Below are 122,770 nucleotides of genomic sequence, written 5' to 3'. Positions count from 1 at the left end.
ATTGTGTGAGAAACTGAGAATAAAAGAAATGGATTACTTCAGTCATTCCATGTTAATATACTCTTATTTGTTTGGGACATTCAACATAATACAATTATTTCTACTTTTAGCAAAAAAAAATTATACATGTTCTCTTTTCACTTTACTTTCTCTTTTGTTTTATTTTTCTTTTTCATTTCTCTTTCTTTAATTCACTTCACTTTACACACTAAACATCAGCATTTCTTAATCTTTGTGCTGAAAAGAAACCTCTCTATTATCTTGGTACAAAGGCAGTATATATCTACACCTTTTAGAGCTATCTACACCCGATTAGTTATATTCTTGGATACACTCCCTTTGTACATGATTAGGACCCATGATTTGTCATTTGGGTCAGTTCGCAATTAGGTGTTTCAGTTTACTTTTACTAAAAATAGTTATTAGGTCACACATTCTACTAATGCATTCCAACACATTTCATTGTAAAACTAATTCTTCCGTAGTATATAAAAATGAGACCTACATTTCACTATTTTTTTTCATACATTGTTTTTTTTATACTCTTAAAATCTGTGACGAATTCAGCCGAGACCGTTAATCATAGACAGACGGAGTAATGGCTTGCCCGTTCAATCGCCAACCATGCCTAGGTTTTTGTTATGCTATTTCCCCTTTTATCTTACTCCATTATTTTATACTCCATTTGTTGATTGGATTAGAGTTAATTGGACTAGTTAGGTAAACATGGGAGATGTCTCTTCAATTCAACAAACAAATTCTGAGGCATTGCTGCACATACAATATACTCCTAGTACATTTATAACTTGATTATTTGTAGTTGTGCATAGCATAGCACACTAGTCATGTTTCCACGTGCTTAGAAAATAAATGGAAAATGCGAGAGTTGGTAGTAGAGTAGTGAAGCACTCAGTGAATGCACAACGATTCAGCAAAGCTAATTCAGATACCCATGATTGGTCGATACATAGTGGACAACATCAGCCAAACTAATTTAAGTTAATTCTGGTAATTTTTGTCCAAATTGTTGGTGGGAAGTAATATAGCATTTAATTAAAACCAAAATTGTAGAAGACGTGGCATTGGCATTGTTTTAAATAGAGCAAATTAAAACAAGTTCCCCTTCACCAAAAGTTGCATCACATTCACACCACATACAAATATAACAATTATGAATACCAAATGCTGCTAGTGATAGTGATGTGAAATCTCCTACACAAAGAATTCATCAGATTCAGATTCAGGGGAAGGTGAAAGCATCGCCTCGTTGAAGCCATTTGTCATCGGATTCATCTGCAGCTTCGACGACGGCGGAGATAGCATTCTTGACTCTCGTCATGGTCTTGTGGTGGCGGAGCCGCCTCAGCACGGCGTCTCTGTCCAGACGCTGCCTCGACGGCTTCAGAAGCAGCTGGCTTGAGACTGAATCCATCCAAACCTCTTTCTTCTGTGTTTCATCACAGAATGAAGCTTCATTTTGGGAGAGCATAAATGCCATTGATTTGATTTCTTCAACAATCTGTAATAATAATTGAACAACGTTGGAATATATGATTGAGTATATGTTTGTGAATTGTGAGTGTGTTTATATATAAAGAGATTAAATAGTTGATCTGTGGGCCTGTTTGAGAGACTGATTGGTTGTTAGTATTAAAAAACGCTGGTGGTTTCATATTCAAAGTGTGGGCTACGTCTTTTAGTGAACCTGAAAAACCCACTCCGCATTAAACAATAATTCAATTTCTATAGTTTAAACAAATTGTAAGCAAAGTCCTAATTTTCTTACCTTTTTTTCATTTTGTGACATGATGTTTAAGTCTCTCTTTTTTAATAGTCGCATAGACCATGCATGTTTGAGATTTGCAATTATTGTTATTTTTTATTAGTTTAATACTATTGCTCTATCTATGTCACTATTTAGGTATAGCAACAAATTCAACCTCATGAATCATAGTTTGATTACAATTTTAACATGTATTCTTATGATGCCAGTATCTTTCTTTTTGTCGAAAAATACCACTTGTTGCCAGCCTTTATTTTTGGTTATCGATTACCTAATAACTGACATTACTTAGAGTCGATTATCGGTTAACCGTTCATGAACCATGGTTAATTCTAAGATGACATTTGAAATGTTACATTAATATTAACATCGCCGCCTTTGGGCGGTTGCAGAAACCATCTTCACATTGTTTTGTTTTGTACACCATGCCTGTACGGAATCATCAATATTCTAACACGATTGATTAATCTTTATTAGTGTAAAAAGAGGCTCAGCATCCAACCCATACTATATAAGACGAGATGTCAGAACAGCCTTATCTATATCAGGTTGATGTTTTCCCAATGATATGTTGTCAAAATTGCACACAGGTTTGTCAATTTTCTTTAAATAGAAAATGATGAAAATGCATTTTTACCCTAAGCTGCTGATGGACCACGAAATTGATGCTAAACGGATATTACACAATTTTAGGTTAATAAAAACAATGGGCTTGCTACTGGTTTATATACTTTATTGATTACTTAATTCTTACGAAATGTCTAGATTTAATAGAACTATGACTATTTTATTTAAACTCAAAATGAAGCAGATCTTATCAAATAGGTTTAGATTTGACTGCTTTATAACTGAGTTATTCTCAAACACAAAATTTATACTTCGATTTCATTTTCTCATGATTTCACGTGCCGATGAAATAGAACCTAATTTTGTTTATGTGAGGTGTGTCCACACTTGTTAGCCAACTTCAGTTTTTCATCAGAAGATGATATTAAGAGAAAATTACAAATTATGCAAAATATATGTACTTGAAAACACAATAAAAGTAATGTGCAAACTTTAAAATAGGGACAAAATACCTCATTTTATACCAAATTAATTGGAATAATTTTGTACATTTAGCTAATCTCTGTAAACAACGTTAATTGGAGTCATTTTCTACACATTCCAGTCCAGTTGAAAATTATAACAACACAGATTTGAAACTTAGTATCAATAAAGACTAGTCGTATTGAACATCTAGTGGCTGTAGTTTAGTGGTAAGAATTCCACGTTGTGGCCGTGGAGACCTGGGCTCGAATCCCAGCAGCCAGATCAATTCGTTTTTAATTTTTAATAGTATTTCTATACACTTTGGTCTGAAAACAATTTTCTTTTCAATAGTTTTTTTGGGCAAAAATATGCATGTGATGTTCTCGCACTATTCCAGTCCTGAAACTGGCTGAAATAGTATGTTGTACTGTGTTAATATTGGAATCTTTGGTAGTACTATATTATTTCATTTTGAATCGAATTCTTTAGAAATTGAAAAATATCCAAAGTGGGTTTTAATTAGTACTAGTAAGTACTACTTTTGAATCATAAATGACATTGTAGTGGTTAATCAAAGGATGCTGCAAAATGGCTTCTAATTTCCATTGCACAATTAAGAGTACACATCACTTTGTTTCATCATCACTTTGATCAAGAAAGCTCAACAAAAAGCCACTAACAATTCTTCTTGCTAAAGGATGAGGGATGTTTCGACACAACCGTCCATCAATATATGCCACTATACCTGACAACACAAACTTCCCCAATCCCCATTTCCACACAAACTTCACCTTTTGTTCATCAATGGCTTTCTCTTCATCTGCCTTTTCTTCATCCCTCCACTTTATTCTGCCGATAACTTTGCCAGAATGTTTCCGCAGCACACGGATCATGAAACTCACAAACAGGTGCTCGCAGAGAGTCAAGATCGTAGGGCCAAGTTTCCACTCCTGTCATGTGACTCGGTTTTAGATGACTGACTCGAAACAAGACAGTGAGTTTGTGCTAGTGAAATTCTAACGCAATTAATGTATCCTCAAAATTCAACAATTTTGCCAACGAAAGGTGCAGCAGCCCAGCCATGCTTATAGAATAGATCCTATTTTATATCTTACAGGAGAGAACATCAACATATCTTTCACTTTACATCTTTAAGCATGTTCCCTTATTGTTAATTTGGAGCCTTTTAACTTTATTTATGCGAAGTTCGAGTTTTCTTACAAAGTGGATCGTGTGTGTCCCTACAAAAGATAGAGCATACGCTTACCCTTTCTCCCCGTATGTGTTGGAGGGAATGACTTGAAGATTCCCCCTTCAACAGTGACTTGCTAGCAAGAAATCCCTTTACACGTTCCATAATCTCATTGATGAGAGAACTGCTTGGAGGAAGGTTTTTTAGAATAACCTACAAGCAAACCAATATTGAAATGTGTCATGGTTAGATACCCTACCGGCCTATCGTAAAGACAGATAGTGGTGAAAGTGGACTGTCAACATTTCTGGATCAATCTATGACAGGCATAAAGAACAATACTGAAGCCACAATGAACACAGACATTTATCCAAGCACCTGACTGGTATGCATTCTAGGCATGACATAACATCATCGACATTACCTGGTTTTCAATGACTCTCACCCTAAGATATTCTTGTTTGTACATCGTATCCAACATTGCTTGAAGATAGCCCTCAATGTATAGCTGCATAGTTTAACATAAAAAGATTTGAGACTGTAAACTCAGCACCCAGAACATAAGTGGATTGGGAGGATGAAATACTTAGAGAACGTTTCTACTGCACTTCAAAGTTGTTTAAGTAAACTTTATATGAAAAAGCTGATTTATAGCAAGCATCACATCCATATATGGTCCCAGGAGAGTAAAATTTTTAACTCCTTTACAAACCTCATCAACCCCGGGACTTCTGTCTAGCTTAATTTTTCGATCTGGGCCACCTTCCATGAAAGCACTACCAAGAACAGATGGTTCCATAGCTAACTTGAGAATTCCTTGGTGAAAACCATTGACCTACAAAATATGTACTTCACACACTTAAGTGCGAGATCCCCAGTTTATGTTTTTGAAATGATGCGAAGAGATCAAGTCTCACCACTCCATTAAAACCATTTGTTTCTGCTCCCCTAAGAATAGAGTCTGATACTTCAGTGACTGCAGCAAATAGCACATTAGACCCAGCTGTTTTTAACTGCAAATGGGACACATGTTGAAATTTTAGTACCATGGAAACTAAAATCAACTACTCTTTCAAAATAGGAGAGAATGACATACTGTCTTTCCCAGATCACCAAAGTAGCGTTTTGTTCCTGAAAAACCTTTGTTGTCTACGATTTTGCTGATCAGCTTGAGAGTGCCTGGTTTCAAAAGGTCCCGAATCAGGCCAGACTCACAAATCACAATGCAGTAATACTAAAACCGATTATATAACATAGATATTGAAAACACAATAAACCAAAGTTCTCTATCTTCTGTAGACATCCAAATGTACTGCACATTTACATAGTCAATCCAATTCAAATGATGACTAGAAAACATAAGGTGCTCTCGAGATAAAACACTGAATATATGCAAGCCATGTTCTTTCTTCACATATAGAACATGAAGCAATAATATTGAGAAAGTTAACATCATGATAGTTGCAAAAGCATATTGAGTGACAAGGAAGTACCCAAGGTTACCCCAGGAACATTAAGCAAGCCGGTTGAAGGATCAAAAAAGACGTCAAGGGAGGATGAAGCAAGATCATCAAATATAGAAGCAAAAGCTGGAGGAAGCAGCGGGCTTCCCTTGGCAATGTAGATAGCTCTCATGGCATACCTATTGAACTTAATTAATATAGGGAAGCCAACTTGTTAAACCAGGAGCGCAGATCAAAAGGTAGAGCACTGTACCATGAATAGTGCTGTGCGCATTTTATAGTCAATTCTTTCAGTGTTATCAAAGCATGTGTTACAAGGACGCCATTGAGTTCAACAGTTTTTCTTTGAATAGCAGGTATCTGAAAGAGAGGAAGATCAGTAATGTAGCACAATATTGAAAACAAAAACAATATACCAGTTACAAGCTAGAGAACGAGAAGAAAAGAAAATGAATTATTCAATAAGTTGCTTTCATACCTTAATCACACTATGGAGTAAAGATCTAAGAGTCTCTTGAGTTGAACTGTAGCTGTAACGTGAGTCCCCAGGAAGGAAGCTTGCTACGATCTTTAATATCATAGAGAAGCACGGATCAGTTGCTTTGTATAGATGATAGTAAGTACTTGTAGCTGATTGATAAAGAATACAACCAAGTAGGATATCAAACCTTTATAGGGTGGACCTCAAAATGATCAAAATAGTACTGACTGGACGTAGTTGAATTACTGAGGGAACTTCTCCAGAATGGAACCATTCTCATCAGTGTATCCTCATCAATGTTCAAGTCGAGAGGCTGCAAAGATGAAGGAATTTGACAAAGCTTATGAAAAGAATGACTCACATTTTATAATAGACACCAAATATTGTGCAAAGCGAATTTCAGAAAATAGAACACATGGCACACGCTTTAACTCCAGAAACTGCATTACCTGAAGCACGATAGAAAGGTACTTTACTTGTCTGACATTATAACTAGTTGGAAGTAAAACTAGTCCAATGTGAAGGACACACTCATTTGTATCAGACTTCTCCAACTGGTGCCTGCGAAGCATGGTGTTGAATGGAGCCCCAGCCCACTTCTCATCCACACTTAACGACTGCATTTATTAGAAACAATGATCAGCAAAGCATATAATCATGAACCCGTACCAAGAGAGAGAGAGAGCAATAATAACGATAAAAATAATAGCACCTGCACTCTGATTTGGCTATAGTTTAGCTGATTGGTCATTATACCATCCCAATTAATTCTTTCAAGCCTCACAATAATTATTGGTGCATAGCGGGACGGGTCACCTAGATTTACCTCCTTCAGAAAATTGTAGCTTAATGTAAGATTAGGAACCAAAGAAATATCAATAAAAACAAAAAAAGAAAGGAATTAAAATCTAGCTCCAGCTCAAAACAGTAAGGCCTGACAAACAAAGGATTTGCCAGTTACATCTATATGAATGAAGAGGGTTGATAAATGTATCCAACAATTCTATAACAGCAGGCCGTATCTGACCCTGAGGAGAGAGCTTTGGTAATCAGCTTTTACCTGACAAGATACTGTTGGCATTCTTTCATTCTCATTCTTCTTTTATTAACTCAAGGATTGGGGTATTTAATTTTACTGAAAAAATGCAATATACAATTTCCATCGGATCAAACAGGTATATTCAGAAAACTAACACAACTGAATACTGAACAATGATGGCCTGCCTAGCACTTCATTATAGTAATTTCTACTCAAAGGATGCATGGTTATTAAGCAAAAGAATTTTTTTCTTTAACTTCTAAGCTTTGTTTCTTTGAACCTTTTTCTGAATAAGCACCTGGACCTTCAATTTTAGTTTTCTTCTGCTTTCATTTTGTTGTATCAAGCATTACCCTTCCATAGTATAAACAAGCCTTTTATACTGAGTTTAAGCACTAAAACATTCAAGAGGTATGAAATAAATTAAAGAAGGGTTTCAAGATACAAAGGTAAAAGTTCAGGGACCTGATTATGAGCTGTAACTCATAATATAACTGATACCGACTATTGCTGATGATTCAATTTGGCTGTGGTCAATCATGGTACTTCAGAGATGGATATATGCATAAAAGAAATGAGTACTGAAATGGCCTTATAGTGAATATTAACCTAACCTGCTTTCCATATTCCAGCAAGTGGAGAGAAAAATAAGAGATTCTCAGCCTCAGTTTTCTGCTGGATCTGAACCCTGTATTCACCTTATGACTACCAGAGAACTCACAAATCCTCAACACTCTTGTGGTACCTTCAGCATATACTTCAAAGCCCACCTTAGCACCCTCCATACTCGTTAACCGACTGTACGTAGTTTGTTTCTGATCTTCTGGCTTCTTCTCCGGTGGTAGATGAAGTCCTAGACCTCTGGTTTGCTTGCTCCGGTAAAATGACTTCCAAGATCGTACCTTATCTAGGTTGATTTCTCGCAATAGATGCACATCTACAGCAAGGAAACAGCATAATCACAAACCCATGTCATTTGAGTTGCATTAACAAGAACAATAAAACACATGTCTGCTTCATAAGAAATAAAGTTAGTTTCTCCATTTGAAAAAAAAATTAAAACAGTGGTTGATTCATCTTCCATCTAAACTATAAAGTAGCTGTTACCCAAGCTTTTCCTCCATCTTTCATATTTGTAATGACTTAGCCTCCAAAGTTGTCTGTAGGAACCCCAGACAGCTAAACATTTGTATACTGGTGAAATGGAATATGGTGGTTTTTTCATTGTAGAACTAGTAATTATGTAACAAACAGTCAAACACTATAATCAAATTTCCCTGCCCAATTGTTCCAAATGTAAATACCACGTTCACCCTGAGTTTTGTATAAGGAATTAAAATCTAGCAAAAGAGTTCTTCTCTATAAATGTCATTTCTATCCATTTCAGAGGGGCCAATCTTAACAAAACAGAGTGATGTTTGCTGAGAACACAAGCTCTTTAATACAACTTCCATGACTGAAGCTAATAAAAATATTAGATGTGTTCAATAATTTTCTTTGTTAAAAGGAATATAATATTATCCTATACTTCGAAATAAGATCCTGCTTTAACAAACTTGTTAAATTGTGACAATAAGACTGTTTTGGTGCTATATTAAACACTCAAGATTTTCTATTTATCCAATACTTCACTACTGATTAAACTGATTTTACAATAAGATCAAACACCCTATCAACTATTAAACCACTACATTGAAACAAAAACATCATTATATCATTCATGTATTTCCAAGAAAAGTCGATGAAAACATTGACCACAACTGTATTGTCTTATACTCAGAACATGAGAATTACCATCAAGTTGAACAACTAACTTATGTGGAAGAGTCAGGTCATCCCAGACATAGTCAATAGTACCTCCAGCTCCTAAAGTCTCTGGCTCTGATGAGCCACCCTGCAAGCATTTGACGCAATTTAGGAATACAAGAACATGTGTAAGCAAAAATCAGAGCGCACTACTGCACGTGATAAAATGGGAAAACTACACATCAGACCTTCTGATAATAAGTTAAAGGGGTATCACGTAAGCAGTTCTCTATTCTATAGGGGAGATTCGTCATTTGTGGCCTGCGGAAATGCAAGACTATGGTAGATGCTTCTTCCACCACATGAACAGCTGCAAATTCACCAATACTGTCTTTGGTGGACATGTTATCTGACTGAGTTTCAGGAAAATCAACAGATTTTCGGAATCTCACAAAAAAACGTCCTAATGAGGCCACACATATTGGTCCCGACCAACAAAGTCCCATCTCATTTGGTCGGAATTGAATGAAAAATGACGAGTCAGTTTGAGATTTTGTATGCTTTTTGAGAATATTATCAATAAAGCTGGTAACTTTCTTTTTTCTCATTACTGTCTTCAGCCTTAAAGCTATCCTCCCTTTACTGTCGATATTGGTAACCTCTTCCATATCCTTTCAAAAAGAGAAAATTTTCAGATCACAACTCAGTTCACCATTATTATTTACTGTTATTGAGTTGTTCGAGTTTCAGAATACCTCCATGTAGCATTGGCGGATAGCAATTACATCATCCGAGTCGTTGCAAACAATATAACGCGAGCTTAACGATACTATATGCGAATCTTTATTGACTGATGCCCTTACAGAAACTGCCAGCCTCACAATATCTTTTGATCCATAAGATTCTTCAGATTCGAGGTCTATCTCTGCAAGCCCTGATAGCACATCCAAGTCCAATGGCGCTTCCAGCACTTTCTCCTCCAGCAACTTTAAATGCAATTTGTGGCATCTAGCATTGGGTAAGGTATATAAAAAAGGTAAATAACATGGTAGTAATATACAGAACTTTACAATGTTTCAGTTAGCTGACTATAAATTGATTTCATCTTCACATCAGAATTTATTGACTGAAAATAAGTTTACTATGCTAAAAAAGTATAAGGTTCTGGTCACAATTTACTAGAGAAATTGTACACATTACACATTTATATTTGGGTCACATCTCATGAAGAAAAATATGGGGAACTTAGTTAATTAGACAGGATATATAAGTTATAGCACGACCATCTTATGTACACTCCATTTAGGTAAAATTAACTGTGTTGCCAACTTTTTAAGGAATATTTTACCATAGTTTCACAGAGTTAATAAAACTTATCAAAGAAATTGAGCAGAAAGTAATTACATAAAAAACAAATTGCTGCCAGAAAAACAGAAAAAGGTTATAGAAAGACATGCAGGTAACAATTATTAGACCAACTTAAGAAATACTTGACTGTTACTCTTGGTTCCAATAAAATATAGACTGGAATCTGGATGGTTGTACAACTTAAGGAACACCAATTTTGTCTTATTGAGCATGGAAAATGGGAACTCTGCCCGTACACTTGAGAAGTTAGTTCGACTTAGTCAAAGAGGTTTCATTTTAAGTACTCCCTCCGTCCCAACTAAGTTGAGTCGAAACTTTTTGGGCACGAAGATTAAGAAATTGTGTTGAAAAGTGATTGAATGTTTTGTTTTTTGTCAGAAAAGAAAATGACTCAACTTAGTTGGGACATCCCAAAAAGGAATACAACTCAACTTTTGGGATGGAGGGAGTACTTATTTAACTGAAAATCAATTATGTACTATCATGGATGTTTCTTTGAAAACATAAGCAACAATGTAATAAGAAGAAATATAGAAGATCGATGTTTACTTTGAGAACCACGATCTGATGGAACGAGGAGGTAAAAATGATCCTATATCTGGAGGAATACTGGTACCTAATCCTTCAACCCTGCCAAAAACAGTTTCTTGTTAGTGATAAAATCAACTATCAATATATTTTTTTTTAAATCTACCAAAAAATGCACGATACCTATATAAAGGCCTCTGGTTAGCCGAAAAACAAAATAATGGCTCATTTGTATCATTCTGCAGTGCATATGGAGTAAAGATATCCACCTAATGAACAAGCCCAACCACTTAGCAAATTTCAGTAAGATATGAACTATATTTTATTTTTCAGTATAAATACCTTTAATGTGCCTCTGAGTCCACGAGACAACCTCAGCATAGCAAAGTACTTTCCGCCACTAAAGTCTAACTCAATGTCCAAATGAGAAATATGTCCTTTTTGCTTTTGTAATTTTCTCACCCAATCACGGCTATTTACTGGTTTACAGCTTGACTCGAAAGAAGTTAATGTCACCACAAAGTAGATAGTATCAGGATTAGCATAAAAATTGACAGCTGATTCAGATGAAATAGTTGCTTGGCTCCATATGTTGTCATTATCTGTAGTGCTGTGTGGATCTGCAACAAGGTGAGATTTGTTCTTAAATATCCAGCAAACTGAATAGAAGCCTCAACAAACTTTTTCAATCCCAAATACCTTTATCAGTCAAGCGGACATGTATCTCTGTGTGCAATAGATTTGCAACCTTAATTGTGGGAAGAATAAAAATCTCCTTCTGCTCTTGCATTGCAACTGGTGAATTTTTATTGCCAGGTGCATGCCCAAAGTTATCTGGGTTTATAACAGGTATTGTCTTTCCAACAGTTTGTATCAGGAAATATACGTTAGAAACAAAACCTTCTTCAGATGCAACAGCACAATTTGCGCTGCTCAGTGAAAATCTAGTCGAGTCAACAGAAAATGCCTTTCGCACTTGATAACTTAGTTTGTCAAATAGCCCAGATAGGCGTATGGACTTCCCACCTTTAAGTTCATCTGACCACTCTATGGATGATTTCTCAAAATTACCCAAACCATCTCCAGAATGTGGTCTAAATGAGAATACATAGTTCCCTGCAGATTAATACTGAATGGGGTGAGTTTCGAGTTCTTCACAATTTGAAATAGAACACACAGGCACTAAATAGAATGGAAAAAAAATAAGTCAAAAGAGAAGTTATATTGATGGACAACATAACCATTTCATAATCTTTGATTTGTTTCTCCCTAAATCACAACTCTATGAACATTGTCAAAGAAAAAATAAAAATATCTATACTTAATTGACTAGAAAACTCTGTGATCTAAGGTGGAGATTTATATCATCAAACTACATATTGTGTTTTCCGTGTTGCACATTGCATCACCAAATTGGATTTCACTTAACAGAATGTCTTAATCAATTGTAAGAAAATTTCCTAAGTTTTTCTTTGTGATACCTCTGCATTAATGTACTAAAATAATGGACAAATAAAGATAAGAGCATACCAACACACAAAGATGTCAATGCTTTTCTCGAACCACCAGTCAAGTTAACAGCGTTAAATGCTGTCATTGTGTCATCCACAGTATCTCCAGCTTTCAATATTAGTGAAGCAGAGTCAGTTCCCTCACTCTGAGACCTTTGCAAACGCAGCTCCATGGTGAAATCAGTTTCATTGTGAATCATTAGTAGAGGAGAGACGGAGATCAATAAGCCATCCTAGTTATATAACAATGCAAACAAAGATAGTAAAATTTATTCTAGTTATACAACAGAATATAATTGTCTCCAAATGTCAGAGTGAGTTCATACCTCAATGCCCTTCGAAATATCAACAACAAGAAAGGGGCCGGGAAAAGATTTGGAGTCTGTACAAGTGGAGAAAAGGGGATTAAATATCAAACTTATCCTTCCAGACCATGAAAAGTAAAGACTGTTACTTGCATTACCAAAAAACCAACCAAATGTCAGCATGATAAATACTTAATAGATAAAACCTCTTCAGGACATCATAATATTTTCGTAATATAATATGTTTTCTAATTTCTATACATAAAAACTCATTATCAAGTTCCATAGGTAATAAACTAAAAAAAAGAGTACATAGGGAAAATGCTTGTAAACCATGCCATGGGCCATCCCTCCTATAACCAATTGGGTTAAAATGGAACCCTATGGACTTCTATCAGTCATTCAGTTGCCATGAAAACTTTTAGAAGGAAAAAAATAGAACCAATTTCAATTTTCAGTTGGTACAGATTTTGAATTCATCAAATTAGTTAATCTTATAAAATCACAGTTCAATGCCCAAAGTCTGCATCTAGGTGTGTGTGTGTGTGAATGAGTATTTTTGTTAATTGCAGATTCGCTAAAATTATTCATGGAAATTTATTGTAACATTTTACCCTTTTCCAGAAAATTCACTCACATCGATTTTGTTGATCTATGCAAAACTAATCTTAATACAAAAACGCGGAACAAAATCATACGGAGGGCATTTTTAGGTCATTGTTAGTTTATTTTTAGGTAATTTTAATAAAGGATGACCTAAAATGATCTAAAAATAACATAAAACCCAGATTTTAGAAAAATGACCTAAAACTGATTAATAATAACCTTCAATGTTTTTGGTTAATTATTGACCATTAGATCACCTAATCCTAGGGCCAAGGTTTAGGCTGCATTTCTAGATTTAGATGCATTCTTGTTTGGATCATCTCCCTATATATGTGTGTGTGTGTGAGAATGAGTTTTTTTGTTAATTGCAGATTTGCTAGAATTATTCATGGCAATTAATTGTACTAACATTTTACCCTTTTTCAGAAAATTCACTCACATCCAATAACTTCTGCTTTACAACTCGTAAGACTGCTACCTTACCAATTATTAGAAAATCTCAGCAATTCAATTATCTCAGAAACAGCAATCGCAAAGTAAGAGTTAGCTTAGAGTACATGCTTCAATGAGGTCACAAGAAGAAACAAGGTGCCTAACCTTGGGATGACATAATCCGAGTCCTCCAAGCAAAATTTCGAGCTTCTAAAAGTGAAAGATGAAGTAGAGAAGTAGAAAGAGCTTTCTGGACAAGTTGTAATGAAAAGAAAGATGCTTCTGGTGGTTGATTTGCCAAAGATAGGTGCCTATGATCATGAAATCCCAATTGTAAAATTAGAGAAAATTTTACAAATATAGTGACAAACAAATATAACGCACAATCCTCCTAAATAAAGGCTACCATAGTCGTTAAAATGAATCTGAATGTTGCGCCTTACATGTAATCATTAAAAGGGCCATCTAGGTTCTTACAACATACATCCAGTTCATAAAATAATCATTGCTGTCATTCTCATCTTTCTGCTAATCCATGGTCACATTTCAAGAATATGTATAAGTGCTGAACCATAGAAGACTCGACTATTATATTTTCACAGGATATGAACTAAGTACTGGGCATTTATACAAGCCTTGAAAGTTGGATGGACCACCTTAAGAATATGGTGGCAGACTGCCTCGAAGATATTGATGCATCCTGACTATCATAAAACTGACAAAGAAGGGTCAAGCCAGACCGGTTTTCAACCTGCCATCTAAAAACATTAATTGTACATCGCTAATATACAGGGGTAAAAAAAGAGGCCATAGTCAAACTCGCATTTCATGGAAAATGTAAAGCAGAGTGAGGTATTTATGGAAGATCAGATAACTGAGACCTAGACCTAAAAATTAATAAAACAGAGCATGCAGTAGAATATAAACTCATAAAAACTAAAAATCTTGCTGTAAAATTGACATGAGTCCAATACACTCCTTTTCAGTCAGAATTGCTAGTTCAGCACCTTAGGGAAAACTTAGAAAATGAAAATTGGCCTAGACCTTTCATCTACCACTAGGCTTCAATCCTCACAAATAATTAGTTAGAAGATCAACAGAATAAAAATAGTCACCAAGAATCAACCTAGAGTTATAAGCGAGTCATCGTAGAGTTATAAGGTAAAGTAACAACTCATTTGTACCAGGTTTTCATTCGTACCAGGTTTTGCACATACTGACATGCGAAGCTTTATCAGAAATACACCAAATAATAAACCATCACTCATATTAGAACAAAGAAACTGCAACAAACTCAAGTAACAACTCTTGCATCTCTATGTGTTTCCCAAATTAATCTCACAAGTACATTCAGAAGAATATGTTAGCCATTCATTTCTTCCCTTTTTATCAAGGATTCTACCAATTTATCTACAACCAAAAATTCAAATTCAAGATTATCAGGTTTTTGGAAACGAATAAAGTTCTTCTGCCAACCATGATCTCTAATTAAACCAAGGTGTTGTAGACAGCGCCTCAATTTGCATCCCCCAGAATATTCATCTTTAAAAAGAATAAGTTCAAATATTTGATCGGAAATTAAGGAGTGAGATGGGAAACACCAAATCCAATTGGGTATATGGAAAAGAATATATGAGGAGAACCCATAATTCATTGGGATTATCGACCTAACCAAAATGGAAAGACAAGGAATGAGAATTGGGGGACTGTTTCTCCGCTTCTACTGGATCTTAAGTCTTAACTTGCTAAATAAATGTTACTCTTATCTACGCATTTATTTCTTTGCCATGTACAAAATACTTATCATCAAGATACACTTGATTCCCCAAAAAAATTGGGAAGTACCAAACAACGTTTAGAATATCTGTGCATGGAGAAAGAAAAAAGAGACAACTATATCATATTCTTGATCACCACAGAAATTAGGGGAGTTGAAATTGCTACAAATCAAAAGGTGGAGGTGTTATTGAAATAATGAAATGTATCAGAACTCCTGTTGAAAACTCAAAATAAGTCGAAAGTCATAATTTTTTAGGCAATTAACCTGAAAAGAAACCATAGTTATGGGAATAAATTAGTAAACAAATTTCTATGTTCAAGAACTAGACATGGAATAGTATCCTATCATGATTTCAACGAAGAAAGACAGCTTATCTAATTATTTATGCCAAGAAGGCTTGTGCTAAAAAACCTTGCAGCAATTGGCTAGAACAAGAGAGCTTTTGACTGCGTAAGGACCAGCCAAATTCAACTTCCCGACCACAAACAACACGATATCCAAGGAAAGCTCGGTTAGCGATATAGTCACCTGCCAATGCATTAAAATACGTTTTATATTGAAAACATCTGTTGCTTAAAAAAGAATTGAAGAACCAAGTGGCAAACCTCCTTAAAATTAGCAAAGAAGCGACTAGGCCCTCCATGAAGAGGACTTTCAGCACCCTGAATGACTAACTTCTGCGAATAGAAAGCGCAGATTTTAAGTGGTTGAATAAATTCCTTCCTGCAATCACAAATAATGTAATGTTAAGCATCTAATAAGTGCTAAAAATGCACAAGAATATTGCTGCAAAAAAAAATGGATACGAGAGGAAATCTAATTCAAAATGTTCACCACGAATTTTGCTGGCCATCAAAGTAATAGAGAATAACTTCAAATCTGTCCATAATCCTGACTTTAACATCTGATATATGTATTATTGTTTGATTAGGCATGATGCATCCCTGCAGTAACGGGAACTTTTCCTCAGTTTCTGAAAGCTCATGGACAATTGTTAGAGTAACCTTCCCCACATTAACCGTGATTGCCATGAGGTTCCCATTTGTCATTAACAATCCCATGTCAGTGACATTTGAATCACTTTGAAGATTTCCAGCCTCTGTCGAACCTTCTTCCTCTGATACAGGAGTGGCGCTGGAAAGCCCCTCTGTAATAAACCTATTGGGTGATAAACTATTACGTACTGAACCAAGGTCATCAAACACTTTCCACTTGAATAAATTTCCTGGTTTGCTGACAAATTCAAGCATGCCATCTATAAAGGCCAATGCACAATCATTTTTCTTATTCACAAGGTGGAACGCCCTTTTAGATATATATGTAGAAGATTCCAACCCAACAGCATCTTCATAAGCATCAGGTTTAAAGGGAAGCATTTCCCAGAGTGAAGACCCACTACCACTAGAACAGACGTCAACAAATTTTGATCGTGGTTGGCAACTCAACCGCAATGGTTCCCCGGAGTTGTCTTTAGCATACAATGAAATTAGGGAAAAATGCTGAATGTGTGATCTCCATCTCCCTGGCTTCTGATAATTTACCTAAACCAATATCCAACAGAGAAATTGTGTGATAACACCAAAAAGGTTGTCGGTCAACCCACAGGGTTGAAGAACCATGCAAAAGAAATCAAGTCATGCAACAGAATAAAGATGAAGCCAAATGAGATGCCAGTACATCTAGTAAACATTGTCAATACTACTGGATTGCTTATCCAATCAAGAAAACTTCCCTCATGATAGCATGGTTGTAACTATAGACTACAAGGCACTCCAAGTAACACTTGGTTAAGGAAATAAAAGGCATATTGGTTCATCAAGGTTGTAACTAGCTATAAAGTTAGGAATAACGATAGATGTTTGACTAATATAGAAAATATACACAAAGGACAAAACATTATCACACTAAACTAATCGCAGTGAATTAGGCCAACCTGACACACTTCCTCTTTCAGGAGAAGTTAACTGTTCAGCAAACATTTACAGTATTATTCCCAGTACAGGGAGAAAAAAAAAAGTAATTTTGCCGCTCCGCATGAAAGAAATTAAACATCAAAAGAAAATTAATGATAGTCTAAAGATGGGACCTATATCTCCCTATTTGACGAATGTATAGCATGTTCTGTTTGATTAATAAAAAAGGTACACAGATAAGTAACAATGGAGAAATATATAACAGTGTGCTTTCATCTAGCCATGTAACAGAGGCTATGATGGAACCATTACTTTGTCGTCTGTCAGTCCAACATCAATTAGGCATCAATCCCCTACTACAGCTATTCAGGATCACTACACAACAAACATAACCATATGAAATTTAATATTAGTTCAAATGAAGCCAACCTCATATGTAGAGCCTCAAAAGAATGTAGCCAACTAAAGATCAAAGCATTTCTAAATGCATATATTGAAGAAGACTACAAATGCTAATGCAAAGCAAATGGTGGATTTTAATAAGTCTGCTGACTTAACTAGGAATCCTCAGAGAATATCTTTCCTCTACATTAAAATATATACCAGCTCAAATAAAAAGGTGCAAAAGAAATTTGAAATATTGGTGTCAAAGCATCTTACCCTGAAAAGTGCACGCTCTCCCACCAGTGAATAATGGACTTCTCCAGATATATCATATCCACTTTGCACATCTCTAACTGTGACATACATGTGTTCGTCGACATCTTGGATGGCAACAATTGTTCCTGTAGAAGTTGCATGGATATCTTAGTTCGAGTTTTGACTTTGAAAGGAATATTTTAAACAAAATGGGAAGACAACAATTACCATCAGGAACCATTTCTTCCATATTTCCCTCTGGTTCTTGGCTATAGGACCAGCGCCTGGAGTCCACATTTGAGGTTCCCTCCCTTCCCAAAAAGTTGGAGAAAGATTCCAAAGAAGAAAGCATCATCTGTTCAAATGAATAGGAAAGGGCCATAGCATACAAATTATAGAAAGTTCCAAGTGTGGCTTGTTTATCATCAAATCCTGCTCAACATGATTTTCAGAACATATTGAAAGCTCATGAGCACAATTGAGTCTAAACAAGCCTGCTTAATATTTGAATACAGGTATTCATCATTTCCTCCATAGTTATAGTAAATTATTTTATTCACAAAAAAATAACATATATACAAAAATCCAGTACCTTCTGATAACAAACAAGGTTGATTAGAAGATACTACATATCAATATTAAAAATTTGTAAAATATAGTGACTATATTAAGTAAAAATCAGTGATAAGTATATAGTGACTATATACATATCACTGATTTTCATAAATTTGTACATCCATAGAATATTTAAGTAAGGGCTAAAAAGTCACTATATAGTCAGAGTTCAGGCTATAATTCAAGTATAACCATGGAATATTTTCAGATCAGTTTTCACCTAGAAATTCATCAAAGACTTACATTTATTTCATGCAGAGAGATGGTCACATCAAACTGGGATATACAACCACTGCCAACCCAAATGTCATTTGAGCATGGAGGATCAGAGCAGTTTCTTGTTGCAGGTCTCTCTGCCTCTAGGGAATACTGCAACTCTTTCATTATATACTTTTGACAACTCATAGTATCAACATGAGAACTTCTTATAGGGATTGAGGTACTTGGTGGATTAGCATCAACCTCTGACTGAATTGTATTTTTATAGTGGGGAGAGATCGATGAGCCCTTTCTTATAAACCTGGGAACTGAATCATCAGGAGAGATAGAAGAAAAAGAACTTTGAATAACCTTTAGATTATGTCCTAGGTCCTCATCTCTGAATTGAGAAAGCAGAGAAAACTTGGAATCCCTGATTGCGATTTTTCTCACTGTATTTAACACTTCAAGGTTTATATGAAAGTCAACCTCAAGTAGAAGTTCCTGGATTCTGCCTGCATCGTTGTTAAAACTAGCTTATCATATTCAGACACAATATTTGAAAAAAAAAGGATCGCACGATGGAAAGAAAGAAAAGAAGAGCCGGGAGGAAGGAGAGAGAAAGAAATTGGCGAGAATGTACCAGATTCATGCCTCTCCACAAGAATGAGAGACAAATGCAAAATACTCACGCATAATGCATCCAGACCATCTCTTGCTGCTTCTTGACATTGGACTTGCTGACGGCTTATGCAGGGGTTACCAGCTACAGAAGCCATTTTGCTGATATCTTGTGCAGCTGTAAATTTACCAGACGGTCGAAGTTTTGAAACCCATTGGTAGTACAGAGTAAAGCATTCGTTGAACATTGTCACAGCTTTTGCTTCAAGTAACATGGAACCACCCTGTTAAAAAGCACATCAAAGTCTATGAATTTAAGTTCAGATAATCAATTATACAAGTGAATAATTCACTTAACTAGGAAGAAGAAAAATTGAGAAGCTCATCTGTAGCACGACATAAACAAAAATCTTCTGTATAGAAGGCATAACACCTTGCATTCACAAGAGATTGCCTGGAATTCACCACCAACAGAAAAAGCAGCATTGAATTCCTCAAAGTCATGGACCAAAATATCTTTTAATGGGCATCCAGCCATATAAATTTGAGAAATAACAATTTTCACGGACAGCCAATGATCATGCAGACTTTCAGTGCCATGAGATCTAGGTTCAACAGCTGTATAGAACAAGCTTGTAGATGGCACAGCTTCATCAAGGTTTCTCAAGCAGAAACAAAATTTGATATGAGAAACTGATGCTTCAGTCAAAAAATCCAGAGAGCGTAATAGATTTTTAAGCTCAGATTTATCTGAAGATCCATGAAACTCAGCCAAATATCTGAATATGATACATCGAAATCCAATTGTATCAATTGTAACATCCATGTCCTGTCCTTTGGAAATAAACTCCATCACTGAATGCTTCATAGTGATGTAAATTCCGTTGTGGGAAATGTCATTTGAGGACGCCCTGTTGCCAGCTTCTCTATCAGTTGGCAAGGTGTTTGTATAGGTCTCAGAAATGTAGCTTTTCCGAGACTTATGAAGAACCATGTCAAGCGAGTTAAGCTCAAGTTTTCCATTTAAAAAAACTTTAGGGTATGTAACATGGGATCCATGATTTCTGCTAACCGAGAATCCGCTCTCAGATTCAAAACGAGTTATATCTCTTCCTGATGCTGCTTCACGGCTTAAATCACGATCAGAAAGATTCATCCGCAGGGCACGTGACTCATATAATACTCCAAAAACAACCTGGAAAAGAATATGTCATTAAAGAAGAAAATATCATAACTCAACATAATAATCAAGATCATAGAGGAACTTCTTTTATTATTATTGGGTGGAAAACATAAAAATTTTAACAGGAAAAGAAGTTCGACTAAGGGATGAGTCATCCATTCATCCTAAATACCATCCTACTGAGTAATACAACTCCAATGCTTAGCCAAATCTGAAATAAGACAGAAATGACCAGACCCCCCAACCGAAAGTAACATTCTTGTTTTTTGCCTATCACGGTGCATTAGCAACGTCAAAGGCAGAAGACAAATACAATCATAGCATAGGATAACTTTTAGAACTTCCATTAAATCATCTCTAGAGAAAGCTATGCACTTAACGTTTCCTAGATACTGCTAAAAGTTAGATAGATGGCTGAGCTGTTTTTATTGAAGATAAAAAAAAATGGAGCAATAGATTGTCCCTCTTCAGGGGGTATTGAACATATGTTCATAGTTTTGCAAAATTATGACATCTTCTAAATTCCACTAGACATGGATAATGTAGATTTATTCTTCTAAGAGAAGCTGCTTCCAAGCTCAACAAAGTCTTTTTTTACATTGATTTCAAGTGTTATTACTGAATTTGATATATTAGTTGAGATTTTCCAAAATTAAAGCTCAAAATATTTTCTGAGACTAAAATGCAGAAAAAAAACTAGTAAACCAGCGCCTGTTGAAAACTCAAGTGCCTCCTAGGTACTTAAGGTGTTGGCTGCCAGCGTAGCACCCAGCATACGCATTGCAAGCTTATAGAATATTGGTTTCAATAGAAAGCAACTATGTAAGTACAAAAGATAAACCAAATAAAGATATAATAGTATCATGGTATATGACAAGTGGAGGCACAAAATTCCAACTTTTATACCAGTTGAATATGGGAGACGAATCACCTTTGTCAGAACATGCAACTCATCCAAAAACATTAAACAGGAAAACCCTGTACCCACCCAATGAAGAGCCGCTGAGACAGAAATGAGTGATGTACCAAGTGCATAATGATCCTTCCTGCCATACATAAGATGGATGTCAAATCAAAAAGACCTCTTATTGAATCTATGATTGCCAAAATATATATGAGTAACACAATGAACTCTTACTAAAAAAGTTCTGCATTAGACTAAAATATGCTTCAATAGAAATTGGAAGGACAGATGAATTTTCACCTTAAGAGATGTCTTCCTAAATAGTGATGTATGAATATGATTCTCCCACATCAGCAATCTTCAATAAATTAAGTTATTATAGAAGATTAAGTGCAAGAACTAACTACTCATGCTGCCACTAAAGAGGATAGGTTAACTCTATATACAGTTAAAAGTCAAATCTTTGCCTAAGCAAGATAACACTCCCTCCATCCCAAGGAAGATGACCCATTCCTTGGGCAGCACGGGATTTAATGCAACTTTATTTTGTATGTTAAGTGGAAAGAATAAGAAGAAAGAGGGAATAAACCAGTGAAAAAAGTGTTTCCATTTTTAGTGATGGGTCATCTTGGTTGGGACAAACCAGGAGACAAACCAAAAAGGAAAGTGGGTCATCTTCGGTGGGACGGAGAGAGTAATTATAACTTTGTTGGGTTTTGGAGGGCGGACCGGACATGAACATATTATGGAGTATTCTCAGGAGAGAATAAAATAGCAACCACTATATTAAGCAGTGGATGTGTGATGTGATTGAAAAGACCCTCTTGCGGTATCATACACAAGTTCTAATCATGAACTGTGTACAGTTCAGGCATGAAAGCAGTTTGGATGCATAGGGAAGATGATATTACCTCACATATTTGAGCTTTGCAGTCGTTGGCCTCAAGTCTATAATTTGGTTTTTTTTGCTCTCAGTGCTCTCATCAGTGTAAGCCTTCAAACCCTCAAAATTTAAGTATGCGCAGAGTGAAGTCTTCTCTTGACAGCTGTAAGCTCCGTTCCCTGAGTCAGAGTTGCCAATTTCTTGAGGTTCTATAAGCCCGGGGCTCTCTGGTCCAATGTCACTTAATAACCCAGCATAATCTTTAACATTTGGTGATACGAGAAGTTCAATATTGCATATTTCAAAAGAGAGCCGTGTGACTGAGTGGCTTGGGTTCGCTGCACTAGGATGGAAATGATTGTTTGACAAAGATATCCCAAAAGTAGGTCCAGCAAAGAGAGCCCCAATTTGAACATGCTTTGCAGAAAGTATTCGAGGAATGTCCATCCTAATTTTGTTTGAAAATGATGCAAATTTACTGCTCAAATAACTCACTGGTTGATCCTGGATGGTGGTTTCTGAGACATGCAAAACAATCTCTCTCCTTCTATCAAGGGCACAATGTAGGCATCTAAGAAGTACGACAGCTGATGCAAAGGAATAATATTCCAGGTTAAAATTCAGTTTACCAACAATAAGGCTACAATCTACCTGAGAGCCCGAACCACTGGTTCCTTTGTCAATTAAACAGCTCCACATATTACAAAGAAGCCATGGAGGGAGCTTATTTGGTATATTTTCTTTTTCAGACGTTAAAAATAAGTTCTTCCATTTCGACCACAAATTTCCAAGAAGACAATCTAACTGAGGAACTGAAGTTCTAGCAACATCATCTATATCATCTCCATCTTCAGAAACAGCTTCAGGAAAATTAATAATTTGAGAAGGCTCGGCTCGTATAATAATCTGTCTTTGATCAGTTTCCATCCTCTGTTGTTGTTTCAGGCGACTACTTGCACCAGCTTTTGCAGTCAAAAAGGAGTGGACATTCAAGCATCCGGTGGAAAATGTAAGAGAATTTTCAGATATTCTTTCCAGATATCTTATGAATAATTCATCTACAGAAAACCTGAATGAGAGTAAGTCTTGATATGAAAACCCCATGTTTGAAAATGTCTTTGCATGAACAGAAGACTGTAAGGCATCATCCGCAGATATACTTGCTGAAATTTCTTGAACTTTTAAGGTTACACTTTTATGTAGAACCAGATTTTCACTAACAAAGCCAGAATGAAGGCTAGTAGCACAAAAAAGAGCCAGAACTTTGTCCAAAAAGAACACCCTCATCAGTGAAACTAACAAACTGCCTATTGTGCTCAAAATGAGCAAAAGCAGCCGATGCAATGTTGAGGGAGTCCTGGTGGACTGGAACTTCCTTTCAAGACTGCTTGACAACACTTTTTCGCGACTTATTCTCCTTGCCACTGCAATTTCCTCAGAAGGCAACTCATTTTCAATTTCAGCCATCGACTTCCACTGTGATCTCACAGATTTTGAATACCTTGTGTCATGGAACATCAAAATAGCTGACCTTCTCATCACTTCATCGGAAGGATATCCAACTTGTAGAAGTATACTGTGGTAGGTAGTACTATATTTCAGCCATAGCAATGCACTTCTAACTACATTGACCAATGACAACTTAGAAGTTGGAAGCAGAGAACTAATTTTGTTTGCCACTATATTCCAAAGCTGCCTCCCAGGCCTGGTACATTTGTTCTCTCTGGACAAGTGGCCATATAATAACATTATAACAGAGAGATCTGCTGGGGAAAATATAAAATTTAATGCTGGAACATGAAAAGATAAGTTCATGGACTGAAGGTTATTCAAATTAACTAATACAGACATATTGGTTGCAGGAAAAACAGTGGTTCTGCGATTTTGGTGGTTTAATGTAATTTCAAAACCATTAAAATCAACATCAAATGAACTCTCTTCAAAAGGCAAATAAAATGACTTCATGAACCCTTTAATGAAGCATCTGTGGCCTAAAATCTGTGATGCTGCTCCAAATTTTTTCAAGTACAATGAGCACAAGGCCCCATCATATATGCAAGGATATTGCAGAAGTACATTAACATCCTCCAACAGCAATTGACAATGTCTAGTTACAGTATTCCATAAGGAATCTCTCCATGTTCTGGTGCTAATGTCCGAAATCTTTTTAATAGCATCATGCAGGGCACAACCCTGAAACACAGCAAGGATATGCAAATGATACTTTGCTTCAAATATTATACATGAATGAGAAATTTCAAAGCATATTCTGAGACAACTAAGAGGACTGAGTAAAGTAAAGCTATGAAATATTAACAGGTGTGAATATTGTTCCATAAAAGTCATTCTAATTGGAGAATGATGAGTCAAATGAGTCTTCAGCATAAAAAAAAAATATTTGTGCTTCGCGGAACTTAAGCTCGTTTCTATAGAACAACATCATTCCCAGTGAAATCCAAGAGAAAGGTATCAAGGTTCTTTGTTTCCCTTTGCTTGCCCTCCCTGCTAAGTGCTAACTAAATGAAGATCACATAGACACAAATAGCTGTTGCTTTCTCTTAACACTCATGAATTTTCAGATATACCTATCGCAAAGGAGCATTCGTCTACAAAAGTAATCTGAGCCAAAATCCTCAAACTTCTAAAACAAGGTAGCAAATGACAGTACTAGAAGTGACACTTCATAGATTTATCAATGGGACCAACAACAGGAAACGATCATCAAGTAATATTACCACTTCCATATTGCAGAAGTAAAACAGTGCATCTCTACTTAACAGCCAAACATTTTTCAAACCAACACATTGCAGCAACATTTCAAAAGATAAAGTCAGAAAGAGCAAATATGTGATTAGAGTACCTCAGGATCAATATCCTTAAGGACCTTATTCCTTTCCTCCGCCAAGGTATCACTCATCTTCCGCCTCAACCTCCACCTCAGCCCTCCCTCATCCTCCTCCTCCCTTTTTTATCCCAACACCACAACCAAATAGAAAGGAGAAAATTCAATCAATCAAACTATCAAACCAAACAGAAAAGTAAACAAAAATTCAATAACACGTAAACCAGTACCCAAGCGATAGAACGACGCGGACGCCGCGCACTACAAGAGTGAATGCGGCAGAGGAAAACGGGGTGAATTGCAGGCTGACGTGGTCGACGGTGACTTCCTTGAAGCAGAATTTGGAGGGATCATCCAGCAATTCGTTGAGCGCGGAGGTGTCAAAGGCGATGTTGGTGAGGGCGCCGTTTGAGCGGAGAGGGCCGAATTTGAGTTGGAGTTCGTGGTGGCCTCGCAGCCACGGCTGCAGCAGAGCTGCAAGTTTCCGTTGAATAAAATCGTTGAAAAACATTTTTCCCTCTTTTATTTTAGTCTGTATTTGGCATTGCGGGAGATGGTGGAGCGAATCGAGAATTGAGGTTTCTTGAATTGAGAGGAAATGTGGAAAGAGGTGTGGATAATTGAACGATCAAAGTTGTAACGGCATCGCTTTCTGTTTCTGGATTCTTGTCGTATGAAGCTGACTTCTGAGTTTCTAGCTAAATCGTTGAAGATAATTGATACAGTAAAATCACAAATTGATAAGTGGATTTTATTTTATTCTTTATTAAAAATTGAAAATACTAGTATTTCATTAGAGCATCTCTAATGGCGGACGTCGCGGTAGGACGTCGCCGACGTCCGATCGGACGTCCGCCGTAGTGGGCAGGATGGGCGCCCATGGCCCACGCCCATCCCCACCGCCCGTCGGATGGGCTCGCCCGTCACCCCCACGGGCGGGCGGACGTCCGCCGTAGTGGCGACAGTCGGACATCCCACTCGGACGTCCGAGTTTTTAAACTTTTTTTTTTTAACTCTATAAATAGGGCTCGTTGAACTTCATTTCATTCACACCACTTGTGTTGACAAGTTTCTCTCTCTAAATCTACAAATTTCATTTCTACTACAATGGAGTACAATAGGAACTCCCCCACCATGAGCGGAGGAAACACACCCACGATTCCCACCGGAACGGCGGAAAACTTTGCAGGGATGAATCCCCAAATGGCAGGGATGAATCCCCAAATGGCGGGGACGGCGGGAATGACTCCCCAAATGTTCCACAATATGTACCAGTGGATGAGTTAGATGGGTGGGATGATGCCCGGGGCAGCGGGGATGGGCGGTATGCTGCCAAATATGGCGGGGATAGGTGGGATGATGCCAGGGGCAACGGGGATGGGCGGTATGCCGTCAAATATGGCGGAGGTGGGTGGGATGATGCCCGGGGCAGTGGGGATGGGCGGTACGCCGCCAAATATGGCGGTGGGTGGGTCGATGCAGCACAGGAGCCCGAGGACGCCTAGGGAATCTGTCTATCGCCCATATATAGATTTGTTGGCCGTGATTCCCCTAGTTCTGTTCCGGAGACTCAGTACGCCGGCATCGAGACTTTCTCTTTTGAGGAGCTGGGAGCAGAGTTGGGGCTATCGCCAATCCGTGAGACATCCTATAAGGCGGAGCCTGCTGCAAGGGGCAGGAGCAAAGGCAAGGGCAAGGCCAGGGGTGGGGGTAAGGGCAAAGTCCCGAGCTCTTCCTCGCACACGGGGGCAGAGGAGGAGGAGGAGGGTGAGGAGGAGGCGGAGAGGAGGACGATCTGGACCGTGTGGGAAAATGCCGCGCTTGCGAAGGCCTGGGTCGGTGTAGTAGAGGATCCCTATGTCGGGCCGAACCAGTATGTTGACCGATTGTGGCTTCGCATTAGTGAGGCCTACCTCATATGCAAACCGTCTGAGGCGAAGCCTCGCACTTCCGAGCAATTCCGGAAACAGTGGCTTCGGTTGAGGCCTAAGCTCAGCCGTTTTGCCGCCCTCTACCAAAACAATATGCGCATGGCAACCAGCGGCATGTATGAGGATGATGTGAAGAAACGAGCTTGGCCCAGTACCCCAACAAAGAATTGAAGTTCAAAGAGTTTGACCAATAGGAGGCCTTTCTCGTGGTCAGGGAATCGCAAAAGTTTGTTGTGGGTGTCGACTCGGTGTGGAAGAGGACGAAGATCAACTCTTCCGGTGAGTACAGCAGCAGTGTTGGTTCGCACGAGCTCCCCGAAGCCGAGGAAGTGGCCCCGCTACCACCATCAGACTCTCGCCGCCGTCGTCGCTCGATGGGGCAAAAGGCTGCGCAACGGATAGTGAGGGGAAGCGACAGCTACAGCGGGTCCTACGAGGTCGAATCGGAGGCCCCAGAAGGCCCAGGTAACGACCGTCTCGCCCGCGCGCAGCTAACGAAGACCCTGATGCAGAGCATGAGTAAGTGGTTTAGCACGCACGATCCTGTGTACAAAAGGCTTTGCAAGGATGTGGTCGATGCATGTCGGCGCGATTTAGGAATGCCACCCATTGATGATTATGGCGTCGAGATTGGGGACGGGGACGTCGGAGGCGGCAGCGGCACGGGCGATGGGGACGAGGACGAGGAGGAGTGAGAGTCGAGGGTATTATTTAATTTTATTTTAAAATTATGTAATATTTTTTTTAAAATTATGTATTTTTTTTTAATTATGTACTACCTCCGTCCTCCAAAATTTGCTACATTTTGATCCGACATTGGTTTTAAGAAATGTAATGGAAAGTGAGTTGAAAAAGTTGGTGGGATGTAGGTCCTACTTTTAAAGTATTAGTTTTATAATAAAATGTGAGTAGGAATGAGTTAGTGGAATATGAGGTCCACTACCAAAAATGGTAAAAGTGAAGTGTATCAAATTTTTAGGGACGGACCGAAATAGTAAACTGTATCAAATTTTCAGGGACGGAGGTAGTAATTTTTTTTAAGTATTATGTAATTTTTTTAATGAAGTTTTTGAATTTTCCCGTATTTCGTGTCGACATTTTAATTCCGTAAATTTTAAGTCCGTAAATTGAATAATTGCGGAAAGTCCTAGTGGAAGTCCTAGTGCAGTGAGAAGTGGAACGGGAAGGGCTAGTGATGACGTGGCAGACAGTTTTTATGGGAAGTCCTAGTGAAAGTCCTAGTGGGAGGGGCGCCACCGGAGACGCTCGTATTTTTTTCAATTCTACTACTTATAGTTCTTGTATTAAAGTAAGTATAATTGAGAAAAGTTAAGAATGATGGTTTGATTTTATTTAAGAGATAACTTTTCTTCTATAACATGGATCCCACAAATGAGAGGGAAAAATTGTTTGAGAGTGGACTAAATCAAATTAGGTGGGAATTGACAACAATATAGAATTTTTTGCAATTATATTGAACTTTTGATGGTTCAAATTAACAAGACTATCATTAACTAGCATATTTTGAATCGACTATCAAAAAACGCAAATTACTAAGGAAATCAGAGAACTATCATTATTCAATTCAGTTGAAGAACGAGCTGGGATAATTGAACATTAGATTAGTATAGTATCCAGAAATTGGTTATCCAAATTGCATCAAATCTAAATTAAAATTTTTGTTTGACTTCAGTTTTGGTAAAATCTTTAAACTTTGTCCACATTAATTTGGTGGCGATTCTATCTCATCTATATAAGAGTAGATAACTCTCACTTTTTATAAGATTTTTTAAAGAGTAAAGGATCTATTTCTAATATAGTATTTGAGTGAATCCAAATCAATGACAAAAATATGTAAATATAATCCTTGATTTTAGTTCAAAAGTGAACTAAAACTAGTTATCTCATTTGCACCAATGGGGATATCGTAGCTAGATTTTAATCTAGATGGTAGGTTGTATAGTATCAAAATTATGAGGTATGCTGATTTTTGAGCTATTTGATTGATTGATTTACACAAATAGTTTTCGTATGTTTTAATCGATGAGAGCAAATTAAAGTTGTGAATATTTTAAGTTTCATGATGAACAAAAGCTCTAATCCTGTGTGTTGTCTTTATGTATGAATAACATGTGGCAAACTTGAGATTGATGTTAACTAATGATTGTATTCGGAAACAAGCCATGTAATTGTCTTATTGAAGAAATATACTCCCTCCGTTCCATAGTAATGGAGGCGAAACTTTTCGGCACGGAGATTAAGAAAAACTGTATTAGATGAGTAAAGGGAGAATAAAGTGGAAAATGAAAAAGGTAGAGAGATGAAGAGAGAAAAAAGTAAGAGAGAGTAAAGTAGGTATGGAAAAATGTGTTGACTTTTACTAAAAAGAGAAATGACTCTATTACTATGGAACATATTAAAATGGCAAAATGACTCTATTACTATGGAACGGAGGGAGTATGTAGCAGTAGTAGCAGCATGTAGTACAAAATAATTTCCAAAATTCAATCTCTTAGACCGTGGCTTCTGTCAGTGTACACATGTCATGCTATAATTCATACAGGGATGAATACGTGTCATGTGTTCTTGGCTCATTGGTTTACAGATGTTGACTAGTACTCCGTCCGTCCCGGCTAAGATGACACATTCCTTAGCCGACACGGGTTTTAGGAGTCGTTGGTTAATGTGTTTAATTGGAGAGATAAAATGTGGGTGAGAGTATTAAAATAAAGAGAGAAATAAAAATGAATATTTTAATAGGGGTGAGAAAAAGTGGTTGGGTGTATTAATTGGAGAGAGAAAGTTTCCAAAAAAGAAAATGTGTCATCTTAGTTGGGACAAACTAAAAAGGAAAACGTGTCATTACGGAGTATGTTTTCTCCTAATAAATGCCACGATTAAACCAAAAGTTAATGAATTATGAAATTCGGTAAATTGAAATGAAAATGCTATATTATACAATGGTATGGATCTAATATTTAGTAAATTACGTTAGTATGACATACTCCCTCCGTTCTATAGTAATAGAGTCATCTTGCCATTTTGGTACGTTCCATAGTAATAGAGTTATTTTCCTTTTTAGTAAAAGTCAACACATTTTTCCACATCTACTTTACTCTCTCTTATTTTTTTTCTCTCTTCATCTCTCTACTTTATTTCATTTTTCACTTTATTATCTCTTTACTTAACTCAGTTAAAATAATTTTTCTTAATCTCCGTGTTGAAAAGAAGCATCTCCATTACTATGGAACCCTCACGACTTTGAATAAAAATTAGCTAATGTACTTTATAAGTAGAGAAAAAACCACATTTTGTATTTTTATACTGTTCATGTTTGGTCTTTTTTAATGAAAAATGAATATGAGTATTTTTTTTTACTCCCTATTTTTCTTCTTCATTATTGTTTTTTTTAATTTTTACACTACGAAAGTGTCTATTTTTTATTTTTTTTGTGTACTATCATATCCGATGTGCCAAAAAATAAATAAAAAATGCAGTCAGAACTGAGAAGCAGTCCAAAAGGTGGGAGAGGAGAAAAATATGGAAATGAGGCAATTATGTGATGTTAGCTATATATAGGAAAACATCCGTACAACATTACACATGCCGTTTATATGTATAGATATTTGCAACAGTAGAATTGGGTTTGCCAATTCGCTTAGTTGCATGATAACTAACGAGGCTCTCCCAAATAATCTCCATGGCCTTACCTTTCCCATAACTCCCCAAAATAGCCTCCCCATGAACCACCCACCTCTCCTTTCTCCCAAAACATTGCCCATAATCAATCATCATCATCATTCATCACACAAATTAAGCAAACATGAAGAATTCGAAAGCGAGCCGCAGCAATTACTCGAGTTCGAGCATGGACGATTCAAGCAAACAGCCATTATTCCCCCGCTCTCTCCAAGCCGAGCCAGACGAGTACTCCTTCCGCCTCAGCACCGCCTCCGAATCCAGCGCCCCGGACCACCACGACAGGCCGCCCCCGCTCTCCTTCGACGCGGGCAACTCCTCCGTGTGGGACCACACCCCCAGCATCACCCCCCTCTGCTCCTCCCCCGTTGCCCAATCGCCGTGGTCGTCCGCCCATATGGCCCCATCCGACCATCCCTACTCCTACACCGGCCTCATGGGCTCCCTCGTCCGCGAAGAAGGCCACATATACTCCCTCGCCGCCGCCGGCGACCTCCTCTTCACCGGCTCCGACAGCAAAAACATCCGCGTGTGGAAGAATCAGAAGGAATTCTCCGGATTCAGGTCCAATTCAGGCCTGGTGAAGGCCATCATAATCGCGGATGAGCGGATTTTTTCCGGACATCAGGACGGGAAGATCCGCGTCTGGAAGATGTCCGGAAAGGATCCGAGCGTCTGCAAACGGATCGGAACGCTACCAACTCTGAAAGCAAAGATGAAGAAATCGCTCAAGCCTAGCAATTACGTGGAGGTGAGGAAGAGCCACAACGCCATCTGGATCAAACACATTGACGCCATCTCATCTCTCAGCTTGAGCGAAGATAAATCCATCCTCTACTCTGCTTCATGGGATAAAACGATCAAGGTGTGGGCCCCACCTGCATTACCAGCTTAAGCCCCAATTAAATTTACTACTAATTTTTTCTTGTAAATTTTTTAAATTTCTCCAAATGCAGTTACTAATGTTATTTTCTGCGTCCGCCCCAGGTGTGGCGCGTGGCTGACTCCAAATGCCTGGAGTCAATCAGCGCGCACGACGACGCAGTCAACTCGGTCGTTGCGGGATTCGACGGGTTAGTCTTCAGCGGATCGGCGGACGGGACGGTGAAGGTGTGGCGGCGCGAGATGCAGGGGAAGGGGACGAAGCACTACTTTTCGCAGACGCTTTTGAAGCAGGAGTGCGCGGTGACGTCGCTGGCGGTGAACGCGGCCTCGACGGTGCTGTACTGCGGGTCCTCGGACGGGCTGGTGAACTTCTGGGAGCGGGACAAGTTCCTGTCGCTGGGAGGATTCTTCCGCGGGCACAAGCTGGCGGTGCTGTGCCTGGCGACGTCGGGGAATCTGGTGTTCAGTGGATCCGCTGATACGAACATTTGCGTGTGGAGGAGGGAGGAGAGGAACCACATGTGTCTCTCGATTTTGAGCGGGCACAGCGGACCGGTGAAGTGCTTGGCGGTGGAGGAGGAGTCACAGTCGCAGTCGCAGCAGCAGGGGATAATCGGAGGGCACAAGCACTACGTGGTGTACAGCGGCAGCCTCGACAAGTCGGTCAAGATATGGAGGGTGTCGGGGCAGGGCGCGCCGCTGCAGAACGAGATCGTGCCATCGCAGTCGCACTCGCAGAATTTGTCGTCGCAAACTAGTCGGGCTGCCGCAGCACAGAAGAGAAATTTCTGAAGATGGTAAAAATATGTACAGAAATTGATATGTATGTGTGTATACATATAGAGGCTCATGCAAACTCGTTTTTATATATAATCACCTCTAACAGTATCTCTTCAATTTATTGATATCATCTACCCAGGAGTACAAATTGTTTGTAAGTTATTTACTGGAGATTCTTGTGCGCTAGCGAATTTGGTGTATGAATGTGACAAAATTGAGGTAAAGCATTAAGGAATCCTTTCACATGATATGCCGATTTTCTCTATTGTCTCCTTCTAATATGACAAATATAACTAATGCGGATACTATATTGTCCAATGTGACATCTTCTGTTTAAATCTTAGATAATTATGTGCCAATCCTAATAGCATATGATTTAGAGTTTGTGCGAGGAAAATATGTATTCCCAACGTTTGAAAATTTTGAAAACGACGGATTGAACGTATGTTTGAAATGACATGAAGCGTCTATTTTTTATCATGTTTTTTTATTTATCTTTTCCACTAAACTGCTGAATAGATTATTTTGATTTAGGGTAAGTAAAGTCATCTCAACCATGACTGCAAATGCATTTTGCAATGCAGATTTTCACTTCAGTTGGATTGCAATTGAAATATCGACTTGTATTTGTGGAGACGTTTTTTCTATGATTCCATGGTTCACAATTTGTATGTTCTACTACTATTATATCGTCATAAAAATGAAAGTTATAATAATATTCATACTTATTTTTATTTTAGAAAATTAAAGTTAAAACAATCATGTATCCATCTAAATGGGTGAAATGAACTCTGGCTAGTTGTCAAAATAAGTAAATTAAACTAAAAGTACTAGATCACACAGTACTATATACTAGTACCAAATTAAAATTGGGGAAAATGTACATTGGATCTCAAGTGCCTCCATATGCAAGTTTCTACATTATAGTTGCAGATGAAAATCAAATCATTTTAGAAGTCATCAGCGATTATGATTATTGATATCTCTTGATATATTTTATTTTTGGGCTTTTATTATTTGGGCTATCCAACTTGAAATAAAATATTGTTTGGGCTGTCCGATTTATTTTTAATTTATGATTTATATAGGGAGTTTACACAATATAGCGCATTGAAGCATATTCTTCAGCATCCATTTATTTAGATGCTGAGTAAAATTATTAAACATTATTATAAACAGACAACATTAATTATATAACTTAATTTGGCATCATAGAATTGGATAAGAGAAATAAGGATTGGTAATACGACTTATGATATTGACAGCAGTTGGTGACAAATTAAGGTGGCCTAATATTTGAAATTGTTAGTTAGAATGTGACTTTCTTCTAACGGTTGTAATGAGTTAAGGGACACCAATTATTAATTAATTAATTTATTTATCTATCTTCCATCAATTGTCCATTTTGGACTTTAATATCGGTAAACAGGTTACCTGTATCTACTGGCTATAACGTTTATTTAATTAGTTACGATTTGCCTTTCGACTTTACTTACGTTTTTTCGTATTTTGATTATGAAATCTTAGGTCATAAAAAAATCAACTATATTTTGTATTGGTTTCTAATTAATTTTTTGAAAAAAGTTTATACAATCATTTACCGCTTATAAACTATTATTACCTCATATTATCAGCAACCATTCAATTCAATCCGGTCAACCATATTTTTAATGTATTAATTTAGTTTTTATCTCTTCCACATTAACTTTCACGTCATTAATATCATCCAACCCAATTATATGTTTTTTGATGATTTAACGGTGTCTCATAATTGAGTCATTTTTTTTCTTTTGGAAAATTTTGGAAAATTTATTATTGCATATGGTTATAGTAATTAACTCGCTTTTTTATTTCCTACTTGATTATCTCTCTCTCTCATAATTATTCATTTAATTTTATCACTTTTTTACTCTTCTCTCTCTATAATTTTATCTATTTTTATTACCTACTCACTTAGCACACCAAATATCCATTTCTTAAATTATATGCCAAAAAGAATTATTTTAACTATGAACGAACAAAGAAATGGTAAGAAAGTGCTATATCAATAAAAGAATGATTATACGTAGACAAAAGGTAAATTTTTGTGAGCACAACTATAGCAAACATGATGTCTATTTATAGTGAACGAAAATTTATACATTTTGGCATAATTTTATATATTTTAATTAAATATATCCATAAATATTTATTAAATAAAATATTAATCAGTGAAATTGTATCGTTTAACACAATTTCATGATGTAATAAAATGGTAGGAAGGTCCTGCAATCTCCAATTGCCTTCAAATCGACTCAGGTCTTGGAGAGAGCAACCTCCATTTGCATTTATTTAAAAATAGGAATATGACATGACAGTCGATTGTTGTCATCGAAACATAGCATTAATAACATACTCTTATTTCTTACAACTAAGTATTATAACAAATTCCAATTGCACTAATTTTTAAATTATTTGAGGATCAATGTGCATTGACTCTCTTATAGATTCTCTTGTATCTTATCGCAACTCAAATACTATATAAAAACACTTGAATATTATGACACAATATAAGTTACTTCATTTAAAGGTTATTCACAAACCCAATCCACCTCACTTGCCACCCATATAATTCTAAAAAATATGCCAATATATTATGCTTTGCCAACATCAAATTTGACTGGATCTACTTGGATTTATTATGTTTGCCCGCAAGAAAAGTTAAAGAACAAGGAAGATTACTTTCTTGTGAAAATCATACAACCCGACCCGTTTCTTAACCAATAACCGGAAACCGAAACAACGTATAAAGACGGAATAGCCCCTACATTCTCTATTAAATTACATATGCTGACATCACTGCTCCACCACCATTGCCGTCACTTACTCACACAGTCACGGAGCTTTCGCCTCTTTCAAACGAAAATGAAAAATACAAAAAGGAGGAAAAAACAAGCAATTTGAATAAATTAAACAACAAAAAAGATGCCCAATCACTAAACAGTGCCCACCACCATTTGTTCAGTTCCCCTTTCCCAACACTTTTTTCCTCCACCCCATATATCCTCTTTGTATTTTCTCTTGCACTTTTCTTCTTGCCCTCGATTGCTCCTTTCAAATTAAAAGAAAATAGAAAATCAAGTTTTTTCGCTGAGATTTCAACTTGGTTTCTTCCCACTCTTCCTCAGAACAGAACCCAATTCTTTGCTTGCAGTTAAAGCTTGATTTTTTACTAAAAAACTCGCGTTTTTTAGGTTATTTTGTTCCTGCTAGCTCAAGATTCGTGTATTTGGCGATATTTTACACCTATGCGAAGTGGGTTCTGAAAGGGGAAAAGAGAAGGGTTTGATTTGAGGGGAAGAATATGTCGCTGGAGGTGGCGACTGTTGTGGAAGATGCGGTGGAATATTCGTTCGCGATGGAATATCACGGGCCTCCGATTACCCGTGAGCTGCCGCGGGCCGTGCCCATCAATGTGGATCGGATTCCGGTGGCCTCCGTCGTCTCTCCGTTGCCGTTTCCTGACACTTTGTCGCTGCCCGTGGTGCAGCCGATATCCGCGGCCGACATAATCGGCAAGAAGCTAATCAAGGATTTGAAATTGAGCTCCTCCTCCGCCGAGCTGCTAACCGTGTCGCCGACTTCGGTGATTGCTTTCGAGTCACAGAATAATGCGGTGAGTGAGGGTTCTTACAGTAAAGAGCTGGGTTTGGGGACTGAAACTAGCGTTTCTCCTAGCTCGGTCATTAATGCATCGGTAGAAAGTGAGACTGAAAATCGCAATAGTAATGATGTCTGTGCTTTGTCTGGTGAACTGAGCAGTGAGTTTGAGTGTTGCAATCGTGATGATGTATTGAGTGGAGTGAACGAGAGGGGGTATTCTTCGATTAGCCACGATGAGTTTGTTGGTGGTGTAGGGAGCTCGGGTGTTTTAGGGTCTTCGGATAGCTTTGAGAAGTCGATGGAATTCTCAGGGAGTCTGCGTAAGTCGAGGCTATCGGGTGCTTATAAGGATACCTTAGACTTCAACGAGTCAAACAGAACCGATTGGGAGTCTAATGAGTCAGTTCTGAGTGCCGATTATCTTTCCTCTAGGGTTTCATCTCGCAAGTTTGGGGATGGGAATCAAGATTCTGGTGGCGGTGATGTGAGGCGTGCCCCGGTGGTGACATTTTGTGATATTGAGTCAGATGATGAGAATGTTAATGACGACTACAGCCGTTCTGAGCCTGAGGTGGTCAGAATGAAGAAAGAACCTGCTGCAAAGGTCAGGAAAGGTGCGTGTTACCGGTGCTTGAAAGGAAACCGGTTTACGGACAAGGAGGTGTGCATGGTCTGTGATGCTAAGTATTGTAACAATTGTGTGCTTAGAGCAATGGGGTCGATGCCTGAGGGTAGGAAGTGCGTTGCCTGCATTGGTTACCCTATTAGTGAGTCGAAACGTGTCTCTTTGGGTAAATGCTCGAGAATGCTCAAGCGATTGCTCAATGATCTGGAAGTTAAGCAGATAATGAAAGCTGAGAAGTTTTGTGAGGTGAATCAGTTGCCTCCTGAGTATATATCTGTAAATGGTAGGCCTCTATATCATGATGAGCTGGTCATGCTCCAGAGCTGCTCTAATCCACCGAAGAAGCTGAAGCCAGGAAATTACTGGTACGACAAAGTATCAGGTCTTTGGGGAAAGGTGAGCTGTGATGACCCTTATTTACTATCCCGAAACTTTGTTTTTAGCCATTGCTGATGAAGTTGGTAATAATTTGAATTTCGCAGGAAGGGCAGAAGCCAATACAAATTATTACTCCTCATCTCAATGTTGGGGGTCCTGTTAAAGCAGATGCTAGCAATGGGAACACCCAAGTTTACATAAATGGTCGTGAGATCACCAAAGTGGAATTGCGTATGCTAAAGGTTGGAATTTGGTTATTTATAGGTGCATATTTGAAAACCCCTCTTTCAACAGTTTTTTTATGATACTTGTCTTTTGTATTTTATATAGTTAGCAGGAGTTCAGTGTGCTGGAAATCCACATTTTTGGGTGAATGAAGATGGTTCATACCAAGAGGAGGGACAAAAAAATACAAAAGGCTTTATTTGGGGCAAGGTTTGGCCTCTGCTTAATCTGTTTTGTAGTATTTTATTTTTCCTGCTGGGGAATAAAATCATTACTCAGTTTTCTTCTTATTTTCCCCAACCTTATTGTTGCGACTATTCAGGCTGGAACAAAGCTGCTTTGTGCTGTTCTTTCTCTCCCAGTTCCCTCTAAATCATCTGATCCTTGTGGAGAACAAATATCTAGCTCAATCAGTCGGAGCATGCCGGATTATCTTGAGCAGAGAGCGATTCAGAAGCTTCTTCTAATTGGATATAGTGGATCTGGAACAAGTACCATTTTTAAACAGGTAGCGATGAAGATTCTACCCACAGTTATGCAAGTTGAAACACAATTTTTGATCATATTGTTGGATAAACAAAATTTATCTTTATTTATCACTTTTCCTTCATGTTTCATTTGTTATATAAACATCCCCTTCTCAAAAGCCTAACTTACGGATAGGATAGTTCTTAAGGTGTTGTTTGCTTTGACATTTATGTTTTTATTAGTAAAAGGAGAGCTTCCATTTGCAATTTCTGTTTCATAGTCTCCCATTGATGTAACAGGCGTTTGGTATGGTTGTTTTCATTATTGGAGATGTATTCTATGTGTTTGGTTTGATGGTAATGCATCAGTGGAATACCTAATAATTCCATCCCTGCCCTCTGTAAATTCCTACATTTCCAAAATTGTCCTCATGAAACCCTGGAGATATACATCCTTATTTCCCCCACCATTTTGAAGCCTCCAACTAGTCGTCTCTTTTTCCCTTCAACTGGTGCTGCTGCTTGAAGTTAATCTCTGTTCGATTTGCGGAAGGTCTGGTAAGTATGTAGATTTCTCACAACTGCTCTCACATCGTCTCTCCTTCACGGTTTTGTCTCATTGTGTCACGGGCACTTGTAATACTTTTTGTGAGGGGGAAAGTAGATTAGAAAGAGACCTCCTTCCTTGCCTTTCCCAAATGCTTTGCGCCATATAGCGGAAGAAATTAGGATTGCACGACGAATAGAGGGGTCGATTCCAGCATCAGGAAACTAACATTGGTCGGTAATGGTGCGAATTGAGGGGTGTGTGTCTGACAGTTCGATTGGAGGCGAGCTCGAAGAGCTTGAAGAGCCAGTGGTCAACGAAAATGGAGGAGGGATTCCTCATTCCACACATAAAAATTTAGGGAGAAAGAATAAATGGCGCTGCTGGGTAATACTTAAATTGGGGAGAAAGAATAATTTGGAGGGTTATTTGAGTAATTGCAAAGACTTAACTAATTAATCGTACGTTTATGAGGTGGGCCAGCCTCCTTAACTAGAAAAGGTCATAAAACAGCTAACTCACCTTAAATGCCAAAGCAAACACCTCCTAAGTTGGATGCAAGCCTTTTTCTTATTTTTTTTGAGTTTGTAGGACTTTTTATTTGGATTTGTGTTTGATTTAATGGACTTATTATAATGGTCTTTTACCAACAGTATATGTTTCTTTTAGGCTATAACAACTCTTAGACAGATGCGAAAACTCAGCCTTCTTTTCTATATCTCATCTACTAGTTCGTACTTCGTAGCTTGAAATGCCATACATCCTTCCCAGCAACATACCGTTTGATTATGGGGAGGAAGCTGTTATGTAAAGCTACATGCGTTACATATATGGTGGTGCAGGCTTGCAGCAATGTTAAAGACAAATTGACATTTTTGCTTACTCTTTAGTGTTGAAAGAAATGATTTGACAGCATTTCTATCTGGGCTTTCTTTAATCTCCATTTTATGATATCTCGTGATTGATTTCCATATCAGTGTTTCCAAATTAGATGCTTCAGTTTATGGTAGGATAATAAATATTTTATCATTTAGCATTTTAACATGCCTTCTTTTGTTGGATTAGGCTAGAATTCTTTATAAAGACATACCCTTTTCTGAGGATGAGCGGGAACACATTACATTAGTCATCCAGAGCCATGTGTATAACTATATTGGAATACTACTTGAGGGACGTGAACGATTTGAAGAAGAAAGTTTGCATGAAGTGAGGCAACATCAGTCTAGTGATGGACCTGATGCTACAACTCCTGCAGGTACATTTTTATCTAATATTCAGTTTCCTTTATTTGTTAAATGTAAGTAAAAATATCATTGGTTGGTTTCATGTTGGGATTCAATTGTATATACGCTAAATATGCATGTGTATTCCTTGTTTGCTTTTTTCTACTGCGTGTGGCAGAGCTTATTATAAGCTCCCCAACTTTCTTTGGTAATTTAAACAGAATAATATATTCAACCTAAGTACAAAATTATAAATACAACTTCAGTCTAAAGCAACATATAGGACAAATTTTTAATTTTTTTTTTAAGATTTTAGCCCAGCGTGGAACTCTAAACTTTACTCAATCCCAAAAGTACTCCAAAAATACTTCTTCGTTCTCAAAGGTACTCCAATTCATTTCTAACCAAAATACCTACATAGGGCAAGAAAAATGACTCCCCATTACATCAGCCTACAAGCATGAAAAAAAATAATTAGCATACCTTTTTTTCTGTAGTTAACAGTAAACATTTACCCGAAAATAAGATACAAGTATCAGGAAAGGGATGCCAAATACATATTTTCGGAGAGTCACACTATCTCTATCAAACATGAATAGATAACACAAAGTGCCCCAGGAGTAAATCCTGCCCGGCGAAAAGTGCCTACTTGTTACTAACAAATTGCCTGCCTACCCTACCCAATCCTCATGTCATGACAATTTAAACAGCTGAAGCTGTTGTAACAAATAACATAGCAACTCAAATGAAAGTGATCTAAACTAACAAATATTTAATAAAATTTTAGTCAAGGATTGGCTGTCACTCTTCTATCTATGATATACATAGCTTTTCATTTTCCCTGCACATGTAAACTTTATCTGTATCATATTGTCTCCAGATTCACTAACCAGGAACTGCATCATTAAATAACATTTGATTCTGGAATTGATGGTGTTAAAACAACTACCTTTAGTGTACTATATTAAGTGGTCTCTGTTATCTAATTACTTGAACAGGTGAATAGTGAATACTACTCAATAGCATTGCTCTAAGTGCTGACTGATGTCTTTTATGATTCATTTACATGTATGCTGTCACAGTTAATGTGTTATATCTGGATGTAATCCCCCCTATTTGGTTTATGATAGGAGATGTTGATGGCAATGGTGAAGATACTCCTTATTCAATCGGTCCACGACTGAAGGCATTCTCAGATTGGCTACTTAAAATCATGGCATCAGGAACTTTGGAAGAAATATTCCCTGCTGCTAGTCGGGAATATGCACCACTGGTTGAGGAGTTGTGTAGTAGTGCTGCTTTCAAGGCAACTTACAAACGGAGACATGAACTGGAAAGCCTCCCCAGTATTTCAAGTTACTTCCTAGAACAGGCAAGATTATTTACCATCATACATGTTGCTCTGTCCATGTAATGGTCTGTCGAAGTAGATTGAACACCAAATAAATGTAACTCACAAATTTGTTTGTGGATGGATTTGTTTATTTCTAGACGTTCATTAAGAGGGTACCGAATTAATAGTCTAATCACAGTCGTATACCTTACATGGCATATCCAAATGCCGTTGACTTCTGAAAGTGAATTTTAAGCTCTATGGATTTGGTGATCCTTCTGGAAATAACATGTGCGCTAGATTTGTGTGCTTGTGGACAAAATTTGAGCAGTCCACAAGTTATTTTGAATGAGATGAAACGTTCACATGTAAAGAGGTTTTTTTGTTGTTCAATGTTCATAGGAAACTTCCAGATAACAAGTTGAGTTTGTGTATTCGTTACGATATTCTATATGAACTTTTTCCTCTCGATCAACTGTTTGCCTGATCCTTTATTACTTTGCCTTTTTCCTCTCCAGGCTGTTGAAATTCTGAAACCGGATTACAAACCATCTGATGTGGATATCCTTTATGCTGAACATGTTACTTCATCCAATGGGCTTGCATGTGTTGATTTTTCTTTCCCCGAGCCAGTATATGATGGTGATGACAGTGGGGATCTGCATGATTCGCTGCTCAGGTACTGCACCTAACATTATTTTTCTCCTGACACTAGTGAGACAAACCTGGGTGTTAGATTGAGGGGGGAAATGGAATGGAGGTAGGAATGACCATTCCGTTCCCTCCATTATTTCATACCAAGCACTTCGCACAGATTATAGTTATTTTCTCCTAAAAGCTTCAACACATGAGATTTCTTTGTTTATAGAATATCTTTCTGAATACACCATTTTGTTTCTTTTTTGAAACATCTAAGAAAAACATGTAAACAGAAAATTATCTGTAATTTTCCTGAGGTCCCTTCAGGTACCAGCAACTTTGTGCTTTATTATCTCTCTTGCTTACTTGCTTGATTGGATTAGGTGTAAAATGCATGTGAAGTGTTTATTGACTCTATTTCTGTTTATTGATGTCAGATACCAGCTAATCAGGTTGCAGGCGAAAGGCTTTGGAGAAAACTGCAAGTGGCTGGAGATGCTTGAAGATGTTCGGATCGTTATCTTTTGCGTCTCTCTAAGTGACTACGATCAGTTTGCTCTTGATGCTGATGGAAACAGAGTGAACAAGATGATGTTGAGCAAAAAGTTCTTCGAGAACATGGTTACTCACCCGACGTTTGATCAGATGGAATTCCTTCTCCTTTTAAACAAATTCGACTCCTTTGAGGAAAAGATTGAACAAGTTCCTCTGACTACATGCGAGTGGTTTGATGATTTCCTTCCTGTGATCAGTCGTAACCGTTCAAACAGCAACAACTCAAATCATCCAACCCTGGGGCAGTTGGGTTTCCACTATGTTGCTGTGAAGTTTAAACGGCTGTTTGCAGCCCTGACAGGGCGAAAGCTATATGCATCGGCTGTGAAGGCTCTGGATCCTACCAGTGTAGACACAGCGCTGAAATACGCAAGAGAGGTATTGAACTGGGACGAGGAGAGACCAAATGTTAGTCTGAGTGAATATTCGATTTATAGCACGGAGGCAAGCTCGTTTTCTCATTGAGAATATCTCCCTTGCCCGTTGTACAGAAATCATGGTGTAGATGTTGATCCTACTTGCTCTTTCGCCTTAGTCGTGCCATAGCTGATAGAGATTATAGATTTAATTGTTTCCTTTTTAGGTGATTTCTGTGAATTCATAATAGGTAGTGTTAGTACAGATGTAAAATTCCAGAAATGAAAGCTACTGCTGTTGGTGTGTGTGGAGTTGATCTTGGTTAATGTATGTACTACTACTAGTTTTGAGATGATGATATAAATCTATTTTCTTGATTTATTCATTTACAAAATACTGGAAACTACTTTCTTCTTACAACTAACACACATCCATACTTCAAATGGAGAGGAAATTCGATTCCAAGAAATGAACACAACACATAAATTCCAACACTCAAATTCAAATCAACCAAAACGAAATCGCATCAAGAAGTGTTAATGACACAGTCGCAATCACCACACACAGAAATACTAGCGTTAGTTTGTAAGTACAATTCAAACTCAAAACTATTACAACTCGAATTCAATTGCGGAGTGGCTGAACCTTGATCAGATTCTTCATGGGATCGAACTCGAAACAGAGGGTTTTTCTAGAACCACTAAGAGCAAGGTCGGATGAGAGCCGGGTTGCTTTGAGGAATGCGGACCAACCCGCCCCGAAAGCTATCCGCCCCTGCCACATAGTCAACGCCACTGATGAAGTGTATCCGCCCACGTACTCTAACGGTATCTCATTCTTGTCGAACAAGCGACAAGCCACAGCAAACTTCTTAGGAACATGCTGCAATTTAAGAAAATAGTCATAAAGATTCATGCCTTTGAAGACACATAAACAGAGGTGGAGAGTGGAGGGATTCTTACAACTTTGTAGCAGCGGTAGTCCTTGAGCACAATAATGCAGCGTGGAGGACTGAAGATGGTCTTCTCAAAAGCAGTGACTCCATACACCGTCACCACGAAGGTGGACTTATCCACGTAAGAAAAGAAGAGCAGCTCGAAGATTTCAAGACGCGCGTCTTCACAGAATTTGGTCCATCCCTTTTCGAAGAAGTAGTGATCCTCTGCTTCTAGACTCCGTTTCTTCACCCTCACATTCCATGTATTGTTACAAATCCTCAGCTCAACTTGTTTTGGCAACATTTTGCCATACTTTTGCATGAAGCCTTGAGGCAATCTCTATACACATTACACACCATGTGTGGTATTATCAGTCTAACAAAATACTAATAATAAAGGAAGAAGACAAAGACAAAGACAAATAGAAAGAAAGTAAAAGAAAAAGTTACGAGATGGGAAGAGAGCTCCATCAAGATCTTGTAGAAAGCCGGATTCTTCCCCTCCATCGACGTTTTACTCTGAATCATTTATAGTAAACAATAAAAATGTATAAATATTTGTACATGAAACTAGAGCAACATATATGCACCTAATAATTAATATTGAATCACAACAACTAGACACTCAGAATTTGTTTGGTACTGTACCATCAATTATCTGAAAAACTTTCAATCTAATGACTCAAACTCAAATCAATACTACTTTTCAATAAAATTAAACAACAAATTCAATTCATAACATATTTTTAGTATATTCTTATTATTAATTTCTCCTAATAAAGTAAATATGAATAACTTTAGAAAAACAAACTTTTGTATAATTAAATTGAAAAGAACAGATATAAGGAAAAACTAATATCACTAAGCAAGTCAGCCATGAAGAAGCTGAATAACCGATGCTGGAGTAATCTGCATGATTCTAGTCTAGGAAATTTTTTTAAATTGAAGAAGAATTCGTATTTGGATTATAATTCTAATAAATCAATTTTATAGTAATATTCAAAAGCCAATTCTCCTACACCTACGCAATATCTATTGAGGACACTCTAGAAGAAATTCTGAATATTTTAAACTAGCTAGCCAAACAGTAAATAGCACAGAACAAAATCACATACATATCTTTTATAACAATATTAATGTTTATGGTCTTCTTCTTCCTCAAACCATTTCACTTTTCTTCAACTATTTCAGAATTTCTAATTTAGTCCCTCTCAATCATTCAACTTCCAATGATTAGTCTTATGAGATATTGGTTTTGTAAAGCCTAAAGTAGATGGTTTTCAAAAATTTCAAACAAAGTACAAACTAAAAAAAAAAAAAAAAAAAAAAAAAAAAAAAAAAAAAAAAAAAAAAACTGAACTAGGGCTTAAGCGCCTTCCTCATCTCACGTGTGTCACATGCTAATATACAATGTTGCAAAAATTCCATCTTTCATGCTCATAATTAACAAGTTATATTACACAAACATTCATGCTTCAACACTTGTCATGCTTCACAAAATATAGTAAGAGTAAGACATGTGAAGAACATGAATGTTAGCTTTAATACAGCCCACAAACAAAAAACTTAAAGGGTTTGAAAGCTTAGCAACATGCAAAGAAGATAGAAACAACAACCTTTGAAGAACTCTTCAAATCCAGCTCTCTACTTCTACTTCAAATCCAGATCTCTAGCTCTCCACTCTTAAGGTTGCAGTGTGTAAATGTGAAGCCAATGGGGAGGATGAGGAATAAGTGAGTAAGGAAATAAAGATGGGGTAGTTCGGCTAGCAGTAATGTGTAATAAGACATATTCTTTCCTCTATACTGCTAAGATTTTCTACTGATTTCTTCACATTTCCATAATAGGCATAATAGCTGCTGCAGTCTGCAGATTCCTCAAATAGCTAAACATGTTTTGAATTAGAATTTCGACATACTTATTCTCTAATACAGGGAGTACTAATAAAGGTTATTTTGATATTAATGAGATCCACTGTCCACGTTTCTCTACCTTATTCTCCAACCAAAATCCACTAAAAACTAAATTGAGAAAATGTTCTTCTTTACTATACTAAAACTTCGGTGTTAAAAGATGTTGAATCAAAGGCTCGTCGATGGCTGAGAGTTATGGACATAACTGAAATTAGATAATAATGGAAAAGATGGTGCGAAATTAAGTGTGTTGGTTATTTGTAGAAGGGAAAATAATAAAATAACTAAAACAAAAAGAGGAAAGTGGCATTGGACATAACTAACTACAGTAATATTTTTTTAAAAATAATTAAGTTATAAAAAATAGTAATAACTATTTTTATACTATTAATTTATCCATTTAAAAAAAATAATAATACTATAGAACAATAGGCCAAAATCAACAAAAATCTCAAGGGCATAGTGTGTTACACACTCACGCTTTGTTGTGGATGTTATTTTTTGTCGTAATTGTTCAAAATCACCTCTTGCTTTTACTAAATTGATGTGGATTAAGACTAAATTAATGTCAAAGATTGGAGGATTAGTAGGAACTGAAATAGAGAAATAACTGAAGAAAAATGCTGCAAAACATTAGTAAGTCAAAAAATAGTCTTAGATATATGTAAGTTTTAGTTAAGTTAATTAGATTAATATACCAAATTCATTATTATATTTAGTGTATGATTTGATTAATATGCACTCATAATTTATTCAACTATAAGAAATTAAACTTAAAGCCGTTACCAAATTAAGCCTGTTTTAACATTATCGTGACAATTATTAAGAGATCTATCAAATTTACACGTGACTTGGCGACAGTTGGCGTCAATATATAAGGCTACTATAACTCTTCTCCAGAATTTGGTGTGGGATCATTTATAGCTTGGTTCCAAAATTTTGTAAACAAAATCACAAGAAGATTTATGCAAATGGGGAATTGGGAATCCACACGATATCGTTCACTCTGTTTAATGCTACTTCACACAATATGTAATCAATATAAAAACATTAACTACATAGTACTATACCAAAATACCTCAATTATATATTGAGACACATAATAATAATATTACATATGATCGTGCATACTTAAGCTATAAGTACATAACATCATTCTCCAATTAGTCTAAAGATCCCCTTACTTGACTACAACATTACACAAAAACAAGTCAAGAAATTGAAGAAATCAAGTTGCCTTTGGTCTAGAAAAGAAGGACAATGCCCCGCTCCCGATTCAAAATAACCAATAAATTAACCCTAATTTCATGGCGATATCATGCTCCTCGGGCGAGCTACTTGTTTTACATGGAAGAGATCTTGGTCGGGATTGAACTCAAAAGAGTACGTACGTCCCTTCTGTAACCCGTTTGCCTTGTAGAATTGTCTCCATCCGATGGCCAGATCAACCCTACGCCCCTCCGGCCGAGGATCAACTACAACAGATATGGCATTGCTGTTGTTTCCTTCATACACCAACCTCACTTGCCTTTTCACCATCATATTTGCAGCCCTTGAGAACTCCCAAGGAAGGTTCTGATCATATAATTAAAACAAATTACCAATTAACTTTGTTAGTAGTAGGAGTATGATTTATCAACTTGTTGAATAAGCAAAATTAATCTTACAAATCTGCGTGTGTGATGAGGCTTGAGAGTAGCTACAAAGTAGTGTGGGTTATCCTTTTTGAAAAACCATCCTTTTGTTTTTCCTGGAACTAGTGTGGATGGTGGAATCTCCCTTTTAATTTCACCAAAAACAAAATGAAAACAAATGAAATATGTTCAATATGCTTAAACAAAACTCAAAAAGAAGATGGAATTGAAATTTGAAGGAATAAGTATATATACGGTGTTGGTGTACGTTCTCTTCTCCTTCTTCGCTTAATCCCTCTCTTATCAACAACATCACAGCCATCTACAGTCTTATAGTGATCACATACTACTATTATGATATGATCAAATGAAGTAAAATAAAGTGTTACCGCGGGAGGTGGGCGGGCGTCTGCGGCAACCGTCCTTTCTATAGATAGAGACCTTGAAAGTCGAATCAGCGGTGAGGCGAAAAGTGAGGAAGGCGAGGTGATGGAGGCGGTTGTCGTTGACGAACTCCGGCCAGCCATCTTTCATGTAGAAATTGGAATTGATAGGTTTGATCTTCACCTCCCAATATTCTGTTGAATAATCAGTTTGCAACATCACAGAGTGTTGAATAGCTTGGTTGTATTCGGTCATGAACTTCGATGGTATACACTGAAATGGAGTACATCTGTAAATATGAGTATTTCCAAACACTAAAAATCGAAGAAATTAAGTGTATCATACAATTACCAGCTTCGAGGAGAAATCACCGAGGCACGGCATCACGAAAGATGCCTTCCTGTATTCACTTCCAGCCATTTCCCTTCTCAAAATATTCAAAAACTACTCTGTTTCAGTTTAACCCTATCATAAATAATGAGGAAGAATATCAAACTAATTTATGGTGAAATAAGTATTCTTCTAATTTGCCACTACCGTTCTCCATCAAATCAATTCACATGAAACCAAGTTTGCGGCTCTTTAATAGATCTGATCATAATTTAATCTTTCACATAAAATTAAGCCTACAAGGAAAGGGAGTTAGAAATTACTACTACCTTGTATTTGCATGTACGGAGAGAGAAGAATGGTGCGACTGAGAGAGAGAAGAATGGCCGCCAAATCCAATTGCCAGCGGCGTCAAAAGAAACAGAGAGTGAAAATGAAAGGGAAGGAGGAGGATAATTTGGCAATAAATTGTAACAGAGTCATCATAACTGTTTTAAACTTTTAATATTAGTATTTTTTTTTAGATTAATCATTCATATGATTATTATTTTTTTTAAGAAAAACTACTACCTCTATCCTCGATTAAGAGTCACACACTTTGATCGGATACGAATTTTAAGAAATATAAAGAAAATTGGTTGAAAAAGTTAGTGGAATGTGAGACCCATTTTTTATATTAGTTTTATAATAAAATGTGAGTAAATTGAGTTAGTAGAATGTGAGACCTACTTACTATTTATGGTAAAAATGAAGTGTGACTTTTAATTCGAGACGGATCGAAATGGAAAAATGTGACTCTTAATCGGGGACGGAGGTCGAAAGGAGTACTATAATTCTGAAGAGATCCATATAATGATACTAGTACGAGTCCTAATATTTCCAATTCATAACCTATACACAAAAATACTATACACATAATTATCTAATAGGAGTATCACAGTGAACAAAAGTCGTGAGTACCAACAAAATGTAGTTAAATGGAGTAGTACATAATTTTAAATGTACATACAATAATACATATAATTAATTCATTTTTTTTCTAATTTTAAATGATTCAGCTTAGTTAGTAGGAATAATACATATTTTTTTTAAATTTAAAATGTGATAAAACTATCATATTCTACTATAATAAATTAAATCCTAGTACTTTACTTACAATATTATACTTACAAGTTTAATACACACAATATGCAAATCGTCAGTGTTTATTATTTCTACAATCTGTTTTCACAAAAATGGACTATTTTTTATCATTTTAGTAATGGAAGTAATAATATTTTAATCACTTTCTTCTTCAATCTCTTTTTTCTTTACCAAATTAGAATTAAATCTGATAAATATAGTACTTCCTCAATTCCGTAGGAGTGGAGCTTTTTTGCTATTTTGGTACGTTCTATAATAATAGGGTCATATTTTTTTAGCACAAATCAACACATTTTTTTTCTCTTACTTTAATTTCTCTTCATCTCTCTCATTTTTTCATTTTTCTACTTTATTCTTCCTTTACTTAACTCACTTATCACAATAGTTTCTTAAATCATATGGCGAAAATAAACGCATCCACTACTGCGGAACGGATGGAGTAACATTCTAAAAATACACTATTACTATATTCATTGTTGAATTATTTGTCGATCAATCCCAACTCTCCAATTTTCTAATCGAAAACAGAAAATTCTGTCTAAACTCTAAACCAATTTTGCTTATAGGGAAAACGTTATTTTGGTAATCTCTTTGTTCATCGTTAATTGAGTCATTTTTCTATTTAGAAAAATTCCAAGATAATTGAGTCATTTCTATTTTTGGCAAAAAATAACACCCTCTTTTACTAATTATCTCTTCATTATTTTTACTTTATTCAATATTTACTTAACACACTATTCCTAATCTCTATTTTAAAAAGAAGTGCCTCTGTTAACCGGAAACTGAGGGAATAATTCCATTAGTATATTTTTGAATTTAATTTATTAAGTACCGAGTACAGCTCGAAAGAGCATTTGTTATTGTACTCCCTCCGTTCTATAGTAATAGAGTCATTTTTGTCATTTTGGTACGTTTCATATTAATAGAGTCATTTCTTTTTTTAGTAAAAGTCAACAGATTTGTCCACACATACTTTACTCTCTCTTACTTTTTTTCTCTCTTCATCTCTCAACCTTTTTCATTTTCCATTTTATTCTCCATTTACTTACCTTATCTAATACTCCCTCCGTTCCATAGTAATGGAGACAAAACTTTTCGGCACGGAGATTAAGAAAAATTGTGTTAGGTGAGTTAAGTAAAAAGAGAATAAAGTGGAAAATGAAAAAGGTAGAGAGATGAAGAGAGAGTAAAGTAGGTGTGGAAAAATGTGTTGACTTTTACTAAAAAGGAAATGACTCTATTACTATGGAACGAACGGAAATAGAAACACGCCTCTATTACTATGGAACGGAGGGAGTACAATTTTCTTTTAATCTCCATGTAAAAAATAAACGTTTCCATTACCATGAAACGGAGGGCGTAATTTACTATGGCTTATCAATTCAATATGGCTTCTTTCATTCCATCATTCGAAGTCCATTTTGTCTGCGAGTAATAAAGCCCTACCCTACTAGCTCTTCATTTATTATCTATTTTTTCTCAATCCAAATTGATTTTGTTTCACATGTACTTTTATATCACTAGAGGAGATGTATATGGCTAGCTACAAAATTCCACCAAGTATAAAAACTTGGTTACATCTTATTTTAAACTTACCAAGCATTCAGATTTATATGAATAGAACACTCTCATTTATGGAATTTATCCTTCACAAATGTTGTACTACTTAAATTTTTAAACTTACCAAGCATTCAGATTTATATGAATAGAACACTCTCATTTATGGAATTTATCCTTCATAAATGTTGTACTACTTAAAATTTACCAATCAAATAAACTCATTTTCCAAAGGTGGGTGAGGGATAATTTATAGCCTACTAGTATCAAGATTCGTAAATTGAGTTCAAATATTTTGTCCTGCTGCTTCTGCTTCTTTCTTTTCAATTCAATCACTTCATTGCATTTAACATCCAACTGTGCCTTTACATTTTCATATACTTGTATTTCCATATTTTGTAAAGCTTATCTTATCTACGAGCCTAAATCAAAATCAAATTTCTTTTAATTTAAACTCCTAAATCTCAAAATTCATTCGAAATTGATATTTTAATTAATCAAAGTGAAACGCCATATTGTTACCACCTATATATATAGTAGTTTATACGCTTCTCAAAAACTAATAATCATTTTAATTTGGTCTACTAAATAAACAATTTGATTAAAAAAATAAAATTCAAGTGATATGGGTAGCGACATGTAGGAGTCAAAAGAAATTGGTCTGCAGTGACGTAAAGTTGATATACGCCACTGTACCAGTACTCAGTGTAAAACACCACGTGATCCTGACTTACTAGGTGGAGAAGAATCATCTTACTCTACCCACATCCATAGCCTTCAATCAACTCAACTGTCATTAACTTTTTAATAAAATATTCATTTCTCACTCATCCACGTACACAACCCCAGCTGAATGGGATACTAACTTTTACTCCCATTGATAAACAACCCCAACCCAACTTGATAAAATATTTTCCACATCACATAATATATAATTAATTTTAATATTTATAAATTAAGAGAAATGAAATATACAACATAGAATTACATAAAATAAGAGAAATGCCTTACAATAATAGAAAGCAAACAAATTAAGAGTGAAAACATAAATACAGCATCACCAAATAAATACTGTACTACATGAGATTTTTGATAGGATGGAAAATTCGGAAAATTTTGGGAGTTAGAATTTTTCGGATGAGTGTGGTTGGTTTTGAGAATTTTGATAATCATGAAACCAAAAATTATAATTTGGATCCGAAAATTCCTGCGATGCAAAGTATGTGAAAATAATGATGCAAAAAGAAATTTATGGGAGAAAACAATAATACTTCTCCCGTCCCTGAAAATTTATCACTTATTTTTATTTTGACACATTCCTAAAATTTATAACCTTTAACTTTTACTATTTTTGGTAGTGTAACCCACATTCTACTAACCCATTCTCACTCATATTTTAAGAGTATAAAACTAATATTCCCGTCGTTTCATAGTAATAGAGTTATTTTGCCATTTTGGTACGTTCCATAGTAATAGAGTCATTTCCTAATTTAGTAAAAGTTAACACATTTTACCACACCACTTTACTCTATTTTACTTTATTCTCTGTTCATCTCTCTACCTTTTTCATTTTCCACTATACTCTCTCTTTACATAACTCACCTAACACAATTTTTCTTAATCTCTGTGCCGAAAAGAAACGTCTCCATTACTATGGAACAGAGGAAGTATATAAAAGTAAGACCCACGTACCACTAACTTTTTCAACCCACTTTCTATTTCATTTCTTAAAACTCATGGCGTGTCAAATGGTGATAAATTAAAGGTTGACATGACATTTTAAATTTACATTTATTTTTATTCTTTAAAGTTTTGGTCACACACCTATCACTTACTTCCTTCATTCCACAGTAATAGAGGCAAAACTTTTCGGCACGAAGATTAAGAAAAATTGTGTTAGGTGAGTTAAGTAAAAAAAGAATAAAGTGGAAGATGAAAAAGGTAGAGAGGTGAAGAGAAAAAAAAATAAGAGAGAGTAAAGTATGTATGGAAATATGTGTTGACTTTTATTAAAAAGGAAAATGACTCTATTAGTATGAAACGTACCAAAATGACAAAATGACTTTGTGTGTGGTCTTGCCGATAGATCAGCTATCTGTAATTTTGCTAAAAATGAATTAAAAACGCATATAACAAGGATATCATCTAAACTGCATGATTACTTTATCTAAGGGCTAAGATGTGGTTATTTGTGAGCAATATAAACTTTAATTATCATGTGATCACACTCCTCTATACATATACATATACATATACAAATGTGTTATTGATTGGAGTACCATTTTGATAGTCTGAATAGGATTCTCAAGATTCAATATACTCCTACATGTAAATATTCCGTGCCTTCTTAACTAAATAAAATTAAATACTTGTAGTGGAGTACTAGTAAAATCCAATATTGTTGTTAACTTACAAATTCTACAGACCATATATCCGAGCATGAGATTTGCTGTTTAATTCGTGAACAATGTATGCAGTCATTAGTTAGAACAATTAGAAGACCAGTGTTTGCATACACATCAACCCGCATTTACAAAAACTAGCTAAATACTACATTGATAATATTAATCCAACAAACTAAGAAGGAGGAGCAATTCTGTTTACATAGATGATTTGGTCGTGGGGATTGAAGTCGAAGCGGTACCATGACCGTAGCTTAAATAGGCCCGGCGGAATTGGGGCCACCCCTTTGTGAGTTCGGACCTATTCCCAGTCTTGAGCGGCCGATGATCCACTGCAACAGATACGCGATGGCCGTTGCCTTCAAACACCATCTCCACTTGCTTCCTCGCCTTAATATTACTCGCGGCCGCGAACCCCATAGGAAGGATCTGCACATGCAATTCAAATTAAACCCCTTAATTTTACTACATATATATATGCATTAATGATTAACCAAAATATCCAGACCAATCTTACAATTCTTGATTGGTGATATTTCTTGAGTAAAGCTTCGAAGTAGGGTTGTGGTGGAGTGCCCCGTTTCCCTCTTCTACTTTTACTGCTTTCGGCCACTCGGTCAACGAGGGGAGACGAAGGTGTTGGGATGTCTCTCTGAAGGAAGCTAGTCGCGTAGATGTGTACGTTGAAGTTGGAAGGAGGCAGGAGGAAGAAGACGAGAAATTCTCCGAGGCGGAGAGCAGCATCCTCGGCGAACTTGGGCCAGCCGTGGGTGAAGGCAAACAAGCCATCACTCATTCTTTCCACTTTCACACTCCAACTTCTTCCTGAATCATCATCGCCTCTCAGATTCACTGTTTCAGGCAGATTTAAGTTGTATTCTGTCAAGAAACTAGGCGGCAATCGCTGCATCCAAATTAGCAACTGATCGATCAGTATATGCATATATAGAGGCTTAATTAGTAGTACAGTATAATGGCTTACCAGCTGCTTCGTGAAATCCAAGGTGCCAAGAACCTTGAAAATGAAGGCTTTTCTATTGACATTGCTCTTTCTGAGTATGAGCTATACTACCCGATGTTTGTGTTAACATCAACACTTGCCATTTTATATTTATAGAAGTCTCTTCAAATGTACTTATTTGCTAATTTCGATTATTACGATCATTCACTACCTATACTGTTCATTAAATTAATATCATCATGGCTCATCATAGCTTCTTCCTTCTATGTGAAGAAGTTCTATTTTGGCGGCAAGAAATATTGCAACAGAACATACTAGATCTTCATTCAATATTTGATTTATTTCTAGTTCTACATTTTGCCGGAGTGTGTCTTTTCTCATTTAATCGTGGACGAAATTTATTGACTCATTGAAAATAGTTGTTAATTCAAAATTTCACCACCAACTAGTCTATTAGTACTATATTTTTTCTATACAATTACAAATTCTTGAGCTTAAAATAACTTTTTATCTTACTATGTGGCATCCCCACGTTTTTGCATTCTTGATTTTATACTAATTTTTTTCATTAATTCATTTCACTAAAAAAATGTCATTTAACTAATAGCGGATTTTTTTTAACTTTCTTCTATATATATAAGGAAATAGAATAAAGGTTTCCATCAAATATGAGGAGAATTATAATGACACTTTTTAAGTAAAAAAAATAAAACTATAGCTTAAGTATCTATAATATACATAATGAAGGTCATAATTTAATGCTTATAGCATCCTATTCCAAAATCAAGATCAAATCTCCATCCTTAGATTTTAAAATGAGTGGATGAAATTAAATCTTACGAATCTCTATAAATAGTAGACAAAATATCAACAAAAGGGTAATATCGTCATTACGTTATCATATGATAATTTTCGTGAATGTTTTGTTATATCAACATAGTGTATTACAAATATCAACAATATGACATAAGAATATCAACACTAGTATAAGAAAATATCAACACATATTTATTGAGATTTTTACATGGTTTTATTGAGATTTTTGTATGTATATGTTGATAAAAATCTGGTTATCAACATTTACGAAAACTAAAATAAAAAAATATCAAATTTCATTATCCAAACGTCGTCGGAACATATGCAATTGAGATCTCGTTGGAATCTTTATAAAATTATCTTTAATTTAATATATTTTTTGCGAAAAAATAATTTTAGTCGAGAGAACTACGTAAATTTAAAGTTTTAAAATGATTTTAATGAGAGAGAATTGACATTAATACCCTCTAATTTTATTTATTAATTTTCTTAATTAAAAATATAATTCATGTGGCATTATTTCAACCACTAGATCTTCTAATTTAATGGCTAAAATTTAGTCAGATTGCTAATTAGTTAGCAATTGATCATTCCCCTACCTAATGATTAATGAACTTTATAAATTTTGATTTGTAGTCATATAATAATTTATAAATATAAATACAACACCTATATATATTTTTACGATTTAATATTATTTCAATTAATATTTATCTTAATATTAACTATACAATAGTATCAAATTATTTAATAACGATATTTTATTCCACATATTCTAGAGATATGTTCTTTTTATCGGACAAACCACAAGCCTCAGAAAACTGTTTGGGAATATGCTGAAAAAATTTAAGAAAATACACAGATTCTGACTTTAAGAATTGGAGAAAGGAGTGACGATGTAAGAAAATACACAAACCACATGCCTCAGAAAGGAGTAGTCCTTCAACACAATGCATTAAAGGAGTAGTCCTCTCCATAGCAGTGGTTGCATACATGGACACCTCGAATGTGGAGTAACCGATGTAAGAAAAGACGAGTAACTCCGAGATTTGAAGCCGCACATCTTGACAGACTTCGGTCCATCCTCTCATGAAGAAGTAACAATCCACTTCTTCTAGTTTCTCCACCCTCACCTCCCATCTAGAGGAACCCATCCTCAGCTCAACTTTTTTTGCCAACATTTTGGCGATATTTTTCCATGAACCCTCGAGGCAATCCCTATTACATTCCAAGTGTGGTTTTATCAGTTAAACCAATAAATAACAAAGGAAAAAAGAAAGAGAGAAAGAAAAAGAGGGAGTTACGAGATCGGGAGGGAGGTCCGTCAAGATCTTGTAAAACGAAGGCATCTATCTATCTGTAGGATGCATAGTAATATTTGCAGAAAACAATTATTCAAACTCATTGAAAATATCTCAACATTTTACTGCAGAAAAGGGTTCCTAAACATGTATCATCACCCATCAGATATACTAACTCAAACTTATTCGAATTCACACATGTTTTATAGTAGTACTACTTTAGAAACACATCCACAGAGCTTGATCTAAAGTCAGAAGAGAATCTTGAAATATAAAGACAGCTATACAATGTTGCAAAAAAATAATCTTTCAAGCTCATAACTTAGCTTGATAAGTTCTATGCGCACATTCATGCTTCTACACTTTTCATGTTTCATAAAATAAGCGCCAGATAGGTCAAGATCATCAAAATACTTCAATACTAACTTCAAAACAGCACGCAAACTAAAAAAAATTCAAGGGTTTGAAAGCTTAGCAACACGTGAAAGAGGTAGAAACGAAAACCTTTGAAGAATTCTTGAAACTTAAATGCAGCTAGCTCCCTCCTTCCACCTCTCGACTTCTTCCTCAAGGAGGATGGCTCTCTCTCCTTACTTTCTGTCCCTCACTCCTTTCTCCTTCTCCCTCAAGTTGCGTAAATGTGTAGCCAATGGGGAGGAACGGCTGGGTAGGGAATAGGGATGGGGTTGTGTTTGCATTTAGTACTAATGTGTAAGACACATCTTTCCCATTTCGGACGAGATCATAAGCTCAAATAACACAACAGAACTCAAGAACTCATCACCTCATTACAGATGGAGCGATGGCACATATGATCAGCGCGAAGGCATTGAAATCAAAGATAAAAAATAAATAAATCGCATTACAACGTCAAAAAGCCTTTCAATTTCACCAGCCCCTACAAATTTTTCTTCAAAAATGGAGAAACACAAAACTACTATACACTAGTGCACTCTGGATAAACCATATGCAACATGATGATCAATTTAAATGAGATCATAAAGCTCAAATAACATAACAGAACTCAAGAACTCATCACCTCATTACAGATGGAGCGACGGCACTATTGATCACCGCGAAGGCTGAGGGCGAGACGGAGGCGTCCGCAGCCCCTTATTGGTTTTCCAGAACTCGTCTTTCTTCCCCTTCTTCTTCTCTTTCAGCAAGCCTGCACTGGCTTTAATGATCCCCATCAGTGCGCTTTTGTCCTTCCTATTCTTGATTTTTGCCTTCACATTCAAGATAGCTCTGAGCTTCTCGTATGATTTGGCATCAGGCACTTGGCGATTCTTCACCATCTGTTTGTGATAGTAGAATGCCCTACTGAAGTCACGGACACGGACATATGCATATATTATTGTGGAATAGGTGACAGAATCTGGTTTCAGATTGAGTGCGGCCATCTCCTTCAACAGCTGTGGCAGCTTCGACTCCTGCCCTCCCCTTGCATATGCATTCATGAGCATATTATACGTCATCACAGTGGGATGGAAACCATGCTTCCCAAATTCGTGCATCACGTCTCTTGCTTCCACATACTGGCCTTGCTTTGCAAATCCATCAACCAGAATGTTGAAAGTAACTCGAGTCCCTTCAACTTTATCCCTGATCATCAACTTCCAGATTTTCATCAGTGTTTCAGTGTCACCAGCTCGTCTAAATGCATCAAGTAGAGCAGTATATGTTTCAATGGAGGGCTTTATTCCCTCTCTTAACATATCATCAAAAGCCAAATAAGCTTTCTCATGCCAGCCACTAACGGAATAGGCATGGATAAGAGCAGTGTACGAATGTGATGATGGTTTGATGCCGACTCTTTTCATCCTCAAGAATGCATCTGCAGCCATGTCACTCATTTTCTTCTGCCTACCATAGGCACTAATCAGACATGTATATGATCTTACATTCGGCTCCAAACCAGCAGCTTCCATTTCTTCAAGTAGCTTCTCAACAATATCAGGCTGCATCCTTCTGCTATATGCATCCATCAAAATGTTATAAGTAGCAGCTGTTGGGGCTACTCCTTTCGCCTTCATCTCAGTTAAAAGACCTTCCGCCTCCTCGACATGGTTTGACTTTCCATAAGCATCCATAATTGTATTATAAATAACAGCATTAGAAGATATCCCCTTCTTTTCGAGTTCTGATTGGATAATCAGAGCCTCTTTCTTTAACCCCTCATCACAGAACAATTTTATAAGTGCTCCCACAGCTTCTAAACTCCACTCGATGCCTTTCTGATTCATCTTTTCAAAGAATTTCCATGCATCTTCAGCACTATCTCCGTTTTTCCTCATGACTGTGATCATGATAGAACTTGTTACATGATCAGGCCGAATATTACTTGCTTCCATCATTTCGTACACTGTCCAAGCATCATTGTACCTTCCACAAAAACAAGGCATGGTTTACAAATTATTAACAAGTTCTATCACAACCAGAAAACATATAATCTCAAGGAATCAAGCAGCGAAAGCAGACACACAGCAAAAACAGATTTGCAAAGGGCGGAAGATGCTTATGTATGCCCAAACAAATACAGAGCAAACAAGGGTTTACACATGATTTTTTAACACTTGTACAAGGATTGCTCAAGATAAATACAAATACACTTTCAGTACTCAGCACAACGAGAAATACTATACTGAGAGCATGAACTATACAATCTCATGTATAAATATACATACACAATCAGTACATTAATGTTTATACATGGATTCTTGTGCATACGCACAGTACAACTTCTGCAGAGCAAGCTGCTTACAGATTGTATACAGAAATTAGAGAGAAACCAGAGAAAACAACCTAAACAATCTTTTAGACACATATACAGTCAATACCACAGAAAACGAAATGAATACCCAACTAAGGATGCACATGCCACATAAAGCGAACCTTCAAAAAACATTGATCCAATCTGCATTTACAGCCAAATAATAGAACTTAACCACACAGCATGAGAACTTGATAAAGCTCTAACACTACCACAACCAATACAGCATAGAACATTTCATATCAAATCCCCAACTTCTAAGATGGGAATCAGAATGAAAACACTACGAAAATGCAAGCGCAACATTTGATAAACATGAACCTGAATACCTCCCACAAGACATCAACCCTGAAATCGCAGCATTGTAAACACGAACATCTCTGAAGTGCGGATTCTGCTTAAAAGGCAGATTCTTGAACACCACCAACAACTCATCCCCCTTCCCCGCCCGCCCTAACACTGGAAACAAAACTGAGCACGCCGTTGCTGTAACCAAATGAGGCTCTCTCAATCCGATCCACTCAAAGAAATACAAACAGCTCATCACCTCACCCTCCTCGCCTAATAGTCTCAACACTTCCAGACACTCTTCCACCCCTAATTTCCCTCCAAAATCACAGCTTTCCAACGCCTCTCCCAACGTGACATTTTCGGGCAATGACCTCGCAATTTTAAGTATTTTCCTTACAATCCCCTCTTCCACTTCCGTAGGTGTCTCTGCATTTTTGTCAGATGAAACATCTAAATTCTCGACTTTTGATTCCGGTGCGGCTTCCGATTCTGGGTCATTAAGACTTGATGCTAGATGCCACGATGTTCTGCGGTTCTTTTGGAGGGAAATCCGGCCTTCTTGAAGCGGGTCCGCGTTTGAAGTTCGGGTCTTGAAGAATTTGAGAAGTGGGTCGTCGGATTCTTCGGCCTCTTCATCTTTGTCAAGATTTTGAGGTTGTTTTATTGATGGGGTTTGTAGAAAGGGCAGGAATATTGGAGAGGGGGAGGAAGAGGAGGAGCAGGAAGTGGAGAATTTCTTCTTGTGATTTTGGGGGGCTTTGGGGATTTTGATGAGTTGTGGGGTAAGAAGATGAGTAGGATGCAGTGAAGATGAAGAAGGCGAGGAAAAGATGGAGAATTGACGGCGGAGGTTTAAGGGAGCAACCGCCATCTCTGAGCCGAAATTTTGGATAATTTGAAGTCATATAAATTTATACTCCCTATTTATAAATACAACTGAAATTAGAAAGCTGAAAGCCCAACAAAGAACCTTAAACAAATGGCATGTTAAACCCCACGGCAATCGGCAGCTCTATTCCTGGCCATCAGCCACTATGCGGCACCTTCTCAACGCCTTGCGCCGCCCTCTCCGCCGCCGCGCCATTCTCCAATTGGCGAATTACAAGCCACAGAATCCGCAGGCGGCTCCCTCTCCGCCGTCACTGCCGAAGCCCCCTAAGAAGCCGGTGAGTTTCTCCCTGCACGGGGAGTCGTGGTCGGACGACTACAACTGGATGTCGCAGCTGAGTGACAGGGTGGCGATGCGCCACATGGACGTCTACATGGAGCAGGAGGAGAAGTATACTGAAGCCGTCATGTCCACCACTGATCGACTCCAGTCCAAGCTCCATGCTGAGATGGCCTCCCGCTTCGCTGCCGACCTCTCCACCCCTCCCCTCCGTTGGGGTCCCTGGTAATCTCAAATTACATATTGTTACTCTAGTTGTTCCCTTGATTGTTAACAATTTAGTTGCTTTTTTTGGAATCATCATATTGCTCTGGAGAGAGAGAAAATTGAGAATTTATAAAATTTATTATCAGTGCACGAACCACACTAGAGAAATTGAATTCTTAGGAAGATGATAATTTGATACTACTACAGTACTACTTAGCAATGACTAATGTTTCTGAGATGTAAGAGAGAAAGTTTGATTGATGGTATTATTCTTGCCCTTAGTAGTGGTTTGTCGGCAATATGGAGTGTGCTTGTTTAATTCTTTTTCACAGTTCCATGTGATGCGACTAGATAGTTTTAGGGAAGGAAAATCCTTAATATGGCAGTAATGTTTGGAAAGAAAAAGATTTTTGTTGTGTAGAAAACGAGTGGAAGTCTTTGCTTGGAGTTTGATCTCTGAAATTGCAGACATGCCATTCTCTTGATTATCCTATGTTTTCCCTGCCTGTTGTTTTCATCTTTTGATTTTGTATTTGTATTGATGAGATTTGTAGTGTTTTGTTTATGATTCCATAGTAGTGCTATTTCAAGAGTGTTTTCTTAAGCTGGAGTATATTGGCTAGGATGATGAGACAAACGTTTTTCACAGCTATCCTTGTCCAATATATATATCAAAAAAGTCTTTTCTGTCTGACTTTGGAAAAGAGAAAATACCTGGAGTCTAATTGGTTGTTTTGCTTTGTTTCTGGTTGACACAGGCTGTACTACAGGCGAGTTGAAGAAGGAATGCAGTACTCGGTATTATGTAGGAGACTGGCCAGTCTTAATGAAGAGTTCATATCTAACAAGTCTCCATCAGCTGGATTTGATTTCACGTCTGGAAAGAAAATTGAGCAGAAGCTCCTTGACTACAACAAAGAAGCTGAAAGATTTGGAGGTATCTTCAGTAGAACCTGTACATTCTGCTACTTCTGTTGACATTCTAGAAATTCTTATGTATTCTTGTTAACAGGTTATGCATATGAAGAACTATCAGAAGTCTCACCTGATCACCGATATCTTGCATACACTATGTATGACAAGGATAATGACCACTTCAAACTATCTGTTAGGGATTTGAATAGTGGGTCGCTTTGTAATAAGCCTCAAGCTGACCGGGTTTCTAGTATAGCTTGGGCCAAAAATGGGCAAGCATTACTTTATGCTGTGACAGATGATAAGAAGAGACCATTTAGGTTCATATTGCTGAATATTAGGTTTCCCTATTGGGTCTTTGGATATAAATTTGACGTTTTATTCTCACAGGATCTACTGTAGCATGCTTGGTTCTGATGCTGAGGATGTAATGATTCTGGAGGAACCTCAAGAAAACGTCCATCTGACTGTAAGGCACACCAAAGACTTCCAATTTTTGACTGTGAACCTATTCACGACCCAGACTTCAAAGGTATACCTACTAACACGATTTAAACTCTCCAATGAATGCATGAAGTTGAGCTGGATTCACATATTTTTGATCCACTGTTAGGTATTTTTATTAAATGCAGCCAACCCTTTATCTGGAATGACACTTGTCTGGGAAGGAGAACCGAACTCCCATTGCATTATTGAGCACCATCAAGGATATCTCTACCTCTTTACAAATGCCGCTTTGCAGGGGCAACCTGTTGATAACCATTATCTTTTGTGTAGTCCTGTTGCTTCTTCATGTATTCCGAGGAATTGGCAGGTTATTATATTTCTGCAATTAATCATGTAAGCATGGATGTATACATATTAAAGTCTCTTACAGCTTATCCTTAGTTATTTTTATTATATTTTGCAGAATGTTTTTGCCCATGACCAGCAGATGAGTATTGTAGATGTTGATTTCTGCAGCACTCATTTGGTACTTATAGTGAGGAATGGGCGAAAATATGAATTGTATTCTCTTTCTTTACCTTTGGATAGCAACAAGGTAATTCATTCATCTGATCTTTTGATACATATCATAAAGTCAAAGTCTTCTGTTTGTACATCTCCACTGAAAATACTACACATACAATTGCTTGATTCTCTCTCATGAGAACAAATTTATAAACATTAGGTGTGGAGTGTACATAATATTAATGGTATGCAGTGTCTTATGTAATGAGCTTACAGGTTGGAGCTCTTCTCAAAGACTTCAATCTACAAAGCTTGCCTCTTCCGGATCATGTAGCCCAAATATTGCCTGGATCGAATTATGACTTCTATTCTTCAACCATGCGCGTTACAGTAACATCACCAGTGGTATGCAAGTGACTTCTTAATACCTGAATTATGATGTAGGAATGTCAGAGAAGGATGTGATGTGCATGCTTGTTGCGTGATTGCTATTGGCACAGCCCCTGGACTAGTTAATTCTAGAATCACTACAGAATAGTTCAGCATTCACAAATTATAGTTCTGCTGGACTATGACCTACACTTTTACTGCAAAACAGATTGCATGTGAATATTGAAATATCCACTAGATTCTATGCGCCTAAAGTTTCTAATCTCATATATTTGGATTGCATATATATGCTTACTGGCCACAGCATTTTTATTGCAGACTACTATAATTTTATAATGTCTGGATTTATTATCTTGAGATGCGTTGAAGTGGAGGTGTTAGCATTTTTCTGTGTATTCTCTATTTGTGGAGTGTGATTAGATGCATGGTATTGTAGGCTTTACTATATTGATTCCTCTCTTGTATGTGTGCATTAACTTCGTGTCAAATTTCCAGATGCCAGATGCAGTGGTTGATTATGATTTGCTAAATGGAAAATGGACTATTGTTCAACAGCAAAACTTGCTTTACGAACGGACACGAGTTCTATATGGCGCGTCAGCTGCTGTTAGCAGTAGTAGAAAGACATCTATATCAAAAAACATCTGTGCTGATAATGCTGAAGATGATAGGGCCTGGAACGACCTCTCTGAGTATTATGCTTGTGAAGAGTATGACGTTCCTTCACATGACGGGGTTTCAGTTCCACTTACCATACTTTATTCACGCCATAAGAAGATAACAAGGGAAAATCCTGGATTACTTCATGGACATGGAGCTTATGGGGAGATACTCGATAAAAGATGGCGAAATGAGCTCAAAAGCCTTCTTGATCGCGGTTGGGTCATTGCTTATGCTGATGTTAGGTTGTGCATATGTTCATATATTTGGTTGAATGCATATGTGTGTGTGTGTGTGTTTAATACGACTATTTTCCGGAAGCTTTTTGAAAATGCTTATCTGTAGGAAGGTGGTTTTGTTGTTTATATTACATGAATTGTGCGAAGGCTTTCATATTTCTGACTAGTTCAGTGATCTTAATTTCCAGAGGCGGAGGAGGCGGAGGTAGAAAATGGTGTTATGATGGCAGGAGAACTAAGAAGATCAATTCGGTTAAGGATTATATATCATGTGCGAAGTTTCTGATTGAAAGGGAGATTGTTGGAGAAACCAAACTAGCTGGCTGGGGATACAGTGCTGGAGGATTGTTAGTTGCTTCAGCTCTAAACTTTCGTCCAGATTTATTTCGAGCTGCTGTTTTGAAGGTGAATAAAGTCAATGGCATCTTTTTTTCAATTCTGTTTGGTAGTCCGAATTTATTGTGATTCATGTGCAAGAATTCACAAATATTCGTAACCAAACTTTTCTACTATCAAATTAAGCCTCAACTTTACTGATATTGTCTTTTTTGTGACTTCTTCTACATTTGGGGAGTTAAAAAAAGATTTCTATTTTCTAGGTGCCATTTTTAGACCCAACACACACCCTGCTGCTTCCTGTCTTACCACTTACACCTAATGACTATGAGGAGTTTGGATACCCTGGGGACATTGAAGATTTCCGGGCCATCCGTGAATTTTCTCCCTATGATAATATCCTGAAAGATGCAGTATATCCTGCTACTCTGGTGACATCATCTTTCAGTACAAGGTAATTTTGTGTCTTATAATGTATTTGCTGGTATGTAGCTGTAGATACAAAGTGTATATTTACTTATTCTGTGTTATTAACTTGGTTGAGGTTTATTATGATCATATAGCAATTGGTTTACATGTTTGAATTTATAAGGTTTGGAGTATGGGAATCAGCAAAATGGGTTGCACGGCTTAGGGAGTATACCGTTCATGACCCTAGTCGTCCGGTGCTTCTTAATCTAACAACTGATATAGTGGAGGAGAACAGATACTTGCACTGCAAAGAGGCAGCACTGGAGAGTGCTTTCCTTATCAAGTTTGTAGATGACCAGTCATGATCAAGCGAATCATTTATACAGCTTTGCCTCTCATCACCTCACATCTGCAATGTAAGGACTAGTGGCTTCACTCAGATGGGAGACCTTTTCTTACCTAGTGGAAATTTGGCTTACCATGCACCATACATTGAAAGTTGGAAATGAGTTTTTTTCTGAATTAAGCGAATCATGGACGGGTCTCGTGGCATGGTTGGTGATCGTGATCTGTTCTCTTTTATCAGAACAGAGTTTACGAAGTATGTTCTCTTTTGTAATTGAAACCAGCAAAGCTCACTCGCCACAAATATGTTTCTCCGTCCTCAAAATTGAGACAGTTGAATTCACAGATGGCAGTGTATGTATTGGTATTGACTAGGTTTCTTTTGTAGTATTATTTATAATTAATACAAATCACATTCTTTTAATGCTTTATGCTTCCCCTTTTACATGCTTATAACAAAATTTTATTCCAGTATAGTAATGGTATTGAAGTAATTTCTTGTAGTTTTGGGTTCTGCAGAGGAAAAATTTAGGTGCAATCATCATAGGCATGTCTTTCAAAACAAAGATGAAGGTATGTACTTACGCAAGTGGAAGTCATTTTTAAGGATTGGATGAACACAGTTAATCCTGAATGAAATCATGCTCTTCAAAATAGTAGTTTGCAAAAAATGATGAGCTTGTCGTTAAACTACCTTACAAAAGACGCCTCAAAAACAAGATCACTGCACCATAAAGGGGTTGTTAATCAAAGCTAACCCAGAGGCATCAGTACCTACACTCTGCAACGTTTTCTCAATCTACTAGCAATACCTCCCACATCTGCTGTTGTGGCTGCATCTTCAGTGTGGCTTGCACTTGCCAATTTTGGTCCTGTGCGCCTCATTCTCAACCTCCTGCCAATACTATCGGGTGCTGGTTCATAGCACGCTCGTTTCTTCGTAGATTTTGGACTCGTCGCAGATTCAATGCCACACTTGATATCTGGAACAGACTCCTCTTTCTCAATCTCATAGGCATCATCACCTCCTCTTTCAAAAGCTTCAACTATTACCTCATCATTCAGTGGCTCAGTTTTCACATCTATAACATTTACACATACTGTACAAGCCACATGTATACTTTCTTTATCACCATCAAATTCAGGAGAATCTTTTCCAACTTCGGGCTTTAATGGATGTTCAACTTGATCCTTCGTTAAAGCATCATCAGTAGGATATGGCAAAGGCTTGTCTCCGCTTTCAGGAGCCAATTTACAATCACTAGATTCTTTATCAGATATGGATACGGGATTAGGGTTTGAACATTCATGGCTAGGTTTAGAAGGATCACTGTCTTCACCAGTTACTTCAACGCCCGAAAAAGGCAGCGATCTCTTAGCAGAAACTGGGAACTTGCTAACGACATTGTTCTCTTTATCGGTTTGTGCCCGCCGTGTTTGGATGAGATAATGTGCCACTGACTTGTAGCCAAGATTTAAAACCTGAAAATATGAATTAAAAAACTTGAAGTTAGCTCTAAATGCAGCTTGTAATAATGTATTAATATGTAAAGGCCACCAGAGTTTCTAAACTACCTTCTTGTAAAGTATCCCCGTAGGAGGCCACCCTTTCGCATGCCTGCACAAACTGCAGTTGCAAATTCCACGACAAACAGGGCAAATCCAGTCAGGATTTGCATTTGCTTCAAGCACATTCTCGCCATACCTGAAAGAAAATGTTTGCCCTTGGTGAACCGTTTTGTTTCTATAGAAGGCTTACCAGTTACCACAAATAAAACCCAAATCTCTAAGGAACAAGCTTCACAACATGCTATTTGTTGCTGAGGCAACATTATGTTTCCTTAGAACCATAGAAAGGATTTGTTTCTGTGAGAAAAATTGAATCCGGGGCGTCCACCATTTAACAGTATGTAAACCCCACACAGTACAATAATACAAAAGATATATGCCTCTACTCAACACATTCTGCATTCAGCTGGGCTTGTAAAGCAATGTTTATGAGTTCATATTCTGTTATACCTCATGTACAAGCAATCTCCACAGAACTGCCCCTGGATCATGTTGCAGTTGCTGCAATGTGTACGCTGACCAAGAGTTTTTTGCCTGCATATAAGGGGTTGTTTACAGTAATGAGAAACACGAAAATTCAAGCAATCTTACGACATATCACCAAATAAGAAATACGCATCATATCAAATCATTCTCATAGCACGAATTATAAAAGAATTGCAAGATTTGGTTCTAGGAAAACAAAATGAGCAAGAAGTGTTCTCTTCCGAGAAAATTCAAAATGAAGTTGTGATTTTATATGAGCCCCTATTTTTCCTAGAAAGTTGAAGATATAAAATCACAGTAACTGGTACAACAAGAAATCACACTTAAGCCTCCATCACAGTAGTGGTAAAATGATTAACATTATTAATCATCAATGCAAACTTCAATATAATCAAGAGTGCATCTAATATTTGAACCTTATACTACACATAAGCACACTCGAAAGACATAGTAATACACAATAAGAGAAGTGCTGCTACCTGCATTGATGGCAACTTTTCCCCTTTAAGGGATCATAAATTCGCTTGCCATCTTTTCCATATCCATCAACAGAAAGAGTCCAGCTCATTTCAGCGCTTCCCAGCATTTTGTCATGTTCCTCAGTGTAAACTTCAGGCGTCGAACCCTCCCCTCTCAAAATATCATACGGTTTTTCTTTTTTCTCTACGCGTAATTCGCAGTAACTAACTGGCGTAGAGCTTTGCAGCCTATATCCCCACCAAAAAAGAGGAGATTAGTAATAATCACACAAGTGTCAAAGAAACGCCTATCAATCAAGTTCAGCACTCATTTTCTGATCATTTATCAACAAGCGCCAAAAAATTAATCACAATAGCATCACCCAAACTTAATTGGTAACTCGCACTTTAGATTCTCGATTCCTAATTTCACCATTCATGAATTAAAACAAAAATAAAACAAAAACAGGAAACATAAGAAAGTACCTGGAGGAGCGGCGGGTAGGGCCGGCAGATGGCGGAGAGTGAAGGGGCGGAGCCTTACGGTAGGCTCTGACGGGAGTGGATTTGGGGGAATTGAGCTTCTGAGAGAGAGAAAAAATGCCGAGCTTCTGCATCCTCTCCCGATTCTCTCTAATTCGTTCCTCTCTGCACAGCTCATAATCAGAAATCTCGCTGCCACACGCATCGTCTTCTTCCACGGTTTCACATTGCTCCATCCGTTCGGATTCGGGAATTTCAACGATTTCCAGAGGCGAACTTCTCAGAGCTACCATTGCTGAAGCAAGGAGAGGGCTCGATCACAACAGTATGGTGCTTCGGAGGGCGGGAAATGTGTCTTGTCACAGGAATTGACGATAAAGCCCTTCTGTCCTTTTATGAAGATATTATGCTGTATTATTGGGCCGAATATTAATTTTTACTATATCTTGGTCCAGCCCATTAGTCTTTTAGTTGCATTTTAATAGTAGTATCTCTATATTTTACCTCAAATCATAAATAAAGGGAGGTTGAATTTTCTCAACCAAATGCACCAAATTAAGATTCTTGGAGAGTTAATTTTAGGCAAGAAACTCTCGTTTTCACTTTGCTCACATCAAAAGAAAGCACTTGGACAAGATATACATTATCGATTACCTAATACTAGAAAACCAATTATTTTCAATGGTCTCACCAAAATGCAACTCCTAGAATTTTGTAACACGTATATATGTGTATGTGGGTGTGCAATTGTAGTAATATCAGCAATCAATCATGGCTTTGAACTTGATTCACATGGTGGCCATGGTTCTCTCAGTGATTATAAGTTTAGGCTCTTTTGGGATTTCCCAGACCGAAGATTTGACAAAAGGGGCTTCATTCATCTTCGGAGATTCGTTGGTAGATGCCGGCAACAATAATTATTTACCGACGTTGTCGAGGGCCAACATTGCTCCTAATGGTATTGATTTCAAAGCTTCCGGTGGCACTCCCACCGGCCGCTACACCAATGGAAGAACCATTGGAGATATTGTTGGTACGTGACATATCATTTCCCTATATATTATTTTTATTATGCGTTTATTGCAATAAAAAGTCATGAAATGTTTACATGTACTATGAATTTGGTGTGTCAGGGGAGGAATTAGGGCAGCAACACTATGCCTTGCCATTTCTTGCTCCAAACACTACCGGAAGAGCCATCCTGCACGGTGTCAATTATGCATCGGGAGGCGGTGGAATCATGAATGCCACCGGAAGAATTTTTGTAAGTAGGCGGCACATATTTCATTTCATCAGTACATGATACTAGTATATAGGAGTAGTTACTATTTTCAATACTTTTGAATTAATGGAAACATCATTGTGGTTTATAGGTAAACAGGCTTTCAATGGACATCCAAGTTGATTACTTCAACATAACCAGGAAACAAATTGATAAATTATTGGGTGCAGCAAATGCAAAAGAATACGTCACAAAAAGATCAATTTTCTCCATCACAATAGGCTCCAATGATTTTTTGAACAATTATCTCCTACCTGTGATTTCAATGGGTGCAAGAATCACACAAAGCCCAAATGGGTTCGTCGATGATCTCATCAATCACCTACGAGGCCAACTTACGGTATGAGCTACCTATATGATAGATATATTCCCTTCGTTCTAACCTACTTACGCATTTAAAACATGTGTCGTCCACTTAAAAAACTATTTTATTTTGGATTGTAAATGTAGAGACTTTACAAGCTTGATGCAAGGAAATTTGTGGTGGGAAATGTTGGACCAATTGGATGCATACCCTACCAAAAGACTATTAATCAACTTCATGAAACTGAATGTGTTTCACTACCAAACAAGCTTGCACTTCAGTACAACGCCAGATTGAAAGATCTTCTGCAAGAACTCAACGAAAACCTCAAAGATGCCACATTTGTCCATGCCGACGTCTATGCACTTGTCATGGAACTCATCACAAATTATGACAAATACGGTAATATAAATCAATTTCCCGCCATTAACGGATAAGCAATACTACTACTATTAGGGACAGTTTGGTAGGATAGATAACTCATCATCTATCTTGAAATTATATGACTAAAAATGACTTCATTAAAATGTGTGTTTTTATCATTTTTTTAGAGAATATGAAAATTGAGAGAGATTACATACACATTTTGTGCAGGATTTACAACTTCAAGCAAAGCTTGCTGTGGGAATGGTGGGCAATTTGCCGGTATAGTACCTTGTGGGCCAACATCGAGCATGTGTTCGGACCGGAGTAAGCATGTTTTCTGGGATCCTTACCACCCGAGCGAGGCTGCTAACGTTATAATTGCTAAACAGTTGGTGAATGGTGGTGAAAAATACATGACTCCGATGAATCTCAGGCAGCTTCGAGATCTTTGAACAACATATGTTACTTTTGATGTCCAAATCTTCATGTATATTATTATTATGCATTGTGTGACTTGTGTCAACAACCACCCTTCGAATATAAAACATGTTAGTCTGTGAAGATTATATGATTGTTGAACAATGAGTTGAAACTTTCGGAAATTCTCTTCTAATTTATTATCACATCGATGACAATTAACCTGAAATTAACATATGTATAAACATTCGGTCACAATATAGCAACACATCAGATACAAGCATAATCTGTTATTAGATCAATTGCACTCCGGTAAAAGATATAAGCACAATGACTATCTACTCATTAATTATCAGTAAGTGATTAGGCATTAACTAGATTAAAAAAATATACTTGTTACTTATTGTGATTACTGTGTTACTGTATCTAATACTTGGGCTGTGATCCATAAAATATCACGTCGTGCTTATGTACATGTGTACAATGCTCCACTTGAGTCCAGCCCAGTGTAAGTACAAAATCTTTTCTTATACCAATGTACATACTTACTAAGTTAAACCCAAAAGAATGGATTTTTTCAATAAAATTGTTGTTCATGTGAAGTATGCTATGCAAGAGAAGTAATCAGACTAAAGTTAAAATATAAACTCAATCATTGATGAGTTTTATGTACATATATATGGAGATGGACTTAAAATATTACGTATAAAATTGAATGCATTGGTCAAAATTTAGTTTTCAGTTAAACTATTGTGGTCATCGAACTACAGATACCCATATTTCTATTGAGAAAAACTATGAATCTACGTTTTACACCATAGTAACTATAAAATCATTTTTGTTATCTAAACTAACTAGTTATATTTATATGCATGATCACTAATTTGTATTCAGGGTAATGTTGTCAGACTCTGTGTCTCGTATTTTTTATTTTTTATTTTATCATGGTGCTCCATTAACAATTCCACAATTAAATAGTAGACGTACTGCATAACATTATAAAATTAAAATTTTATTATTATATAATATTAATATATCATGATTATTATTTACGACAAAAATTAGAATTCGTTAAGACATAGTGAATATGACATTTTGCATGATAGTTATCCTCCGTAATTGAGCGTTTCATTGCCATGTGATATTATGCAGATATTGCTTAGTTATCTGCCAGCCCAGTTTTATGGGTAGTGCCCCTTAGGCCATCTGCATCCCTGTCTCTTATTCGACTCTTAACCGTCTCATCTTTTCATTATTCATGGGCCCCACTGTATTTTTCAGCTCATCTCTTAACTAAGAGACAACACATGCATCCCTTCATCTCTTAACCATCTCTTAACCATCTCATCTCTTAACTATTCATTCAATTTCATTTTTTATTTTTATTTCCAACAAATTCAATTAATAAAAACACACTTCATTAAATAAAATAAAATTACAATTTAAATACCTAAAAAAATAAAAAAAGACATAATTTAAAAAACTAGAAATTACAAATTGCACACTTAAACTCAAATAAAAAAAAATGGAGGCAAAGAAGCAGAAGAAGGAGTTCTCTAGTGACGATCATCTAACGGTTGCCAAATTTTGCCCAAATGTGCTCCATTAGATCCTCCTGGAGTTGGGCGTGGGCGGTAGAATCACGTGTCCTTGCCCGAATAGACAACCGCTCTTGCAAAGAAGGATGCACTCCCATTCGAGACGGACTACTTGCGGTTGAGCTTCCCGGGGTTACAGGGTCGAACCAATTTCCCGCCTCAGGTCCTTCGTCGGCGACAATCATGTTGTGCAAGATTATGCACGTATACATGATGTCGACCATATTCTCCATAAACCACCTGTCGAGCCGGGGCTTTGATAATGTTGAATCGAGCTTGGAGAACCCCGAACGCTCTCTCCACATCCTTGCGAGCAGCCTCTTGCTTCTGCGCAAAAAGAGACTGCTTTTCGTTCGCAGGCCTGTTGAACGTCTTCACGAAGGTTGGCCACTTCGGATAGATGCCGTAGGCAAGATAGTATCCCATTTTATACTGGCGATTGTTAGCGATGAAGTTGATGGTCAGCGCTTTACCATTCAGAACTTCATCGAAGAGGTCCGAATTGTTGAGCACGTTGACGTCATTGTTCGAGCCGGGGACTCCGAAATACGCATGCCAAATCCATAGCCGGTAGTCGGCGACGGCCTTGAGTATAACGGTGGGGTGGGTGCCTTTGTGGCCGCTCGTGTATGACCCCCTCAACGCCACAGGGCAATTCTTCCATTGCCAATGCATGCAATCGACACTCCCGAGCATTCCGTGGGAATCCGTGCACTTGTTCTTGAAATTGGAGCAGAAACTGACAATCTGCGGTGGTTGGCTTCTTCAGAAATTCGTCGGTGAAGGCTGCCCGGACGCCTTTGCAGAAGTTCAACAAACAAAGTCTCCCAGTGGATTCTCCGACTTGTAGGTATTCGTCGAACGAATCCGCCATTTGTCCGGTAGCAAGCTGACGGATCGCTGCAGTACATTTCTGGAGCGTCGTGTGGCTAGGACGGCCAACAACGTCGAACCCTTCTATGAAGTACTCTTCCCGTCTCGCCAATGTATTCGCGATATGCAAAAATAGCGCGCGTGACATACGGAAACGGCGACGGAAGTAGATATCTCCCCATACCGGGTTCGGACTGAAGTAATCACGTTCCAACCTTGCGGCGGCTTCCTCCCGGTTACGATGGATGTAAGTCCGGGGTCGCCTTTGAGGAGGCGTGACGGCTTCCTCCTCCCTACGTCGATCTTCTTCTAGCGATTCTTCCATTATTCGACGCATTTGCTCAAATGAATCCATAATGGATTAAATTTGGGAGAAGAAAAAAATAAAGGAATGATTTTATAGAAGTGATTGGAGAGGAAAGAAAGAGAGATGAGAGAATAATAGATGTGTGTGTGTGTGTAAAATGGAGAATGAGAAGAGTATTTATAGAATAAAAAAAAGTTAAAATTAAAATATGACCGTTGAACGGTCATATTACCGTTTTTTTTCTTCGAAAAATTGATTTTAAAAAAAATGAATTATGACGTCATAATTCCGACGCCCACTCGCGGGTCGGCGAGTGGGCGTCACGCCATCCACCAGCGCGCGCCACGTGGGGCCGCGCGCGTGTCTCGCCAGCTCGAGGCCGGCCTCGCCGGGACGCGTCACGTATCGAGACAACTCGTCTCGTCGGGACGAGACGGATCTCGCATCACTGTCTTGATGCCGTCTCGTCTCGTCGAGACGAGATCGAGACAGCATCGCTGCGCGATGCGGATGCCCTTATTTTGGATTGTCCTATATACATCAATACATGGGACTTGGAGATAAGAAACAATAAGTATTGAATTGTGACCTTCATTATTTATTGATTAATTAATTCATACGTGTCTGTCCTGTAAATTGTACTTAATTAAGTTTTTTCATTACACTATGCATCACTACATCAGTCACATTTATCTTACTATTTTGGTGTCATCATTCCACTACATTATGATCCTTGATTACACATGCATCAAATGTTCCTTTAGAAGTTACACATGCACATACATGCACCCACTCATTGAGCAATAGCTCACGGTTTAATTATTCCATAATAGCAAATGAGCACATCTGCACATATATAACATATTCTAATAGATTGGAGTTGTCTTGTCAACCTACCTAACTGATTTAATTTCACATTTTAATCTCTATATATGAATAAGTTTGTAAAAGAAAAACAAGTTCGGAAATGCCTTTAATTTTAAATTTGAGAAACATTCCATTGCAAATAAAATTTTGTCATTATCGGAACAAAAAAACGGTACATATATAGTGCAGTCTGATAAATGTAGGAATAGAGGAGATTATATTCTCCTAAGACAACAAGACAAAAAGATAGGCAATCTGAAAGCACAGAGGCGTGGGGCCCGCCCAAGCCCTAACACTGTAGAGAGAGATAGTGTGTGAAAAGGACTAGATAGAAGGAGTGCGCGCGCAGTCAGTGGTCAAATTAGCAAACAGCTTCACCATCTGCCACTTACAAACAGTACAATCACGGCTCCTTACGGCGTGCTACTCATCAACCACCCTATTCCCCGACCAACCCCCCACCCCACCACCCCCACACCTCAACTAGCTTAATTTGTTTTATTCGGAAAATTACAAATGAAATTTAGATTAACCTAGCCACTGTAACAAACTAATTGAGGGGTGGGGAACAGGGGGATTACGGTGAGGTGGAGAGTAGGGGATTGTAATGTGGGAGACATAGGAACGAGAAATCCGGCAAGTAATTGGAGTACGGAGCATCGGATGGAATTGTAGAGAGAGAACGAGAGAGAGGGAAAAGGACGGGTCCGGAGGTGGAGGGAAGCAATCCAATAATTGTTCACCCACGCTAGTCCGACAATCATGATATTGTCTGTCCTAATTCAACTCCTTCCCATCAGTCAATCTTTTTCCTCTTCTTACACGCTCACTGTGTGTCTGTCTCTCTCTCTCTCTCTCTTCCCGCCTCTGATCAATTTCGGTCTTTAACCATTAATCTACTTTGTTTCTACATTTGTTGCATTGCATACTTTTACTTTAGAGTAAAATTCAAAATTAATTTAAAAATTAGGAGTATCAAATAGTGGTAGTATTTGATAGAATCTTGGAAGGACAAAAATGACGACGCCAAAGTCCAAAACAAATCCCACTGTGTCTGGATAAGTATGGCCAAGAATTTGAGATTATTTATTAAAATCCCAATGAACATATAGCACGGTTTTCAGTTAGTGATGAACTTGGTTCATTATTATTTGTAATTGTTGTCCACTATGTATACTAGTGAATCATAATTCCCCGCATATTATGTACTCCTATTATACATTGCATATGATGACTATAGTCATTACTACACATGCACATGCTTTTTTACATTAATTACAACTAAAATGATCGTGCACACCATCCTACCCCACCAACATCATAATCATCGATGATGTCTTCTTGATATGATTTCACCAATGTTACACCAATTACAGTTTCAAGGTGACATTCCCTTATTAATTCACATTTTTACAGTAATGACCAAGTTAAATCATCAACACACTGGTCCCCAATAAAACCAACATAATAGTCATACTACAAACGACTTAATTTGGTTTAAGTAGTAGTACATGGCTTTTATAACCCAAAAGTCGAAAAACACCAGATTTGTGTGATTCTGGATACCACCTCCGAGGTGATATACCTAATACAAATAATACTTATTACAGTAAGAAATATTAATTGTGTTAAACTTACAACATTTTATCAAACAATGGATCACATATTACAAATATAATTTTATATATGAAAGACTTAATGTAAGTTAAAATATACAAATAACAGAAATCTTAGTTTCAAAATCAACACATGTAACCGTGCATTTAGTAGCATACTAGCATGAGTTTAATGTTGTACTAATATGAATATTTGTCTCTATGATTATAAATTCTGATCCAATTCTGGTACATTATATTATGATTTTTTAAAAAATAGTCTAAAGTATAATAAACTTTATATTTGTGTGCTATTTTCCACAAAGTCGGCAGGTTATTGTCATATCCGTTTGGTGGTGATTTTTTTATCCCACTTGACACAGTACTTAAAGTGATCTAAAATATCACAAACGTTTCGTGCTTATTCCGTTTTTAAGTGAAAATATCTTATTACTTCAAATTGGAAATAACACATAAAATGTAAAATTTGTGATGTTTTAAATAATTTTGAAAGAAATTCGTGACCTTAATAATAAGGCAAGCAAGAAAAAGAAAATTTGAAAAGAAAAGCATGGATATGTGAAAGTAGCCGTAGCAATAATAGGAAGAAATGTTGGGAATTCATGCATATAAAGAGCCCCCCATATGGAAGCCGACTCATTCCTAAAACTGATTCCTCTGCAAAATCTGCTCTCTTTCTCTAACCCCTCACTCCATCCACAATATAAATAAACCCTTCAATCCCCAGCCTTTGAAGCCACTCCTCTTTCTCCAAACACAATACATACATGATGGCTGCTACAGACACTGCCGAGCGAAAGGCAACGCGCTCAGGGCAAGCTCCGCCGCCTGAGCCGGAGCACCTCCCCTGCCCGCGCTGCTCCTCCACCAACACCAAGTTCTGCTACTACAACAACTACAACTTCTCCCAGCCGCGCCACTTCTGCAAGGCCTGCCGCCGCTACTGGACCCACGGCGGCACCCTCCGCGACATCCCCGTCGGCGGCGGCAGCCGCAAGAACGCCAAGCGCTCCCGCTCCGCCTCCGCCGCCGCCGCGGGGGGCCACAATGTCGTCTTCTCCCACCCGCCCCACCACCACGACTTCCGCGCCTTCCCCGCCGCCGCCTTCCCCTTCGCCGCCGATCACTCCGCCGCGGGGCCGTTCTCCGTCTCCGGCGACGCTAAAATCTGCGGGAGCTTCACCTCGCTGCTGAACACGCAGGGGGCCGGGCTCTGGGCTCTGGGCGGGTTCGGGCTGGGCCACGGGTTCGAGGAGGTGGGATTCGGGCTGGGGCGGGCTGTGTGGCCGTTTCCTGGGGTGGTTGAGGGGGGGCCCGCGGGCGGGGGGTCTACTGTGGCGGGGAACACGTGGCAGATTGAGAGTGGGGAGAGTGGATATAGCAACGCTGACTATTTTGCTCTGCCGGATCTTGCTATTTCCACACCGGGAGGAAGTTTTATGAAATGATGATTTAAATCATTTATTTACTTGTGCTTTTGTATTTAGGAAAGTGAAGTTACGAGGTAGCATATGCATATGAGAGGAGGAATATCGAAGTTGGTTTGGTGGCAGAGACTGTTTTTGCAGTTTTCGTGAATGCCAATCGCCATAGGGGTTTTGGTTGTTTTTTAATTGGCCAATCATCTTGTTCTCATGCCATACTCCTACATCCTTATGAATGTTCACAGTTTTTATTTTTTTAGTGCAGTTGAAATATGCGAAAAGAAACAAAAGGCTTCTATATCTTCTACTCCTACTATTGTAATTAGTGGGTTAAGTACAAAATTTGATCACATTCAAAATTTTCCCGAATTCGAATTTCTCCCAAATAGAAATTGACCGATCACCGACAGGCAACAATTAAATACTGTATGTCAGATAACAAGGACTTATATAAGATTATGACGTTCAAAAGTCATATATGTTGACATCAAATGTGTGTTACAAGACTTTAATATTGTATAATTTAGTCATGACATATATGTTATTATTAAGTTCCTTGGATAGACTAAATCTACGTATTGGTTAAACTAGTGATGCTGTCTATTGATGGTGCATAAACGAAAGATCTAGTACATGTGTGTAATTACTTTAATTATATGTTTAAAAGTCTTAAAATGATGAAGTATGTTATGTTAGAACAGAACCTCCTTGTAGTTGTACCTATTTTAAATGGTATGTTATGTACTCCTAACGTTTTCTGTTGTGGTGTTAATTAGATTAATTACTTAATTAGTGTATTAATAGAGTAGTTGTTATTATATCCTACTCCTAGTTAATTATTTTGATTGAGTAATTCTGTTCTCTTAATGGAGTAGTATAAGTTAAGTTGCAGTGAAGTAATTCAACATGCAATTTATCAACCAATTGCAGCCCAAATCATGTGTGGTTAAAAACTAAAAATACCAGAACATAAATTCACCAAATCTCTTATCAAAAGCATCAAGTAATTCAGTTGAGTTCCTAACGAAAATAGAAGAAGAAAAAGTAAAAGAAACTCTGTAGATCCATGCCTTTCATAACATAAAAATAGTAATTTTACTCCTCATTTGAGGGGCTGCTAAGCTGCCTCAAGTTATACTTTGCGAATTCCTTGTACTTCTCCACAACTCCAATCAAGCAAACAGTCTGAAATCACAAAGTATCCATCAATAATCAATAATTCAATATAAAGAGGAAGATACTCATATTTAAAGGTATTATCAATTTTCAAAGAATAACACCATGTCAATGCTAGTCATAAAGTTAGTCATTTCATCGGGGAAATTTGAAGTCAGTCTCATCTTCAAGGCATGCTTATGCATGCACAATCAGAGTGTCGGTTTTAAGTCAGTTATGGAGTAGGTGCACGACAAAATGCAGTCAGATTTTATTAACAAAGCTGAATTTTCTTACCTTGACAATTTGGACCATAATACTTATATCCGGGTTCGCCAGATCGACCTTATGAATAGATGGAACACATTTGGCAACTGCATCGATAACTTTTGCACGATTGATGCCAGTGTTTGCACGAGCATCATACAGAACTGAAAACTGAAACAAAATAATCAATCATGAGTAAGGATCATGTTGTGTTTTTGTATCAATCAGAAGAACTGTCATTTAGAGGAAGTATCGAAAAGATTAAATATCCATATGAAGTCGATTCTATGTATGAATCTTCTATATCAATATTTGAAATAGTACTATTATTTAATGTTCACAAAACAAAACAGTAATTAGAAAGTGACACATTTACCTTACGCGGTTTCTCAGTTTCTACAGGAAAATACTTTTCGATGACAGGTTTGATGGCTCGTCTGATTTCTTCATCTGAAGGGTAGCATGATACTTCAACTGGAAGCAGCCTTAAAAGAAACCTGTTAAAAAACACCATGCTCTCAGCTGGGTGATACCAAATGCTGGGTGTATTTTGAGAAATCCGGAAAGAACATGTTAATTGTCAGGTATTAACCTCGAGACGTGTTTCTTGGTTACAGCAAGAGAAGTCATCATGCGATGCACGATATCTTTTGTGCTGGGATCTCCTTCTCTCTTACGCATTTGTATGAAGATAACACCATTACAACCAGTGTCAAGTTTACAAAAACGCCTCTGCTTACAAAAAGAGATAAATGCATCACCCAAACAGCAGCAGTAATAGACATGAAAACATGTGGAGAAGTGAGAACTGAAAAGAAGATTTCAGGTTTGGAAGCCGTCATTGCTGATTTACTTTATCAATAAGATGACAACATAAAGAAAAGAAAACAATGAAACAGAGCATTCCCTGGCTTCCTTACTGCTTTACTTAAATTATCATTCATATTTCAGGGACATAGATAATTAAGGAATCAGCTGCATTCAGGTGCAAGTTGAATAACAATAAAGTATAATCTTGGCTTACCTTGCTCTTATCTCCCAGTTCTGCCAGCTCAGCTTCAATCAACTTATCAACAGATTTGGTCTCAACCTTTTTGGACAAGGTTCCATTGTTTGCAGCATCTGCATCGGTGCATTGCCTCTTAGCCGGTGGCCCCAGAGCCTCAGCTTCTTTGTTATCTTGATTCTCAGGTGTCTCAGATTCTTTGATATCTTGTTTCTCAGGTTTCTTTTCCTCTGTAAGTGCTTGATTCTCGGAAGGCACAACATTCTCAGTTTCAAGTCTTAACTCATCATTTCCATTGTCAGTTGAGGCAACAGCATTTTGGTCGTTTAACTCATCATTTCCATTGTCAGTTGAGGCAACAGCATTTTGGTCGTTGTCCTCCCCAGTCTCTAGATTGTTTATATCCTTTGCATCAACTTTATCGGCATCTTTGTCATCGTCATCGTCATCGTTGTCGCTGCCAGAAGAATCCGATGCGAATTTTATGATTTTGTTTGAAGGCTTCTTAGGTAATTCTGTGTGCTCAACTCTTAACTCCGCATCATCATCATCCACCAACTCCTCATAGAACTGTTTCAAACAAATATATTAAAACTTTAACTATGGACACCACTTTCATGCTCTAACAAGAAGAAAAAAAGAAAAATCAATTTATAGAGCATCATTCATATCATCCGACAATTAGAATTAGAAATACTACTTCCTCATCTAAATACGCAATGATATAAGCTAAAAAGCACCTTATCACAACAAAATAGCAAGGCGTAATGACTAAAACTTGTATGACAATAGGTTTCACAATCAACTTACGAACTCTATTTTTAAGGGAAAATCCACATACCAGCTAATTAGCTTACTTATGTGCAAATCAATAGAAAATATGCCGCACAGTACAGAAAAATATTCATAAAATCAACTTTATGATTAAATAGAACAATTCAAAAGATTTAGGTTTCCTAAAATGAATTCATGAACAATGGAACCGCCATGAAAGCAAATGAAAATACAATTAAAATCATATAACACCCAGAAAACAACTAAAATCCTAAATCACACAACTCGTACACGCAAGGAACAGAAAGTTAATTCTAGTACTGATTGAAAGGCACAATTTTTATTAAAAGTAACTCCTTCAGTTTTGATTGAAAAATATATATGCATACGGATTCAATGACATTGATAGCTTCGTTTGCTGCCTGGTGCTCCCTCCCACCATCGCACGTTATAAAGAATCCCTCAACTCCCGGGCGCAATGGGTAAGAACCCTTTTTCACTGGCTTCTGCAAAAGCAAGCTAAACAATCAGTTGAAATTCACCGAGATATGTATAATTAAAAGAGAGAAGCGTGGGAGATTACATATTGGGGGAGGTAATTCTTTCTTTTCTTGTTTGGATTGGATTTGTGGTCGGGCGCCATTGAGGAGCGAGCTGCAGCGGTTTGTGCCGAGAGAGTTTAAGGTGCCGCCATTTTCTCTGTCGACTTGCTTCATCAATTCCACGTCGCTGAAAGCCCAATGGGCCTTCAATCCAATTGGATTACATTAATTATTTCCTCTGTAAAATTTTTAGTTATTTCCACATTGGATTTCCTTCTATATAAAATGACTTAATATATTAAATTTTGCACAATATTTATCAAAAATTGAGAATTTAACGATATTATATGATTTTTTTTTTTGAAATTTACAAAATAAAAATTGCGTGTTTCTGTTGACAAAGAAAATATTTACATATAGCGTCCTTCACTTTTTTACATTTACGTTTTATGTCCTTCATTTTTATGGTGATGGCGCCTTTTTCCTTGGTTTAGGGTTTTGATTTTGAACGGAGGAGGAAACGGGTTTTACAGTTCAATGCCAAAAAAACTTCAATTCTGCACCCTAACATTGTTCCGGTGCTCTTCACCTCCAACAATTTCACCATTGAAAAGCTTCAGTTTTTGTGAATAATTCCCGGAGATTACAAGCTTCGGATCGAGAATAGTCCCCTCGAATTCAAGGTTTGAATCGTGAGCGGTTCTCGAAAATGGCATTCTCATTCTCCCCTCAGCAGCCTCAGCAATCTCTATTCCAGACTCCTATTCAACAACCCTCGCCGTTCCAACCCCAACAGCAGCAGCAACAACAATCTCCTTTCCAGTTACAATTGTCGCAGCCGCAACAGCAGCAGTCTCAGCCACAGCCGCAGCAACAGCCGCAGCTCTATCTCTTCACGAATGACAAAGTTCCCGCTTCTTATGGTACCAAGTGGGCTGATTTACATCCTGATTCGCAGAAAGTCCTGCTTCAAATTGAGTAATTTTCGTTTCTCTTGCGCCATCCTGTTGGGTTTTGTCGTGTTCCCTTCCCTCTTTTGCTTTAAATTTTTATCGGGGTTGATTATGAATTGAGTTGTGTGTGGATGTAGGGAGAAGATATTGGAGTACAGAGACGAAAGCCAACGATTGGACCAATGCAGCAGGCTTTTTGATTCGTCTGTCTCTAACAACGGATTTGAGCTTGATGCCAGCTCTATTGTGCAGGTTCATATAACACTTCCACTTATGTACTCAATCTACGAATTTAGAACTAAATCCATAGCATTATATAGGGATTTCGTGTCAATGATTTGGATGCAGAGATTTTCAGAGGATATATGGTGCTTTTGACAAAGAACTAAATAAGTATCTGACAATGTCTCTGTAATCTGTCTTTTGTATGTCTGCGATTAGGCCTTTGGCTGAGATTCTTCCTCACGATATGTATCTAGTTAGGTGTTCTGCTAAAATTGTAAGACTTCTCTTAATCTTATTCCGGAGACCATCTTTTTAGGCAGTAGTTTTGACTAAGACAACTTGATGAAGTGTGTGCGAATGATCTTACTTCATGCTTTCTATGTTTTCCTTCAATTCCTGTATGTTCTTTTTATGTAATAATAATATGGCTCCTTGATTTTCAAATATTAATGCAGAAGCCTGATTATTTTCTATGATGAATAACTTCTTATTTTGCCGACCTAGATATATAGGAATTTGAACTATTTTTTGCGATGATGATCATTTTTGTGAAATTATGTGCTGTCAATCTGATTGATTATTAAGCACTTAATGGGTATCTATGATATGCTTTCTCAGGAACTTGGTGGAATTACCATTTCTATGGAGAGGCAGAAGGCGACCCTGCAAGAGCTTATGACTGTTGTGAAAGATATGCTGCGAAATACAGAAGTAGCTGTTCGATCTTTTATGATTTTACGACCCAGGTTTCTTCACCAAAATAAAAATTCTCCAGCGGGTGCCACTGCACCATCCCAGCCTTCTGGGGCAACTGTCACTCAAACACCAAGTGCTCAGCCTGCGGGAAACTCTATAGCTCCTGTTTTTGATTTTTACAGTGGGCTACCAAAGAAGCCGTCGCCCTTTTTGCAGCAAACTGTTGCCCGCTTTGAGAAATATCTTTTGGAGTGTCGTCAGTGGATTGAAGAATTAGAACAACTGCTACTTTTAGACTCTGGAAAACATTCTTTAAATTCAAGTTCTTCATTGTTACAATCTCTGCCTAAAGTCATGACTAACGTACATGACTTCTTTGTTCATGTTGCAGCAAAGGTAATGAGAAAAGTAGCTCCTTTTGTTTTTGGTGGTATATAAATATCATAAATCCTTCTCCTTTTTTCACTTACTGATGTACTCTTTGCCTGGTATTTTCAAGCCTATACATGTCTGTTTTCTCAATCTTATATTATAGCCTTCTGGGATTCGAAATTAACAGAATATGAAAACCTTTCAAATCTGTTTTAAAACTCTGATGCATTTATTCTGTGCATTAGTAGTACACTTCAACTCAATCTTTCTCTAAAGGATAGGTTTCAGTATACGTATTTGCTTTTGCTGGAGTACTGTTGTTTTATTTGCAAATGCTTTGTGCTTTTGCTTTGAATTGTACACCTGGTTCCCTTGAGTTGATCTCCCTAACGATTGCGTAGGTGGAAAGTATTCATCAGTACATCGAATCTATGAGAACAGCATATCTTGCTGACCAACGCCATCGAGGAGATGAGAATGATCCATTTCTTGAAGCTGATAGGAGGGAAACAGCCAAACAGGAGGCTGCAGCTCGAAGGGTTCATCCCACTATACATTTACCTAATGTTCCTCAACCATCTAGTCAGGCTACAGGACTCTTAGCCTTGTCAGCGCCAACTGGAGCATCAACTTCAACAAACCCGTCAAGCTCCACTACTGCACCAGCATCAAGTGGAACTGGATCTCTATTCTTTCCTACTCCTGCTGCTGCCTCATCAACACCCTCTTTATTCTCAACCCCTACCAGTTCAGCTCCATTCTCATCTTTGTTAGGAACTGCTGCTTCACAGTCATCACCTTTTAGTTCCTTGTCTGCTTCCTCATCTGCCTTTGGTATTTCCACACCCACCCCTGCTGCAGCGCCAGCATTCTCGACGCCTTTTGCTACAGGTCAGTTATCAGTTTCTACTAGGTGTTGAATTCTCTGTAAATGCCAAAATGAATAGGAGAAATAGGAACAGAGAAAAAGTGAAGAAGCTGGTGTCCTTTTGTGATTTGTTTTCAAATTCTAAAACTAATTCTTTCCAACATGTGTCCATTTGCTGCTACTGTTATTGATGGATGCTATAAAATTGGCCAGCCAATGCATAATGTGATGTTATAGTCTCCTTAGTATGTCTCGAGATACTGCAAATGTTTTTTATGAGTTTTTGGACTAAAATGTAATTATTCCCGAATAGTGTTACTATACATTTGTAGAGATGATTCTGAGATGTTATGTTACAGGACAAAAGTCACTTTGATATCTTGCACGTACAGTGATGCCATACGAGATTAGTTCCTTTTCATTGATTACATGTTATTTGCTCTATCTCACTGAACATCCTTTATTTTGTCAATAGGAGCTGCAACTGGGTCAGGAGCAAGCTTCGGAATGGCATCAGTAAGTAAACTTGCCTTATCCTGGAAATAACTGCCCCCGTCTTGACTAGATTGTTTACGCTAGTTAAGCAAGCTTTAATCATGTCATTTCCGATTGTGATTCAATCTAGAATTAAGTGGTCTTAGGCGTTCAAAATTTAGCAGCAGCGATCATAGTTTTATTATTTATGTACATCTCCATTTGTCCTGCAGAAGGCGAGAGCGAAAAGTCGCACAGGGCGGCGCTAGTGATGAAGAAGAGACCTCCATTGTTACTATCCATCTTATTTGTTTCAACATAAAATGTATCATTCCTTGGGGATGTAGTTTGACCTCAGAAATTTCATTGTAATTCTGAATCTTATTACTGGAAGAATTGCAGATATTCTATTAAAATTGCCTTTTGCGTTTCCTGCTTTCCAGATTGGGTTTCTCTATTTCTTTCTCAATCATGTTCCACTTTGTACTCTGTAAAGATCTACTAGAGTTATGTCCTAAGCTACGCTTGGCATCATGTTTCCACAGCAGAATACGCAGCTCGGCCTCAACTTAACCGCGTTGCAGCTATGATTGCTTGCCTAAAGAGAACACACGAACAATAATCTGAGCTCGAATCCAGCTGAAACTGGGATCATTTCCTTCCCCAGCCCAGCTTGTCCCCACAAACTGGTATGCATGAATAGAGCTTAGGCCCTGATCTCAGGAGCATCTCCTTACTTTAGCATCTTGAAACGCCACATTTGCCTTCCCAACACCTTCAATCACCCTTGGGCAGGCAAGAAATTGCATCTGTAGCAGAGGCGAGCTCCCCCTTTTTGTCACATATCAACCAGATTGTTCTGAACTCAAAATTCAGCATCATGCATCACTTCCCCTTGTATAAAGTCGCCAAGATACTTCTAAGGACAGGCCTGATTCTAAACCTTAAACAACTCATGGAATTGACATAGAAAACCTTAAACAACTCAAATCAACGTCGTTAATCGATGGGATTTGGGATGAGAACATCTTTTTCAATTTCTATTGTAGAAAACTTGTTTTTTTGACCAGAGAGGAAAAAAGATGATGAAACGGAGATGCATATCGCACCAATCATCAAGCAGTCAGTACATTGTATTCGAGAATAATACTGAAAACATTCTACAGATAGTTACCATACAAATCAAAGGCTCGTTCCTAAACACACAGATCCATAGACACCGTTATGTATTCTCAATCTCCTGGTTAATTTCATCGACGTGATCTCTAAGAATTTTCCACTGCTCCATGGACAATGAGATACCTTTCTTGCCAGGAAATTCCTTGCCGTCTTTAGAATAGAATTCCCTGATGTCCACCACAACCTTTCCCTGCCAGTTCCTCACCGACACTTTCCGATTCTTCGACAACTACATTCCACATAAATCAAAATCAGGGTTTTTTAAAAAAAAAATAAAAAAAATCAGTTTACGTTATTAAAAGCACAGATACCTCACATACTACGATTTGATCAGGGTCATCTAAATCATTGTCGGGCTTGGAAATCTTCTTTGGAGGCTCGTCGCCTTCGGAGAGCGCGCCTTCCTCCTCCCTCTTCTTGCCCTTGTTCGACATTTCCACTTATTTCAAGCAAATGCTGCAAAAGAAGCCAAATGAGAATAATTGTGAGAGACGAGTGAGTGATAGAGAAAGGAGGAATGTATGCGCTAGGGTTTTATTATTGAGCCGTTTAAGATTGCTGGCCGGTTCAACCGGACCAAAAAAAACCAATAACTATTATTGAGCCTTTTTTTTTTTTTTTTTTTTTTTTTTTTTTTTTTAATCCCCAAATCCAAAAACCAATAACTATTTCCATTCCTTTCTACTCCCACTTAAAAATTTGTGTTCTTGACAATCAAATCAGCACGATAACAAGATGAGTCCTCGCCCTGAATACATGCGTCTCCACCGGATCCTACACGACTCTCTTCACCGCTTCTCTACCAGCACCATCACTCAAGAAATTGAGGAGGACCTTCTAATTTCTCTGTCTCAGGTTATCTTTTACATTTCTGTTGACAAGGGCCTTCCAATTGCTTTCCAAATATTGCTTAATCGTTCCCCAATTGTAGGTTTTCAGACAAGTTAAGCAGTTGATTGATGAACTTGACTCTGACGAGGTCTGCACTTTCATTCATTCTTCACACTGTCTAAAAATCATTACTTTTTTTCCTATTGAAAAGTCTTTCCTTTTCTTTAGGAGGAGCTGTTGGCAGACACTGCCTTTGATGGTGAAGGTTTTATTGATGCAATCGCACAGTTGGATAACCGTCATTGTTTGGCTATTATCATTGGTGACTTGGTAAGGCTTGCCACACCATTGTGCTAAACTATTTTTGTGTTATATGACTTGAGCTAGCTGATTCCTGGACTTGTGTTTTTTATTAGACATCATGATTTTGTAATTTATTTGCAGATGTTTTTGCTCACTATCAACCGTCAGTATGCTCAACATTTAGTAGGGAACACTCTTGTGGCTATTTCTGAGTTTTTGCTTGCATCGGTATGATTCTGTAGTAATCATATAATTCATGGCTTCTCTCATGTTTTCTGTTTGTAATTGCATAATGTTTTTCTTTCAGGATGGTGACTGGGATGAATTTATGCAGTTGTTGTGCCTTTGCTTGGATTTGGCAATTCGCGACATTCTTAAATCTTCTCCAGATAGTGCATTTGAAACCAGACATCTGGATTTTAATCCATCTATAAGATCCTTACTGGAGCTGAAACTGAAAAGTGCAAATTGGTCTGTGGTGGCTGCTATTTTCCGAGTTATGCGTAATATACAAAAATGTCTGAAGCAAGATATTTATGAGAAATGCATGAAAACATACTTGGATTCTGTCAGCTCTTTATTGATAAGTTTACCGTGGGACTTATTAAGAGAGATCTATGGCCGTGCAGAAGATGTACTGAAAATAGATGATTTGCAACTGAGAGAAATGACTACATTCTTTGGATATTGCATTCAGTTATTCTGTTCTTTGGTCTCAGAAAGCAGTTCTTTTGAAGTTGAAGCTGAAGTTGATTTTTCACCTATGATTTGGCAAATTGTCAACCTTGTCCCCAAACTTACATTGTGGTGCCAAGTTGAGGTTCAAAGTCCTCATCATGTCCGCATGTCTCATTACTTCAGACACAAAGTGCTGGTAAATAATTTGACTGGTCATACTCTCAAGAATGGTGTGATAATTGGAGTGATGGTGTTCTTGTTTTCTGCTGATTAAATATATTATTTATCTGGACTTACATTCTATCACATCTTCTGATGTACATTCCATACACCTGCCACAGCATATCTTGTAAAATATATGTTCTTCCAACTTTCTTTTAGTGTATGAATGAGTGAATTTGGTTGTCGAACTTTATCTCAGTGATTTTCTAATGATTGTGTTTCTGACTTTGTTCAGATTGGCTATATTTCATTTGATAGAAGACCATTACCATGCCTAACCTGGTAGATGTTGCACATGCAGATGCTCATGGTCAAGGTTAGTTCGATAATCCGTATTGGGCCAACTATAAGCAAGACATGGATTCATCTAATGCATGATTACTTTGAAGATCTATTATTGCAACCTCTATCTGGGGGTAAACTCGACCAAGATGGCTTTTTAGAAAGGTCCCCATTTTGCACGAGTATATTTGATGGGAAACAACACAATATTCCATCTTTCCATTTGCAAAGGCTGGCGATTTTGCTTTTCTTGAAGTGTTCGCTCAATTTGGTTGGCATGGAAGGAGGTCCTGATGAACAGGAGTGCATGGATGAAAATCTGAAGCATATAAGTTCCTCAGACCTGAATTTGGAATCAGAGTTTTGTAGAACTAGTTACAACAGCATAGGTTTAACAGAGCTCCATAAGTGGCTTCAGTTACACGTTCATGTGGATATTCTTCTAAATGATGAGTTGTATTTCGAACGATGTGTGAGATTCACGCTATCCTTTATCCAATTATTCATGCACGAGGTTTGTTCTCATTGTTCTATCTTATCATGAGAGTTATCGATTAGCTTCTTATGCATCTTAAAATGTGTATCAGTGTTATAACTTTATTGTGATTTTTCAATTTCTTTCAATTTTTTGTAATTTTATCAGCTCTCATGCATTTATGTTTTTCAATAGTTTCATCCCTTTGAATTGTAGGATGATATACTGTTTAAAATGCTCTTGCAACTGTTTCACGTGCCGTCATTCTTTCAAGAACGTCAGTAAGTCAAACACGGATTGTAGGGCCTCTGTTTAGTTAGTGCCTTCTGAAGTGTTTCTTGATGCGTTTCCTGATCAGTACTTGTAAATTATTGAAGGATTATTAACAACGAGCCACTTGCTGAAGTGAAGAATCGTCTTGCTGCTGATGTGTTTAATCCTATACATTTGTTCCATTTATTTCTTGCTGAGGTACCTTTGCAGAGAAGGAAGATCTCATCAAAATCCTTTTTCCTATCTTAGCAAGTTCTCTTTTATTTTATGCAGTAAAGTTTCTGTATCTTTGCTACAGATAAGCTATGATCATCAAGTCCTTCTTGACTATCTCATCTCGAAAGATACTGGATCTATCTGTGCTGAATACCTTTTGAGGTTTGTATTCGAAACTTCCTTTATCTAGCATGTCTTCCCTTGAAATTTGCATGGTCTTTCAACAAGCATTGAGTATTTTAACAGATGGCTCTTTCTTTAACAATACATGGATTCTGCCAGATCATTACGAATCATTTGCAATTTCTGGAGCTTATTTGTGGAATTTCCGGGAGTGAAAGATGATTCTGGCCAATCGTGTGTAAAGAGACGAAAGATTTTAGCTAATTCAAGAGATATCAAGGTAGCAACATATCCGGCACCATTAAAGGAGGGTGGGACTCCATCACTCAAGATGGAGTGCAACGAAAGTCATGCACATGGCAACAACAGCCGTATCAATTTTAAACGACCATTTGTGGCTGCTCGGGATTGCTTGGCTTCACTGACCACGTCCATTGACAGTCTCAACAAAAAAAGTTTGTTTCCATACAATCCACAGGTGCTTCTGCGTCGGTAAGTCATTTTCCTGCCATCTCATACAACTTCTGAACATTCATTTGTGCATATCTTGCTCCAATAATTGTAATTTCGGACTTTGTATCAAAATCATCTTGCATCCATTTTTCGGCCCTCAGAATCTGGACGTAGCTCGTCCGATGCTTCCAGGGCCCAAAAATTGGATGCAGTATATCCTTGCTGATTGCAACAACATAATGTTCTCACTCTTTGATATTTTTGCAGTTTGATGAAGTTTCAGGAGCTCTCTTTTCAGTAATAGTTGATCCAAACAGTTACTTTACAGAATCACTATCTCATAAGCATAGGTATTTCAGTTTCAAGTAATGTGGAATGGTCATTCACTCCCATCCCTCTAATTTTTGTATAAATAGATTCAATAATTCATTTTTTCGAGCCAGGCATGGTTCCTATAATAGGCACAAATCAATATTTGGGGTTGGCCGATCATTCTCGAACCGTCAATTTGGCCCATGGGCTCAGGCCAAGAGACATCACTATATGGCCTGAGAAATCACGCTTATAAGTTTTATAAAAATCATTTAAACATGGCAATCGAATGACCCCATAAAATATATATTTAAGCATATGTATTAGCGATCTCGAGTAGAGATTGGCAGAGGTGTTGGGGCTGTGAGATCATAGGCATGTGATCAGCATTCTGTATGACCTTCACTTCATCCACACCATTTGTTTCTATCTGCGAGCGTTGGCAACTTTCTGGAATAATCTTATCTTCCGTGCACACAACGTATGCCATTTTCACCGATCCATACCCTTCCTTTGTGACTAATGCACCTATCTTTGATAAATCTTCATGAAAAAGCGAGCTTGGCCTTACCAACATTTTTGCTAGTTCCAAGTCCTTCTCAACATCCACATGTAACACCAAATAAGCACTCTTAAAATTAGTTAACAGTGACAATAAACATTTGAAGAATAGCATTAATTAAATTAAATAAATATTTCTTCATGAGAATGGAAGAGAGACCGCGAGTGAGAATCAAGAGCAGATGTTGTGCTCTTCACTGACCACCCACGGTCTCTCAACTAACACACGTACCTCGCGTGAGGAAAGGTTGTAAAGTTTGGAGGAAAGCATGTTGGGGCCGAAGAGCATCGAAGTTAGAGGATTTTCATTGGAACCATATGGTAAGTATTGTGTGTCTAACCACCCTTCTCCTTGAGTTATATCCGAAAGCTTCAAATTTAAACAGAACAAATATGTTAAGTTTTCTAAATAAGATTAATCCAATCACTACTATAGTTAATTAAATATAGATAAAAAAGAATATGTTGAAATCCCTAACTTCTAGTTTAAAATAAACTTGTTTACACGCGAATACACCGTCACTTGATATATTTTTGTTTGTGCATTCAATCTATGAAAGGCGAAATCAAAACTAAGTCGTTTTCTTTCATTTTATAATTCAATCTTAATACTCTATAAATTTTATCATAGCAAATTGAAATTAGTTTTTTTTAATCGGACTCTGCAGATTAGAATGGAATATAGTTCGATTATCAATTTATACTAGTCAAATTTGGGGGTGTTCGGTTGACAAGATTAAATCTCATGATTAAATATGTATCATGTTTGGTTCATAAGATTAACCCCCACAACTTAATCCTAGATGGATAGTCTCATGATTATTAGTCAATATAGCCTCCCCATTCCAACTAAAATAATCCCACAACTTAATCCTAGATGGATAGTCTCATTATAATTAGTCATGGTAACCGAACACCATCTTTGATGATGGAAAAGATGACCTCATATGTTGGCTTCGGAAGTGAAAATGTAGAGAAAATGATAGAATAGTATTTGTGTGTATAGTAATGGCATTATTAGTGTTTATTTATTGAGAATGACTTGTTTAAATGTTTTATTATTATTAAAGTGTAATTAGAAAAGAGATTTGACAATTATCTTAACATTCAAGTAAATTTGAAAACAATAAATCTATTTGACCAAATTTTGTACAACCAAATTCTTGTTTATTTGACAAAAAAATAGATTTATTTATGAATTTAATTAAAATATTAGATACATATATAGTACATGGAAAGTGCATAATATTGTGGTTATATATTTATGATTTTTTATAATTTTTTTATTTTTTTAGAATTATATGTACTTTAATTCAAATTTTAAAAATAATAGAAAGAAAATTTAAATATAAATATAAAAAATGAGGTTAAAGGCTAATAAGTCTTTTTAACTTATCCACTTACTATATTTATAATTTTAATATATAATTAATATATCAAATTATTAATATAACTTTATTTTGGTTGTACAAAATTTGGTTGTTTATCGTTGCTCGATTGAAAAACCAATCATGTGGGGCAAGTAGAAGCCACGAAGTCTTGGTGGACTGTTTATAGGTTGATTGCTCCGACCAATTTATTGATTTTATTTATGTCTATCACACATTTTGGTGACATTCGTGATTTCATAAATATAAATCCTAATCAAATTTCGTGCATCGTTGGTTACTAGGTTTTCCATGGACTATTCTCCATAGGCTTGACAATTGACACATTATTTTCTGATCGAATAATGAACGTTTTATATTCAAGTTGCAATGATCCCACTCCTATGGCATATATCGGTGTTTCAATCAAATGATATCGATTGATTGATCATTTAATAAAACGATAAAGAAGATAAGATGCCATCCTCTATTATGTGGACTCTATCACTTGCACAATTAATTCTTACTCCCCCCGTCCCCTATTAAGAGTCACACTTTTCCATTTCGGTCCGTCCCCAATTAAGAATCATACTTCATTTTTACCATAAATAATAAGTAGGTCTCACATTCCACTAACTCAATTCACTCACATTTTATTATAAAATCAATATAAAAAAATAGGTCTCACATTCCACTAACTTTTTCAATCAACTTTTCTTTATATTTCTTAAAATCCATGCCCGGTCGAAGTGTGACTCCTAATCGGGGACGAAGGGAGTATTCATCTTATGTACTCACATACTATTATTATGCTTTTTGAATTTTTGAGGTCCATTAGGGGGTTGTCGCCTAGTTATAATTTGCTATTGTAAAACTAAAATAGTCACTAAGATTTAAAAAAAAAAAACAAACAAAAGTCACCCTTTACAGTTTTGTCTTTATTATAAAAAATAATTCAACATTATTTGTGAATTCATAAATGGTGAATTGTGTCTATTTTGCCAACAATTACAACCTAAATTCCAGAGTTCTTAATTTTGAATTGCGAAGAAAATCATAATGAAGTAAAATCATAATAAATAGCTGAGTCGCTTTTTTTTTCACCAGCTTTTAGAAAATCAGAATAAATAGATAAAATAGAGAAAAATAAAGTAAGAGAGAAAATAATGTAGAGAAAAATTTAATCTTAATTGCATTTTTTTTATTATTGTAATAACAAAGAATTATGCTGGGGGATGAAGTAAATCAAATTAACATTAGTAGTATCAAAATATTCATGTTGTTAAAATATGATACTCCTAATGTAGGAATCTAATTACCTGAGGTGTAGAGCCAGGCAGGTAAGCAGCAATAAAAACAGCAACAGCAATTTTGTGAGGATACATTTCCATTGCAAGTGAAATATTCATTCCACCAAGGCTGTGGCCCACCAGAACCACCTTCTCCGCCGCCGGCAACGCGGCCATCAGCTCAAGCAGAGGCTGCGAGTACTCGGCCAGGCTGCGGACCTCTTCCAGGCTTCTCCTGTCTATGCCGGATGCGGCTAGGTCAAGGGCCGTGACCCGATGCCCGGCCGCCTCAAGCAGCGGCTTGAGCTTGTACCAGCACCACGCACCGTGGCAAGCGCCGTGGACTAGAACAATATGCACCGATGGTTTTGAGACAGCTTCCATTACAACTATGTGATGGAGTATATAATAAAGAATCGATCAAAACTGAACCACGTCTTATATCAAAAATTTAACACAAAATTATAGCCCTTCGATTATCATGATCAATTAGTTCTTCACGTAACATTCACTTTGTTAGTAGACTAGTCGTTATAGAATAATATACAATGTTGTATAGATTCATTGTTATAATGCTAATTATTTTTATAAATCAAGAGAAAATATTGGTTTCCCACATATAGACCTAGAATTATCAATTGGGCCATGCTGACTGAGCCCATTTCGGCCCAGAAAAGGTGCGGGCTGTTCCTTCGAAGCGAACTTCAGTTGGGATATTTCTTCAACTCATCTGCAGGGTTCGGTGCAGATGTGAAGCACTACTACTAATTCTATATTTAATTATATATTCTTATAATTTATATATTTAAAATACCACCTTACAAATTAATTTACTACTTAAAAAATAATTGCAATAAGATTATTTTAAATAGAAACGTGGGCAACACTCTCGTTTATCGGTTTATGGCACATTAACAATATTTATTTTATTTTATATATAAAGTTGATTCTAACACTTTAAAAAAATATTATTTTCATCATTAAATTACAAATTATATAAAATCGAAGCCCGATTTAACCATTTTACGTATAACTTCAAATAAATAATTATAAGGTGTGTATGAGTGTATATATAAACTACAATTGAAAATAGATCTTTTTTATAAATAACTTAAATCCTTTAATATAACTATTTTAAACTAATACTAAAATTCATTTTTTTTTGGGCACAACACTACAGTACAACACAACACAGCCTAACGAAGCCAAGAATATGGACAATGGTCAATGATGGGTTCATTACAATTTACAATCATATAATATGAAAATTCATGGATGTCGTCGAGTATACTAGACGTACACGATAGGCTCAATGCATGTGCCTTTTTAATGTCCCTACATAAAATCAAATTCGATACTAAATTTTGCAAAAGTTTTACATTGAAGCAGTGTTGACTCAAATTCATCCACACTCTTTTATGGTCTTCCTCTACCATCTATTCTATAATTTATTGCAGTAGTTATAAATGATTTTCCAGGAATGTACTTTGTTGGAACTGGAAGACTTGACTTTTTGGACCCTGTTTTAGGCAATTTTAATTTTGCACTACAAATTAATAGAACAAGAATACCAGAAAATGCATAGTATAAGTCCCATTCCGATAATATTAATAATGAAAAGAGAATGTTTATAATATCATCAAGTGCACGCAATTAAATACTCCATGTAAAAGTATTACATTGAAAATATTAAGCATAAACTTTTGCTATCTCCAGTAAACATTGACAAACATCACGAGGCTTTGATAGCATAGCCATGTGATCAATATTCTCTAAAACCTTCACTTCATCTACTCCATTCTCTGCAATTTGCCACTGCTGAAAATCTAGTGGAATTCCTTTATCTTCCGTACACACTGCGAAGACACTCTTCACCGATCCAAACGCTTCCTTTGTGAATCGACTCCTCTTCGATAAATCTTCAAGAAACAGAGAGCTTGGCCTTAGCAAACTTTTTGCTAGCTCCAAGTCCTGCACATCATCCACATATAACTAACTTCAATTTGAGAAATTAGGTGCCACTGATAAAAGTTATGGAAATGAATAGTATAAAATCTAAAAAGAGCTAAACTTTTGTACTCCCTATATTTGGACAAAATTACATTATTGTGCAATACTATCATAGTGCTCCACGATGTATACAAAATGGGTGGGCCACATTTGAGAACTGAATACTCACTTTGTTGGAATTAAGCATACAGTATTAAATACGGATACACAAAAATATTGAATAATATGATGAGATTTACCTCAGGTGAACAAAGTTGGTACAATTTGGAGGATGTGAAATTTGGGCCAAACAACATTGAGGTAAGATTTTCTTCAGGAGAGCCATATGGAAGAAACTCAGTGTCTAGCCAAGCTTCTGCTGGAGTTCTCTCGTTATACTTCAAATTAAACACACATAAAAATTAACTATAAATATATGACAAATAATAAATTCATGAAACTATAGGTTTTCTAAGAAAGCTAATTGATTTGTACCATTCCTTTTCGGACATGGACGTGATATGTAGTAACTTTTACAAATATTAAAAGCTAAAATTAATTCATAGGCAAACGAAGAGTGAATTAATGAGGGGTTTGCAAATCGATTTAAAAGTACATCGTTTTTTTATGTGTGATTTATTTGAAGTGCTCTAGCTTTCGTTGACAAAATAATAAATGCATCCTAACTCATACGCACATGGTTTTATTTAAATGGTGATTGATTTGGACTACTTTAATCTTCTAAAGTAAAACATGCACAGTAGAAGTTAGTTGAGGAAAATTAATCACGCTGTCGAAATTCGATACATATACGAACCTGTCCACAAAAATTAATAATGTGACACTAAGGAAAATTGGTAACATATCAAGAGAAAAACAAGTTGAAATATTGTTAACCAAAAATGAAATTCTTCTCATAAAATAGTTAAACTTATTACAAATAGCTAGATAATAGGATTAGTACTTAATTTTGATACTCCATATATACAGAAATATAAAAATATGACTATTTTTTTGTGGATGAATATATGTTTTTTACTTATGGACTCACCACCGCTAAATTGATGATGTACCCACGCGATCGTCATCGCTCTTCAATCCAATTCGAAATAGTATGACAAAACGATGATAAGAAAATATGTGATGGTTCAAGTATGTGGACTTCATCAAATGCAATAAATTATGATATCTGTATGTCAAATCACATATTGGACCCCTTATAGTTCCATCTCAAGGGTGTTTTATTAGACAATAGTATTATTTAGATCGTCCAAAAACTTTTATGTCTTAGGGCAATATTAAATTGACCTTGTTATCAAATGTAATTAAATTAACATATTTTCTATAAATAACAATATCCGGGGACCTATGCTTTATCTAGTTTAGTTTATCTTCTTTCTAGCTTTTGGCATAAAGTGTGGTCTAATTCAACAAATCCTAGCTGTGTACATACTAATACTATTCACCATTTTAATTAAAAAAGTTGTGTGTGAGTTGATCAACGTTAGAGTGGTAATGCTTGAGACGAAAAGTTTCAGGTTCAAGTCCACCAGGGTGCGACCTTTAAATTTATAAACGTAATTTAATTACCTGATCAAGAACATAGGAGGGAGCATGTGTGTGATTAGGCATGAAAGCAGCCAGAAAAACAGCAACAGCAACTTTGTGAGGATACATTTCCATTGCAAGTGCAATATTCATTCCACCAAGACTATGGCCCACCAGAACCACCTTCTCCGTGGCCGGAATCGCGGCCATGAGCTCGAGCAGAGGCTGAGAGTACTCGTCAAGGGTGCGGAGCTCTTGGAGGCTTCTCCGGTCTATGCCCGAGGCGGCTAGGTCGAGGGCCGTGACGCGGTGGCCGGCCGCCTCGAGCAGCGGCTTGAGCTTGTACCAGCACCATGCACCGTGGCATGCGCCGTGGACCAGGACAATATGCACCGAGACAGCTGCCATTGCTATGGATCAGCAAATATATTTGATGATGGAGTTTTGGTTGTGATTTGTGCTTGTGTGCGTAGGCGTATTTATAGATAGTTCAAGACAAAAAAAATTAATTAAAATTAGGTAGATGTCTTGCTCATATGTAAGTTATACAAGACGTGTTTGCTCTATAGATTTTTTTTGTAGTATTGTCAAATTATAACAAATTTGAACAAAGTTATCTAATTAAAAGAAATTAATATTTTATTGGTGGATTTTCAAGTACAAATGTTACAAAATTCAGTAATATATACTGATAGATAAATTAAGCTAAGTGTCCGTAGGTAAACTTACAGACGAAATAATGATGAAAACTACATTAGGTAAAATTTCATCCAATAAAATATCGTCTAACGATTATCAAATGATTACCAAGAGAGTATGCCGTCCATATGTCAATAAATGCTTTACATAAAATGTAAGCATAATTTAATTAGAGTTGTTAGCAACTTAGCATCTATTACTAGTGAGTTAACCTATGAAGGACTCCAAAAAGGAGACTTGATTTCATAATTTAATTAGAGGAATTATATTAAATTAGAGGAGTAATATTCATAGATGGCTGCAATATGGGACCATCCTTGTGATTCAAAGTTGACTGATTAACGGTGCGACTGTCAATAATTAACAGATTAGGAGATTTATTACTACTATCTACTTATGTATAAACAAATTTCTGTTAAAGATGATTAAACTCGAATAATCGATTTAGAGTATGTAGTTATAATTGATAAGTTCAAATTATAAATCGACAAAATATAATTTAAAACGTAATTAACTCTTAGTCTTAATACTCCCTTAGTCCCGGATAATTTGGGTCACTTTGACTGGGCACATGTTTTAAGAATTGTAATGAAAACTGGGTTCGAAAAAGTGAGTGGAATGTGAGTCCTACCTTTATATATTAGTTTTATAATAAAATGTGAGTAGGAATGAGTTAGTGGAATATGAGGTCCACTACTAAAAATGGTAAAAGTGAAATGAGATAAACTATGTGGGACGGACAGAAATGAAAAACTGAGACGAATTATCCTGGTCGAAGGAGTAATAACTAAGATGATATTGTCAAATTAGGTGCCAGCTATAGATGATAAACTGGGTGTCCACGTGTCGGAGGCTCGTAGGCCTAATTTGGTTCCTGATGGAGAAATTACAAGCGTGAAAGTAGTAGTACTAATCATGAATAGTTCTCCACGTTCTATTTATGATTTCCTTTTCTGTATCAATGTAGTATAATGATTGGACCATCAATTTAACTAAAATTGTTTGATGTAAAGCGAAACGTTCAAATTACAAAGATGGTGAGCAAAGGTTCGACGGATCAATCAAACTCTACTACAAAGCAAATAAAAAAACCAAGAGCTAAAACAAAAACAATCCACAAGTTACCAAGATCTTATAAGCCTGGGGACACCCCGCCGGGGGCGGACCCATTTGGGTGGGGCTAATGCTCTTAATAAAATTGCATTTTAATCTTTTTTCTTTTGTATTTTTTAAAATTTATCAATGGTTAGTGTAAATTATTATGTAAATACCCCTATTAATAATCAAAATTATTAAAAAAATATATATATTAAAACAAAATTTATACTCCATCCGTTCCATAGTAATGGAAGCATTTCTTTTCGGCACGGAAATTAAAAAAAATTGTGTTAGGTGAGTAAAGTAAAGGGAGAATAAAGTGTAAAATGAAAAAGGTAGAGATGGAAAGAGAAAAAAGTAAGAGAGAGTAAAGTAGTTGTGGGAAAATATGTTGACTTTTACTAAAAAGAGAAATAACTCTATTACTAAGGAACATACCAAAATGACAAAATGATTCTATTACTATGAAACGGAGGAGTATATCATAGCTCTTATCATTATTTATTTCCGCGTCCGCCCTTGCACCCCGACAAACCAAAAAAAGGAGAAAGCAGAACAACCACGGACAAGTTGATTCAGTATTATAAATTGGAATTAGAATTGGATATGAATTTGAAGGAATTGGAATATAATACTTCCAAATCATTAGTTCGGCAAAAATGATGTACTGAATTCAAAAAATAGATATAGTGTATGTGTGCGCGCATGTGTAGCGTGCGTGTGCAAGTGCGTGAGTATGTTATGTGTGTAGTGTGGGTGCTGTCCAATTTTATACTCCCTCCGTCCCCGATTAAGGGTCAAACTTTGACCGGACACGAGTTTTAAGAAATGTAAAGAAAAGTTGGTTGAAAAAGTTAGTGGAATGTGAGACTCAATTTTTTATATTGGTTTTATAATAAAATGTGGGTGAATTGGCTTTATAATAAAAGTTGGTCACTACTTACTATTTATGGTAAAAATGAAATGTGACTCTTAATTGGGAACGAACCGAAATGGAAAAATATGACTCTTAATCGGGGACGGAGGGAGTAATTATTTGAAATTCCAATTATCTACTTTCGAGATGTAATTCAAATTGTAGAATTAAGAGTAATTAGAATTATAATTCAATTTCAAATTTAAAACTTTTGCCGTACTAAACAATGATTTTGGAACTGAAGGCTCTAACTCCAATTTTAGTTTTGCATGCTCAATTCCATAATCCCGAGTGAAGTTTAGAAAAAGTTCTACTATCACTTTTGAGTGAGGGTACGGTGTGATAATCAAACGTCAATTTAACCCATCAATTTAACTAATAACAAGACAGTATAATCATAGAAAATGAATGTTCTTCTCTCTTGAATGGATATAGAATTAGCATAAGTATGCCATTGAAATTCATAATTAATCCATATTTTTCGATATGCAGTAGATATATCAACCTTTTTTCCCCCAAAGTATATATACTCTCTCCTCATTCTCATAGTTAATAGTCATATTTTTTCTATTTAGTCCATTCATAAAATTAGTCATCTTTTATTTTGATAAATTAATATCTTTAATGAAATGAAATTATTCACTAATAATACTTCAATAATTTTTTTTCTTCTTGTACGTCTCATATTTTTCAATTTTGTTATTAATCCTCGCGTCATATCTTAGTAGTCGCCGAAGAAAGTACATATAGTTGAATTCAAATGAAAACATTTCGATAGTTTATTAAGGAGTGAAAATGTTTGGACTGGACTTATGTATACCTTGATTCACTACTTGGTTGAGCACTTGAGCTTATATAGAACAACACTAAGATACTTCAATTTTTACCAAACCACCTCGTACATAAGTGAAATACTTTATACGTTTAGTACTATATATAATTGATTATTATTATTATTATTATTGTATTTTCATTTTTAAGAAGAACTTTATCCCTACAGACCCTATAAAGTAAAATATATAAAGAGATAGGTAAATATGAACTCACATGGATATAATTGTAATGGAGCATACTTTTGACCAATGATCACGAATAATTGATTTAGTTCTACTACCTAATCAAATACAAGAAGACAATAGGGTGTCAGCATAATTTGGATTATGATGGCTCAATTAAAAGCTTGATAAAATAATTGATTGGCCCACTTACATATTGCTATTTTTTTGTCTGCGCCTTCTTCTATTTCTGATCTTTGTGCATTCAAGACTTATCCACCGGCAAATAGAAAAAAAGGTTAATATAATTTTTATGGATGAATGTTTACGTAAAACTATATATACCAAAATCTAAATTTCTAGAATTTTTTATTTATATTTATACAAGTATACTTTTCTAATAATTTTAGAAAGAAATGTTTAAATTACTTTTAATATTTTTAATTTTCTCTTTGACTGACACATTTTATTTTCGTAATCATCTGTTCGCAAAGGAAAATTAAAGTAGTTAAATAGTATTGAATCTAAAATAAAATTGATATAGTATAGCATCAAATAAAAAATTACTGTACTCCACAATTTTGAATTTTCGCCACACGACACAGTAAAAAAAAAATCACAAGAAAAAGAACTGAGTTGATTTGTGATAGCTTTATGGGCCGAGCCCAACAATCATAACCCATAGGCCGACATTATGTTTGCCCCTCAAAAGACCAAAACACCCCTGACGTTCCAAAATACTCCTGTCACCAATTAAGGGTAATCTTGTCTTGTAGGGAGATGGAAGAAAAAACAAGTTTACTAGAAATTGGATTCCCCTGTCCAAATCAATAGATCCACTCAAACGACAAATATGAAATACCCTATAGATTAATCAAAATTTTAATTTAAAGTAAACGATAACGAAATCTGACTAAAATCTTTTCTAGATTTTATGATCTTTTATGCATACTATTTCAATCTACACAATAATATTAATAATAAAAAAAATTAGCAAACTATTTTAGGCACAAATCATGCCATCGTTGCCTCTTTCAAATGTGAATCACGGAGAATTTGTTACTAGATTATGAATTAATTTATTTGAGGCCCCACAAAATTCTTTTTTAAGAAGTTTTGGGTTAGAATCTTGTTTATGTAATTTATTGAACATTTATTTACGTTAGCTCATCCCATCATCTTGAATGAAATAAATTACTATTAGAAACAGTATTAAACTCTAACTGACATATGAACAAGTCCGAATTCGACCAAAGATTTTTTTCTCAGATTATATAAAGAGAAAATCGAAACACACAGAACTCGAAAAGATGATGATTAATTAATTTTTGAATAAGGGAGGACCTTAATTAGTTACAAAGAACATGTTTTTTTTATAGTAATATTAAAGTTCCCATGCACTTCCCAGTGATTCCCTGACTCCTTGTTTTTCTTTTCAGGATTTGTATTGGATATTAATAAACTATTAATTAGGATTTAGGGTTTAGTAGTTATCTCAGTAGGTGTACCATTACAATTCATCTCATTCATATCCGTACGAAATTACTATCATATTCATTCTTTCATTATTTTATAGAAGATGCGAATTCGCTATTCAAGTCTATTCCATACTTAAAACTTATGTTTTCATGTTGTAGTTATCACAAAACTGTTGTGTGCATGTATGTTGTAAAGTGTAAACTAACTAGTGAGAGATTACTGGCGGATTACTGGTGGCCGGTGGGTCAATATCGTTGGTATTATTTTTTAATCTCTTGATCTGCCAGAATTTTCAAGTTTGTTCATTTGGATTAATATTCTTGACTTACTTAGTTACCGACTTACCGACTACATCTTTTCACAAATCAGCAAATAACGAAAATATACTATAGATAAACTAATAATGTAATTTTCAAATAACACCAAGTTTGATATCATTAAAATTAAATGCTACAGTCGATAAATTGCATGATAGAGATCTGGCTCATAGTTATGTAGAATAGTCCCCTCAACCCTGTAGTGACTATTCACTATTTAATTATCTGTGATATATAACTAAGAAATTAATAACTAAATCCTAATGTATAATTATATAATCGGATGTCATTGTTATATAAAAAGAGGTCATTTTTAGATTGTGTTAGTGCACATCCTTCGTATGGACTAAAACAATTTAAAAATAATCTTTGTGTTTTCAAAATCTAAATTTTCCAATTGAACAAAAACGATCTAAAATTAATCTGCGTATTATCTGAAATTGATCTCTGTACTTGATTGTTTGGTTATTTGATGATGCATTAAGATAAAAACCCATGTTTATATTATTTGCTTAAAACATGTCATACTACGACTGACTACCATATCGCACCCTAGCTGTTTTTATTGCAATATATAGAGGTTGTAATCATTAATGGATGGGATTGACATATATAGCCTTATTCAATATAACTAATAATTTAATTGAACACAAATCAAACGTTTAAAAAATATAGTAGTATTAGTGTTTTTTGCATTCAGAAAATAGCAAGTTAAAATAAAGTAGATTTCATCAAAATGATCTATTGGCATATACAATTTATTCAAAGTTTAATAATTTATTTACCAAATAAGTTACTACTAATTGATATGGTATTGTAGAAACTAGAAAGTAGAAACCCATAGCCAATGCATTATGCATGTGGGACTATAATTAGACAGGGATGGGGACAGCTCTCAACGGATGAGCTTTAACCAATGTAATTCCAAATTTGTCATCCATCTCCAATTTCCCACCTTCCACTTTCCAATCAAACGTATTCAGCAGTGATCCCAACATCACGGGCACCATTCTCATGGCAAGGGTCAGCCCCGGGCAGATTCTCCTGCCCGCCCCGAACGGGATCAGCTCAAAATCCTTGCCCTTCACATCCATCTCCGAGTTTAGAAAACGGAGGGGATTGAAGTCCAAAGGTTTCTCCCAAACCTTGGGATCCCTCCCTATGGCCCACAGGTTCACAAACACTTGTGAGCCCTTAGGCACTGTGTGGCCTGAGACCTCCACGTCCTCTTCCACTTTGCGCGGGATCAGGAAGGGGACCGGTGGGTGTAGCCTCAGCGCCTCCTTCACAATGCACTGTAGGAACGGAAGGTGTGATATATCACCCTCGCGTACCATTTTTCCTTTTCCAATCACCTCCTCCAGCTCAGCTTTTGCTCTTTTCATCGTCTCTGGATTCTTTAACACCTCCGCCATGGCCCATTCCACTGTGTTGGAAGTGGTGTCTGTTCCAGCAGCAAACAGGTCCTATATGTTCAAATTTAGTAAATAAATAAGTAAATATTAGGCATTTTGACTCTAACATGGAAATAAGTGAATGCGACCTTTAAATTTTTATTCATTTATCAGTAAAAAAAATTAGATATGTTATAGTACATCAAATTACCAGACACAAATGTTCGACATGAGTCCGGTCAATCTCTTGGGGCATGCTGAGGAGGATGTCGATCACATCATACATCTCTTCTTTCCGTTTCTCCAACCTTTCATCGATCAAGCTACTGAAAATGTCGATCACTCTCCCAAAATAGACACTCAAACGACGTCGTATCCCTAGGGGATCAAATATTGTTAGAAAAGGAAAGAAATCGACCGGGTTGGGCTTCCCGGCTACCTCCATGATGTTGGATATCACTTCCTTGAATTCTCTAGCAGAATCAGAGATGGGGTCGGCCAAATCCACGGAGAAAATGGTGTTGGACAGCGCGTTGAGGGCAGTTTGAAAGGCGGCGCGGCCGACATCCACAGCATCCGCCGTCCGACAGTAGGCTATGAGCTCATCCACCTTGATACAAAAATGCATTAAAAAATTATTAAACTGGTGAGTAATCAGAAAAATCATAGTAATAATTTTTTTAGAAAAATGTAAATAATATTTTTAATAAAAAACTGTGTTAAAAACAAAGACACCTTCCTTGTCCTGAGGTGTTGGTTGGCGTCGAGGCGGCTTGGGGAGAAGAGATTAGAGGTCATGGCTTTGCGGAGACTGCGCCACCGCGAGGAGACGGGAAGCCAGACGACGGAGTACTTGAAGTGGTCGTGGGCGTGGAGGGCGTCCGGGATGCTCCTGCTGGAGAAGGCCAGGTCGTGCTTCTGCAGGACTTGTTTGGCGATGTCGGCTGAGGAGACGACGATGGTGTTTTTGGAGCCGAGGCGGAGGCGCATGAGGGGGCCGTAGATGTTGGCCAGGCGAGCCAGGGATTTGTGGGGGTGTGGCCCCAGCAGGTGGAGGTTTCCGATGAATGGTAGCGGCCGCGGCCCCGGTGGGAAGTTTTTGCCTCTCAGCCTCACTGTTTGGAAGCCATGGAATAAAATTAGGCCAAATAATAATCCAACGCCGATTGTGAGCAAATCCATGGCAAAATGCAATTGGTGTGATAGAAGAAATAGGAGTAACTTCAGTCACAGCCACTCCTTAATATTAATAGTGTAATAGTAGTACGGCCAGGGGTGACGAAACAGGTTATCCGCGGTACCCGCACCGACAAGTCATGTAGCCAAATTTGTTATCCAAATACCCACCCCGCGATATAGCAGGATTACCCGATACCCGTATCGGGTAACTGTACCCGACATTGCGGGTACCCGTACCTGACCCGAAATCCTAATAAAAAATTTGAAAACCATAATAGCTGTCAATATTCCCTAATTTACTTTACTAAATTCGATGGTAAGCTTTGAATAGATTGAGAATAAAAGTGAGGAGATATTCTATAGCTAGTTCCGATGAGTTTTCAATTGTATATTTATTGAAATATAAAAATGTTTCAAAAGAACTCTTAGATTAAATAAAGTACTTTCACTGTTCCGCCTTAATAGATGTGTTTCATTTTTTTCACTCATTTTGGAAATAAAATAATATATATACTCTTTTCTACATTATTATCTCTTTTACTTTACTTTTCTCCAATTTAACTATATATGTTAATTTTTCAAAATGAGTGCATATATGGTTATTAGGAGTATTATTTAACTATTCTTTTTCTCCACTTTAATTATTTGGAACGCCTCTATTAATATGGAATGGGGGGAGTATTAAAAGATGATATATGACTAATACAAATAATAACGGATGTTATCGGGATTAAGGGGTAGCGGGTATACTTGCTACCCACAAAACTCTGAAACAAACTACCCAAACCCACTCCGTTTCCCGTTATCGTCAGGTAATGTATCCGATACCCGACAGATAACGGGTCAAGATGGGACTAGTACCTTATAGTTAGTACTACAGTACTACTAGTATTAAATATCCATTGTATAGATGCATTACTCACACGTATCTTTAGATTAGCGAACTCATTCTGGATTATTCTTGAAAATTAATGAACTTTAATTAAATTCAAATCTATTTCGTTTCATTGAAAAATTAGCTGTATAGTAATGGCTTTTAAAAATAGTACTCCCTCCGTCCCGGCTAAGATGACACATTGCTTAGCCGGCACGAGATTTTAAGAGTTATTGGTTAAAGTGTTTAATTGGAGAGAGAGAAGGTGGATATAGGTATTAAAGTAGAGAGATGAAGATAGATGGATATTTTAATAGGAGTGAGAAAAAGTGGTTGAGTGTATTAATTGGAGAGAGAAAGTTACCAAAAAAGGAAATGTGTCATTTTAGTTGGGACAAACTAAAAAGGAAAACGTGTATAATATATTCATAAGATCTATATCAATGAAATTGTATCTAATGTGATATAAAAAAAAATTAAATGACATCAAATAAATCAATTGAGTCGTCAATTTAAAACATGTGCACGTCTAATTAGTCAATGACATATTAGGAGTACAAAATGTTTTTCATTCTTTATGATTTTTTTTTGGCATTTTCCTTTAGAAATATCAAATTTGCTCACACATGGCGACTTATTAACCCCAAATTAATATTAATAAATATAGTAGGCATTTATGATCTTTAGCCTAGTTGTGAACTGTGTGGGTTGCTACAAAATTGGATTTCGCATTTAAAGTAGAAACGTCGAAACGAAAATGCTGTCGGTTGATATTAATTGACCATTCATCTCTACCATTTATGAACAATATAAACATATTACTAACTGCGTCCACATAATTAAATATGAATCTATTGCTTTGTATGTTTAAAAAATCTTTAGTTAATAAAATAATTTACCTAAACGGACGGTTTAAGTCTAGGGTACTTCAAACTTCAAAATAAGTAGAAAATGGTTAATGATATAGTTTAAGCGAGAAAGTTGCAATATAATAAAGAGTGAACTATAAAAATGGTCCCTGGACTATGGGTTTATCTCGTTCATAGTCTCTGTACTTTAAAAATATCGCCAGTAGTTTCTGGACTAAGGGTTTATCTAGAAATTGGTCCTTTTGACTTTTTTTGGTACGAAAATACCCTATAATATTATTTTGGGGGGTTTGGGCAATTTGGTCTTTTTACACTTTTAACATTTTAAATATGATATTATTTTAGTTATGTACTAACTTTGATATTATTTCAAAGTTATCATTCTTTTTCCATTTTGTTATCCTTCACTGAATTTGTTTTTTTTTTAATTTCAATATTAGATTTAATTTTATAAAATTAAATTTAATATTTAGATTTTTAAATATCAATAAATTTTTTTAATGAAAACTATTAATTCATGGACACTATAAATATTGATTAAAACTATTAATTTTTGTTATTTAATATAATATTCAATTGAATTGAAGAAGTACAGAAAAATAATATTAATCATGATGGAAAAATAAGAGTTATTCTATTTAGCCTCCGTTCGGTTGTTATAATTGCTTGTGATTAAATATTATGAAGTTGACTAAAAATTTGATCCTACTTAAAATTTTATATAGGAGTATTTTTGTTGAAATTTTCTAGTAAATTTTGATTGTTTTCAAATTAATAAACGAAAATTATATTAGTCTTACATTAGATACATATTTATTTCAGAATAAATTGTGTTATATAATCTATTTATGATTAAAGCTACTCCCTCCATCCCACGTTACTTGAGTCACTTCTTTTTTGCACTCGTTTTGAAAAAATAATAATAAATAATTAAAGTGAAGAGAAAATAAAGTAAAAAAAAGAATAATATAGTTAAGACTCTTCTCTACATTATTCTCTCTCTTACTTTTTTTTTCTCTCCATTTTAACTATTTATTATAATTTTTCCAAAACGAGTGCAAAAAAGAAATGACTCAAGTAACGTGGGACAGAGAGAGTATTAAATATTGATTAAAACTAAGGCGTTGTCATACCTTATTGATTACATAGTACTATACATTATCAAATATTGATTATAACTATTAATTTTTGCTATTTAATAATTTTTATAATTAAAAAAAATTATTGATATTTAAAAGTTAAAATTTAAAATTTTGTAAAATTAAATCTAATATTGAAATAAAAAAAAATAAATTCAGTGAAGGATAACAAAATGGAAGAAGAATGATAATTTTGAAATAATATCAAAGTTAGTACATAACTAAAATAATATCAGATTTATAATGTTAAAAGTGTAAAAACACCAAATTGCCCAAACCCCCCAAAATAATATCAAAGGGTATTTTCGTACAAAAAAAAGCCAAAAGGACCAATTTCGAGATAAACCCTTAGTCTATGGACTACTGACGATATTTTTAAAGTCTAGAGACTATGAGCGAGATAAACGCATAGTCCAAAGACCATTTTTGTAGTTCACTCTATAATAAAATTAGTAACGGATTAGTTTTCATCTCACGTGTATGTCGGTATTTTCAAACTTACTATACCGACACAATTCAATCTAGGGCGGCTCAACCATAATAAAATGGAACGGGCCTAGGCTGAGCTAGTCTATTGAAGTGGATTTAAATGGACTCTTTTTAAACTTAGGTTTAGCTTAGGCCCATCAAAAATCCAACCCAACATAGCCCAGGCCCTTGACCCGTTTCCAATAAGATTCACTACTACTAATCTTGTATTTTATTTATTAATTTCTACCCTAATTTTATCTTAATTTTAATCATGTTTTCCCCAATAAATCATATTTTATGAAATTCCTCCTTACAGTTCTATTTCCTCAAATATGGTTGGAGAGTTAAATTAGAATTTTTGAGACATAAAATGAGAAATATCTACTCCCTCCTTCTCACATTTTGTGTCTAATTTTGTTATTTCTATATGTCCCTCTTATACAGAGTTCTTTTTCATTTTTTTTTACTATAAATGGTAACTAGCTCTACATTCAACTTAATTACTTCACAAATATTTTATCATACTCATATATATAAGTGATACATATATTTCACCAACTCTTTCAATCTATATTTTTTTACATTTTCTAAAATTTGTGTGAGTTAAATGTGGAGACTTAATGAGGACGGAGAGAATATGATTTATTAGGAATGAACAAGTCAATTGGAATTGAAAATTCAAACTTTGGGCATATTGTAATTCATAGGAAACATAAAAAGAGTATCATTCTTTATGTTTATTTTTGACAAACCTCTTCTGAATTAGTCAGTTTACTGTTTGCATGCATTGAATACTGTTTGCATGCATTGAATATTCGTATTAATCATAGGTTGCTTCTGCTTATTTTCTTTGCATACCCAATGTTGATTTTGTCTTTGGTTTGTAAGTTCAAACTTCGTTACGTCAGAATTCTGAAATTTTTCCAAACACGCAAATCATATTTTCAAAATTCATAATTTACATGAATTATAATTTTGTGAATCATTATTCTTGTGGAAACTTCAGATATTTCCGACAAATAAATGGGCCTAAGGGGGATCTTAATTTATTCGAGTATTGGAATAGATGGATTTCGATTATTCCCTTTCCTGATGTAAAAGATTATACTGTAGTATTCTCATCATAAATCATAATTATATTACTTCCTTTTGGGAGTTAAAATTAACTCGATCAATTTGGTGTTTTTTTCGCTCAACTCTGATAGCAAATTCACATTATTTTGGATACGCCAATTTCAATCCAACCTGAATTGATCTAATAATTTGGGACTTAGTTTGTTGTGATTTTGATGAATTAGACTTGGATTTACTCGCCATTGCCCTAAAAAGCACTATCGAGTAGCAATCGCCAACTTCCATCGTGATAATTTTTTATTTTGTTGTTTACAAATTATCTACATTTATTAAAGTTTCTATATTTTCCCCAAATTTAGTCCATAGCAGTGGTTTGCAAAGAGAAGAAAATAAGTCCGTGACGGTAGTACGTAGGTTATAGATTAGGTGAAAGAGCAAGAGTGATATATATAACTTTAAAAGTATATTTTTTAATTAAAAAATTGAAATGGCATTGCTTTGGTTATATTTTTTAACTAGCTAGTATGTTTTAATTTGTCATGTCAATTTTGAATTTTTAGTGGAGAAATCAGAAAAATCTAAAGTTTATATATTTGTATTTAAAAATTAAAATCTAGAAATAAAATAAAAAAATATTAAAAATCTAGGTATTTACTCCATTCTACACCAGAGGAGTACATATAAATAGCCTTTACGAGTAACGATTACTCCCCCGTCCCATAGAAATAGGTCATATTTCATTTTTTTTCATTCCATAGAAATAGTTTATATCTATTAATAACGGCATTTTTCTCCTATTTTACTTTATTATTTATGGGTCCATCATCCACTATACAATTTTAACTACTTTTCCTCTTTCTTTCTCTCTTTACCAATTACTATGTATTAAAATCTGTGTCTAACCCTAAATGGTCTATTTGTGAGACGAAGGGAGTATTTTAATACAATCGGGGTCAATAACTTCATTATTCTACACCAGAGAATTACTGTTCTTTCCATAATAAATTGAACCATATTTCAGGACCAATTAAATGCACTCGTAGTACTAAGCATCAAAACTGGAGCAATAGTAATTAATGGTATTTATGAGATAATTGAAGCAAAGAAGATGAAAGAAGATGAGTTTTGGTGAGCATGGCCATATGGGAAGCTGCTTCAATGGAAATGACTTCATTTGGAGGGCTTTTCTCAATGTTATATCTCTGAAACTCTTCTTCCATTACCTCATCATCCTCACACATCACATAACAACGTTTTACTACCCCATATTTCTCCTCTGACAACAGCCCATTCTTGCTCATTTCTTTCAAATAAAACAAATTCGGCCTTATCAACATCTTTCCCAATTCCAAATCCTGACAATTAAATAAATTGTCAGAGTATATATGACAAAAATATTAGTAGAAAAAGAATTATAGAGTGTGAAGACCTCGGCGGAGCAGTTCCGGTAGACTATGGCCGCCATATATTCGGGGCCAAAAAGGGCAGAGAGTGGAACACCGGCTTCATCGAACTTAAACTCGCAGTCCATGAAAGATTTCTTCGAGCCTCTCTTGAAAAACTATTTTCACACAAATTCATCTATCATTCCCTTCTGATGTAACAATAATCTTAGAAGTGGACGAAACAAATTTTATTACTCAAGTCTCTATTAATTGCCTCACACTAACATTTTCATTTGACACTTCATATTCTACTATATTTCATTTCATTCACAAAATAAAACTAATACCGAATATAACCATAATTTCACTAACTTTTTTCTAGTGCTTTTGTTACCAAAGTCGAACAATTTCATAAAACTCGAAATAATAAAACATGAGATTAATTTCTCTTCTTTTGGCAGCGAATGAAGCGAATTTTAACATAAAATTAATGATGAAAGTTAAATAGAAAAAAATACTCCATATATTATTAATAAGAAAATATACTCTATAAATGAGTTAAAATATAAAACAAAAATGATTAATTGTGGAGGGAGATATTAACAAATGTATTTAGTAGATGAAAATGAGACCTCTTGGATTAGAGCTGCGGGTGGGTCCGTACAATTGGGCATGTATGCCGTGAGAAACACCGCCAGAGATATTTTGGCGGGAAAATTCTCCATGGCGGCGGAGATGGCGAGTCCGCCGTAGCTGTGGCCGACGAGCACGACTCTCTCGGCGTCGGGGAGGGAGGCGAGGAGATCCATGAGCGGGCGGACGTAGTCGGAGAACGAGGGAGCGAGGTCGGTGTTGACGCCGCAGCCGGCTAGGTCCAGCGCGGTGGCGCGGCAGCCATTGGACTTGAGCGCGGCGGCGAGTTTGTACCAGCACCAGCCTCCGTGGCAGAAGCCGTGAACCAGAACGAAGTGCTTGCTTTCGCCTTTCTCAATCATTATCACTTTTCAATTGGATTTTGTATAGTACTAATATGAAGTTGAGGTGTTTGAACTTGCTTTATTTATTGTGCAAGTGTAATAATGTGAATGGTTGGCTCATCATGTTTAATTTACGGCTCGGCTAATTAATTGGAACAAATTCCTTTTATTATTACATAATATTTTTTCATTAATTATGATTTTACACAAAATATTTATATATATAGTGAAATTATTAGACATCTAATTACTAACTAACAATAGAATAAATGGTTTCACTTAGGATTGATGCGTAATATGATTATAAATAAATAGTGACATTAAGATAATTATTTTAACAATTTGAGCAGTTGGCAGCGCGGAGATGTCGTGACCTTGAGGTCACGGGTTCAAACTCCGCCATCCGCTGGGAGACTTTTGGCCTTAATCCGTAAATCCGGTCGAGCAACTTTTGGCCTTAATCCGTAAATCCGGTCGAACAGGATAAGTGGGTTTCGCTAAAAGGCTGATTCGGTACACATGTGATTAAACTAAATAAAAAAAGGAAGAAAAATAAATATTTATAGGAAGGAGAAAAAAATGGATATATATTACTCCGACCGATTTTTATAATATATATGGAGTAGAACGGATAAGTATGATAATGTGGAACACCGACAGATTTTTAGGCCACTATAATTAAAATGTACTGGAGATTTAATATGACAGAAATTAGAATTTTTAGTCAACTTATAAAACGTGTGCGTTGCTAAATTAATTATTTATTTAATCCTATATAGTAGGTATGTAAAATAGATATAGTATGGTGTTGAAAATTGAAATAAATAGGCGCAAGTCGAATTACACAATTGCTATACTAAACACGTGAACCGTCCTATAAATGCAGTAGATACATAGACAGCCCACACATTTTGATTAGTTAGACGTCTTATCATAACTTTAAAGGGTAATATAAGTGATAACCGCATGATTCGATTTGAATTATGGAGTGGTGGTGGGACAAATATGTTAGTAGTAGATATTAGCCTTTGTTGGTGTTGTCCTGTAAAAATGGGCACATGAGATATTATAGTTTAAAGATTTTAATTTGTTAAAAGACTTTGAGTAGTTGAGTTTATACGTATAGAGACAAAAAAAGATTATAGTTACTCTAATTTTGTTTTGTTTTGTTTTGCTAATGAGGTTTTTTTGTAAATAATCCTCATCCCCATTTTTAGAGCTTGGGAATTTCTAGAATATCAAGAGGAAGTGTTATTTTTTCATTAAAAAATGAGGGGAATTTATATAGGGATTTTAATGGATACAAGTTCCAAATTTATCTTTCTATTTTTTTAGTCAATGCTAAATTATTTACTGGGGTGACATTTTTTTTTTCATATTTCTCTTTTTTCATGATAAATTACATTTAAAACGTAAATACTCCTCACTATCGCACCGTATTATTTATTTAGGGATATTAATTGAACTCAAATTCACGGGTTGACCATAATGGTTTGACAATTTAATATAGGATTAAAGTTGAAAATTTATGGAAAAAAAATAACAACATGAATCTAAATTTAATATACTCCATAGCATGCAACTCAATAGAATTGGCCCAATACGATTAATTCTCATTATCTACTTTTTAATTTTCATGACTTTTTTATGGTCACTAAAAAATATATTTCGATTCAAAAATTATTTATTTTTGTGAAAAACGTATCCATGTTAAGAAATTGAGTGGGTTGTTTGGAAATAGTTGGGCTTTAGGTAAATCCATCATTGTTTTGGGCTAAAAAATGATGTTGAATTGTTGATCCATTTATCATTAATTAATACTCCTTTATGTTGAATTGCTGATCTCCTAAAAAATGCAACTACTAGCTACTTTAGCTATTTTAAAGACATTTAAAAGAAATTGTACTGAGCTTGCACGATATATACAATATAGAGTTTTGGAGAAATTTACAAAATTGTTATTTAATTTAAAAAATTATATTAAATTAAAAATATATAATTAAAGCCATTTAAACGTTTGATTAAAATCTAAAAATATGTGATTAAGTGGAGTGAGTGGGAGGTTATTAATACAAGGTGGAGCCTCTAAATTAAGTGAAATGTGTGAGAGGTTTTATTTAGCATATAAATATGTTATTTAAAAGCCAGGTATATTATTTGAAATGGTGAACAAAATTTTCTCACAAAGGTGCGTAGTGTGCCGCTACAAGTGGTCAAATTTAATTTTAAAAAAAATGTGTTTTGTCTCTTCACTTCCACTTGGACAATAATTTGAAAGAGCACAAGGTTTGAAGATATTTATTACTACTATTAATTTAATTTTGAGTTACTACTAAATCTTCTATAAATACCAATTCTATTAATCAAAAATATTATTTCAGTGAAGAAGCTTTTGTCCGTCAAATCATGTGGAGTATTTATGTTTCTCTACCAGCTATTTAATCTAATTTGTGTTTTTAATTATACTATTTATGCTTGTCTTATTTTAGTTTCTTATCTTTTTTTTTATTACTGTATGTTATTCTTATTTTAACGGTCTTATTGCAAACCATTAAAAAAAATGTATGGGCAATTGTTTTGTAAAATCTTCACTTATTTTTGCAGGTATACTATTGCAGAAAGCTTCAAAAGTAACAATTCTGCACGAAGATATGAATCCACAACCTGTTGGTTTGAAAAAATAGATATTAATCATATCAGAAGACGTAGTTACGTTTGGTTGGAGATTTGAGGCTATTCAGTTTTACCTTTACTAAACTCATAGAATCATCGCATCACCAATTACTCAATATGCATGAAATTACAAACAATTCAAGATATTGACATATTGGTTTACCTCTCTTGCTTTTCATTCTTGCTTTCAAGAACTACATTACTGCTTTCATACTTGCTTTCAAGAGTAACATTACAAAGCGGAAATTAGTTTACGTTAACCATATCACTCTTTTCTCCATGTTGTGTGTTTCTCCTAAGCTTGAACTGACATGCATTTTGTTACAAGCAGCGGTGGATTCAGGTGGGGTCGCGCGGGGTCGGCCGACCCCACCGTTGGTCCATGAATGCCACCGGAAAATACCACTACTCGGCTCGCCGACCTCAAAAACCCTGCCTCCGACCCCACGACAGCCTTCTCCACAAAACCGAAGGAGATAAGACAATGAAACTAAAAATTAGAGAAACAAAGAAGAGAAAAGATATATATACATCATCACCATAGATAAAAAATTATAAGATTTCGATAAGTAATTTAGAACAAAGAAAAGGAGAGCTGAGAATTTTGCAGAAGAAAAAAATTTGGGAAAGAAGATGCATCGTGTTTTGAGATCTGATTTGGTCCATTTGGGCTTAAAAATTGAGATAGTGGGGATTCAGATTTAAATAAAAAAGTTTTTTTAGTTAATGCTACTTCTTCTCGGATATTTTTTTATTTGAAAATCATCAAATCTGTATAATATATTCATTATTATTTATGTTCATATACTTTAATATTATCAATTTTCAAATTTGGTGTCACGGAAATTCATTCTATATCCTATCACATATTAAGTCATAAAAAAAATACTACTACATAGTAGTAGTAATTTATTTCAATTTAAGTGATCCCTCCTCTGTTTTATTAGGATTATTCTTCTGTATTTGCTTATTACTATATACTTTGAAAAAAAAGTTTTAAAAAAATAACCAACACGATAGTATTCGTAAATTACATGACATATATATTTAAAATTAAAATACTTTAAAATACAAACAATAAATTTGTGAGAATCAACTATTGTAGATAATAGTATTACTTAAATTAAAATGTATTTCTTTCAAAAGATACTCCATTTCAATATTATTTAAAATAAATAATTATTTTAATAAAATACATACTCCGTATAATATATTTTGCACTCTGTCTGACCCCACGAGTTTTCTATTCTGGATCCGCCATTGGTTACAAGGCCCTTCCTGAAAATCCTAAGTTAGGAATCTAAGAACATGTTAAATGAGCTCGACAACTCAGTTGCGAACTCTGCGTCAACAGAGATGTCAATTTCTCTGAGTGGGTTTGAATTTAGGCATATTAGAATTTCATTGGCTATTACAAAACTTGAATTTCATAAAATAATTAAATTGAAGCATGGAATTTGAATTCCTGATAATAATGAAGCATTGAAGAATGGAATTTGTGAAAAAATTAATAATGTAGTAAAATATTTCGATCGTTTAATTTCATTCTCATTTTTAGCGTCTTTCTATATTTTAATACTTTGATTAGTAATAAAATATAAAATTCAATCCAAATAAACTTATTTTGTAAGATTGGCGAAAATATTCTATCAAATAAATGATTTATTGAAGCATTGTATTGGTTTAGTTTCCACTTACTATATCACCTTATATTCAATATTAGAAAAAGAAAATGGATCGTGCATCGCACTTGGATTATACTAGTTTGTTTATAAATATGGAGTATATCCTAAAATTGGTGAAGTTATACGTTTATAAATATGGAGTATATCCTAAAATTGGTGAAGTTATACCGCGCTATTGTTTGTTTTGATTATTTGGTAACAATTTAAATTATTCTATTTTTGAGAAAATATGAAATACGATATGAATATATATAAAAGAAATAAATTTAATTTGATATAATTTTCTCATAATTTTTATAGGATTATGTCAAACAATTTCATTTTCATTGTATTTCCCACATATACATATAGGGGGTCTTGTTAGGATGAGATTTTTGGGCATAATTGAGAAATGAGATGCAATCTCAGCCACTAATTCACAAGATTAACTTAATGTCAACAACTATCACATTATGTCAACACGGGGGTATAATTGTCTTTTCATTAAATTATATTTGAAATCATTTTCTAAAATCCTCTCTAAAACTCTATCTGCAAAGTCTTCAAATCTTCAACATTCAAATCTTCAAATATTCAAATCTTCAACATTCAAATCTCTTCAACATTCAAATCTTCAAATCTTCAACATTCAAATCTTCAAATCTCTTCAACAATCAAATCTTCAAAATTCAAATCTTCAAATATTCAAATCTTCAACATTCAAATATTCAAATCTTCAAATCTTCAACATTCAATAAAATAACACCTATTAAAATGTCAACAACTAAAAAATAACACTTAATAATTCACATATCAATACCGAGAATATCGAATGTCAACAACTCGTATTAAAATGTCAACAACTAACAAATAACACTTATAATTCACATATCAATACCGAGAATATCGAATGTCAACAACTCGTATTAAAATGTCAACAACTAACAAATAACACTTATAATTCACATATCAATACCGAGAATATCGAATGTCAACAACTCGTATTAAAATGTCAACAACTAACAAATAATATTTATAATTCACATATCAATACCGAGAATATCGAATGTCAACAACTACTCGTATTAAAATGTCAAAAACTAACAAATAATACTTACAATTCACATATCAATACCGAGAATATCGAATGTCAACAACTCGTATTAAAATGTCAACAACTAAAAAATAAAACTTACAATTCACATATTAATACCGAGAATATCGAATGTCATCAACTTATAGTTGACATTATGTGTATAGTTGATATGAATTGTATATGTAGTTGACATGAATTGTATAGTTGACATGAATTGTATATGTAGTTGACATGATTGTACACATAGTTGACATTATATGTATGTAGTTGACATTATACGTGTGTAGTTGACATGAATTGTATATGTAGTTAGACATACATTATACATGTAGTTGACATTATATGTGCGTAGTTGACATTAACAAAGGAATATCACCAAACATCTAGAGTGCATTATGATTAAGCTTGATTCTCCAATCTAGCTACATCCAACACAATTGATAATTGAAAAATAAAAATTATTTTTATCTAATCACAATTGATTAACACCAAATTCACTTTCCAGAAACACAAGTAGAATTTGAAGTTTTTTTGGAGATTCAACTACCTAAGTTCAAGTTTGCAGAAATAGGAACAAATCCAACCTCAAACAAGCAAATAATTGAATAAGCAAACACAATTTAATGCAATATATACTGCATTTATCACAATTAACACCAAATACACTTTCCAGAAACACAAAGCATAATAGAAATTGAGAATTGATTTATATACCAACACCACCATAAAAAAAAATCTGAAAAATCAGAAACGGACGAAGTCGGTTACAGCAATCCGCTACAAAATTCTGAACTTATTTTCATATAGTAGAGAATCAGCAACTCCATTATGATCACAGATCTGACCTCGCTTACGCTCGCGATTCACGCCGGAGAAACAAAATTTCTAGAGAAAAACAATAAACTAATGATTTCTCCTACGAATTGAACCTTCACTCATAGCCAAACGCAACGAGATTTCTCAAAATCCGAACAACTGCATAAAAAATTCAATCAAACAGTTGAAGTTTCTGTTTCTTCAAAACTCAGTGAAAGCCAATCAAACAGTTGAAGTTTCAAATTGAAAAAATTGAAAAAAATCACAATTCGCGCTTCTAATCAAATTAGCATTTCAATCTCCCAACGCTATGCGAAAACACAAAATTAGATGAAGCAGCATACTTAATTTGCTCTTCTAATCAAATTAGTTTTGAATTAGTTTTGAGGCCACCGGAAAAGATCAAGAAAATCACACAGCTCCGATTCCGGCGACAACGCTGAAAAATACCTGAGAGATCTTTGCTCTGAAACTGATAGATCGGACGTGTGCTGGAACATCCTCAGATCGGAGGTGCACCGCTTCGATTCCGACGGCGACAGAGACATCGCCTGCGGCGTGATCGATCTGACGATAGCGAAATCGAAGGAGATTCACGACAAGCTTCAGCCGCGGCGTCAGCTTGATGCGCCACGACCTCCGCCACGTCACCCCGCCGGAATCGCCTAGCTCTACAACTCGCATCTTCTGCTTGTGACCGGCGCCGGCGATGCGCTGGTAGCCCTTGCGGCGTCAGTAGCCTCTGATTCCTCGGTAGACAGTGGTGGAAACACCTTCCATTGGCTAATTGGTTAAAGATTTGGTGAAGGTGATGGTTTAATGGAGGAAAATTGAGAATGGAATTGGAGGAAAATTGGGAATGGAATTGAATTGGAGTGCTGGAAACCACGTTTCATTTGTTTTAAACTTAAATTACCATTCTGCCCTTTCATAATTAATTAATCTAAAATATTTTTGTGGCAAAATCTGGACCACTCATTTAATGAAAATGAGTGGCTAATATTGCATCTCATTTCTCAATTAGCCTAAAAAATCTCAATTGATCATGAACCTACGTATAGGATTATGTCAAACATTTTCATTTTCATTATATTTCCCACATACGTTTTTATATATAGGAGTAGCACAATGTTTTGAAGCATATATATCTTAATAAAAAAACAATTTAATTTTTTAATAAATAATTAAGAAAATCATTAATAATAGAAAGTGATCATATTTTAGGGAACATCAAATATAATAGTAATAGTTTCACAGTATTTTTGAGGATAGTATTGGTGAGGGAGGGTTAATTATATTTTATTCAGGTAAACTACAACAGTTTCTTTCAATGCTTATTGGACAAATCTGCATTTTTATCAACAACTCTCGAGGACAATTGAACAGGGAGTAAAAATTTAATTTTCTCAATTTATTTATTTTTGTATTTTCATATTTATTCTCCACTCGTTTATTTATATTGCTTTAGTAAATTTATCATAAATTTATATAATATTGTAATAGTATATCATGGAGGTGTAATCAAATACAAATCCATATCTATTATACAAACTACAAACTTTAATCTCATCCACTACTTATGTCAGGTCTACGGTTAAATAATGGGTTGAGTTTCGATGTCAACAGATAGCCACAATTCTGTCAACAGGGGTATATATGGAATGAGATTGTGTCATCTGTTACAAACGTCCCTATTTTCACTCCCAAACTGCCATACCACTAACAATAATATTCTGTAATAGCTTATTCCATGAAAAAGTCAATGATCGTCCCTAATTTATCTCTAATCTTCCAAAATACAAATATTCACATGTTTGGAAAGATATTACATTCAATAAATTAATATTCTACATTTTCTCTGGATTAATCTTCTCCGGCGTAAACTCTACGGATCTATTAATGACTGTCAACGAATGTCAACAAATTGATACAATTTTGTTATTTTTTCAAATGTTTAAACAACAAATGTCAAAATATTTTTTATTTATGCAGTTTCAATGATTTTTTCACAACAAGGAATTTCTACCATAATCAAACCCTCTACAAAGAATCCACCTAAATAACAACACTTTGTCATAACGAATCAAATCAACACCATTTCATAAGGAAACCTGTTCAAAATGAAATGCATTTAAAATGTAAACCAAGAGAATGTCAATACCATGTTTCATAACTTGAAACAAATTCCTAATGTTTATAATTCATTTCAACAAAAGTGATTGCTTCTAAAGCCAAAAATTCCAATATCAATATCCAAAAACTATCATTAACATTTAAAAAACATATTGTCAATTCCAAATCAACTCAATTCAACTTGTTTTTCTTCCTCGCGGGCTCATTGTGTTGCTCGTTGCTGGGAGCCTTGTTCAACATGCTATTCACTTGCCTCACATAATCTGTTCTGAAATTAGGAGTCACATTGATGTAATTACTCATGTAGGACGTGAACCTTTCTCTGGCAATGTTGAACGGTGCAAGGAGCATGGTCTTGCAATACCTCCCTCTCAAAATCTGCAGAATCCACACACTAACTCCTTGAAGACCAATAGTCATTAAATTGGCAGGGTTACCCATGTAAGTCTCCTTGTGTCTCGTCAGGAATACTGCCGAGTCATTAGTGGGCTTGGTTGTCTTCCAGGGCAAGTCCAACAACCGCGTTCTACGCTCCTTGATTATTACTTCAAACAGTGCGTGCAGTCCCTTGGACTTGAGATAAAAACCGAGAAAACCCCTCTGCAAAAAAGATCGGTTGTAATGTAAGCTCTTTCATGTCAGCCTTGATCCATATATGTAAATAATGTCAAGAAATATTTCCATCAGCAAGTTGGAATGTCAACCAAATTTCAAAAGGAATGATCACACAACAGGGCTTGACTGTAAACTGGATGAAGTGGAAGCACTCCAGCCAGATGTTCAGATACAGCAGCCTGAGCAGCTTTTGCAGGCTTCCTGTGCAACAAATAATAATTTAGTTTTGTGTACTTTACTTGAACAGTGGACAATGTCAACAATAAATGTGAAGTGTTTTTACTTTGCTTAAATGAAATCACACTAAGATTATAAACATTTCAAAAACACATAAGCAACATACTCAGTCCTTATACAATGAAAAACATAGCCGATTTGACCAACAACAAATCAGTAAAGGACTCGGTCTCTGTCACGCCCGTATTTTCTAAGGATAGAAAACACGGTTGATCGCGACTAGGGGATGATTAAAGAAGCGGGGAAGAAAGGGGAAAACACACATCTTTGACCAAAAATATTTAAATACTTAAAATAACTTAGAAAACAACATAGTATCAATTCAACAAAGTACCAATTCTAAGAAATAAAGACTAGAAAGAAAACAATTTTGAAAAGAGTTAGGTTCTCAATACTAAAACAATTTTAAAGAAAAGACACCTAGCGGAAGCGTTCAAGACACGGAAAATGCCGAGTATGAAGACACGACATATCCAACAATATTAAGCCAAACAAAAATAATCCATGAATTCTGCTCAACATCCTCCACGCCCGTCGTCGCTCAATCTGCACATTAAGAAAACAAATATGCAGGGCTGAGTACTTGATGCACTCAGTGGACACATGCCAAATCAGTTTGTCAAGCCATAACGAGTGATCTTGGGGGTTTTAATTGAAAAGAACCCAAGTCACTAAAATCATTTTCACATAAAATTCGGTTGCAACCATTTTCCATCCACATCACCATCACCATATCTGAACATACATGACAAGGAACGTGGCCACGAACCAAGTCACTAGACCGGCCAACTCCAATGAGATAGCGCACGATCTACTGGGTGTACACTAGTCCGAGCAGGGTTTGCGGCCCTACTGGGACCCGAATTCGATTAAACATACATGGCATAGCCACTTCAGATAGGTTCATTCAAACACAAAACATGGCAAGACAAACAATTTTCACCTCCTTTCACATAAAAATAGTATTTAGGACATAGTCCTTATTTAAAACGAAAGCCCACCTCAAAAGCTTAGCTCCTCCACAAACTTCCTGTCCCAACCTCAACAACGTGCAAAATTTCACCCTTTTCGAATTAACATAATATGCAAAAATCAGGTTTTGCTAAAAAAAAAGTTAATTAAGGACAATGCATGCATCCTATGTGTGTGAAAAAAAATTATCCCTCATTCACAAATAATAAAACAGACTCATCAATGAAGCACAAAATCCAATGATGGCCAACATCCTTGAACTCTCGGTTATTACTAAACATAGGCCAAGCGATTAAATTCTAGATCACATAAATTTGAATCACTTAATAAGATAATTAACCCAACACTAATCGGTCATCTCTATTAAACAAGAACTGAGGAAAAGAATAGCATTGGTCATTTAATATATTAGTCCCAACCAAACTCACGTACACATTATCCATATATCTACCGAAACTCACAACTAATTATATATATCACCCTATTAAATTAATTGGATAGTAGTGGTTCATAAAATATTAAAGTACCCAACAAAATAAATAAAGAAATCAAAATAAACAGTAGCCTATTCCTAAATCAGTACACGTATATACTCCCAAATCATCACAGAATGAATAAAAGAAATAATGTAACAATTAAAAGGAATTGTACTACCAAATATACTCCCAGCCCAACTCGTCTTCCTCAAATTTCAATCAGCAAAACTCTTTCTCTCCCTACTGCTTAATTAAAAAAAATGAGAGAAAGAACACCCAACACTATGCTCTCCCTAAAATTCTTGTCTCTATCTCCATGTTAACACAAAATCCAACACTGCATCCTCCATTCACAGCCCCTTTCAGTCACAGATAAGTTTTATCCACTTTTCCCCTTTCTAAACTTTTATTTCCAAATTTTAATTGTTCGATTCAATTATTTTGGGCAGACAGAATATTTCCAAGAATTCATATTAGAAAGAGATAAAGACAGACTTGCATGCTTGCAATGGCAGTAAAGATCGAGCTTTAACAAGAAGGTAGCATTCAACAAGTTTTCTAATAATTTCAACAAATCTGATCTGTGGACTACTGTGGTGTATGAATTTATGGCATGGAATTGAAGAAAGGATATACCTTTAGAAAGAAAGAGAACAAATTGAGATTTGCAGGGAGATGGCTGTTTCACACGCTACTCGGTTTTGGATTCCTCTCAACTGTGACAAAAGGAAAATATGGTGCTATGGATTTAATACCCAGAAAGTGATATACACAGAATGAAAGGGTAAGATTATACCTTAGTTGGAATGAATAAAACTCGTTAGCAACCAAGAGGAATTGAGATCACAGCTCTCTCGATTTCAAGCTGTAATATCATGGAATTGGCTACAAAATCAATATGATTATGCTAAGGTTTAATATTCATGAAATTGCGGAGAAAGATTACCTTATGGTGGAGGAAACAAAAAACAACGGCAGATAAAATGAAGCTGCATTGTGGAGGAATTTATAAAGAGAAGAATGGATTTTGGTTGGAGATTTTCAAGGGAGGTGGAGATATGGAAGAAACCGTTGGGTGATGGAATTGGAAGAATTATTTTGACCAAAAATTTTGACTGCAGAGTAGAATAATTAATTAATATTCTACTACTACGGAGTAGATAAAAGGCTAGAATAAGCAAGATAAAAGTGATATGCCCAAATATTTGATTTAGAGTATTAATTAAATCATGGTGTTTTCTTTAAAGTACTATGGTGTTATTCCAAGTACTTAGACGAACGCCTAATTTTCTCATCGATGATTCTCACGTCAAACTCGCCGACTA

At 36.1% G+C, this 122,770-nt stretch overlaps 19 protein-coding genes across 33 annotated transcripts; 7 read left to right on the top strand and 12 right to left on the bottom strand.

Annotated features, from left to right (window-relative positions):
• Positions 1-3,394: 3,394 nt before the first annotated feature.
• LOC125208015 lies at positions 3,395-25,733 on the bottom strand. Of its 4 annotated transcripts, XM_048107552.1 has the most exons (37): positions 25,295-25,733; positions 25,083-25,185; positions 24,299-24,415; positions 22,251-23,945; positions 21,367-21,481; positions 19,686-20,447; positions 19,275-19,536; positions 18,677-19,146; positions 18,047-18,173; positions 17,840-17,964; positions 16,101-16,807; positions 15,872-15,989; positions 15,678-15,794; positions 14,143-14,237; positions 13,652-13,797; positions 12,470-12,525; positions 12,163-12,376; positions 11,332-11,748; positions 10,975-11,252; positions 10,816-10,901; positions 10,654-10,734; positions 9,492-9,744; positions 8,985-9,407; positions 8,785-8,884; positions 7,605-7,927; positions 6,664-6,780; positions 6,401-6,568; positions 6,139-6,264; positions 5,949-6,038; positions 5,724-5,830; positions 5,501-5,649; positions 5,104-5,186; positions 4,925-5,020; positions 4,720-4,842; positions 4,432-4,515; positions 4,083-4,220; positions 3,395-3,765 (listed from the first exon to the last, which is right to left on the bottom strand). In XM_048107552.1, exons 3-37 carry the CDS (start codon positions 24,304-24,306, stop codon positions 3,442-3,444), a joined length of 8,583 nt encoding a protein of 2,860 aa, XP_047963509.1. In that variant the 5' UTR covers positions 24,307-24,415; positions 25,083-25,185; positions 25,295-25,733; the 3' UTR covers positions 3,395-3,441. The 4 variants fall into 4 exon arrangements, with proteins under 4 accessions (XP_047963509.1, XP_047963510.1, XP_047963512.1 ...); XM_048107553.1 differs by lacking the exon at positions 24,299-24,415; XM_048107554.1 differs by lacking the exons at positions 3,395-3,765; positions 4,083-4,220; positions 4,432-4,515 and having other exon boundaries at positions 4,748-4,842; positions 4,925-4,983.
• Positions 25,734-30,630: 4,897 nt separating this feature from the next.
• Positions 30,631-32,457, top strand: LOC125205336 (protein JINGUBANG-like). Its single transcript, XM_048104202.1, has 2 exons — positions 30,631-31,559; positions 31,682-32,457. The coding sequence occupies exons 1-2, from the start codon at positions 30,819-30,821 to the stop codon at positions 32,369-32,371; spliced, it is 1,431 nt and encodes a 476-aa protein (XP_047960159.1). The 5' UTR covers positions 30,631-30,818; the 3' UTR covers positions 32,372-32,457.
• A 2,848-nt stretch (positions 32,458-35,305) lies between these two features.
• Positions 35,306-42,735, top strand: LOC125205335 (extra-large guanine nucleotide-binding protein 1-like). The gene is made up of 8 exons (XM_048104201.1): positions 35,306-37,022; positions 37,109-37,246; positions 37,335-37,439; positions 37,552-37,737; positions 39,309-39,498; positions 40,597-40,838; positions 41,318-41,478; positions 41,876-42,735. Exons 1-8 carry the CDS (start codon positions 35,703-35,705, stop codon positions 42,456-42,458), a joined length of 2,925 nt encoding a protein of 974 aa, XP_047960158.1. The 5' UTR covers positions 35,306-35,702; the 3' UTR covers positions 42,459-42,735.
• A 156-nt stretch (positions 42,736-42,891) lies between these two features.
• On the bottom strand, positions 42,892-44,975 carry LOC125203923. The gene is made up of 4 exons (XM_048102440.1): positions 44,904-44,975; positions 43,738-43,806; positions 43,313-43,627; positions 42,892-43,232 (listed from the first exon to the last, which is right to left on the bottom strand). The coding sequence occupies exons 2-4, from the start codon at positions 43,792-43,794 to the stop codon at positions 42,975-42,977; spliced, it is 630 nt and encodes a 209-aa protein (XP_047958397.1). The 5' UTR covers positions 43,795-43,806; positions 44,904-44,975; the 3' UTR covers positions 42,892-42,974.
• A 1,290-nt stretch (positions 44,976-46,265) lies between these two features.
• LOC125207970 (B3 domain-containing protein REM14-like) lies at positions 46,266-47,981 on the bottom strand. The gene is made up of 6 exons (XM_048107497.1): positions 47,878-47,981; positions 47,570-47,642; positions 47,224-47,491; positions 47,090-47,156; positions 46,868-46,979; positions 46,266-46,775 (listed from the first exon to the last, which is right to left on the bottom strand). The coding sequence occupies exons 2-6, from the start codon at positions 47,636-47,638 to the stop codon at positions 46,506-46,508; spliced, it is 786 nt and encodes a 261-aa protein (XP_047963454.1). The 5' UTR covers positions 47,639-47,642; positions 47,878-47,981; the 3' UTR covers positions 46,266-46,505.
• Positions 47,982-55,170: 7,189 nt separating this feature from the next.
• Positions 55,171-59,670, bottom strand: LOC125203829 (pentatricopeptide repeat-containing protein At5g50280, chloroplastic). 5 transcript variants are annotated; one of them, XR_007173443.1, is made up of 5 exons: positions 58,831-59,670; positions 56,768-58,113; positions 56,233-56,391; positions 55,732-55,784; positions 55,171-55,645 (listed from the first exon to the last, which is right to left on the bottom strand). XR_007173443.1 is itself a non-coding variant. In XM_048102306.1 (3 exons), the coding sequence occupies exons 1-2, from the start codon at positions 59,661-59,663 to the stop codon at positions 56,799-56,801; spliced, it is 2,148 nt and encodes a 715-aa protein (XP_047958263.1). In that variant the 5' UTR covers positions 59,664-59,670; the 3' UTR covers positions 55,171-55,645; positions 56,768-56,798. The 5 variants fall into 5 exon arrangements, 1 of the variants encoding a protein (XP_047958263.1); XR_007173444.1 differs by having other exon boundaries at positions 55,237-55,645; positions 56,513-58,113; XR_007173446.1 differs by lacking the exon at positions 56,233-56,391.
• Positions 59,662-64,838, top strand: LOC125203828 (dipeptidyl aminopeptidase BI). 6 transcript variants are annotated; one of them, XM_048102303.1, is made up of 11 exons: positions 59,662-60,185; positions 60,926-61,104; positions 61,180-61,240; positions 61,473-61,614; positions 61,696-61,896; positions 61,993-62,124; positions 62,310-62,438; positions 62,919-63,328; positions 63,511-63,727; positions 63,922-64,112; positions 64,251-64,838. In XM_048102303.1, the coding sequence occupies exons 1-11, from the start codon at positions 59,827-59,829 to the stop codon at positions 64,432-64,434; spliced, it is 2,205 nt and encodes a 734-aa protein (XP_047958260.1). In that variant the 5' UTR covers positions 59,662-59,826; the 3' UTR covers positions 64,435-64,838. The 6 variants fall into 6 exon arrangements, with proteins under 6 accessions (XP_047958260.1, XP_047958259.1, XP_047958258.1 ...); XM_048102302.1 differs by having other exon boundaries at positions 61,180-61,402; positions 61,860-61,922; XM_048102301.1 differs by having other exon boundaries at positions 61,180-61,402; positions 61,825-61,896.
• A 96-nt stretch (positions 64,839-64,934) lies between these two features.
• Positions 64,935-67,755, bottom strand: LOC125207865. Its single transcript, XM_048107368.1, has 5 exons — positions 67,414-67,755; positions 66,949-67,176; positions 66,434-66,517; positions 65,990-66,119; positions 64,935-65,896 (listed from the first exon to the last, which is right to left on the bottom strand). The coding sequence occupies exons 1-5, from the start codon at positions 67,701-67,703 to the stop codon at positions 65,189-65,191; spliced, it is 1,440 nt and encodes a 479-aa protein (XP_047963325.1). The 5' UTR covers positions 67,704-67,755; the 3' UTR covers positions 64,935-65,188.
• A 425-nt stretch (positions 67,756-68,180) lies between these two features.
• Positions 68,181-69,944, top strand: LOC125207905 (GDSL esterase/lipase At2g23540). The gene is made up of 5 exons (XM_048107414.1): positions 68,181-68,443; positions 68,544-68,674; positions 68,784-69,032; positions 69,143-69,398; positions 69,591-69,944. Exons 1-5 carry the CDS (start codon positions 68,182-68,184, stop codon positions 69,812-69,814), a joined length of 1,122 nt encoding a protein of 373 aa, XP_047963371.1. The 5' UTR covers position 68,181; the 3' UTR covers positions 69,815-69,944.
• Positions 69,945-75,668: 5,724 nt separating this feature from the next.
• On the top strand, positions 75,669-76,723 carry LOC125207736 (dof zinc finger protein DOF3.4-like). Its single transcript, XM_048107203.1, has one exon. It carries the CDS (start codon positions 75,808-75,810, stop codon positions 76,486-76,488), a length of 681 nt encoding a protein of 226 aa, XP_047963160.1. The 5' UTR covers positions 75,669-75,807; the 3' UTR covers positions 76,489-76,723.
• A 701-nt stretch (positions 76,724-77,424) lies between these two features.
• Positions 77,425-80,391, bottom strand: LOC125208615 (THUMP domain-containing protein 1 homolog). Of its 2 annotated transcripts, XM_048108268.1 has the most exons (8): positions 80,250-80,391; positions 80,056-80,172; positions 79,258-79,462; positions 78,911-79,209; positions 78,479-78,618; positions 78,263-78,383; positions 77,917-78,057; positions 77,425-77,649 (listed from the first exon to the last, which is right to left on the bottom strand). In XM_048108268.1, exons 1-8 carry the CDS (start codon positions 80,307-80,309, stop codon positions 77,560-77,562), a joined length of 1,173 nt encoding a protein of 390 aa, XP_047964225.1. In that variant the 5' UTR covers positions 80,310-80,391; the 3' UTR covers positions 77,425-77,559. The 2 variants fall into 2 exon arrangements, with proteins under 2 accessions (XP_047964225.1, XP_047964224.1); XM_048108267.1 differs by having other exon boundaries at positions 78,911-79,462.
• Positions 80,392-80,669: 278 nt separating this feature from the next.
• LOC125208553 (nuclear pore complex protein NUP58) lies at positions 80,670-84,238 on the top strand. The gene is made up of 6 exons (XM_048108190.1): positions 80,670-81,186; positions 81,299-81,413; positions 82,005-82,478; positions 82,856-83,345; positions 83,798-83,838; positions 84,030-84,238. The coding sequence occupies exons 1-6, from the start codon at positions 80,918-80,920 to the stop codon at positions 84,063-84,065; spliced, it is 1,425 nt and encodes a 474-aa protein (XP_047964147.1). The 5' UTR covers positions 80,670-80,917; the 3' UTR covers positions 84,066-84,238.
• A 661-nt stretch (positions 84,239-84,899) lies between these two features.
• LOC125208555 (RNA polymerase II transcriptional coactivator KIWI-like) lies at positions 84,900-85,492 on the bottom strand. The gene is made up of 2 exons (XM_048108192.1): positions 85,287-85,492; positions 84,900-85,204 (listed from the first exon to the last, which is right to left on the bottom strand). The coding sequence occupies exons 1-2, from the start codon at positions 85,407-85,409 to the stop codon at positions 85,019-85,021; spliced, it is 309 nt and encodes a 102-aa protein (XP_047964149.1). The 5' UTR covers positions 85,410-85,492; the 3' UTR covers positions 84,900-85,018.
• Positions 85,493-85,640: 148 nt separating this feature from the next.
• Positions 85,641-89,273, top strand: LOC125208552. The gene is made up of 11 exons (XM_048108189.1): positions 85,641-85,830; positions 85,907-85,954; positions 86,035-86,136; positions 86,251-86,337; positions 86,417-86,983; positions 87,311-87,805; positions 87,983-88,047; positions 88,144-88,237; positions 88,338-88,417; positions 88,538-88,870; positions 89,099-89,273. The coding sequence occupies exons 1-11, from the start codon at positions 85,711-85,713 to the stop codon at positions 89,130-89,132; spliced, it is 2,025 nt and encodes a 674-aa protein (XP_047964146.1). The 5' UTR covers positions 85,641-85,710; the 3' UTR covers positions 89,133-89,273.
• Positions 89,191-92,906, bottom strand: LOC125208554 (salicylic acid-binding protein 2-like). Its single transcript, XM_048108191.1, has 3 exons — positions 92,391-92,906; positions 89,937-90,074; positions 89,191-89,738 (listed from the first exon to the last, which is right to left on the bottom strand). The coding sequence occupies exons 1-3, from the start codon at positions 92,742-92,744 to the stop codon at positions 89,454-89,456; spliced, it is 777 nt and encodes a 258-aa protein (XP_047964148.1). The 5' UTR covers positions 92,745-92,906; the 3' UTR covers positions 89,191-89,453.
• Positions 92,907-93,967: 1,061 nt separating this feature from the next.
• LOC125203775 (salicylic acid-binding protein 2-like) lies at positions 93,968-96,359 on the bottom strand. The gene is made up of 3 exons (XM_048102217.1): positions 95,940-96,359; positions 94,610-94,747; positions 93,968-94,331 (listed from the first exon to the last, which is right to left on the bottom strand). Exons 1-3 carry the CDS (start codon positions 96,303-96,305, stop codon positions 94,050-94,052), a joined length of 786 nt encoding a protein of 261 aa, XP_047958174.1. The 5' UTR covers positions 96,306-96,359; the 3' UTR covers positions 93,968-94,049.
• Positions 96,360-102,105: 5,746 nt separating this feature from the next.
• Positions 102,106-104,025, bottom strand: LOC125208673 (geraniol 8-hydroxylase-like). The gene is made up of 3 exons (XM_048108324.1): positions 103,531-104,025; positions 103,007-103,405; positions 102,106-102,867 (listed from the first exon to the last, which is right to left on the bottom strand). Exons 1-3 carry the CDS (start codon positions 103,975-103,977, stop codon positions 102,274-102,276), a joined length of 1,440 nt encoding a protein of 479 aa, XP_047964281.1. The 5' UTR covers positions 103,978-104,025; the 3' UTR covers positions 102,106-102,273.
• A 5,310-nt stretch (positions 104,026-109,335) lies between these two features.
• LOC125204663 (methylesterase 10) lies at positions 109,336-110,825 on the bottom strand. The gene is made up of 3 exons (XM_048103371.1): positions 110,419-110,825; positions 109,831-109,962; positions 109,336-109,756 (listed from the first exon to the last, which is right to left on the bottom strand). The coding sequence occupies exons 1-3, from the start codon at positions 110,779-110,781 to the stop codon at positions 109,475-109,477; spliced, it is 777 nt and encodes a 258-aa protein (XP_047959328.1). The 5' UTR covers positions 110,782-110,825; the 3' UTR covers positions 109,336-109,474.
• A 5,994-nt stretch (positions 110,826-116,819) lies between these two features.
• Positions 116,820-117,853, bottom strand: LOC125203364. Of its 2 annotated transcripts, none has more exons than XM_048101692.1 (2): positions 117,463-117,853; positions 116,820-117,171 (listed from the first exon to the last, which is right to left on the bottom strand). In XM_048101692.1, exons 1-2 carry the CDS (start codon positions 117,694-117,696, stop codon positions 117,157-117,159), a joined length of 249 nt encoding a protein of 82 aa, XP_047957649.1. In that variant the 5' UTR covers positions 117,697-117,853; the 3' UTR covers positions 116,820-117,156. The 2 variants fall into 2 exon arrangements, with proteins under 2 accessions (XP_047957649.1, XP_047957648.1); XM_048101691.1 differs by having other exon boundaries at positions 116,820-117,081.
• Between the last annotated feature and the right edge of the window lie 4,917 nt (positions 117,854-122,770).

This window comes from Salvia hispanica, chromosome 2, assembly GCF_023119035.1.
Source record: "Salvia hispanica cultivar TCC Black 2014 chromosome 2, UniMelb_Shisp_WGS_1.0, whole genome shotgun sequence".
Classification (NCBI taxonomy): domain Eukaryota; kingdom Viridiplantae; phylum Streptophyta; class Magnoliopsida; order Lamiales; family Lamiaceae; genus Salvia; species Salvia hispanica.
Note: the sequence above shows the minus strand (reverse complement) of the source record. Positions and strands in the feature narration are given on the sequence as shown.

Bases quoted from the DNA above. Each gene is read 5' to 3' on its own strand.
- LOC125203923 (XM_048102440.1), bottom strand. From the start codon at position 43,794: ATGGAGGGGAAGAATCCGGCTTTCTACAAGATCTTGATGGAGCTCTCT. The intron at 43,628-43,737 runs GTAACTTTTTCT...TAATGTGTATAG, and splicing joins TGGAGCTCTCTTCCCATCTC to AGATTGCCTCAAGGCTTCAT. The intron at 43,233-43,312 runs GTAAGAATCCCT...CTTAAATTGCAG, and splicing joins ACTACCGCTGCTACAAAGTT to CATGTTCCTAAGAAGTTTGC.
- LOC125205336 (XM_048104202.1), top strand. From the start codon at position 30,819: ATGAAGAATTCGAAAGCGAGCCGCAGCAATTACTCGAGTTCGAGCATG. The intron at 31,560-31,681 runs GTGTGGGCCCCA...CGTCCGCCCCAG, and splicing joins CATGGGATAAAACGATCAAG to GTGTGGCGCGTGGCTGACTC.
- LOC125208554 (XM_048108191.1), bottom strand. From the start codon at position 92,744: ATGGAAGCTGTCTCAAAACCATCGGTGCATATTGTTCTAGTCCACGGC. The intron at 90,075-92,390 runs GTAATTAGATTC...TTAAATTTGAAG, and splicing joins TGCCTGGCTCTACACCTCAG to CTTTCGGATATAACTCAAGG. The intron at 89,739-89,936 runs GTACGTGTGTTA...GATGTTGAGAAG, and splicing joins ACAACCTTTCCTCACGCGAG to GACTTGGAACTAGCAAAAAT.
- LOC125208552 (XM_048108189.1), top strand. From the start codon at position 85,711: ATGAGTCCTCGCCCTGAATACATGCGTCTCCACCGGATCCTACACGAC. The intron at 88,238-88,337 runs GTACCTTTGCAG...TCTTTGCTACAG, and splicing joins TCCATTTATTTCTTGCTGAG to ATAAGCTATGATCATCAAGT. The intron at 88,871-89,098 runs GTAAGTCATTTT...ATATTTTTGCAG, and splicing joins CCACAGGTGCTTCTGCGTCG to TTTGATGAAGTTTCAGGAGC.
- LOC125207905 (XM_048107414.1), top strand. From the start codon at position 68,182: ATGGCTTTGAACTTGATTCACATGGTGGCCATGGTTCTCTCAGTGATT. The intron at 68,675-68,783 runs GTAAGTAGGCGG...TGTGGTTTATAG, and splicing joins ATGCCACCGGAAGAATTTTT to GTAAACAGGCTTTCAATGGA. The intron at 69,399-69,590 runs GTAATATAAATC...CATTTTGTGCAG, and splicing joins CACAAATTATGACAAATACG to GATTTACAACTTCAAGCAAA.
- LOC125203364 (XM_048101691.1), bottom strand. From the start codon at position 117,696: ATGCGAGTTGTAGAGCTAGGCGATTCCGGCGGGGTGACGTGGCGGAGG. The intron at 117,082-117,462 runs GTATTTTTCAGC...GTTTTTCTCTAG, and splicing joins TCAGAGCAAAGATCTCTCAG to AAATTTTGTTTCTCCGGCGT.
- LOC125203828 (XM_048102300.1), top strand. From the start codon at position 59,827: ATGCGGCACCTTCTCAACGCCTTGCGCCGCCCTCTCCGCCGCCGCGCC. The intron at 63,329-63,510 runs GTTGTGCATATG...CTTAATTTCCAG, and splicing joins ATTGCTTATGCTGATGTTAG to AGGCGGAGGAGGCGGAGGTA. The intron at 64,113-64,250 runs GTAATTTTGTGT...TGAATTTATAAG, and splicing joins ACATCATCTTTCAGTACAAG to GTTTGGAGTATGGGAATCAG.
- LOC125207970 (XM_048107497.1), bottom strand. From the start codon at position 47,638: ATGGCTGGAAGTGAATACAGGAAGGCATCTTTCGTGATGCCGTGCCTC. The intron at 47,492-47,569 runs GTAATTGTATGA...ACTCCATTTCAG, and splicing joins GTGATTTCTCCTCGAAGCTG to TGTATACCATCGAAGTTCAT. The intron at 46,980-47,089 runs GTATATATACTT...TGAAATTAAAAG, and splicing joins AGAGAACGTACACCAACACC to GGAGATTCCACCATCCACAC.
- LOC125208555 (XM_048108192.1), bottom strand. From the start codon at position 85,409: ATGTCGAACAAGGGCAAGAAGAGGGAGGAGGAAGGCGCGCTCTCCGAA. The intron at 85,205-85,286 runs GTATCTGTGCTT...TGTGGAATGTAG, and splicing joins ATCAAATCGTAGTATGTGAG to TTGTCGAAGAATCGGAAAGT.
- LOC125208015 (XM_048107552.1), bottom strand. The intron at 11,253-11,331 runs GTATTTGGGATT...ACCTTGTTGCAG, and splicing joins TGTCCGCTTGACTGATAAAG to ATCCACACAGCACTACAGAT. The intron at 6,781-7,604 runs GTTAGGTTAATA...AATTTTCTGAAG, and splicing joins TGCTGGAATATGGAAAGCAG to GAGGTAAATCTAGGTGACCC.
- LOC125207865 (XM_048107368.1), bottom strand. From the start codon at position 67,703: ATGGTAGCTCTGAGAAGTTCGCCTCTGGAAATCGTTGAAATTCCCGAA. The intron at 66,120-66,433 runs GTATAACAGAAT...ATTTTCTTTCAG, and splicing joins GGAGATTGCTTGTACATGAG to GTATGGCGAGAATGTGCTTG. The intron at 65,897-65,989 runs GTAGTTTAGAAA...TCATATTTTCAG, and splicing joins CGGGGATACTTTACAAGAAG to GTTTTAAATCTTGGCTACAA.
- LOC125208673 (XM_048108324.1), bottom strand. From the start codon at position 103,977: ATGGATTTGCTCACAATCGGCGTTGGATTATTATTTGGCCTAATTTTA. The intron at 103,406-103,530 runs GTGTCTTTGTTT...TTTTGTATCAAG, and splicing joins AACACCTCAGGACAAGGAAG to GTGGATGAGCTCATAGCCTA. The intron at 102,868-103,006 runs GTAATTTGATGT...TTGAACATATAG, and splicing joins ATGTCGAACATTTGTGTCTG to GACCTGTTTGCTGCTGGAAC.
- LOC125203775 (XM_048102217.1), bottom strand. From the start codon at position 96,305: ATGGCAGCTGTCTCGGTGCATATTGTCCTGGTCCACGGCGCATGCCAC. The intron at 94,748-95,939 runs GTAATTAAATTA...TTTAATTTGAAG, and splicing joins CCTCCTATGTTCTTGATCAG to TATAACGAGAGAACTCCAGC. The intron at 94,332-94,609 runs GTAAATCTCATC...GATGATGTGCAG, and splicing joins ACCAACTTTGTTCACCTGAG to GACTTGGAGCTAGCAAAAAG.
- LOC125207736 (XM_048107203.1), top strand. From the start codon at position 75,808: ATGATGGCTGCTACAGACACTGCCGAGCGAAAGGCAACGCGCTCAGGG.
- LOC125205335 (XM_048104201.1), top strand. From the start codon at position 35,703: ATGTCGCTGGAGGTGGCGACTGTTGTGGAAGATGCGGTGGAATATTCG. The intron at 37,023-37,108 runs GTGAGCTGTGAT...TGAATTTCGCAG, and splicing joins TATCAGGTCTTTGGGGAAAG to GAAGGGCAGAAGCCAATACA. The intron at 37,738-39,308 runs GTAGCGATGAAG...TTGTTGGATTAG, and splicing joins CAAGTACCATTTTTAAACAG to GCTAGAATTCTTTATAAAGA.
- LOC125208553 (XM_048108190.1), top strand. From the start codon at position 80,918: ATGGCATTCTCATTCTCCCCTCAGCAGCCTCAGCAATCTCTATTCCAG. The intron at 82,479-82,855 runs GTAATGAGAAAA...ACGATTGCGTAG, and splicing joins TTGTTCATGTTGCAGCAAAG to GTGGAAAGTATTCATCAGTA. The intron at 83,839-84,029 runs GTAAGTAAACTT...TTTGTCCTGCAG, and splicing joins CAAGCTTCGGAATGGCATCA to AAGGCGAGAGCGAAAAGTCG.
- LOC125208615 (XM_048108267.1), bottom strand. From the start codon at position 80,309: ATGGCGCCCGACCACAAATCCAATCCAAACAAGAAAAGAAAGAATTAC. The intron at 78,619-78,910 runs GTAAGCCAAGAT...TTTTGTAAGCAG, and splicing joins AACTGGGAGATAAGAGCAAG to AGGCGTTTTTGTAAACTTGA. The intron at 78,384-78,478 runs GTTAATACCTGA...GTTTTTTAACAG, and splicing joins ACCAAGAAACACGTCTCGAG to GTTTCTTTTAAGGCTGCTTC.
- LOC125204663 (XM_048103371.1), bottom strand. From the start codon at position 110,781: ATGATTGAGAAAGGCGAAAGCAAGCACTTCGTTCTGGTTCACGGCTTC. The intron at 109,963-110,418 runs GTCTCATTTTCA...GTGTGAAAATAG, and splicing joins CCGCAGCTCTAATCCAAGAG to TTTTTCAAGAGAGGCTCGAA. The intron at 109,757-109,830 runs GTCTTCACACTC...TTTAATTGTCAG, and splicing joins ACCGGAACTGCTCCGCCGAG to GATTTGGAATTGGGAAAGAT.
- LOC125203829 (XM_048102306.1), bottom strand. From the start codon at position 59,663: ATGGCGGTTGCTCCCTTAAACCTCCGCCGTCAATTCTCCATCTTTTCC. The intron at 58,114-58,830 runs GTATTCAGGTTC...TTTTTGTGGAAG, and splicing joins GGGTTGATGTCTTGTGGGAG to GTACAATGATGCTTGGACAG.